The 144,179-nt window shown below is 38.8% G+C and overlaps 1 protein-coding gene and 1 non-coding gene across 3 annotated transcripts; both read right to left on the bottom strand.

Annotated features, from left to right (window-relative positions):
• Nucleotides 1-29,482: 29,482 nt before the first annotated feature.
• On the bottom strand, nt 29,483-105,545 carry HECTD2 (HECT domain E3 ubiquitin protein ligase 2). 2 transcript variants are annotated; one of them, XM_055119389.1, is made up of 21 exons: nt 105,347-105,545; nt 90,454-90,592; nt 69,949-70,087; nt 69,220-69,322; nt 67,914-68,003; nt 65,324-65,388; nt 64,523-64,568; nt 61,711-61,820; nt 59,860-60,008; nt 59,151-59,274; nt 56,561-56,657; nt 51,958-52,065; nt 50,741-50,873; nt 48,310-48,398; nt 44,313-44,471; nt 39,418-39,492; nt 39,138-39,225; nt 38,945-39,051; nt 36,235-36,350; nt 35,348-35,491; nt 29,483-31,859 (listed from the first exon to the last, which is right to left on the bottom strand). In XM_055119389.1, exons 1-21 carry the CDS (start codon nt 105,464-105,466, stop codon nt 31,739-31,741), a joined length of 2,322 nt encoding a protein of 773 aa, XP_054975364.1. In that variant the 5' UTR covers nt 105,467-105,545; the 3' UTR covers nt 29,483-31,738. The 2 variants fall into 2 exon arrangements, with proteins under 2 accessions (XP_054975364.1, XP_054975363.1); XM_055119388.1 differs by having other exon boundaries at nt 56,561-56,660.
• LOC129399546 (U6 spliceosomal RNA) lies at nt 49,024-49,130 on the bottom strand. Its single transcript, XR_008627168.1, has one exon. It is a non-coding gene; the product is annotated as a U6 spliceosomal RNA (small nuclear RNA).
• Nucleotides 105,546-144,179: the final 38,634 nt, after the last annotated feature.

Below are 144,179 nucleotides of genomic sequence, written 5' to 3' on the forward strand. Positions count from 1 at the left end.
CTCTACCTCCTTTGTTCTTTTTCTTCCAGAACTGCTCTCATAATCTCCACCTATGAATGCTCCCCCACCTTTAGAGATCCATTTGGACACTCCCTCGTCAGCAGGCTTTTTTTTTGTGTGTGTGGGGGGTACCTTCATTGAAGGTCACAAAACAACCAAGTTATCACCTTTTAGGGGCACCCATCATCCTTTGCTTATCTATCTCATAATCTTCCTGATTTCTTAGCTGGATGGAACCACTTGTGTCTGAATTCTGGCTTTCTTGTTATTGCCTCTGTAGTCTTAGGAAATGGGCTTAACTTTTCTAGGTCTGTCTGGAGAATAAAGATGCTAGTGTTTCTTGCTGCATGCAGTGAAGTGTGAGTAGAATAAACTATCCTGGGTACATAGAAAGGTAACCATTCTTTGATAAATATTGACCTTGGACCTGCAATGTGCCAGGTCTGTATGTATCACGAGGAACAAATCTTACCTGCATAGAGTTTATATTTTAGGACAGGGTTGGGGGAGAAATACAACAAACAAACAGTAGGAACTCTAGCAGCAGATATTAAGTTGTTGCTAAGGGTTAGTTCTGGCTCTAAGTATTTTAATTAATCATTCCATTTTCCAAAACCCTTCTGATTACAGGACCAGGGAGGTAGAATAGGAGATAGGGCAATAAGGCATTGCCTTGCATGTGGCCATTGGCTGCGACCCTGATTCAAATCCCTGGTTTGTTTTACATGTGGCTGACTTGGATTCAATCCCCAGCATCCCAATGCTCAATCCCTGAGCATTGCTAGTAGTAATTCCTGAGTGCATAGGCAGGAATAACCCCTGTGCATCACTGGGTGTGGCCCCACAAACAAAACAATCCCCAGACCTTTCACAAAAGTTCTCTTGAGCATGGCAGGAGGTCACTCCTCATCACAGAGCCAGAAATAGCCTCTGAGTAGTGCTAAGTGCGGTCCAACAGCACCCAATCCCCATTTCAACTCCTCAGCAAAAACCTTTCTAAATATAATTGTATTATCTATTGCTAGGCAGGAAACAGAAGTCCAGGGTGTTATTAATTTACCCTAAACCACAGAGCCAGACACTGGGTGAACCAGGGCAGGTACCCGGGCAATAAGATTTCAAAGCCTGTACAGAAGTGTCAGGAAGAAAACAAAGCAGGAAGGATAAAAGGCAGTGGGGGCAGAGGAGGGACTCTGAAAGGGACACTATACTGGTCAAGATCAGCATAGACAGAGGGACCCAGAGGCAGGAATAAACGAGATGTATGGGGCAGCGAACTCAGTGTAGTTAGGCTTAGAATGTGGGAAGCAGGAGGTTAGTGAGGTGCAGGAGCTGTTAACATGGACTCTAATTGCTACCTAACTGCTATTAGTATTCAGTCATTATAATTACAGGTTTTGTGCCTCCCAATTGCTGCTCACGTGGGCTCATAGGACTCAGCTCTGTGCAGTACTAAAAACCAGGCATTTAATAGTTGCCTTTATTGAACTAGATTTTCGACCTAATTGGGAAAAACTCAGGCTCTGCCCAAAAAAGGAGGGGTGACTTTATGTTCTGACCTGCCACTTAATATATCTTTCTTAATATTTCCTTGTAACTTATTGTCTCTCTCTCTCTGTCTCTCTCTCTCTCCCTCTCTCTCTCTTTCTTTCTCAAGATTAAGAAAGATGATGAAAACCCACATCGCATGGCTGCCACCATGTAAGGTCATCAACTGAAGTTGTTCCAGAGACTCATAAATAAATCTCGAAAGAGATCAACAAGCTGCAAAAATTTCTCATATACTCATTCCCAGCTGAGACCGGGCCAGCTCCCACCATACCAAAATCCTGGCAGCTGTTCCCATCCCCCAAAGCGGTTACCATGCCTCTGACTGGAGTGCTCAGTTAAATATTCTGAGTTTTCTGGAGTGACATCTCCAAACTCTACAACACTGACATCACTGTTGGATGGGCTATAACATAGAAGACAAACAATCTTGACTAACAAAAACATTTACACAGAGGCTTAACTTGCGACACCAGCTTAGTAAACCCTCAGACCAGGGCTTAATGTTTCGTTGGTGAGTTACAATAATTTTCACCAATTTCCTTCTACAGGATTTTTTTTTTTGCTCATTTTGTTAGTCATTTAGTGGTTACAAGCAATATAAAATAAATTATCATGGGTCTACTATGGGGGCAGGTTTATGGTAGGGTTGGGAAAATGAAGAAAATGGTGGAGGGAAGGTGACAATGGTGAGATTGATGATGGAATATTGAATGCCTGTAACAAATCATCATGAGCAACTTTGTAAACCACAGTGTTTGAATAAAGTAGGAAAAAGAAAAAAAGAAAGATGATACAGAGGGATGGAGAGAGAGCTTTGAATTCAGGAGGAAGGGTTTGATCTCTGGCATTGTATGGTCTCCTGAGTACTGCTGAAAATGGGCACTGAGCTCAGAATCAGAACTATCTTTTGAGCACTGAACACTGCCAGGTATGAGCCCCAAACAAACAAAGCATGAAAGCAAACAAACAAATAGATAGATAGCTCAAAGGGGATGAAGTATACATGCCTGACCTGCATAAAACCCCAAGTTCGATTCCTGGCACCCCACACCACTCCTCCACGGAGCTTGTTATGTATGGCTTTGGTGCTCTAGCTCATCTTGGAAGGTCCCTAATATAAAGGGAAAAAAAGAGAGATAATTCATATAAAACAACTAGCACATAACAGGTATTCAATAATTTTTACTTTGTAATACTCCATTCTCCTAAGACTCCGATTTCTTGTTTTTAGAACAATTACTGTTTTCAAAAATTCCCTAAGATCCTTAAAAAGTTGGCCTATTTTATATGCCATAAAACGTCCATGGACAAATTACACCTGTTCCTGCTGTCCAGGCTCCAGGCCCTTGGAAACTTGAGGCATAGCCCAAGGTCATGATCTCTGGCCAGTTATTGTTCTAGATGTTCTGTATGGGGATCACCTTGACAAAAGTCAAGCTTTCAGTACTGAGCATTGCCTCAAAGCTAACTTGCCAGAGTTTCATTCAAGTATACCAGGGCCCTTCAAATGGGGATCGGAAGGGCATCTGTGGGGTCTTCCACTTGACTGAGAACTAGGCTTACACCACCCCTCCCCTCACCCCCAGGCCTCTGTCTCCATGTGGGCCTCATTTTCCCTGCCTGTCAACTAAATGATTCTCTTTTGAGAGGGGGGAGGTCACACCCTGGCGTGCTTGTTGGCTGCTTCTGGCATGGAGCATGGATGTTACTCCTGGTGGTGCTTGGGGGACTCTGTATTCCCAGGGATCAACCCCAGGGCTCCTGCATGGAAAGTCCATGCTCTGGCCTTTGAGCTCTTGCCTGGTCCTGGGAGATTCCTATCTCAATGCTGAATTCCTAGGTTCTAAATTACCTGTGACACCCTCCAATGTTAGGGTGTCACTTCTCACTCCCCAGGTTGCTGAGGTCCTTTCCTTCTTTCACCTGTGACCTCGGCCTTAAGACTTGACTCCTTGTTCCTCCTTCTCTTGAAATTCCTGTGGCGATGAGTCAGCTGAGGCTCAGGAGCCTCATATTTCTCTTCCCTGTGTGGAATTTCAGAGCAGGTGTGACATGCAGGAAGGCAGTGTCTAAGCAGACAGTGTCCAGCTGGCAAGCTGCTCCTATTTTGCACTCAGTGCTGATCTGCCAGTGGCTTTGAGCGGCCCTGTGCCTGGTGAGCTCAGGCTTTGAGCAGCTCCTGCTTTCTGGTTGGATCTTGAGTCCAGCTATTCTGCCAACAAGAAGTGCTTTTCTTTCTCCTGTATTCTATTTTTTAGGAGGGGAGGGTTTGGGCCATACCTGCTGGTCACCAGGGACTATTCCTGGCTCTGTGTGCAGGGGAGTGGCCTCTAATGGTGCAGCTCCTGGATTCTATATTCCCGCAGAAACCTGTAATGTTTCCTCCACGTGGTTCTGTCCCCCTTCTCTCCCCTCCCACACATCTGTCCTGGGTAAGTATTAAACTCATGTCCAACATCTCATTCATCTTTCAACAGCTATCTTTTATTGGGGATTTTGGGAACTCCAAAGTTCTTTGGGGACCCCAGGTCTCCTCCATTTCTTTTATTTATGTTTTACTCTAAGAGGAATTTGTGCTTACAAAACAACAGAAGAAAGCACAAATTTACTCTGCTGACTCCCTCACCATTTTCCAGCTATCAAGTCCACTGTACCCAATTACTTTGTAACCCCTGGGTATTGAACAGTTTCCCTTCTTTTCTCAGCACTTGCCAACATCTGTGAATGAAGTTGAGAGTCTTGGTATAAGTATATGTGTATATATTTACTCATGTGTATACACAATACTCACCCAGTATTCTGTAGCAAATTCTTTCAAAGAACTAAGTGAATGAATCCCTAACATTCAAGTTTTATTCACTCTTTTTAAATTAAAATTTTTTAATTGAATCACCATGAGATTATACAGTTACAAATTTGCTCAAGATCTAATTTCATGCAATGTTTCAACACCCATCTCTTCACCGGTGCACATTTTTCACCACCAATGTCCTCAGTTTCCCTCCCCTAGGCCCCTGTTTCTGCCCCCCCTCGCCCCATCCTCCCAAAGCCTGCCTCTATGGCAGACTGGCAGACACCTCTCTTTCTCTCTCTCCCCTACCCCTCCCTCCCTTTCTCTGTTACTCTTATTTCCCTTTTAGGTACTGTGGTTTCTAATACTGTTGCTGAAAGGGTATTATGCATATCACTTTACCTCCTTTTAGCACTCAATTTGTGTCCATTCCAGCTATCATTGTTATATTTCACTCAGATTCTGACCTCAATTTTCATTTCTTTACATTTTTTAAAACCCAACAGCCTCGGGGAAATGCCTGAAGGCCACAGAAAGCTGTAATAGAATGTTTTCTCTGTAGTTAGTGACAAGGTTGTGACAAGAGAGACAAATGGCCTACGAGAGAGGAATCTACTCCATCCTGGATGGGAAAAATGCCTTCTGTGGCTTTTCTTGATTCAAGTTAATTCAAACTGAAACCACCTTGGACTGAAAAAGCAAAGGGAAAAAGGAAGAGGAAAACAATGTGTTGGCAGATCTTCGCAAAGGAACAGGTCCCCTTGAAAAGAGGCAAGGAACAGGCTGTTTAGCCTCAGTTTCCTCTTCTGCACCACATGATTCTGACCAGGCCTCCCAGGGATTTAGCACAGCAGAGTGGGAGTGAGGAGGGGATGAGCCAGCGTCCTGCTGTCTGCCATCCTGTGCTGTGGTGAAGTCACCGCAGGGGACAGAGGGCTGGAGTGTGAGGGTGCCTATGGTGAGTGGTGACTTCTCATGAACTGGGGGTCGTGGAAAGACATACTTGGTTAGAACAAAGTCCCCAATTCTGAGCTCAGATACAAAACTTCAAAAACCTTCAATCGTCAGAGGGCAAGACTGCCCAGCTGGGTCTCATGTCGATCCAGAGTGACCAACTCAAGCCCCCTACCTCTCCCACAGTAGAGGGTGGGAGCGGGGACAGCCAGGGCCAGGAAGCCTAGAAGAGTGAACTTTGACTGTAGGACAAGGACTGTGTGTTTCTTCTGACTTGGTCATTATTGTGTATAGACTAAAGAAGCGGCTGATCCCTCCAACAAAGTGCCATTAAAAATTAACGTGCTCCTGTTTGCTCAGCTATAATCTTTGGATCAGTCAATACTCAGAGGTGTGCCAATAGCGGAATTGGATGGTCCCGGATTCTACCAGGAGACCAGCCCAGATCAACAGTGAAATGTGGAGACCAGTTGGGCAAGCCTGGGATTAAATGCGTCCTGCAGACTCTCTAGGAGCCTCAGGGCTGGCATCTACCATGCTGCTGTGGCAGGCTTGAGAAGAGCCAGAGCGCTCGCTCTTCTGCATGTCATTTCATCCAGCTCTATGTCCCAAGGAAGGCCAGAAGCTGGTTCTTGTTAGTGGAAGACTGGGTGAAACTGTTCTCTTCTCTCCCATCATTGTGGGGGTAGGAAATACCTGTTAAAGGCAGATAGGTGTGGGGGTGATGATAGAAAATTTGGTTGTAGTTTGTTTAGTACTTTTAATATATTTGTGGGCATAGTAATCACCAACTTGGGGAGCTCTCAATAAATATTTGAATAAAAGAGTGAGTCAGTGAACTTGGCTACAGAAGACTAGAAGTTGGAGAACAGGAATTTTAATTGCTATTCAGCCAATTCTATATAGTTATTCATATTTGCCCTTCACTATCCCTGCTCTCTGGCTTTCTTTTCTCTCTCATTTTCTCTTTTGCTGTGTATGTACAGAATAAAGGTTCTCAGTCAGGGTGATTTTGCTCCTTGGGAAATAAGAAAACATTTGAAGATACATGTGATTATAATAGAGAGGAAGTACTGCTCATCTTCTGAATGGAGGCCAGAAATGCTGATAATCATTCTACAAGGAAGAGTGATTTGGTCTAACAGGTTAACAGAGTAAGGCTGAGAAAACTGAGTATTGAGGAATATCACCAAACTGTTTACAATCGTTATTGGAGGTTGAAAGAAGAGAATAGAATTTTGGAAAATGCTACTAAACACACATCTATGTATGTGTGTTGAGACTTTGAATAGCAAGACTATATGATATTTGTAGTTAGAATTATACTATATGATATAATATATCACGTAGTATATATGATATATTATATCACATATACTATATGATATGTTATATCATATAGTATAATTCTATATATAGACTATATGATATTTGTTCTAACTACATTTGTAGTTAGAATTAATTTATAGGATCACTGTCACTGTCGTCCCGTTGCTCATAGATTTGCTCAAGTGGGTGCCAGTAATGTCTCATTCGTCCCTGTCGAGTTCAGGGTCAGGAGAATGAGGCCCATTATAGTTACTGTTTTTGGCATATTGAATACGCCATGGGTAGATTGCTAGGCTCTACTGTACAAGATTCGTAGGATTAATAGGATATAGGAATATTTATTGCATCACTGTCATCACTGTCATCCCGTTGTTCATCGATTTGCTCAAGCAGGCATCAGTAACATCTCCATTGTGAGACTTATTGTTACTGTTTTTGGCATATCAAATACGCCACGGGTGAAGTACTCTCAGTAGCTTGCCAGGTTCTCCAAGATGGGTGAAGGAATCGAACCCAGATTGGCGGCATGCAAGGCAAACGCCCTACCTGCTCCAGCACATATACTAAAAATTTATTGCATATTTAGTAGATTTCAGGAATCTACTAGACTCTGGGTAAATAGTGATGAGTCAGCAGTAGACGCTACACTTAAGGGGCCAGTGGCTCAGTGGTGCTCAGCAAGGAGAAAGTGCTTAGAGGTGGCTGAAATCAGATCTCTTTTTATGTTGAGAAGAAATTGCTTGGTGTCACCAGGATACTTACTCGTGGTATGGTTCCAAAGCACAACGACAGCACTTCTTCCCTGAGGAGAAGGTGGTAACACTGCCCTGGCTTAGGAAACTCTAGCTTTGCTCTGACCTCCAGGGCAGCCTCCATGGTCAGGTCCAGTCCTTGCCCTGGCCTCACCAACTCCTCCCCTTGGGTCCTCAGTCCTGAAGTACAGGGACCTGAGATCTAGGGGAGGATTGGTGAGAGAGGGCAAACCCAGCACAGAGGGAATCAAACCTAATATTTGTCCGTTAAGGACCTGGGAACACCAATGCTGACACCCTTGGTTAATGGAAGCTGAAGCAAAGCCCAGAGAGGGCTTGTTTGGGGTCATCTAGTGAGTCTATGTCAGGTCTGGGCTGGAACCCAGGTTTCTGAAGTCTAGTCTTTTGTTGTGGCACCGGGAGATCTGTGCTTCTTACTGGGCATTGTATTTCCTCTCTCCTCCCTTCACCATATGATTGTTGAGCCTTGAGTTTGGTCCATGTTCCCAGGGTAAATAGTTTTACCTTGGGAGTCTAGATAGGGGTTGGGAAAAGGCAAAAGCAGCCTCACAGTCTCTTCAGACACTCATTCTGGGACAGATGCAATGCCTTTGACCACGTGTGAGAGCCAGAGACATTGCAGGCTTAGCCACCCGGGAGCAGTGCCAGCGTGCACTGTGTGTGTGTAACTGTATGCACACACACACACACACAGGTGTTATAGATGTGGATTAAGTCTCTGTGTGTGCAGGTATTAAAAAGAGATTCAGAGCCAGAGAAATAGTACAGAGTCAAATCACATGCCTGCATGTGCCCACCCTGGGTTAGATCCCATGCCCCACAAGTTATATCGCCCTCTGACCCCTAGCCCAAGTATATCTGGGTATGGGACTAGCAGGCTTCTCTACAGCAACCGTGGGTGATTATGGTGGTCTTTGGCACAGCAGGGCCTCAGGAGCACCATATTTTGGGTCCTTTGCATTGAATCGCTGACCCAGTTGGCTAAGTATCATCAGAAGTGGCCCCCAGACCTCCTGAGAATTGCTTGGAAGGTCTTCTGCTTCCCAGAGAGTTAGATCCTCATGAAAGTCGAAGGAATGTCCAAAATACAGTGTTAACAATGAACTTTGCTGAAAAAATTAATTATGATCTTATTTTTAGACCTAGAAATTCTTGGTAAATATATATGTTTGCATTCATTTAGAGAAAGATATAGAAGGATACACTCTAAGTAGCTTTGATAACACCTAGGAGTTGAGATTACTCTAAGCACATCACTGTAATACTTTCCTATTGCAAAAAGCTTATTACCTTTGTAATTGCAAAAGAAGACTTGCACAATATATAATGGTGTAATCATGTGCATATGTGATTTTGCAAATGTGTGTATACATGTACATATGTGAGTGTCTATGTAAGTGTATTTCTATCAGGGAGGATGTTTCAAGGGAAAGCAGTACTTTTGGTGCAAATTCCAGATGCTGGTACCACCCACCAATATTGTGCTTTGGAAAGAAGCCGCAAAGATGTACCTTGTTAGTTTAAAGTTGTGACATGAATAGCCCTTGCACTGCAGGTGGGGGCCTTTCTGAGGTTTTTCTAGTTTGACCAAATGACTGTGGATAAATTACAAAGGGGAGCAGTTGCTGCCTTGTAACCAAGACTTCAGGTTGTTTAGAGCAGTGGTCTTCAACCTTTCTACAACTGTAGACCAGCACTGACCCATGGAATGGTAGTTGACAATTACCACAGCTGACTATTAGTTGAAGACTAAGGTCTAGAGCCTTCTCTAGAAAAATACACACCCCTCTGCAGTGTTTATGGGACACCTCCAAGTGTGGAGGACTGTAGGAAATGTTTTCCTTATGAAGACAACTGCAGAGAAGAGGAATTAGAAATATCAGTCTAGGGCCGGAGCGATAGCACAACGGGTAGGGCATTTGCCTTGCACGCGGCCGACCCGGGTTCAATCCCCGGCATCCCATATGGTCCCCCAAGCACTGCCAGGAGTAATTCCTGAGTGCAAAGCCAGGAGTAACCCCTGAGCATTGCTGGGTGTGACCCAAAAAGAAAAAAAAAACAAAAAAAGAAATATCAGTCTATGTGGGTCCTTGTTCTTTGTGTAGGTAGCATCTGCTATCTACAGGTGGAAGATTTTCTCTCTCATCTGGCAGCATTTCCCAGGCACCACGATTTAGTTGAATTGACTATGGCTCAACTCAGGGGGTTTCCTGGCTAGCCTGTTTCCGAATTCCTATCTAGAGCTCAAGAATCTCGTTCCTCCCAACTGGATTTCAAAATATTTTTGTCAAAATATTGGATAGGTTCTTGTGTGAGGTTTTTTGAGGGGAAGAAGGACTTCTGTGGTATTAGACCCTCTCCTTTAGCGAGCTTTCTGGGCTTGAAGCAACCTGAACCAGGCTAGTAGGAAGAGTTGACTGAGGTGTTTGGCATCTTCCTGATATTGTCTGGGTCTAGTGAGAAGGTGGGGCTCCAAGAACTGGGGATACAGTTGCAAGAAACTGTGACTGCTTCCTACCCCACACCTCCCTCCTCACCCAGAAGGAAAGTTAGAAGAGAAGGAGATGAAGAGGAGACGGGCCTGGGGAGGGGAAGAAAATGCAAAGAGGAGACGATGAAGGGGAAACAGACATTTCCTGAGAAGGATTTTCAAAAGTCCAAAGGGAACATTTCCAAGCCATCTCTTGACCACCGAGGGGCGATGTCAACGTGAGACCAACTGCATGGAGAGCAGCTGGGGTTGCCTCAGACCACATGGAGCGTGGGGATCCTGGCCTCTTGATGCTGTCTCCAGTCTGTGGTTAATCCTGGAGCTCCACTCTCTCTTTGTGTTGTTCCAGTTGGCCATCTTTGTTTCTCTGTTTGGGGAGCAAAGGTCTTCCAGAGATTCTCCTTGTCTCCAGCTGCCCCTTGTGGCATTGCTGGCCTTGGCACAACTGGCCTTGCTGCGCCATTGCTCAAGAGCCAGGAGTCTGCATTGCTGAAGGCTGACAGGGCTCACCTGCTTCCAACTCCTCATGTCCTGCAAGGCAAGCCCCCCGCTGGCATCTCTGGGGAGCACGGGATAGACTGATTTCATCTCTGCCACGGCCTCTGCTACTCTCGGCTACTTGGTTCCATGGAGGGTCCAGAAGAAGCTCCTTGCAAGTGGCTTCACATATATCGGGTCACGGCACTCCTCAGGGCTGATCCTGCTGCCTCTAAATTTAAAGCAAAAGAGTATGTTTCCTCCTCTCTCTCTCTCTCTCTCTCTCTCTCTCTCTCTCTCTCTCTCTCTCTCTCTCTCTCTCTCTCTCTCTGTTCTCTGCTGGTTCTTTCTTCAAGACTGTTAAGAAGGCAACTGGTGCTCCTACCAAAAGTGACTCTAATCAAGATAGTACATCTGAAAAGTACTGGCATTGCATGTGGCTGACCCAAGTTTGATTCTTGGAACCAAATATGATTTCCCATGTACTGTCAAGAGTAATCCCTGAGTACAGAGGTGGGGGAGTGCCTGAGCACCACTGAGTGTAGTCAAAACAAACAAAAAGTGACTCCAATCATGGGGAAAGTAGTGGACAGAAAGGAATTTAGAAACTCTTCAATCAACTGGTTTATGTGTTTTTAAAACGCCAATGTCGTGACAAAGAAAGACTAATAAATTCTTTAAGTGAAATTCAACAAGAACATCTCAATGGAAACTGAATATACCCTGCTCTCTGGACCAGGGTGAGATCTTGAATGGGAAAATTATTGCAAAGAATTGTGCTGTGTATTGTGTAAAATGTGACTATGTGTTGTTTCATGTTAAATTTCCTGACTTTTTAATCTTTTCAATGTAGTTATGTAAAAGAAACTCATTGTTCTGAAGTGACAATAGCCAAATGTTTAGAGATAAAGGGTTATTGTGAGTGCAAATCACTTTCAAATACAGTAATTACATCATCAATGATATTATAATGTAACAGGATAGGATATGTGGGAAAGAATAAAACCAAATCAGGGCTAAATACTCACCTCAGTAGAGGTCATAGTAAGTTAATTCTAGTATTCTTGCAACTTTTTCATATTTTTTTCTTTAGCAACAACAAAAATGTTCAGAGCCAGAGCAATAGTATAGCAGTAGACCTCCTGCCTTACACACAGTCAACCCAGGTTTCATCCTCAGTCTTCCATGTGGTTTCCTGAGCCCACAAAGGCCCAAGCATAGCCATATGTGGGCCCAAAACAGAAACAAAAAGCCCATGTTTCAATGTCATGGGAGAGTCTAAATGATTATCACTGATAGGAGCTCATTTCATTGGGTCTTTGGGCTGCACATCAAACACGGTGATTGGCAGCCTTGTCATGGGCTTTATGAAGTGGAGAGGAAGCCCCCAAAGAATGAAAAGGAGAGAGCCTGGAAAAGTGTGCTGGATACACAAAAATAAAAGCCAATGCATCTATCAAAACTCCTGTCTCTATGTCTGTCTTACAATTTTTCTTTCCCAGATCCTCTTCTGCTGGTCTCCCAGTGTCCATCTCAGTCCTGTCCTCCCAGGCCATCTTCCCCCTTCAACATGGCAACAGACTAGAGGCAGCCTCCTCTCAACAAATAACTCCACACTTGGGACTTTGGGGAATCCCCCTTTTCTCATACACATCTCCATCTCGTTCCTTGCAGTCTTGACTTTCTCTTGGTTCATTATTAAGGAATCTGGGCTCAAGGGAAAATTACCAGGGTTGTCACTGTTCTCTTGCCCTTCAGCTTAGAGATTCATACCAGTAGTGGGTTTAATCAGAGGAAAAGAAGCCAGTTGCAGGAATTTGAAGCTCAGAAGCAATTTCAACAGGTGAGGAACTGGGGGCAAGTGGACCTCTGATGTCTGCACCCCACTGCGTGGGTGGTTTTGTCCTTTATCTCAGGCCAGAGTTTTTGACAAAGAGCTGCCTGCTGTCCCTCGCAGCTGAAGGCAGCCAGGGTAGCCAGCAGGAGCTATGCCTCTATCACTTCATTTCCCAATAGGCAATTTTGACAACTGATTTATTCCCAAGCAGCCTACACAGAATTAGCAGAGAGGTTGCTGGAACTTAGTGCAGTTTGGCCTGGATACCTCCGTATTCGTCCTTCTTGAGAACCAGACAGGGTTTCGGGAGTCTGTCAGCTTGAATATGAAGCCAATGACTAACAAAAGAGAACTGCTTCATGGTACCATATCCGTATTGCACACTTAGTAACTTGCAAAAGATTGAATAAGTAGGACCAGTATAGATGTTCCTGAAGGCAGTGCTAGGTTGTGAACAGCTATGAGGGGTGCTGTTCACAAGGACGGTAGGGGCAGCCCGGGATTTGAATCACTTTGCTGGGATGACATCACCTACCTTCAGATTTGTGTCTTCACCTGCTTCCATGGCATGACTTTGGGCTAGAGTTTTCATGTCTGATTTAGGGAGCTCACCTGTAGGTAAAGCGAGGCTGTTCCTTGCTTCCGAGGGTTGTGAGGATTAAATAAGGGAATGCTTCAGTTTCAGTAGCACTGTAATGCTTTATTCCTAAAAGGTTGGCAGAATATGTTGTCTGGGCCTGGGGCTTATCCAGATGTATGTTTCTTGGAAATTTAAAGTAAAATCCCAGTCTGTCTGTAATCTCGTCCATCTCTCCTTCCTAATGTGCTGGATAATCCTGAGAACTGCCCCCTATTAACCACCCATATCACATAAATATGCACAGTAATTCCTAAATTGCAGTAATGGACAGTATGTTTCTCTGATTGACCCAATTACTTTCATTAAAAAAAAAGTGCTTTTTAGGATAGCTTCCCCTCCTGCTGATGCAGGTTCTGTTAGTGCAGCTTCTGACTGAAGAAACACTTCCCTAGGCCCTGTCCTCCTCTCCCTGGCTGGCAGTGATGATGGAGCAACATCTGGGGTACGCCCTGGACTGTGATGTCAGAGCAGCTGGTCATTTCCCACCTCATAGGCAGCAAGTAGGAGTTGGGGCCCTGCTGCATTTCCCCTTCTCTTTTGGAAAGGAGTGAAGGATGAAGGGCTCCCTCTCAATTCTCCCCTTCCTCCCTGCTCCTGTCTGGAATCTCCTGGAGAGGTGGGCACTGCCAGAAAGCTCAAGTTTTTACAATCAATTGTCAAATCAGAATCCAGATAGAGTTCCCAGATAGTATTGATTTTCTATTTTACCTGACCTGGCATCTGCCTATATACACCCTAGTCCCTTGTCTCCATATTATGGTCCTGTGTCTTGATATCTTGAGGGATATCACTCGGCATCTTCTCTGTCCTCTCCTGCTTTCACAACATCTCAATATCTGCTTCTCAAGGCGACTTGCTTTTCTTCTTCAATTGTCCACCCTGATGTAGATTGTGGCCCATTTCCCTCCATTTCCAGAGAGGGCTGAGAAACGGTGAGATGGTTGGAAGCAGGAGAGGGATGGGTAAAGCTCAGCACACCTCCATGTCCTGGTTCTTGAATGTCCTTCTTCTCTTTCTATACCTGACATTTCTCCCTGGACTTTGTCCCCCGTTGAGTCCCCCCTTGTCATCTTGCTGAGACCTGTCCTACTCTGGCAGGGATCTCCCATTCCTGTGCTTCTTCAGCTCTTCCTTTTTGTTTTTTGCTTTTGAATTGTTTTATTTTTGTTTTACGGGCCACACCCAGTGATGTTCAGAGCTATTTCTGGTCTCTCAGCAGTGTTGGGCATGAGATGGGGGATGGACAGGGCATATGTGCGGAGCCAGGGATCAGCTTAGGGTTGGCTGCATGCAAGGCAAGCACCTTACCTCCTGCACTATCTCCCCAGATCCAGCGCTTCTTTTGAGACAGCCCCGAGATACCGTCTTACATTATTGGATCAGGATCTCATTTGGGCTAACTCCTATGGTCTAAATCCTCTACCTCTGGACGGTGCTCTGTGACTCCTAACCGCAATGAAAAGCCCATTAGAATGTTTTGTTAATCAAGCAGCAGGGTTTTCTGTTTCCCTAGACCCATTCATATATGCGCTGTGATCTCCAGCTCTATTCTCATCTAGGCCAGCACAATTGTCTCTCTGGACTGGCATAATAGTCCTTAATCTGGCCTTGCTCTCACTTTCTTGACTTTCTCCAATGCACAGCAGTTTTCCTGGGATGCTACCGATCATCTAAAGAACATTAGTATCCCACTGCTTCAGGCAACACCCAAGTCCTCAGCATGCTCAGACTCTGCCGGAGTGCAGCCCCGCCTGCCTGGCCCCCTCCCTTGCTGCTCTCCTCCTGCTTCCACAGTCCTCACCAGTTTTCATTTTGTTCCTCATGTACCCACAGTTCTCTCGTGTGGCCAGAACTTAGATATGGTTCACCCACCAACTGCACTCCCCACCTCCACTCCTCCATTGAGTGTTTGCTTGGAGAAACACTGGGTTTCTCCTTGAACCCTGCACCCTGCTGGTCTCATGCCCCCTTTCTTTCTTTCTTTCTTTCTTTCTTTCTTTCTTTCTTTCTTTCTTTCTTTCTTTCTTTCTTTCTTTCTTTCTTTCTTTCTTTCTTTCTTTCTTTCTTCCTTCCTTCCTTCCTTCCTTCCTTCCTTCCTTCCTTCCTTCCTTCCTTCCTTCCTTCCTTCCTTCCTTCCTTCCTTTCTTTCTTTCTTTCTTTCTTTCTTTCTTTCTTTCTTTCTTTCTTTCTTTCTTTCTTTCTTTCTTTCTTTCTTTCTCTCTTTTCTCTCTCACTGTGAGCAACACTTATAAAGCTTTCATGTTTGAGTTCCAGTCATGCAATGGTCAAACACCCATCCCTCCACCAGTGTATATTTTCCACCACCAATGTTCCCAGTATCCTTACCCTCACCACATCTCACCCCTCCTCCTGCCTCTATGGCAGACAGTTTACCTCTTACTCTCTCTCTCTACGTATGATTTGCAGTACAGATAATGAGAGGCCATCATGTTTGGTCCTTTATTTACACATCTCCCATTCCAAGGGATCCCTTCAACCACAATTGACTTAGTGATCCCTTCTCTATCCCAGCTGCCCTCTCCCCCAGCTCATGAGACAGGCTTCCAACCATGGAGCAATCTTCCTGGCCCTGTCTGTACTGTCCTTGGATATTAGTCTCATATTATGATTTTTTATATTTCACAAATGAGTGCAGTCATTCTATGTCTGTCCCTCTCTTTCTGACTCACTTCACTTAGTATGATACTCTCCATGACCATCCATTTATAAGCAAATTTTATGACTTCATCTTTACCAACAGCTGCATAGTATTCCATTGTATAGATATACCAAAGTTTTTTTAGCCACTCATCTGTTCTCAGGCACTCGGGTTGTTTCCAAATTCTGGCTATTGTGAACAGTGCGTCAATGAACATGCAGGTACAGATGTCATTTCCACTGTGCTTTTTTGCACCCTCAGGATATATCCCCAGAAGTGGTATTGATGTCACCTTTCTCTATGTGTTATGTAAAGGCAAAACCCATAATCATCTTGCTCGTTATTCATTCCATCTCCAACTCCTGACACCGTGTTTGGCACAAGTATTCCATGGGCAATTATGAACTAAATTGAACATTGAAGAAGATGCTATGGGTGTCTTAGACACCAGCAATAAATAATGAGAGTCACAGTTATCTAGAAATCACAGTCACGCAGAAGCAGAATCATCATCCTTGAGGAAATCAACAATGATAATCTGTGCTCCTGTGCAGGTGCCAGGGTGCTGCCATTTCAGAAAAGGGAAAAAAAGAGAGAAAAGTACATTCAAAGCAACCCAGCTGGTGCTTACAAAGATACTGCTTTGGGATTTTTTTTTCATTCAGGAGAGAATATTTTTTGGAGCCATGCTCATAGAATTATATAGTTGCATGTGAAAAGCCTCAACTCCTGCTGATGAAGTGATTGCTGCAGAAAACTGGCTGCCTTCCAAGAGGAAGGAAGGGCTCCTGAGATGCCTCTGAAAAAAAAAGATGAAAGAAGTTTCAAAATAGCAGCTTAATGTTGTACCACATATGGGATTTTCAAATTCACAGCTGGATGAAAGACCATTTCTGTCTGCAGACCATTTGACTTACTGCCTTCAGATTGAAGCTCAAGGCTTCCCAAGCTCTATTTATATTCAGGTTATCAAGGGATTTTGCTGCCTTTTGCCTCCCCTAATCCCTCCGTCCTGTTGAGTATTTCTAGTCGTGCAATATTAGTTTTGGATTCGGTGTCCGCACTAAATGTAAGGAAGGTCTTTGGAGATCATTCGACATCTGTGCTTTGCCCCTTGGTTGGTGTGAACATCTGAATCCTAATATAGATTATTGAATAAATGGGTCCTCCCTCAATCAAAAGGTTGAATGTCAAACAAGAAGCATAAAGGAGAGGAAAAAGACTATTGATAACAACGCAAACTCTCAACTTTAACTTGTGCTGGAGTGATAGCACAGCGGGTAGGGCGTTCGCCTTGCACATGGCTGACCTGGGTTCTATTCCTCTGTCCCTCTTGGAGAGCCCGGCAAGCTATCAAGAGTATCCTGCCCACATGGCAGAGCCTAGCAAACTACCCATGGTGTATTCGATATGCCAAAAACAGTAACAATAAGTCTCACAATAGAGACCTTACTGGTGCCTGCTTGAGCAAATCGATGAACAATGGGATGACAGTGACAGTGACAGTTACCCCTGTCCATATCACACACACTGTTTCTTTTTTTAAATTAATTTATTTTTTAATTAGTGAATCACCATGAGAGAACAGATACAGATTTATGCATTTTTGTGCTCATGTTTCCCTCATACAATGTTCGAGAACCCATCCCTACACCAGTGCCCATTTTCCATCACCAATAAGCCCAGTATCCCTCCCACCCCCAAATCTCATCTCCCCTCACTGCACCCTGCCTCTGTGGCAGGGTATTCCCTTTTGTTCTCTCTCTCCAATTGGGTGTTGTGGTTTGCAATAGGGGTGTTGAGTGGCCATTGTGTTCAGTCTCTAGTCTACTTTCAGCACGCATCTCCCTTCCCCCTCATGGCCTCCAACCACATTTTTCTTGGTGTTCCCTTCTCTATCTGAGCTGCCTTTTTCCCTAGAATGTGAGGCCAGCTTCCAAGCCATGAAGTCAACCTCATGGTATTTATTTCTACTATTCTTGGGTGTTAGTCTCCTACTCTGTTATTTTACATTCCACAGATGAGTACAATATTTCTGTCTCTCTCTTTCTGACTCATTTCTCTTAGCATGTTACTTTCCATGTTGATCCACTTATATGCAAAGTTTATGACTTCATTTTTTCTAACAGCTGCATAGTATTCCATTGTATAGATGTACCAAGGTTTCTTCAACCAGCCATCTGTTCTAGGGCATTCGGGTTTTTTCCAGATTCTGGCTATTGTAAACAGTACTGCGATGAACATATAAGTGCAGATGTCATTTTGACTATACTTTTTTGCTTCTCTGGGATATATTCCCAGCAGTGGTATTGCTGGGTCAAATGGGAGCTCAATTTCTAATTTTTTGAGAATCGTCCATATTGTTTTCCAAAAGGACTGAACCAGTCAGCATTCTCACCAACAGTGTAGAAGGGTCCCTTTCTCCCCACATCCTCTCCAACAGCGGTTGCTTTTGTTCTTTTGGATGCACACACTGTCTCTTTTACCACTATTATTGCATTATAAATGACCACCCCCCACCAACTCTGTGACTCAAAACAACCGCTATATTTATCCTGTTCAAAGATTGTGAGTCCGGTACTTTGATAAGGCACAACAGAAATGGCGTGTCTCTGTCTCATGACAACTGCTTCCTGAGCACGAAGACTCAAAGGCAGGGAGGTGACTTGAGAGGTCGGGGCTGCTGTCGACTGGAGGCACCTTCACAGATATTTGCTGCCTGGGCTTCTGCTCTTAAGACACCTCTGTGTGGCTTCCCCATGCAGCTTGGGCTTCCTCACAGCATGGCAGCCTGGGGGCTACTGGCTTTCTTACCTGGAAGTGGATATTCCAGTGGCAAGGCAGAAGCTGTCTCCCTTTATATCAGACAGTCCCAGAAATCACCTAGTGTTGTTCCCTGCCTTACTCTATTGGTTCAAGCAGTCCCAGAGTCACTGAGATTCAAAGGGAAAGGAAGCTGGCTGCTTCTTAATGGGGACATGACAAGATTTCACTGCAGAAGAGAATGTGTACCTGATGATACTCTTCTATCCATCTTTGAAAAATAAAATACAACCTGAATACACCCTTCATCTGCTGTTAGGTTGGGAACCAATCTCTTGGCATTGGGAGTAGGAAGAAAGAACTGGAATCAAGATCAGTGCATACGCATACTTAACCTTTTGTGGGATATATTATTTTATTTTCAAAAAGAAAATAATAAATAGGATATTTATATACGCAATAACGTATGCTCATGCTTAACCTTTTGTGGGATGTTATTTTATTTTCAAAAAGAAAATAATAAATAGAATATTTATATACTTAATAATGACTTAGGAAATTATTTTTTAAAATATGCAAAGAGACAAGGTGAAACCAACACTCCTCACCTGTTTTTATCAAGTCATTAAGAATTATTCCTCAAACTTTGGTACATCTATACAATGGAATACTATGCAGCTTTTAGAAAAAAGGAGATCATGAATTTTGCATATAAGTGGATCGGCATGGAAAGTTTCATGTTGAGTGAAATGAGTCAGAAAGAGAGAGACAGACATAGAAAGATTGCACTCATCTGTGGTATATAGAATAACAGAGTGGGAGACTAATACCCAAGAATTGTAGAAATAAGTACCAGGAGGTTGACTCCATGGTTTGGAGGCTGGCCTCACATTCTGGGGAAAGGGCAACTCTGAGAAGGGATCACCAACTATAATGTAGTCAAAGGCCATGCAGGGGAAGGGTGTTTCGGGTTGAATGAGGGCTAGAGACTGAGCACAGAGGCCTCTCAACACCTTTATTGCAAACCACAACAGCTAATTAGAGACAGAGAACAGAAGGGAATGCCCTGCCACAGTGGCAGGGTGGGGTGGGGAGAGATGGGATTGGGGAGGGTGGGAGGGATGCTGGGTTTACTGGTGGTGGAGAATGGGCACTGGTGAAGGGATGGGTTCCCGAACTTTGTATGAGGGAAGCATGAGCACAAAAGTGTATAAATCTGTAACTGTACCCTCACGGTGATTCACTAATTAAAAATAAATAAATTTATAAAAAAATAAATAAAATCCTTATAATTACAAAAAAAAAGAAAAAAAAGAATTGTTCCTCAGGGAAAAGAACTTAAAAGTTTGGCAAGAAAAGTTGTATAAGTAATTTTCCTCTTAGAAATCAATCAACATTATCATACTTAATATAGTAAATATAGTAAATTGAGAAATCTGTCCCGATATAATGACACTTTTACACTTTAATTTGGGCATCTATTATGTGATCAACAAATACGTTCATTTCAAGGCTTTTCAGTCCTTTCTAGATCTATCTGGCAGTTGTTTAGCTAGCTCCTTCACAATGTCTATGAGTAGAAACAGCCTAATAAAGAGCAGCTATTCTTATTGCTAAGCTTCTCCAGCCTCTTTTTGCAATAGGTCAACTGTCCCCACAACCTCCCCCGGGTCTTCATAATGAACAGAAAGCTGCAGCCGCAGCCCCAGTGCTCGCTGTGTGCCTCCTGACCCAGATTTAAGGAACACAGCCTGTGCCTTCTGTGGAACCACGTGTCTGACTCCAGAAACACACTTAAAATGCCACTCCTGTTAGGAAGAAAACTACTGTGAAGAAAACGCTCCTCGTAACTGAGACCATTTCAGTGGAGATGGCATTTCAGTGAGAGAAAACTGTGAGGCGGAGGGTGCTAAGTCCCATTTGCCTCGCTCCCTTCGCAAAGAGCTCTTTCCTTTCCCTCCTGATCCAGGCCAGGCTCTGCGGCAGCTCCAGGCTCTATTCCATCGCACTCATTTCCATCTAAGAGGGGTTGGATTTTCCCAGTGGAAACAAAACCTCGGCCATCACCCCTAGGGGTTTTGCCTTTTGTACAGGGACAACTGGGAGACCCTCAAATGTGTCAGGAATTTGACTGGATGAGAGTCAAGGCAGGATTTGGGACAGGGGCTCTGAAATTTTAGGGACTGGGTGGTGGGGCAGGAGAAAAATCAAGGATGCCTAGTTAACCTGGTCACTCCCTGGCTGTGTGACCTAGAGTAAGTCACTTGTTCTCTCTGAGACTAGTTTCTTAACTTACAATAGTGTTGAGGAGCTTGAGACATAATACAAAGTAAAGGATCATGCCTTGTGTTTGGCCGACTCTGATTTAGTTCCTGACACCATATGATCCCCAAAGGTATGGTCCTGGAGACCTCTGAGCACTATTAAGATGGCCCAGGTAAACCCCATCATCACAGAGCCCTCACAGTGAATCACTAACTGGTTTGGAGAGGACCTTTGACTTTTTGGGCACTGCTTTGAAGACATTTCTCTCCCCGCCCCCCCCTTCCCTGGTGCAATTAGTCCGGGAGTGGAACGGATAGACAGAGGGTGAATTGCTTTAACTTTTGCAAACAGTTTAACCTTATCTCTGCAAACAGGACAATTGCATTTCTATGTCTCAGCAATTCTAAAACACAGGGACAAAAATGTTTACAGTTGCAGAAATTTGGTAATCGCACTCAACTGAAAATCACCTAAAGTCCATATACAGTAGTCCATACACAGTCCATCAATACAATATCATGCCTTTATCACGCCACTACTCCATAACAAGTACCATAAATCTCAAGTATATGCATGCAAATGGATATATTTCAGAACATGATATTGAAAAGGAAAAGATAAGCAATAATACTCTGATTCTGATGGCTTAAATCTCTAGATTCAACCTAACATGTTGGAAATAAGGATCATAGCTATCTTTGGAATTGATGAATTACAAGGGTAATGGAGGGAACTTTTGAGGATGCTGTAAAAGTTTTGCTTCTCAGTCTGGGTGCTGCTTAGTTAAATTCAATTAAAAATATATCAGATGTTCCAGGCAGTTTCATGATGTCATGAGAAACTCACAGCAGTGGGAACAGGAAGACCAGACTCCTATTCCCAGCCCTGCACTGACTTCCTCATGACCTTGAGGGAGTTGCTTCGATCCCTTGGACTTTTAACGTTCTTTGTTTTGTTTTGTTTTGTTTTTTGCTTTTTAGGTCACATCCTGCGATGTACAGGGGTTACTCCTGGCTCATGCACTCAGGAATTACTCCTGGTGGTGCTCGGGGGACCGTATGGGATGCTGGGAATCGAACCCGGGTTGGCCGCGTGCAAGGCAAATGCCCTACCCACTGTGCTATCTCTCCAGCCCTTTTAATGTTCTTCTATCTGTAAAATGAGAGAAGGATGATACAGAAGGCCTGATGGTTCCCAGGGGTTATCCGTTGACCCAATAACCTCCAAATCAACTCAGTCTGGCACACCAAGTCACAAGAGAATACTCTCTCCAAATGGCAGCAATGAACCAGAGTGGCCACCGAGGTTCCATTTACTCCTAACCTGGGGGCCCTCCTTGCCCCTTCAACCTCATGGTGTTGTTGTGAGAGCTGTGTGTGATCAGGTGTGCCTGAGAGGCCACACAAGCTGGGCAGACATTATTTACCATGTTGTTAGCATAACACCCGCAAGGCCAAAGTCTGGCCCGGTTCCTTTTTAGAGTCAGTGAGTTGAGGAGTGGGTGGACTATTGATGCTACACACCATCGATTACTCCAAGGTAAACTTCCAAACTGTCTATTGAGAAAAGTTTCAAACAAACAAGTTGGGGTTCATAGGATGAACATGGGGCCAACAGTGAGGGTGTTGAAACCAGTTGGGCAAACAGACATTTCCACTAGGCCTTTGCAACCTCGAGGCAGAGCTGACTCTTTTTTAAAAAATTATTTTATTTATTAAAAAATTTTTTTATTAGAGAATCACTGTGATGTACAGTTACAAACTTATGAACTTTTGTGTTTGCATTTCACTCATACAGTGATCGTTTACCCATCCCTCCACCAGTGCCCATTCTCCTCCACCAATGATCTCAGTATCCCTCTCTTGATGAAAGGACTAAGTAGATACTCCTGGTTGTTGCTGCTTTCTCAGTGGCCCGAGACCCTCCCCTGCCATAATAGGCCACTGGGTCTGTGGGTGGGATATGTACCAGCCACTGTGGCTGTTTGAGTCCACAGGTTGTGATAGTAGCCAAGAATCACTAAGTACTTAATCAGTGCCTGGCCCAATGCTGGTTGTCTTACCAGTGTTTCTTATTTAGTCTCCCAATACCCCTTTGGGTTCTAACATTCTTTCCCACTTAGATGAAGAAATAGAAGTTCAAGAAGGCCTTATGCTTTATCAAGACTTGAACCCAGGTTTTCTAACTCTTAACCCTTGTCCTCAACTCTGTTGTAGCCCTTAGTCTCCGAGTGTTTGTTCCCTGATCTATGGAATTAAAAACAAGGCCAATTGAATACTAGAAGGGAAAAGCATGGTGTGCCCAGAGGCGGCTTACACAGCAACACAGCAGCTTTAGTAAATTCCCAATAGTCCAGGGAGGCTTCGTTCTCGGGATTACTAGTTTGGGCTCCGCTACAGCATGTGCTGCCCTGTGCTCAACGGAACATGTGCATGGAGAGCCTCGTCTCTCTCTCCCAGGGTACTCTGAAAGGGTAAGACTGGCTCACCTCACCCTTCTGCCAAGGGAACAGGGAATGAACTCCAGAGCCGGGGCCTAGCAAAACGTGAAGAGTCCTTGGGCATATTTTGAGTAGGAAGGAAAGAAGAAGCCTAAGATTTTATCGCCAGAGGTTGTTGTTTTTTGTTTTGTTGTTTATTGTTTTTGGTTTTGTTCATTTTATGGGGGCCACACCTGGCAGTATTCAGGACTTACTCCTGGCTCTCCACTAGGAATCATTCTTGTCAGTGTTGAAGGGACCATATGTGGTTCTAGGGATCAAACCTATGGAAAAGGTTTCTTGGCAGCATGCATGGGAAGCTTCTCACCTAATGTACTCTAGCCCAAGACAGGAGTAAATTAGAATAAAGCTTTCATTAGTGAGGGGTGAGGAATACAAATTCTAATTATTCGGGTTTATTAAATACTTAGACAAGGACTTAGAAAGACGGAAGGAAGTCAGTGAAGGAAAACAAGATAAAAGAGCGTGAGATAGCTAACATAAACCAATCCATAGAACTCGGAGTCAACCATGACTGCCTGTATCATGGTACCAAAATTATGATTCAAAAATTCCCATTGCCTAGTGATTGAGGGTTATCCATCTTATCAACAGTGAATTTTATGATGGCAGGGGCTTCAGAAATCTTTTACCTCATCTCCTGAGAATATTATTTTCCCTGTGCTTGATTTAATGTCACATGTTTTTGTTCCTCTTAGTCCTTATGTGTACAAAATTCACATCTAAATATGTTCAAAAGACCTTCCCCCATGAACTTCTCAAAATGAATCCTCATTGTGAAGAGAAAACCTACGCTTCTCAAGTGCTTTCTAAATCACCACTCACAGTGTCGCCGTGTGTGCTGCCGTTTCTGAGGCACTAGAAGGACCATGGCATCACCTCCTTCATCTCTGTCACACAGGGCTTTGTCAGTGTGGTGGAGTGGCTAGATTAGTGGAATCAGGCGTGGCGGTCAGAGGAGGGTGAGGAGTATACCGGCCTCCTTGTCTCCATCATGTGTATCAGCCCTGGATAATGCAAGGGGTGTCCACATCAGCTTGTGAACTGCCCCAGCCAGTAATGGTGCAATGACAGGCCTGTCTCACTGCATGTTGACTTGGCTATCAGAGCACCAAGAAGTCTTGAGGAGAGCAAGAGTGACTGGGTGAAGACAGAGCAGCCAGGGATGTCAGTGCCACCCTCGGAGGCCCTATGCACTGTGTGAGGTGATGGATCAGGTGCTTTCTCTTCCCCTGGGGCTGCACCAAGAGACCTGACTAGAAGTGTGAACTTATCTACATGGGGTTGGGAAGACTGAGGTTCTACAGAGATGGGATGATTGGGGTTTGGGGGCAGGACTGTAAAACAGACAGATCGCCAGAGCCCTGAGCCTCACCCCTTGGTTGAAGGAAGCTCCTCTTGCCTGTCTTCTAGCCTCAGGGTCCTTCCTCCAGCCTCTGAGGTTGAGTCTCTTTCTCTCTCCCACCCCTCCCTGCTGGGGAGCTGACCTGCTCACTCAGGGTCATGAAACAGGTCCAAGTCAGTGCAGTTCTTCTCTGCATGATCTTTGTGCAAGTCAAGACTCCAGGAAGGGTGAAGAGGTGGGTGCACGGGCTGGTTTTGGTCCTCATTCGAGTGTTTCTATTCCTGCAGACCTCTCAGCCTCAGTCTACCAGGATGGTCACATGAGTGGCTCTCTACTTCGCCTCTGTTCCTGCCCTTGTCCAGCCTACTTTAGCTCCGTCTGTAGCCTGCTCCCCTAGCTGGGACCACCTTCTAAGATTGGGAAGAAAAGGGAGGCACTGTGATGAGTCCTTCCATTTGGGGGTGGAGGGGTAAGGGAAGACCCATAATTGGGATCCTGGGGACCACCTGCCTTTTCAAGCTTCCTGGCATAGGGGAGAGTGACACGGAAAACCTGATGTGTCAGAGTGGTTCCTCCCAAGAAGACTCTCAGGGCTTGGGGGCCGGGTTTGCTGTTTGTGGTCTTACATGAGACGCCCATGCTGGTGTGACTGTCCCCTCCTACCTGAGGTCTGGGTCAGCTCAGGCTTCTGGTCCTCTGAGGTCCATCCCTCCTGGATGCAGGCAGTGAGAGTGACCAGGCAGGGAGGTGAGGTGGGAGCAGAGCGTTAACCAATAGCCTTTCTTTCATGGTTATTGGTTAAAGGACTTCTTCAGCAGTGCTGGGTATCTGAACCAGGAGTGCAGAAGGGACCACATCTCTTTCAGGGAAGAGAGTGCTCCCTGATGCTGGATAGCCGCTCTGGCATCCTCCCTGCATGCCCAGGGCTGCAACAGGGCAGGGAATGGGGTGGACACTGCGTGGTCATGAGACCACAGAGATGCTCTGCTTCTTCCACCTTCCAGCAACAGGGCAGTGACAGGTCCAGCTGCTGCCAGAGGTCCCAAGTTCCTTTGAGAAAAGTCCGGGGGCTTCTGGGGTGGAGTTTTGCTCACAGAAGGTTGCAGGATAACATTGGTTTGTCCTTTCTGTCTTGCCACAGGGAGCTTAGGTTTATTGGGTTACTCCCATCACAGCACTCCCATTCATCTGTGTTTATTTGGAAACTCTTTCTTTGTGCTCTGCTTTCCCAACCGGTCAATCACCTTTATCTCCTAATCAGACTCTGTTAACTTGTAAATATTGATTTTCTCTTTTCCTTAAGTTAATTAACTTAATTAATTGATTAAATTAATTAAATAATGCAATTAAGTTAATTGCATAGTTAATTCAGAGTAATGTCCTTTTTGACACAGGAACACAATTAATACTATGCTTTTGTAACTTGGGAGTTAATTGACTCCTATTGATATGCACTCCTGGGCATCTGTTCTTTTGACTTAAGCCTCAGTTGCCTTTACTTCCTACCACCCCAAAAGCAGGGTCCCGACAAGGGACTGGATGGACCCAGGGCAAGCTGAGAGCTACCCTGGCATCGAAATGGGCCAGGCCAAAGTGCCATAATATTTAACTATAACAAATTCTATCATCATCCAAAAAGTAACAACTAGATTAGGACCCTGCTAGGGTTAGGAAAGATTAATCTGGCCTGAGCACTATAGTCTGAGATCTATAGCGAGATGTCCCCCAGAGAGCCACCCTACAAGCTTAAAGTTCTCTTATTGTGTCCACACAAAATAACTAATATTAAGTAGAATTAAGATGTTAACTAAGATGTTAATTAAGTTATTGGACTAAGGAAAGGAGAAAAACCCCTAAGTGGCATTTTTCCCTTGAGCTTGATCAGCAATCAGGAAGGGCTTTGATATGTTGATTGTTGCTACCCCCAATGCTGAGAGTTGGGGAGAGACGAGAGAGAGACCAAGGCAGCGAGTGGGAGTGCGGAGACTAGCAAGGGGGAGAGGAGACGAGAATGAGGGGCTTAGTGAGACTGGAACAGGTGCATGGGGAGAATGGAATAAATGACAACTGATCACCAACCAGCCTGGCCCTCGTTTCCTCCTTCATCTGCCCATGGCATCAGCCGTCCTGGGTGGGAAAGCAGCGCGAGATCACTGAATGCAGATGGCAAGAGAGAGCTGGAGTTTCCTAGTCACATGGAGATTACACAGGAGGTAAAAGCCTTTTCTTCCTGACTCTTGGGGAGGTAGCCCCAGAGCTTTCAGCTGTGTCCCCAAGTCCCCTAGTGGCCATGCACATCAACATTAGCCCAGAGTTGGGTGCAAAACTCTCTCTGCAGCTTTTCCAGCCCTTTACAGCTGGACTGCCTGCCTGCATGGAATCTTACCCCTAGGGGATCCTCGGGAATCTGTGCTGTTAAATCCTGGAACCCCCACACTCTGCAGCACCTTAGGCTTTTCTGCTTGTGCATCTTCCAGGTCTCATGGCACTTGTAGGGTGATGGAAAACACCCTCAGGGATTTTTGGGAGTTGCTCCCACACTGCACCCATGAGTTACATCACATCCAGCAGAGAGCAAGCTGGTTGTCAATGTGTCTAAGTTTAAGAAGCCCAAGAAATTTGCAAGGCTGTGGGCAAGTGCAGAGGGGCCACGTCTGCAGCAGTAGCCCAGCACCCCAAACCTTTCATCAATAGCTGGGCATTCCTGCTGGGGTGACAGCTTCCAGCTTTCCGCCAACCCTGGCCACCCCTCAGAGTCATCAGTGACCCAGCCCAAAGGGCAGGGGCATGAGTGGACTCACAATGCTCATCTGAGGCCCGTGGAGCTTGAACCTGGCCTGGAGTCCCAGGAAGAATGGTATGCAATGGCTGTCAGACTCTGCCTTAACCCTGGAATGGCTTGTTATTACCCAGAGACCTAGCTCTGGACTGGGGTACAGCAAAAAAGGGGCTTTCTGCGCTTTTTCACTCACAGGATTAGACTTTGCCCAGAAATGGGATTTGGGCTATTTTTGCCAATGTCTGTGAAAGATTTTTTCAAAATAAATAGACCCCTAATTACTAATTATCTGACCTATATTCTCTGGCCCCCTCAGAGGCAAGCGGGTTGAATTTCCCTCCCCACCCCAAGCAGAGCCCCGGCGGTCAAAAATGTTCAGAACCGGGGCTGGAGTGATAGCACAACGGGTAGAGCGTTTGCCTTGCAGGCGGCTGACCCAGGTTCAGTTCCCAGCATCCCATATGGTCCCCTGAGCACCACCAGGAGTAATTCCTGAGTGCAGAGCCAGGAGTAATCCCTGTGCATTGCCAGGTGTGACCCAAAAAGCAAGAAAAAAAAGAAAAAAGTTCAGAACCCAGCCACAACCATGCTCAAGGCCACTCTTGGACAAGCTTCACGCATGAAGGAACTGACAGAGGAACCCAGGTATGCGGGACGTATGGCTGAGATCTTCAAGCCTGCTTGGATCGGGACTGGGCCTCCTCCACCCAGATCCCCCGTTTTTCAATAGCTTGGCAGTCACACACACAAACTGACCCCTGGTGCCATGTAATCTCATCAACGGCCAAGATCCAGAGATTATAAAACAAAGTTCTCGGAAGAGAGCGATGAAGAATCTCACATAGCAGAGCCTGGCAAGCCACCCATGGCATATTCGATATGCCCAAAACAGTAACAATAATGGGCCTCATTCCCCTGACCCTGAATACAACAGGAACAAATGGAGATGCTACTGGCACTCACTCAAGCAAATCGATGAGCAATGAGACGACAGTGATACAGTGATATTCTCTGATGCAGCAGTGGCAGGAGCAGAGCTAAAAGATTTCTAAGTTCATGGAAAACAAAGGAGTTTAGGGATATCAGTTGAATAGAATCCTCAAAGTTTTGTTGATGCTATTCTCCAAACAGAAACTGCATTATTTTGTTGTTATTCCTTTTTCTGAGGGGCAAGGTGCACCTATGGTGGTGTTCAAGCAGTGCTGTGCCATGGGAAAAGGGGAGACAGGAAAGTCAGACAAGAGATTGGAAGAGGCTATTCTGTTTGCTCTGATTGAAGGAGGTGGTCACAAGCCAAGGAACACAGGCATTCTCAGAAACCAGGAACAGAAGGAAGTAGTCCTTCTTGGAACCTCTAGAGGGACTGACTGTAGCTCATATAATACTTACTTTAGTCTGAAAATCCTTTTCAGAAACTTAAGTTCCCTGAATTGTAAGATAATCAATTTGTGCTATTTTAAGTCTCTAAGTTTGTGGTAATTTTTTACAGCATCAAAAAGAGGTACCCAATGAATGACAGTCAAAACCCTTTCAAATTCTCAGAAGCAGTGGCTGTGACCTTGGCACTATGGTTCCTCTTGCCGCATTCCATGTTGCTTCCTAAATGCCATGGTATATGCCGTACACATTTTAATTCATGTAATCATCTCTTTCACCCTACCTATGAGATAGGTTGTTTCCATTTTACAAGTTATTTTCATTTTATAACTGAGCACTGTATTTACTGTATAATTTGTTATTATACAATAAAACAGCATACAATAAACTCAGACCCAAACAGTTCTTAATCTCATTCAACTACTATAAAGGCTGTGTGTCCATCTAGGTGTATTGATCTTGTTAATACACCCTCCACTCTCCCCCACCATAAAAACTTTGACTTTTTTTCTATATAGCTACTTATCATATTCTCCGGTTACACATATCTCTATTTTCTAACCTCTTCTCGTTGTTCATGTATAGGAAATGTAGGAAGGGGTTAAGAGACCAAATTAATGGTTTGGGTGAGGAATACTCAGTACCTAAAGTTGTCTATAGTCAATGGAATGCCATAGTACAGTTCTGGGTAACCTCAATGGTATTACAATTGCATAATATTTGGCAAAGTATCTGTAATACACATTGTTTCCTAATGAAAATAATGCTAAGGAAATTGGTTTTACTTGGTGTCAATAAGAAGTTTTTTAAAAAAGTCATATCTATTAGAAATATTCCTAAGCAGTGAGACAATAAAATAAAAGGATAGTTTGCATTCATAAAAATTTGGACGCTTAAGATTTCAATTAATTGTCTAAAATGTTCAGAAAATGAACTGAAGTCTGATTGATTGTATAATTTTAATATTTGCAAAATTTTATCCAGGGATTAACAAACAACTTAATACAATACAGATTTGTACAAAAAAAAGAGGGACTATTAAAAAATTTGGGTCATACAGACAAAAATATGAGCAAAGATTAAAAAAGGATGGGACATTTTGTAAATACTTATAAATACTGTGTAATGCTTTAATTTACTGTGGCAGATAAAAAAATCAAGAATTAAGAGATATATAAAAAAAGCAACTACATGACAATTCTAGCTATTAACAAACTAACAGTAGTGGTTTTTAAAAAATGAGGTATTATTACACTGTAAACCAAAACAAAATACAAATAAAGGCAATGTGTAATTTAGTGATAAATGGTTATAAATTTTAACTAAACAACAGACAACAACACTGTCCAGTTACTTATGGACTTTGTCATTTAAAAATTTGGCTTGCTTGTATACTTATTTATAAATGAAATAGCTATCAATATACAAGCATATCATGAAACATGCAGACCAAGCCAATACAATGTTTTCGTCTCTACCGAATAAAATCTTTGTTTACATTTTATTTAAAACATTTAAATCTGGTTTCTTACACATGATTCTTTTGTGCTTATTAGTTAATAGTACCTACAATAAACATCTTACTTTCTAGTTCAAGCAATGCAAGAGAGAAGCAGTTTTATTTGCACATGGATTAAGTATAGAGCAAGTCAAACCAAGCTAACATGTCTTTAACCTGTCTTCCTAGAGAGGTTCAAGAACAAAAATCTTTTTAAATAGTGTATTCAAATGGAAAAGCAGAGCCACTTGTGTCTCAAAGAGAACAAACAATAAACTAGTAACTTCTTTTCCTTCCTCAGAGATTCCTGGATTGGCTTCAAAACTGCTGAAGAACAAGCTGACTTGTCCCTCCACCCTCAAAGAATTCTGCTGGTTGGGCGCAGGAAGCATGGCAATAAGAGAAGAGCATAATTAGAAAGATCTTGGGAAATGATTATTTATGTGTGAACCATATGCTGGTACTAAGTGCTGGCATCATTGTTATTGCAAATATATCTTCAGAATTCTCTGAAGGAAAGCTATCAACGTAAAATATTAGAGCTTTGATTTGGAAATATTGTAACATGCTAATAAAACTGCTTCATTTGCTATAAATTAAAAGAAAACCATTCACTATCTGACTTAAAATGCTATTTCTTTTCACATGCTACTTTATTAGAAACTCCAAAAAGGGTACTTGTAAATTTATGTAATCTGAATCCAGTGAAAATGAACATTTTGGTCAAAATGTTGAACTTCATTTTCACATGTCAAATCATCTTAACACAAATGTTACTATAGTATTAACTTTTGTCAAACATCTCAACTTTTTTTGAAAAGTAGAGCTTTAGGATCAAAAATTATTAGAAATAATTCTCATATGTCAAAGTCTATATAAAAGCTTTCTTTTTGTGCTTGTAATTATTAATGTTTAGTTAGATCCAATTTTATTTTTAATATACAGACCCTTAAGAATAAATCATCATTATACAAATATTACGGTTACTGGTTTACTGCCAGTGTGCATGCAGACTAACAATTATACTTAAAAGAACATAACCTTGAATCCAATTAGTTTGAAAATAGTTACACTCTTGTACAGTCATCTTTATTGATTTGTAAAAGCTGTATACACATCTAAAACCCTGAATTTGCTTTGTAAAAATAAATCTTTAGCAATAAATGACACTATCAAAATCCCATTATTGGCAGGCTATTATATAGTTATTTACATGCTTTTCAGCAACAGTTGAAAAGAATCTTATAGAACCAAAGCCAATAATATCAAAAAAACCCTGTAAATTGCATTTGCAATTATTACTGTTGTTTACCTCTGTATGAAAATAGGGCTACATGCCTCACATTAATGATAATGTAATTATCTGCATGGCCACGAGGGTCTCTGTGTCACTAATGCATTCTTTACTATACTCTACTTTCCCAGTGAAACACAGTGACAAACAACTTCTAGAGACTGGTAAAGTGCTATTAAAAACATGACTGGACCCAGGCCTCTCTGCCATCTGGTCATTTCTCACTCAAGCAATTTCTGTGTTAAATAAAATCATGCCTTCTCCATCGAACATGTATCATATTTCATTTAAAAAAATCAGTATTTGAAAGTTGGGGAGTTTTGTGAAGGTGTTTTGAGACAGAAACATGAAAAGGTTAAAGGCACAATAAGAGGGAAATAATGCTACATATAAAATATACTTCAAGTCTTCTAGGTTACTCAAGTCCAAAACCTTCTGAATTTGAAATTCCAATAATCAACTTCTGTTTCAGGTCCTTTTTGCTCTTGTAGGGAGGAAGGCAAAGTTGATTGAAGCAGGTGTGGGCTATAGGCAACCTAGGGAAAATTTTTCTTTAAAGGAATTATGTCTCAAAATACACAGAATGACTCACTGCAAAGCAATTTTCAAAATACCAGGGCATACACATTTAAATCTATTTTAGACTCATAAGTAAAAACTCATGAAATTCTTTATTGAACAAATATTTAAATAATACCTGCTATTATCATTCTCCATCTTGGGATAGGTTCTTAGGTAAGTTAGTCAATGTCCCATGTAAAACATTCATACTGTAAACATTATTTTTGCTGTCAGATCTAAATCTAACTCTAAATATTGTCTCCCCCAACTTGTTCAAGTTGCTTCATGTCTCTGAACCTCAATTTTATCACTCTCGTCGCTGGGTGTAAACTAAACAACTGGATGTTTAAAGAACTGTCTACACACACACAAACACCCTGCAGAACAACAGATCATACACAGCTTTACTACTTTCTCTGTTTTGACTGTCAAAAATAAAGGCCCATTTCTGTGATAATTTGTACCTCATTTCAATACTGCTGCCTAACCAGGCATGCAAATGCATCCTCTGAACCCTTTGATCTGCTTCCTCTCTACCTAATTTTCTTCAAGATTTCTACAAATACCTTAGACCTTCTACGGACTCCATAGTCAGAAAAGCTGTCAGAGAGGCCAGGTGAAGAAAAACAGGAGAATACCAAAGAAAAGAACATTAAAAAAGAAGTTTATATGATTAAATATTAAACATTTGAGAAGCTCCTATATATTATAAATTTAATTTCTGTTCTGTTTTAGGACCACACCTGGCTCTGTGGTCCAGGATCAGAGCTGTGCTCTGAGACTACATGTAATGTCAGGGATCAGTGTATGGCAAACACTGAGCTGTGTGCTTTTATGCTTTCATATAAGCCTCCAAGTAACATAAAAAGTAATTTTTATTACCCACATCTTACACACACACACACACACACACACACACACACACACACACAGATCTTAGTAATCTGCACAATACTATGAAGCTTGCAGAATTATAAATTTGAGACTTAAATACAGGTAAACTTGACTTTAAAACAAGTTCTATTTAATAAACATCTAGAGAATCTAAGATGAAGCTATATATTTTTCATGCTCGGCTATATATAATATAGATGAACTTCACTGGAAGTCTAAAAGCTATTGAAAATTGATGCCTAAGTCATGTGAGCTCACAAACTAATCCCTGAAATAACAGTAATAGAAAAAAGCAAATGGAATGCTATCTTTGTATTATAATATTAAAATATATTATATATATCACCCTTGGTAGATTTTTTTTTTTTTTTTTTTTTTGCTTTTTGGGTCACACCTGGCGATGCACAGGGGTTACTCCTGGCTCTGCACTCAGGAATTACCCCTGGCCGTGCTCAGGGGACCATATGGGATGCTGGGATTTGAACCCGGGTCGGCCGCGTGCAAGGCAAACGCCCTACCCGCTGTGCTATCTCTCCAGCCCCCGACCCTTGGTAGATTAACAAAATTTTAAATATAACAGATTCTGAAAAAAATTTTTTGTCAAGAAAAAAACTATAATGTTTTAAAATTTTTCTTGAATTATTTTTCACATCATTTTCATTTTTTCCTTAATTATAAATCTTATTATGAAATTTATATATAAATATTTGTTTCATATCTAAAATATAATTTTTAGTTGACTTAAATATTCATTCAGTAAACAGTGGGCATCACATACATACGTATGTATATGACTATATGCAGAATACAGAGTTGAGTATGATAGGAGCTCTGCTTTGGGGGCTAAGATTACAGTGTAAAATGAGGGCTGGAGAGATTGGACATCAGTTAAGGAACTTGCCTTGCATTCTGCCAACTCTGGTTTGAATCTCTGGTGATCTCTCCTTAGAACTGCAAGGAGTCATATAACTGGCATATAACTTCATAGAAGTGGCATATAACTTCTAAAAATACCTGAGAGCTTACCGAAGAAAGAATTACTTCTGCTTTTTCAGAGGAAGTTAAATGTTAAACTGGGTCTTTAAGGAGGGATAGAGTTTTCACAAATAATGAATAGCAGAAATATCACATACAAAGAAAAGCACTTAAAGTTATGGAGGAATAAAAGTTGAAAACATGTCCAAAGAATAGAAAAACAATCTGTGAAACCATACGAAGAAATGAAAATTAATAGAAAATTTTGGGAAAATGGTTCCAGTGCTTTGACAGACTTTAGATTTTGAATTTAAACAGAAATACTAGAAAGGCAAAACCTTAACCATGCAGACCAGGAAGGAGGCTATTTAGGCAAGCCAGAAATGAGGTCCCAGAGCAATCAAACCAAGGTGGTGGCAATGACAAAGCAAAGGGGTAGGTTTTAGTTAGAAAATTAAAGAAAAATACTTTTTAAAAGAAATTATTTTTAAAAAATGATTTTATGTTTAAAAATGATTTTATGCAAAATGAATGGTCTAGGGGTGAGGAGAGTGTTCAAAGGGCTGGAGCATGAGTCTGTATGTGGAAGGCCTGGTGCAGTCCACATCACATGGTCCCCCAGCGCCACCTCCAGCCATGGGTCAGGAAAGCTTCTGGGTAAACAGGGCTCAGGATTCTTCAAAGCAGTGCCTACTCAAACTGGCTTTAGAAATGGCAAGGTGTTGGGGGTGGAGGAAAGAGATCAGAATTAACCTATCAGCAGTGCTAGAAAGTAATTTAAGCTACCACTGTCGTTGTCACATGTGAGATAAAAGGGAGACTAGTATTACAGGTACTTCATGATCTAGAAGGACTTGTAGTACTACTTGTACTTTTTAGTACTGACAGCCCCACCAAAAAAATAGCCCATCATCATATTTTTAACAAAAAGCTTTTAAACAAAAATGTCAGATTATATATTATTGAAAATGAGCTAGATCCTAAAAGAGATTACAAAGCAGTTGACTTACCACAGTGAAAAGTTGACGGAAAAGAATTACCATTTAGTACTGGTATGTTTCAAGAAAAATATTTCTAGGGTGAGGCCACAGGTAGAGGTGCTTGGGGGTCACTCTTGGTGATGCCTGGGGGACCATGTAAGGTGCTGGGATTGAGTGGGGGTAGGATTGCATGCAAGGCCAGCACCTTACCCTGTACTAGCGCTCTGGGCCCCATTTCAAAAACTAATAGGGAATCTGCAGTCTAAGTTTCATTTGAAGGCTATGTTTAATCTCTCTCTCTCTCTCTCTCAAGCACACGTCTATATTTCATCTCTTTCTCTCTCTCTCCACATTTGGTGATTCTCAGTGGTTATTTCTGACTCTACACGCAGGGGTCACTCTTGGCAAGTTCAGGGAACCATAGGGAATGCCCAGGATCAAATCTGGGTCGACTATGTGTAAGGAAAGAACCCCACCTGCTGTGCTATCGATACCTCCATCCCCACTCAGTATATCTGTCTACAAAAATTACTCTGAACTGAAGAACCCTCTAGTTTCAAATTATACTAGCAAAACTTAAAGATTAAAAACAAAATTACAATCTGGAAGTTTACCAGTTAGTAGAAGTTTCATTCTTTGAGATTTTAAAGTTCAAATCAGCCATTCCTCCTACAGGTACTCTGTCACTTCCTGTAGTAAAATGTAGCAACTTCTTTTGAAGATCAAGAGGAAATCCAAATACAACATCCCAAAAATATCTAGGGAATACCAAAACAAATATTTATAATGTAACTTGACAAAAATTCTATAGGTAAAAATAAAATACAAAGTCAGCTCTAGAAAAAAAGTTGTCTTAATATATAAGAATGTACAATCTTTGTGAAATATAAAATTAAAGATATGCTTCAACATATGAACTGAAATTCTGACTAACATTATTATAAAAATAACACTTTTATAAAATTATAAAGCACTCTAACATTGCACAGTACAAAAGCCATTTTCTCCTATGTAATTTACCAGTCTTATTTTTCAACAAGTTTTTATTAAAATTCTATTTTAAGTACTGAATTCCTGATATTCTGGAACCAAAGTTAGTTTTTTAAAAGTAAAACTGCTATAATTTTACGGAAATATATTTGTATCACTTTCTCCCAAGGGGAGTTGCCAGGAGATTTTATGTTTTATTGAGATAAAATAAGGCAGTTTGGAATTCTAAGTGTTTCAACTAATTTACTAGATTTAAGACTGTTAAGTTATATAGGTGTTTATTTTGGTTTTTGAGCTGACCTGGCAGTGCTCAGTGCTTTCCTGGCTATGTGCTCAGAAATCACTCCGAGAGATGCTTGGGGGACTGTATAGGCTGCTAGGGATTGAACGGGGGTCTATCATGCGTAATGCAAGCACGTTAGCCCTGGTACTATCTCTCTGGCCTATAGAGAAAAATGAAGCATGTTCTCTGTCACCCCCTCTTCAGTGCCTTCTCAGAGAAAGCACTCACCTTATAGTCAGGTCGGTTTTCGCGTAGCCGTCATACTGAGTACTTCTCTGCAGTGCATGCATGTCTAGTTCTGGACTTCCACACACCAGAATTTCAACTTCCTCTGGACGAAGCAGCTAACAATAATTATGGATCAAAAGTTGTCACTTTTTGAAAGGCAGATTTTGAAAAATAAAATTGGAACTATCCTCATGGAATCCAATTATAAAAATTATAATTTCTCTTATCAAATCATTTTTTTAAAAATAAAGACAAGTCTCCATTAAAAAAACTTTCCTACTGAGGTAAGATTAGTTTTGCTTCTAGAAGTTTATAAATCTTATGAAACTATTAGGTTCCCCTTTGTGTTGTAAATAAGCTTTCTTCCAGGAAAATAGGCAGATGACCAAGCACACATCTATATTTCAGCTCTTTTACAAAACACAGCTTGTGATTCTCTTACTTTTAGTTGCTTTAGCAGAATTTCTTCAATTGGGAAACATATTCCTGCGGGCCACAGGTGAAAACTGCTAAACATAGGGGTCACAGCATGAGACCAAGCAGGACTAATCAATAGGATGGGGGTAAGGGGGGACAACAAGGAAACAAGGATGGAAGGGAGCCATGGTCGGGAAAACTCTGGCAAACCTTGCTCAGCATCTACTCATCTGCCACTCCCTCTTTCAGATGTCCCCTAATACCTCCTGTATACGCTGTTGAATTTGGGGACTTTCTTCCAATCATGTGTTTGTTACCATATGGGCTGTACTCCTTGTAAAGAGATTAAAAATTTAAAAACAGAGAATGGCTATGCCATTCCATTTTTATTTTCTCTCTTCCAAACCCCTATGTCACAGATAAAACTCAATCAGAGCTCAATGAAGTGATTTCTTTTCAAAGGTAATTTCAACAGCATATTTCATATTGATGATAAAGCTCTTTCCTATGAAGTAGGCGGGTAGATGGAAGAGGGCTGGAAATGCTTCTTGGGAAGTAATAAAAACCAAGATGGATTTAAAGTGGTTACTCTGTCACTAGCCCTAATGTAGCCAAACCCACAAAGAAGGACTGAGGTCTGATAAGACTATAACTGGCACCATCACCATCCCAGAGAAGGTTGGACGCCTTCAACCTCCACACCAGAGAAGCTCCAGCACGGACACAGGGTTGTGATAAGGACATGGAGGTAGACATCAAGTTTCAAGCTTCTCCTATTAACAACATGCTAGGAATGAAGTCTTAATTTCCACAGAAAGCCCCATATGGGGGCAGTTTGGTAGAAACTGACTGATGAAACTAATTCTGCAAAGGCAAATGGGCACTTGTGCAGTTTTGGGAGTAGACTGCATCTCCATCTGAGACATGTACTCTCAGTTTTCTCCTCTCTGGAGAAATCTGCCTCTCTCTTGAATACATTTCTCTGTCTCTCTCTCTGTCTCTCCATCTCTGTCTCTCTCTCAACTGTTTTACTTCATTATTTGTCTTCTGCTGAAATTCTTTTCTGCTGAGGGAAGGTGACCTCCAGGAAAGCCTGGGGGAAGATTTAGGACTATTTTTTTCTTTCCAGCAAAGAGCAGTTCCTTGCTCCAGCCTGGGTTCCACGGCTCCCAGAGATATCTGGGGCAAAAATCATTTCTCACGTCTGGCAGAGCAAGTTCAAACAGGTTCAATTTGACAGCTACTCTGTGAGGCTAGTGAGACGCACAGTGAAGGCACTCATTGCAGTCTTGCATTAGTCCTAAATTCCCGCAGGCACTTCCCCTGGTGACTGGGTTTTGGAGTAACAAGGTGGACTTCCCTCTCGAGACGGCCACCTCTCTTCTCCCTGCTTTACCACATAAGTTACTGGCAATAACTATGAAAAGTAATTTAAATAAAAGACCATCTCCAAACAAAATTGAGGGGCGAGACAAGAGGTATACATAGAACATGTCCTCAGCAGTTTAGGTGAATTACTTTCAGGAAACAATGTTTAATGATATATTCAACCTGATGTTCCAGATAGGAGCTGACCCATGTTCGCATGGTGAGGACAATTCAAATCAAGAGAGTCCTTCATTACCACGGGTGACACATTACTCTGGGAAAAAGTCAACTCAGACCTGCTGAGTACCCTTGAAGCAGCAGGAAGCAATTACTGACTTCTGCACTGGAGTTTCTGTGTTAATGCTGCTTTAATCCTTTCAGTACTAAGACCCTGAGCCCCAAGGAATCTCTTCCTCCACTTTGCTTATGGAAATTTTTTAAAGGCTTAAAAAAATACCATGAAGTATAAGGAGAGAGAAATAAAGCTGACTGGTCTTTTTCGGCTTTAAAGAATCAAAGCTAAAACGGAAGAATTATTTGACTACTATCTTTCAAATGCCAAAAATGTTTCCTATTTTAAAAGTATATCTACTACAACCTATAAGGAATAATCTATCACAAGTATATTATTACCAAGCCTAATTGAAAGTATGAACTGGAGCAATAGCACAGCGGGTAGGGTATTTGCCTTGCACGCGGTCAACCCAGGTGTGATTCCTCCATCCCTCTCAGAGAGCCTGGCAAGCTACCGAGAGTATTCCGCCCCCATGGAAGAGCCTGGCAAGTGGTGTATTCTATATGCCAAAAACAGTAACAAGTATTACAATGGAGATGTTACTGGTGCCTGCTCAAGCAAATCGATGAAAAATGGGACGACAGTGCTACAGTGCTACAATTGAAAGTATAATTTAAAGTTTAAACTCACCATGAGGGCATTTGAAGCACACACACTATGAAATCCATAATAAAATGCAGCAAACTGCTTATAGATGGATTTGTTGAGAAGAAAGTCAATATAAAGCTGCACATATTCTGGAAAGCAATTTTATACCTTTTAAATAGTGAAAGTAAATATTTAAAACTAATGCATTTTAATTAAGAAATGGTTCTCAACCTACCTTTCCTATTTTGATTGGTAACTGGAATTTTATCACCGCCTGGCTTTAAATTATAGGACTTTATAATTCCAAATTCTTCTTGGAAAACCTTATGGGGAAGTAAAACATAGCATATTTATTTTAATACAGTAATAGGCTTTATTGAATAGGTTTATAAAATTAAAAAAAGAGTTGACTTTTCTTTCCAAATGCACCAACTTCATAAAAGTGATTTACATCAAATGGGATTTTTCATGTAGAAATACATCGTTAGAGAAAAGCCATTTGCCCTTAAGAGTACCTGAAATGTTGAGTAGAAATCTTCTTCAACATTGCCTTCATATGATAGGAGTTCATTTAATCCATGGGCCAACTCCTGTAAAGAAAAATCTGTTACCTACATTTTAAAATCAAATAGTGTTACCTATAAGAGTTTAGTAGATCTACTATAGATGCTACATAATGTGATGTAATGTGTTACATAATGTGACAGAAGTGCCTTCAATTTTGAAATAAAATATACTTAAGGTATATTTTTCAGGGTACAAAATACTTAATGATTTAAAAAGGCTTGAAAAAACTGACTGAAAAAATTATATAGAAAGAAAATATCCAATGCAAACCATAAAGGCATAACTTTGAGGACTATTCTTACACAACAAGGTAAGAACATAATTCCTATAATAATTCACTCCTCTCTATATAACTATTATGGCTTTGCCTTATTTTTCACTTTTAATTTATGTCATTTTAATTTTAACATTATCTTTTAGACATAAATATATATAGTTCATTTATGTATTAGGTGGATTCTAATTGTGGTTATTGTGCCCTCTGCTTCCTTCAAAAGTCTGAGAACACTGGAAGAAATATTTTCTTCATCACCAAATTAGAAAAATTAACTCCAATAAAAACATCTGTAGACTGTGAAAAAAACTGAAGTTCTAATTTATTTTAAATGACTAAGAAGATAGCTGTTACATGCTTTACACATGGTATAATTTTCATTCCATTAAAACTGGAAGAATTTAATTAATTCTTAAATTAATTCTTAAAATAATTTAATTAATTTAATAGGGACTTCCCCAATGGTGCTTATGGTCAAGTGGCCACTTCTGGTGTTACTTGTCCAGTGGTACAGATCTGATGGTAAAATTAGATATTTTATACACATATAGGCTAACAGAGTTGATATGATTATATCATCATGATGTGATTTTTATTTTTGAAGTTATTCCCCCCCCCTGGGGAGGGCATATTGTCTGTGCTCAGGGCTTACTCCTGGCTCTTGTTTAGAGATCACTCCTGGCAATATTTGGGAGACTAGATGAGGTGCGGGAATTGAACCAGGCTTGCCTTAACCCTTGTATTATTTCTTCAGCCCTGAGATGTATAATTTTTATTATGAACCTCTGGGACTAGATGGGCAAGTCTTTACCATTTTCTTTTAAAGACTGTTGGATGACAAAATACAAAGTAAATAGGTCATGAAGCTAAGTACTCCCGGTCTACTTTATTCAACGTGAGGTCTTTTATTCTCAGACTTTGTATTTTCAATCCCTTTTTGTTGAGAATCATTTTGCTTAACCCTACTGTTGATCTTTGTCTCTTAACTATAATATGCTTTCTCTAAAACATGAATTACCCATGTAATTAGACTTTTTTTTGTGACTTGGAAAATCTGTAATTTGATAGAGCATTTGAAGATCAGAGAATTTTGTTTTTACATACTCTGAATACTGATATTATTTATAGAGCTTGTGTATGAGCAACTTCAGAATGAAAAGAGATAGAGTTTCCGATTCAAGTTTATGCCTACTTCCCCATGCTTCTCCACTAAACTTTCACATGTAATTTTCATCAGACTGTGCTGGGACGATTTCTTCTTATTGCTGGACAACTTTGATGTTTAGGTGATGGATCCTCCTTGTCTCTAGAGAAACAGTGGAGCATTCCTACACATGGTAATGAAAATTTATTTATTAACACTCCAGAATTAAAAGCTCCAGAATTTCTCTTTTTTGCATTTTTTTGTTTTACATTCATAGATAATATGTTTAACTTAATTAACATACCTACTTGGGCTTGGGGGATGGTTTGGTGGCTAACAATGGCCTCCTCCGCAAGTGTGAGGTTATGAGTTTGAGCCCTAATGCTGCCCTACATGCCACATTCAGTTCTACTAGCTCTTCTGTAGGGACCCTGGGACTACAGTAGTGTTTGATCTCTGGTACATAGCTGAGTGTATATGAGAACCACAACTAGAAAAAGTGCATGACCCCTGAACAGCACCTCAACTGAAAAAAAAATGTGTAAGCACTATGGCCAGAGCATGACCTCAACAAGCACTATAACCAGAATGTGTGTGACCCTCGGACAGCACAAGTGCAAGCACTGCAACTGAAGTGTGTGCTCCCTAGCAAGCATAACCAAGTGTGTGGCAGGGGAAGGGAGAGGAGGAGAGGGGAGGGAGGGCAGATACCTATCTACTGTAAATTGCTCTTCTTGTTTACTCTGCTTAATTAAAAAAATTTTTTTTTTTTTTGGTTTGGGGGCCATACCTGGCAATGCTCAAGAATACTCATGGCTCCACATTCAAGAATCACTCTTGGTAATGCTCAGGGTGTCAGGGACCGAACACCAGGTCTGCTACGTGTAAGGCTTACCTGCTGTCTACCTATCTGGCTCCTGCTTGAAAATTTTCTAAACTTGGATTTTTATACTGTGTCCAAATATAAATGATAATAAAGAACTGAATTAAAAAAGCACTTGAAACCATTTTATGGATATAATTTTACTATCACTAAGTAAAATTAGGTTGCAGTTTTATAGATGTATTGATAATTCTTCCATTAAAAGTATTTTATAAATTATCCATATTCCACTATTCTAAGAGTTGTTTTCATTCTTTGTTATTAATGCTTAGTTTTTCTTATAGTGTATCTTATATACAGTATATGCAAAAATCTTGATGCATTATTTAAAAAGGCCAAACAGGTATATGTAATTAACTCACTGTCATCTTTAGTCATCACTGTAATATCAAATAACATTTGTATAGTCATTCATAAATTATTTATTGCAAACTAAAAATAGTTGAATAAAAATCAAATTTGAATAGCTTTCATTATAAAATTAAGCAGATAATGACAAAAACCAATGAAATTAGGAATTTAATGAGTAAAAATTCTGCAGAAACTGAATACATGCAACAAAAACAATCACAGAACTCTAAAATAAGAAGGTAACTCAGAGATTATTCCCATAGGTTGCAAAGGAGAAAATTAAGTCAATCACTTAGGATCATGCTTATGTGCTACAGATTTAAGACTAGAGAAGAAAGATCTTTCTGTTTCTAAATCAGAGTAAACTCTCTCATCACACAGTTTTTCTGACTACTAAGTCTTATACAAATGTGAATTTAGGCCTTAGGCACTTAATCTGAAAGAAATCACATAAACTCCCAAAAATATGTTTAATGTCACCCTTCCCCAACTAGGTAGCATGAAGAATGATTTTCTAATTGGAACCACATTTGGGAAAGGTTTCACAGAAGGTGCCAGTCCTATACCAAACTCAACTGACCAAGGTATATTTAGACTAGTTTTTAGTATGGGACAGAGAATGTTCACATGTGGTATATGCTGAGTATTCCTGGGGAATTTTGCTGATCCACAGTTATCAAATTGCAGATTACATAGGGGTTGTCAGGAAGGAAATACTATCCATTTCTTGAGCCAATTTTAACCCTGGACCAAATTTAATTATTCAAATCTACATTTATGAACTGAGGGATGCTATATGAGACACGTTAAATTAATTTATTGTGTTTTAGAGATTAATAGTAAACTGTTCTAAAGGTACTACACAGTAACAGTTTATTAAGGATTGACAGAAACAATCAAGTTCTAGGTGTTCTATTATCTCATACACAGTGGATTTCAATTAGCTCTCCAGTATCTAATATTTACTGATGCAAGCAGTCAGACAGAGAAGGCCCCCCTGGCAATGAAATTCCTTGGGAAATAATAACTATCTAACCCTAAGGCTGTCAGGACACACCTTAGGGATATGACAAGACCTGACAAGAGCTTTACCTGGAGCTAACCCAGACCAGAGAAGGCTGGACTCACCATTTAAGAGAAGCTCTAGCAGGAACAAAGGTCAAGAAAAGGAATTTCAAAGAAGACCGTCAACCACTTCCATCTCTACCACTTGGCAACCAGCCTAGCAATGGACTCTTACCTAGCTAGAAAGCCCCAAGTGGGGCAGCTTGGGAAAACCTTATAAAAGCCAACTTGAGCAAAGGAAGCACATACGTATGCTGCCCAAACCCATGTTCTGTACATGTGGTGCCCAAGCACATTTGTGGTGCCCAAGCACATATGCTGCCTGCATTTCCCCTCTTGAGATGTGTACTGGAGCTCTCTTTGCCTTTGGAGAAGTCCACATTCTCTCTTGAGTGTGTTATTCTCTCTCCTTTTTTCTACCTTCTTCCCTTCCTCCAAGACTCCAAGTAAAATGTTCTTACTTCACTGCTCACCTTCTCTTGAAATTCTTTTCTGCTAGAAAGGCAAGAACCAGGAAGGCCTGGGTGAGGCTGAGGACTTTTCCTGCAAAGAGCAATTCCTTGCTCCAGCCTGAGTCTATATCTCCCCCATGCCAAAAAGGACAAATGGACATCAGGTATGGCTACCTTGTGGGGCTGGCGGGACTCCTGGTCCGTGCCATGGTGGGGCTCATCACAGGTTTTATCAGTCCTAGCTTTCCCAGCAGGTCCTAGGGTTGCAGAGGCGGATCGAGAGAAAATGGCCACCTCTCTTTTCTCTGCTTCATATCAGTCACCCTTGGGGAAGCCCCCTGACTTCATTTACTATTCCACTATCCCATTCACATAAGGAAACCAGAGCTCAGAGGTTAAATATCCTACTCAAGTTCACTGAGCTAGTAAGTGGCAAAACCTGGATTCAAACCTCTACCTCTCTGACTTCAAAGCTCCTACCAGGCTAATAGAAACTGGAGTGCTGCAAAGTGGGTGATGTGTGTCTATAAGAAAGGTGAAGACAAGCTAGAAAGGAGATGGTTGCAAAGGTAGGGGAAACCATGCTCAAAATTAAAATAGCTTTAGGAGAGTCTACAGGAAGCAGAACGATGATTTATCATTGAAGGGTAAGATGCTGATAACTTTATACTTACGGGCATAATTTGACATAAGTCATCCGTGGTGACACTGCAGATGCCTACTGGTGTATTCTGATCACTAGGAACGATGGGTGGACTCAACAATTTCTTGTAGCAGCAGGGCGGGAAACGAATATCCAAGGTAATGCTGTTATAAACAGCTAGTCCCATAAGCTATGCATACTGAATGTTAAGCATTAACATAAATTCCATGACAACAAACGAGTTTTGAATTATGCATAAGTCTATTTTTTGCATACTTTTTCAGACCTTACACTGACTTTCTAATTAATTCCACATACTCCCTTTTATTTATTTTCCCTTTATTTTAGATAAAATAATTCCTTGATTACCAAAAGGCATGTAAAAAGGCATGCAGTTGGTAGTATTTAATGATGTCCCAGAAAAATTTATCTAACATCACAATAAATAGCAATTCCATACTTTTTTAATAAATTATTTAACAAGTAAAAGCAACACATTTTCTAAATTTAAGCAAAGATGTTGATGATTTTATAAGTAGTGGCAGCAATTTATTCCGTAGCACTCCCTACAGAACATCCTACTTATTTTGGGGAATCTATTTTCACTATCTTAAAATTAACAGGCTATTTTAAAGAGAGTTGAGCTACATAAGCATACTAATAGACATACGGACATGCAATTGATAAGCTAATAGGACAATTGATTTCTACTATAATACTTGAAAGGCCTTTGTTGCTTGTCATTTACTCAATATGTTAAAGCTAAAAAGCTACGGGTGTTATATATTTAAACTTCACCCACTCATATTTTATTTATTGGTTATATGGTAGAATGTAACATCCATTTACTGAAAGATATAAAAAGTATATAAAATATTTTTAACTGCTAAAGATTATTCTACGATTTATTAAGGAAAGCTTTCATCTTATAGACTCAAAGGGAAATCTAAACATATGAGTTGATAAATTATTGAAAAAAAATGGCAAAGTGAAGGTTAGGAGTAATTTAAGAAATAAATGTTATCGTTAACCATATGAACAGAGACTCAGGAGTGTGTTCAAGGGGGCAGATATGGAAAATAAGCCTTAATGTGCTTCTATAATTGTGATAGTAGCATGTGCCACAATAACTGCAGTATTATTTGTTACCATCTCTGATCATCTACTCAAATGACACACTCAAAGCAATTTTCATTAAGGAAAAATTAGTCTGAAAGAAAGGTTTTTCACAGATAAGGATGCAGGCTTAAAGGACTTGCTTGAGGACAATTTCACAGGCAAAAGCATGTTTTATTTCCCACTAAATCAACCTGTTTTTGATGAAGTGGGATGAGGACCAAAGAAGTCTGCTAGAGCTTCTGAGGTGTCTGCCATGTGGTATAGAGAGAGCAGTTTATAAACCTTGTACCATACTCTCCTGCTTGCAATTTTAATCCAACAGTCTTTTCGGTATAGGCAATTCTATTTTTTAAAATTGCTATACCATGGCTTTCAAGAATTCTTGAAACATTTTAAAATTACTAGTACAGGTTTTATTATAACATCTCTTGCAAACTCCTAAACTTACAATAAAGAAAAAAACTATCAGAAACACACAATATTGTCAGAAGTACTAGAACAATTAATCTGTAGTCCTAAGATTCAAAACCTGGAAGTAGGTAAGAACCAACTATATTTTCTCAATTTTCATTACTAATAGTTTTCAATATTTAGTTATCACCTTTGATAAATTAATTGCTTATATAACCACAAGCCATTATCATATCTATCCTTTTATTAATGTGCCTTTTTATGGTCTTAGTTTTCTTTTTTTTTCCAGCAAAGTAAATAGATTTTATTTGGGGGGTTTTTGAAGGTGTGGAGGGGGAGAGAGAGAGAGAGTGAGAGAGAGAGAGAGAGAGAGAGAGAGAGAAAGAGAGAAAGAGAGAGAGAGTAATGTGCTCAAGAGAGAACACAGGCTTCTCCAAGGGTGAAGAAAGAGCCCCTAAACACATCCCAGCATTGGACACGAAAGCATGAAAGTATACATCTCAAGAGGGGAGATTCGGGTGACACATGTGCTCGGCCATATGGGCGCAAGCAGCACATGGGCTCAGGTAGCATATGTGCGCCAGTTTTCTATTGTTAATTTTTTTGCAAAGGTAACTACATAAAATAATGGTAGTAGTGGCTATAATAATTTAATATAATTTAATTTTAAATTTAATTATTTAACTTGAAATATGAGACATGTAAATATGTCTAATATATTTTTCTGGGAAATGAGTGAACAGAAATTAATGTTTACTTTAAAAAACCCAATTTTATGTAAAACTCCATTCTAAGAATGTGATAGCCAGGTAAAAGCTAAAATTTTATTTCAAATACTAGAAATGTTATCTACCAAACTGGTCACAATAAGAATGTAAACAATTAATAAACATACATATATGTACATATATAAATGTAGGTCTTCAATGACTCAGTACTTCAATGGAGATGCAACATTTAACAAGTAATTACTGAAGATAAAAGAATACAAAGAGTAGTCTGTAATTGTTAGGCATTCTCTATAAAGGAACTCGGGTCTTTAGACAGGGCAATAGATGAATAAATTTAAAATCATGTTTACCATCTCAATGCACAGTTTCTCCCTATACTCTTTCTTCCATCTACCCTCTCAATTTTCATGTATATCACTCATGATTTATTTCTGAAAAAATGTACCAAAGATTCAGAGCCTTTCCTAAGATGGCTTTTTCTTTATGAATTTTCTGGAACTTCCTGTGTGCCCTCTTTTCAAATGCACTACATATTGTTCTGTAGCAAGCACATGCAACTTTTTTTTTCCTAGCAAACCCTCCAGTTTATGTCATACACTCTCTCCAAGCCTGGAGTTAGTGAAATCCATTTGTACCATTAAAAAATCTTTCCCTATTCTGGAAGAAATGCACAGATTTTTTTTCTTCTGAGAACTTTCAGTACTCAAGGCAAAATGGTCACCTAACTTAGGGAAGAGACTACCCTTGAATAGATTGGTAACTATTACTTGAGAGTAAACTTCGGAAAGACGGTCTTCCTTCTTCTTTTAACCTATGTATAACCAGGGATTCCTCATTTATTTATTTTTCTTTATTTTATTCCACAGATGATTATACTTCATAGAACTAAAAAAGCTATTACATAGGCATCTTGTATAGTTAATCTCTTATTCAATGCAGAATTGCCTTCTTCAATATAACTGGTAGGGATCAGAGGATGGCAAAGGAATTTATGTAATTTTTAAAAACTCTATAAAATAGGGGCTGGAGAGATAGCACAGCGGGTAGGGCGTTTGCCTTGCACGCGGCCGACCCAGGTTCGAATCCCAGCATCCCATATGGTCCCCTGAGCACAGCCAGGGGTAATTCCTGAGTGCAGAGCCAGGAGTAACCCCTGTGCATCGCCAGGTGTGACCCAAAAAGCCAAAAAAAAAAAAAAAAAAAAAACTCTATAAAATAAAATACCATATTAAATATTTCAATTCCACTCTATTCCTAAGTTATATGGATATATTAGGATTTGAAAGAGCATATGAAAAAGATTTAATCTCTGAAATTGTAATTAATTACTAAATGAAATAAACACAAATTACCAACATAAAAAAAACATTATGAATAGAGAAGACACTTTGATATTTTAAAAACTCAAACAATTTTCTAACAATTCAGATAAAACATAAACTAGGAAATAATCATGTCCATTTTGAGGTAGGGATTTTAGTCCTTATCTCAAAAAATCTTGTTATTCCTTTCAACTAATAAAATGTGCTGACATTACATAGTTGGGATGTTATAAATAATAAAGACGACTGAAAAATCTATTAATAAATTTGATAAGAATGAACATTAGTTTGAATGAAATGTCTAATGAGTTTTCAAAACATTTAATGAATGGTATGTTAAACAACTTTCAAGATCCAGTTTATTAAAAAAAAAAAAAAAGAAGAAAAAAAGAAAAAAAACACCTGTAGTCTACTAGCACCTCCTAGTGGAAAGTTTAAAGGATACAATTCCCACCAATCGGAATTCAGAATAGTTATCACATTTAAAGCTGCTAAACCAATGGCAGTGTGAATCCTTGTGATATGTAAACATGCCTGGGGGGGGGGAAGATAAAGAAAAAAAAATTGAAGCAAAACATTTCAGCAACAGCTCTATCACAAATTATCATGTTGAAAACATAGAAAACAGTTTTTTGAGGAACAGCCATATTGTTTTCCAAAAAGGCTGAACCAGTTGGCATTTCCACTAACAATGAATGAGGGTCTCTTTTTCCCCACATTCATACCAGCACTGGTTGTTCTTGTTCTTTGGGAACATTGTATGACCAAAATCTAGTCAGGAACAACCTTGTAACTGTGTATCTCGGGTGATTCAATTTTTTAAAAAAGAAAACAAATATACAGAGCATTCAAACATATTAAAAACATTTTTAATTGATTCACTGTGAGATCCGCAGTTATAAAGTTGTTCATGATTGAATTAGAATCATATAATGTTCCAACAGCCATCCCTTCACCAATGTACATTCCTATCACCAATGTCCCGGATTTCCCTCCCAAGTCCCCCTCTCCAGCATGCTTTTTTTTTTTTTTAATTTTTTAAATTTTATTGAATCACCGTGAGATAGTTACAAGCTTTCATGTTTGGGTTACAATCTCAACAATGATCAAACACCCATCCCTTCACCAGTGCACATTCCCCACCACAATATCCCCACCCCAAAATATGGAACCGTTCACGAATTTGCGTGTCATCCTTGCACAGGGTCCATGCTAATCTTCTCTATATCGTTCCGATTTTAGTATATGTGCTGCTGAAGCGAGCACGCTTCTAAGGCATGCTTCTAAGCATGCTTCTAAGGCAGACCTCCCCCCCCCCTCTCTCTCTCTTTCTCTCTCTCTCTCTCCTTTATTCCTTTTGGGCACTGTGGGTTGAAATACTGTTACTGAATGGGTATCATGCATATTGCTTTACTTCCTTTCAGCACCCAGTTATTGCCCAGAGTGATCATTTCCCACTGCCATTGTCATAGTGGTCCCTTTTCTGTCCTAACTGCATTCCACACAGCCCCCATTGTGACAAGTTTCCTACCATGGAGCAGTCTTCCTGGCCCTTATTTCTATTGTCTTTGGGCATTATTCTCATACTATATATATATATATATTTTAAATATCTCACAAATGAGTGCGATCATTCTATGTCTATCTCTTTCCCTCCAACTCATTTCACTCAGCATGATACTCTTTTCCATGTCCATCCATGCATAAGCAAATTTCATGACTTCATTTTTCCTAACAGCTGTATAGTATTCCATCATGCAGATGTACTACAATTTCTTTACTATTCATCATACTCAGGCACTTGTGTTATTTCCAGATTCTGGCTATTGTGAAGAGTACTGCAATGAACATAGATAGCTTTTCTGCTTTGTATTTTTGGGCTCCTAGGATATATTCTCAGGAGGAGTATTGCTGGGTCATATGTTTATTAGTCCCCTGAATCTAGGGTGGAAACAAGATAAACATAATGGAATGTATTAATTTATAAAGAACTTTTGTGTTTCCTTTTTTATTAGTGTCCTGGACCAAAAGTAGAAACAGGGTAAAAGTAATAAAATATATTGATTTATAAAAAAGAATTTATCAGTTTTGATTAAAGCTAATTTTGAAAGAGTACACAGAGATTTCAATTTTTCCATGTCATCTTTATTTCTCTTTACTAGAAAGATCACACACATAACATTTTGAAAAATGAGAAAAACACTTAAAACTCTGTTTGGGTTGACCAGATTTGGGGCCACACCTAATGATGCTCAGGGCTCACTTCTCAATCTGTACTCAGAGATCACTCCTGAGGGTTGGGGGTGGGAGGATTGGGGGACCATACGGGGTTATGGGATTGAACCAAGGTCAGAAGTGTGCAATGCAAGAGCTTATCTGCTGCACTATCTCCCTGACACTAAAACTTTTCCTCAAAGAGAAAGAAACATTAATAGATACCAAGGATTATCTGTGTTTTCTATAAATAAAACCAAATCTAAATTTAAAATTTTTTGTCTTAACAAAATCAATTATTTATGTCTCATGATTGAAAGAGGCTCAAATATTAGTGTAGAGAAAACTACAGTTTTAATTTTGAATGTTCTTTATTCTAGTAACATTAAATTTTCACATTAGTTTGGAATTATTCAGAAAGATGTGACTATTTCCTTGAAAATGTGTACTTTCAGTATTTATACATTTTTTTGTATAGATTTTGTGCTTTCAGTAGAATCTTGATCATCAATTTGGTGAAACTAGTAAATAAGCAACCAAATTTTTTCAACTCCAATGGTTGACAAAATATCTGTAAAAATTGTAGGGTAGTTTAAAGGTAAGACTGACATTTGGCTCTAATAATTATGAAGAAATGCCGTTTGTAAAGACAAAATACTCACCATAATCTGGGTGAAAAATCTGGCGAATCAGAAGAAGGAACCATTCCTTAGTCAAACCACCCATATCCAAACCAGCTTCTCCTACAAATGTAACTTTCAACTTCTTTTTCAAGTCTGCTGTTTTACGGGTTAACTAATTGAAAAAATATATATAGTAGAGGGAAACACAGCACAATAAAAAGCAAATTAACTTTTTTCCTGAGAAGTAAACTAGGTATATTAGTTATAATATCACAAAACTCCATCCGTACTTCATCCATCCATCCTTCATCCATCTATCCAATACATCAGTTAATTATGTATACACTGTATAGTGTAATAAACTAGGAATAATTTATTATTTATATTGCTATATCACCAACAATAGTTGTTATCCTGTACAACAGTGAGATATTATTTTTATTATATAGATCAAGAAATTGGACAGATTTCTAGTCCAAGGTTACTGTTTCCCCATGTCATATTGCCCCCAAGATTTTAATTTTGAAGATTATGATATAAAATAACTTCTATAACATTCCTCCAACATTAAATTTCAATAAGTCACAGAGCTAAAACAGTTATTATGTCTGAATTGCCACATGCATATTTGATTAAATCATTGTACATATACATACAATCAGTCTGTGAGCCTGAGTAGACCAATATACCTCAGAGGTCATATATCTAATTATACATGAGTAATCTGAAGCCTGAAGATGACAAAATGGCTTACTCATTTTAAGTTTTCTATATAAAATACCTTTCCGAAGAATCATTAACAAACGTTATTAAATATATAAAAATGAACATAAACTTAACTGTGAATACATAACTGATTATAACTATAGTTTCAAAATATAAGAAAGCATACCACACTTATAGGCATACAACATATAGAGAAATATAAGATTTTAGTATAATATAAGATTTTAATATAAGATTGCCAAGATTTGGGGCTGGAGCGATAGCCCAGCGCGTAGGGCGTTTGCCTTGCATGCAGCCAGGGCATTTGCCTTGTACGCAGTCGATCCGGGTTCGATTCCCAGCATCCAATATGGTCCCCTGAGCACCGCCAGGGGTAATTCCTGAGTGCAGAGCCAGGAGTAACCCCTGTGCATCGCCAGGTGTGACCCAAAAAGCCAAAAAAAAAAAAAAAGATTGCCAAGATTTTTAAACCATACTATATAATTTATTTAAATCTTTATAAATACCATTTTGGAATAAATGATCTATACCTCATCAAGTGAATCGCTAACCAGGTGTGTCCGTCTTACTTTCATATTCAGAAATAACATATTCATATCAGGTCTCTGTCTCCGAGATACTTTATCCACAAGACTTTGCTAGTTAAAAAAAGAAAAGTTTCACTTTTGCATAAATTATAATTTCATTTGAAATATTTAAAATCTTGGTAAAAATTAGTCTCCAACAGTTTTATAAAATCAGTTATATATATTTAAATTTATGAGAATGTTTTACTATTTCATTTCAGAATAATAGAGCTAAACAGAGTCTAAAAAGCTAAACAGAACCCAAAATAATTAATCTCTTATCTAGAGCAAAATTTTTTAACTAGTTACCATATAATTCATCTCTTAAATGGGAAGATTTTTATGATCAATATATACAAACATGAAATGATAACATACGAACTACATATTTATGATGATAAACTTGACTTTAGTGTCTTTTGATACTGAATTTCCTGACAGCACATTTTTGACACTGAATTTCCTCTAAATTACAATTAGTCAAAAGTACTTTGTTACATATATCTGTCAGAAACCTAAATAAAATTCATCCCCTCTGTCCTAATAATTCCACTTCTGGGAATTCTAAACAAAGAAAATATTTCATACAGTAGATGGTTCATTTCAGCATTATGCATAAAACAAAACTTAAGAATCCTTCTAAATATATTTTTAAAAATCATAAAAACCACATAACACAAAAATTAAGATACAACTTAAGGAAAACTTGAAAAACAAAATTGTATTTTTTAGTCTCTAAAACTGAAAGCAATAAATTTGTTATAAATTTCTCAGCTTCTGGTATTTTGGAATAATGGCTCAGCTGGACCACACATATGCATAAAAGCACTCACAATAGCTAGAAACTATAAATAGCACAAAGTCTATTAATAGATAAATAAGAAACAAAATGTAGTATCTATATATAACATAATCAGACACAGAATGATAGGTGCTACAACATAGATGAACTTTGAAAATAGTAAATGAAACAAGTCAGACACGAAAGATGACATATTGTATGATTCTATTTTTATTAAATATCTAAGAGAGCTAAATCCGGAGACAAAAAGGATTAGTAATTATCAGGAGCAAGCTGGGGAGAATAGGAAGAATTACTTAACAGGTATAGGATGTCCTTTGGAGTGATAAAAGTCTTATAATATGGAATTTAATAAAGAGGATAATGATGTAACATTGTGAATATTCTAAATGCCATTATATCTTCCTTTTAAAAAAGCTAATTTAGTGAAAAAAATTAAAAATAGAATTAAAAAACCAAAAAAAGAAAAATAAATAAAATGGTTAATTTTGGCCAACAGAAACAGTACTAACATCAATTTTGCTAAATAGATAATTTTGGCCCAGAGTGAGGTAAGTCACTTGCCTTTTATATAGCTGACCAGGGTTCAATCCCTGACACTGCACAAGGTCCCCTGAACATTAACAGGAACCATCCCTGAGCACAGAGCCAGGAATAAGCACTGAGCACAGTCAGATGTGGCCCCCAAATCAAAATAAATACACAATTAAGATAATAAATGACTGTGCAAAATAAATACACAAATTAAGATATATATGACTATATGCATAATACCATCTCAAAATAAGATACATTATTAAAATTGTCAAAAGCATCAAAATTCTATATCAACAGTTTTAAATGTTGCCTTTTAAATATAACAAAAAATGTGAAAAGAAAATTCATAAAAATATCAGTTAAGTTATATTTGGGTGAAGAATATACAAATGATTAAAAAATTTATTCTGATTGTTTAAAAATATAAGCTAAGAGTATAAAAACACAAAAATCTTAAAGGGAATACATATTTAATTCTTATATGTGTTATCTAAATATTCAGACTACCTTATCTTTTTTGGAAGCAAAATACCAAATTATTGTACATATTAAAGATGAAATCACATACATAGCAAGTTTTTCTTTAATATAAAAAAGTTACGATCCCAAATTGATATAGGGGAACTTTTATGATTACAGATTGCTAGGTTACACTAATCAAATATTATAATTCAAAGTCCTCCTTCCTTTCTCCAATATTTAATTCTAAAGCTTCAATAGTTTTTTCTTCCATGGATCCTCCATTTGGTACTCAGACAGATGTATATTCTTACAATAGTATCTTGTGTTGTGTACCTGTTTTTCTTCCCTTTCCTTGCCTTCTGTTCCCATTCCAGCTCCTGATAAGGTGTCACACGGGAATGTCCAACAAACTTATACTAAGATGTTAATGAGAGACAAAGCTTGTGGCTATTCTTCCCATCAGGAACTTATATTTAATAGAAAATCCCTCAAATAAATGACCCAACGATAGTAAAATTTTAGATGGGCTGGAGTGACAGTACAGCAGGTAGGGTGCTTGTCTTGCAAAATGGATCCGGATTCAATCCCCAGCATTCAAAATGGTACCCTGAGCACTGCCAGGAGTCATTCCTTAGTGCAGAGCCAGGAATAAGTCCTGAACATCGCCGGTTGTGGCACCAAACCTTTCCCCTCCAAAAAAAATTTTTTTCTTTATATAAGGAAATTGTTTTTAGGTTATAGAAGTTCTTGCTTACTTTAACTATCTATAAAACTGTCCATGTGTCAAAACAGTCATCACTTCCAAAGAAGTATGGCAGTCATCATGTTAAAACGTCAGCAAATACCTTAAGAACTACAGATAAATGGATTATGAAGATGTGGTATATACACACATTGGAATACTATGCAGCTGCAAGAAATGATGAAATCATGCAATTTGCTTCAACCTGGTTGGAATTAGAAGAGCTCATACTGAGTGAAGTAAGTCAGAAGAAGAAAGACAAAAACAGGATGATCTCACTTATCTATGGTATATAGAAAACTGGGTGAAGAAATGTAGTAAAAGGGTAATGCCTAGATCACCTATGAACCCAGTGTTCAAAGAGGAAAAGGATATAGAAAGAAATAAATGAAGGCGGGGGAGTAGAGGGAGAAGAGAATTGGAAGTAATGAGTGAACAGGCATCAGGGCTTCAGTTGTATATGGGTGAGTGGTTTAGCAATATATCCAAAACACAGACTCAAAAAAAATAAAAAGCTAAACTGAACTAAAAACATGAGATCTAAGCTGTAAACACTGAAACCTTGTAATATAACTGTCAAGTTGATAGGCTGTGATGGGGTGGTGGCTGGGGTGGGGAAGGGATGTGGGAACCCTGGTGGAAGGAAGTTGACACTGCTGATGGGATTGGTGTTGAAATATTATATGCTTAAAACCATCAGTAACATTGTAAATAAAATTCTTTATTAAAATAAAAAAGGGTGACACAGAAAACTGCTCAGAGAAACAGATAAATTTTTAATTCCTGGTTTTCCTTACATAGTTATAAGCCAAAGTGAAAAAAGTACTAAAACTGCACAGGAAATATTATAAATGCAATAGGAAATATCAAAATGACTAGCTATGTAGGCTAAACTTTTGCTAATTTCTATCCAAGCTTAAGTAATAATTCTGGTGTCAAATATATGCTTAAATTTATTTCTTCTGAGGTGACTAGAGAATTCTCTTGCCACACATAGGCAATAAAGTTCTTTTAATAATCCCATACTCAGTACAAATTGTCTCGGGGATGTAACCTGTCACTCAAATATTTTTTTTTTTGTCACCTTGTGACAGAGAAAACTACCTTCTAGGAATTGAACCACTTAATAAGAAATCCCTATATTAAAAAATGTTTTAAGTATTATAATTTGTTTCATATTCTTGGACAAGGCATGAAAATTGTTCCTTATTACTTTGTATGTCTCTTTTTCAGGATTAAAAGAAGACTACAGCCAATCTTTCTCTGATTTTTAAAGTTGTGAGTAGTCATTTTAAAAAGGAAATAGTCAAAACAGATAAACATTTAAAGATATAGTCAAGCGCTCTACTTTATATATTAAAAAAAAAGTTCACTCAATCTAATATTCTAATTTTGTTGGGCTATGCTCAATGAAGCACAAATGGTAGAAAGCTTGTGCTTTCAGGACAAGTCCCCAGATAAACTTCATCCTCTCCACAATTTGCTTAACATGAGCCTGGTTGTTCTCCCGGGCTCTAAGGGCCTACAGACATTTTGGCTTTCTCTTGTACTTTCTTTGAGTGTATTTCTCAGCTCTACAAGATAGAATTTTTGTTACATCTTCAAAATTTTGGTAGTTTATATTTGATTTTCAAACACAAAAATCTAAAAAACATTTCAGTGATTTGACTGATTCGCTCTTAAAGCCACTCCTCGCTTTCATTATAATTTCCATCAAATAGTGCTAGGTACTGGAATATGGTAACTACAAAATGATGTCTAATAAGTTCTCAGTCCCGTGGAAATGTGAGTAGCATTTAACTTTCATTTATGAAAAATGCTACATTTAAAATGAGAAGCTGATGAGTGAAATATTTTTTCTTGCATCATAAACAGTATAAATACCTGTTGGGGGGAACATAATAGAAATTTTCTCTTTTAACATTTCATGATTATTTTAGAACAATTTTTAAGATGTGATTTATTTATAAAAGTATTAGATATACCAATTAAAGTCAGCATAAATGTTTTTATTGTTTGCTTACCCTTGCGATGCTTATCATCTGTTGTTCTGAGTCTCTCTGAATAATAACTTTTTTGGCAGTTATAGAAATAACGAATGGATACTGACAGAAGGAAAACCTGCTTAACAAGTAAAAACAAAAAAAGCAAAAAGGTATACATTTTTAGTAGAATTACTCTGCATGAATCTAAGGACTCCTTTTAAACATTACAAAACTTTAATATGTGTTTTACCATTTCTAAAATGATTTTGTGTTTCATTTTTTTAGGCCCCATAAACCTCTTGTATATATTATTACTAGAACACAGTCTTTATTCTTAGAGGAAGCTATCTTCAATGTTCAAAGCATATGTCAGTCATTTCTACTGTTTAACAAATAATTTCAATTTATGTAGTCATCTGTATGGCTAACAGCAGAATGAGAGATTAGAAGTAATGATGAAGGAAAGTTAGGACAGAAAATGTGTGTATAGAAATTAATGTAGAACCATAATTACATGGATATTACTGATAATACGAGCTCCAGAAATGAGGAAATCTAGCAATAACTATAGTAACAAAAAGAAAAGTAATACATTCAGTATTAATAAAAATCAGAAAACAGAGCATATGGTTTTTAGTACTGATTTAATGGTGTAGTGTATGAAATGATATGTATTTCTAAAGAGAACGAGAACAAACGTTATGAAAATAACTTTCTCTGAGTCAGATTTCATATAATATTATGCAAAAAAATGTAGTGAGAAACTACACGGAGAGAATGCAAAAGAGAGAACTAGTATGGTAGCAATGACACATGAGAATTGAGATTTCCTTCAGAAGTGAGTATGAGTCCCCAGAGTGGGAATTCATCCAAATATAGTCAAGTAGTGCATCTGTGGCCCTGGTGCAATGAAGGTGTTATAAAGAAAAAGAAGATAGTGCCAGGGTAAACTGAAAAGGAAATGACATTTCCCTGAGAAAAAAAGTGTTAATAAATAGAATTATTTAGTTCTAATGTGGAATAACTTCAAGTCACTGAGCACTAACTAGAAATTATAATAAAAAGAAGTTCAATAAATTTAGTGGGTTTGTGTACTGAACTTGTTAGGATATATGTCAGTCTTATTATGAATTTAAAACACTACATCTCGGGGGCTGGAGAGATAGCACAGCGGGTAGGGCGTTTGCTGTGCACGCGGCCGACCCGGGTTCAAATCCCAGCATCCCATATGGTCCCCTGAGCACCGCCAGGGGTAATTCCTGAGTGCAGAGCCAGGAGTAACCCCTGTGCATCGCCGGGTGTGACCCAAAAAGCAAAAAAAAAAAAAAAAAAAAAGAATCTTTAAAAAAAAAAAATAAATAAAACACTACATCTCAACTCTCCCTAGTCCTGGCACATAGGAAGATGATACTATGCGTATGGCACACTGAGATAAAGGGATGCGGCTGCTCAGGCTAGACAGGTAGGATCTGGCTCCTACACTAGATTCAGGGTGGAAGGAATCACAAGGAACGAAACTTCTCCAACTCCTTGTTACACCACTGCTATGACTCAGTGTTAAAAGGAACTCTGTCGTAAAAGATAATATTGACATATGCATAATTACTCTGAGAGTTGTTTGTGGTTTTGTCTACCACATTATATTAAAGTGGGAGGAAAAAGTGTTTTTGTAAAATAAACTTTGGCGGAAAATATTCATCACCCTAACTATGGTATCTGTAATCCAAATTCTTCCTCAGTTCCGAGTGTTCACATGTGAACTGAGATGTCCAGAAGGCCATCTGACATCTCAATTCTGATGGAAAGAGTTCATTAAGACTGAACCAATTTGTGAACTAAAATGGAGTCTAGTATCCTTTAGAATAAATGCATTTTCCAGGATACTTCATGGCTTGAGAAAAAAATATGTTCAGGATAGTTTTATTGGTTTAACCCAAATTTTAAGTGTGGATTATGGTGTAGAGTATTAACAAATTTGGTTAAGTATAAAACCCTTTCTCTGTAACATCCACTCCTTTAAAACTGTAAACTATAAACAGTCTCTTTTTTCTCTAGAATAAGGAAAATACGTACTGGATATATGTGTGTGTGTGTGTGTGTGTGTGTGTGTGCATACATGAGTGATCTTTATGTTATACAAGGAATCAGAAAAGTGTGGCTTATAGAACATATAAATTTGCACCTAAATAATTTTAGGGATGCAGATACATTCATATGTTACACAAGGCTATTTTGTGGTTAAATGGCATATTAGAATTTATATAGTCCAAGAGCCAAAAATATTTACCATCTAATTAATCAAAACACTTTGTTGGCTTCTGTCTTATATGACAGTATACAGAATAAAAAGATAAAAGAAACTGAATATGGAGGTAGGACTTTTCTCTTTTTTAAAAAATGCTATTATGTACATTAAAATTAAATCAATATGCATATAAACTTAATATGCAAGAAAATAAAGTCTTCATAAATAGAATGACTTAAGGATAGTAATCTTGATTATATGGATAAATTTAGATGTAAAAGTAGGACTATATTTAAATTTATGTCTACAAACTTCAAATCTAGTCAGAAATTATTTTGAATGGTATTTCGCTTAGGTGAGTATCAAATGAGCTTCTTATTATACCTGTGAGAATTTCCAAAGCTCTGCCAGGTCTGATATTCTTCCATGAGATCAATGTGATCCAATGTAGAATTATAGAAATCAGTATAAGGAATAAGAGGAGGGTGAACCAAATTGTTTGCAGTATCTGTAAAGATAAATTCTACCATGGTAATTTTTCCCAACATGTGCATAATTCATACTGATATGAAGAGAATATTTTAATGTCCACATAGTCTTTACCAAAAATTACTATTTAAGCTATTGTAACTCCAAATATAAAAGGTAACTTTAAAATTAAAGTCAAAATGTAGCCAACAATTTCTTGCTTTAACAAAAAAGAAATCCTGTAGTTGGGATTAGAACAGTATAACAAAAGGAAGACACAAAAGGCATCTACGTGAGAATTTTCCCATCAGTATAAGCACTTCTAGGAGTCCTCGGGAATTAATGGGAGGACCTGTTCTCTTAAAAATCAGTTTTATCAAGTAGTACGCAGTCAATAACAACAACACAGAACAATGTCCAATAAAATCCAAAAAGCATTTCATATTTATAAGTTAACTTTGAAATACATTCTCAGAAATAAATTAGTTACAACTCTTCACTTTAAAGGAATGGTTTATAATGTACAAATGCCTCTACAGCACTCTGAAATTCTTATTCAGACATTATTAAATATCTCTATTTTTTAACAAAAGAAAAGCAAGTATGAAAGAATAATAAAACCTACTCAGTAAAGCCAACACTTTAGCTGCTGATGGAATCCACCAGGAACACTTTGCTAAAGGTGGGAACTCTTCAGGCTTTGCAGGAAACAGGCGTAAAGAAATAAATTGCAGCAATCTCTCTACCAATTGCTTGAACCTCTTCTGCGACAATCTAGTAAAGATTTTGAATAATTCCAATCAAATTTCACATTTTTTATCTTGGCAATATATCTGTTATCAAAGTTTATTGAAAATGTGTAGTATTTGAGAATATTTTCCAAAGTTCCATTTATTAAATTGCCAAACAGTTGAAAGTGAAATACTGCTTCTAAGTTAGAAAATAAACACCAAAATTTATGTAAATTAGTATGCAACATTTTAAGGCCTTTAATATTTAATCTTCATTACTTATGAATTACTTAAATTACTTACTCATTACTTAAATTAGCAAATTTGCCTACTTGCCAAATCACGATTGGCAGTACTTCTGTGGCCATTTAGACGTGCAAAGAGCAGCAAAATATTTGAGTTGCCTGATACATATTCCTGGCTGAAGGTAGAACAAAGTGTTACTCTGCCTTTTAGTGATCTTTATTACACTTGGTAGTAATACATTTTCACATTTTTGTACTTTATGTTAATGACTTTGCTGTTTTAAAATGACTCCTAAATATAATGCTAGAGTTCTGTTAGAGTTTCTAAATAAGAGAAGAATGTGATGTACATTATGGAGAATATACTGCATTTGATAAAATTTGTTTGGGTTTGAGTTACAATGTTAGCCATGAGTTCAATGCTAATCAATAATTACACTGGGAAATATACAGTGGTGAAGAGACAGGAGCTGGAACACTGTGACTGAAACCCAATTATGAACAACTCTATAACTGTGTTATTTCATGGTAAGTCAATTAAAAAAATAAAAAATTAAATGTCTTTAATACAAATACAAATAAAGTAAGATTATATATGGGGCCAGAGCAATAGTATAGCAGGTAGGGCATTTGCCTTACACGCGGCTGACCAGGGTTCAATTCCTGGCATCCCATATGGTTCCCCAAGCACCGCCAGGAGTAATTCCTGAGCATCACTGGAACAACAACAATAAGTAAAAGATTATATATATAGATTATATATATTCCATAGCCAGTTGATGGAAATATTGTGGCCAGAGGCTTGCAGAAAACCTATATTTATTCTGGAAGCAATGGACTCTTCAGTGCTTTCAGCAACTTCATAGAACATAACCTTATAAATAATGAGAATCAAGTGCATTAAAATTAATTTTGAAAGTTATTTGCCTCTTTAATTTTTATTAGTCATGAAGAAAATTGCTAATATAATAGTTCTGTGAATAAACAGGTTTGTGTGTTCAAAAACTGCTACTGATGCCTATCTATACTTTGCAGAGACATTTTTTAAAAAAGGAAAAGGAATCATATAAATAATGGTGAGATTTATTGATACACACAGTAAGTAAAAGAACAAAAATTAATAACACCTGAGTAGGTCCAGTCAGAACATATGGAAACCAGGTAGGAATGTGTGGTGAAAAAACAAACACAAGAGCAGGACAGAGGTCCTGCCTTGCATGTATGAAGGAAGGGTCCTGGGTTCGATACCCAGCACTGCAAGGAAAAAGGAAAAAAAAAACAACAAAAGCAGTGGACCAGTGGGCAGATGGAAAATGATTATTCATATTGAAAGCAGATTTTTTACTTACCCTATATATAGTACTAAACTGACTTTTGAAACAGTAAATTATAAGTATCATTTCTAAAACCTAAATTGAATAAATTTTATTATAACATTACTGCTATCAAACAAACTTAAACCAGTAAAATTATAAAAGTACTACATATAGAATGATTTACTTTTTAAACCAGTGAACTAGGAAATGGTGGTCAGCCTCCACTAATGTAGTGATCTGCCGTAGCAAGTGAGCATAGATGACATACGTGGATGTGTTATTGAACTGAGGATTCTGAAAAAGATATTAAAGATATGTGTTAAAAAGTTTTACTTCACATCTAAAAGGAAAGACAGAATTTAACAAGTGAAAAATTCAGGAAAAATACTAGATGAAACCTTTAAAACAATAATTTATTTGTTAAATAACAGAGAGATGTCTCATGGTACAGTAGAAAGGATATGTGCTTAAAGGTTAGGACACAACTGGGTCTGAGTGCTTGTTCTACTAGTTTACTAGCTTTTATGCCTTCAGAAATGTTCCTTAAACATTGATTCTTAATTTCCTCACCTGTATATGAGAATGACAATATGTAACTGAGAAGGTTGTTTTGAAATAATAAAAAAAGAAAATATATACAAAACTCCTAGCACAGTTCATGGTTAGAAATAATGGCAATAATTATCATACAATTCAACAAAATATCTGTGTTAGGTCTTCCTTGATTAAATGTTAGAAAAATTAATAGTAGTGAAACTTTCAACATTAGATGTATTATTTGTATATTTCACAAAGAACAGAAGAGACCACATAATAGTTTAAGAACTTTTAAATGTTTAAAGATTTAGCAAATGATCATAAGCAAAAGGGAAAAATTATTTCCAAAATCTTAAAACTGCAGCATGGTACATATTTCAAAACTTCATTGAAAACTGAATAATTAAAAATAAGATGAAATTATGACAAATAAGAGAGCATCAAGTAGTTTTTAAAACTGACTTGTTGGCAAGATAATTCAAAATTATGAAGTGACTTCAGTTAGTAATTTTATCTGGTGATGGTTTATGAGAACAAAGAATAATCATGAGCAGGAATATCTTACTGCTAACATGTTGGATCACAGTTTAAAGCATTTTAGGTTAAACTTTGGATTGCCCTTGCTCCTACTCCCACAGGGAGCTTAGGTTTATTGAGTTATTCCCACCACAGTGCTCCTGAAGCACCCAATTCCATCAGGCACCTCCAATCCTCTGTGCTATATTTAACCTCTCCCTTGTGCTCCTCTTCCCCTATCTGTTACTTGTATCTCCAAACCAGACCCTGTAATTTTTAAAGTCAAATTCTTCTGAGGGCTCTGGATTTTGTATATGTAAGTGAAATATTGCTTTTTTCTTTCCTTTATGTCCTTTGCATAGTTTATTTTGGTGCAATATCCTATTTGTGTAGATACAGGAACAGTTAATGCTATGTTTTTATAACATGGGAGTTAATTGACAATGAATAACATTTACTCCTGGGAATCCATCATATTTAATTGACTTAAGCCTCAGTTGCCCTTAGTTCCTAACACCCCAAAGGGGGTGTACTGGAGAGGCACTTGGATGGACCCAGAGCAAGCCATACGTTACCCTGGCATCAGAAAGGGGTGGGCTAAACACCATAGCACTGTAGTACTGTGGTCCCGTTGTTCATCAATTTGCTTGAGCAGGCAACAGGCGGCTAAGCACCATAAGGAATATAAAAAGAGCACAGTCATGGAGCAAACTCTGTCATGACCCAAAAAGAAGTAACTGAATAAGGACTCTGCTGGGGTTAGGAAAGACTAACCTGGTCTGAGGACTGTAATCTGGGATCTATAACAAGATTTCCCAAGGAAGAACCATCCTTTAAGCTTAATACATTTCTTACTGTGTCCATACAAAATGACTAGAAATATTATTAAGAAGTAAATTTAAGATGACTGCTTAAATGGAATACTAGATGTGGAAAGGAGAAAGCAATACACTTGTAGATGAAATTCTGCCCTTGGGTGGATCTCCTAGCAGGAATCTAGAGTGCTGAGTGCTTAGATGAGATTTTGTCTTTGAGTAAATCTAGAAGAACTTCCCCTGAAGGAAGGGCTTTATATCTGTTCATTGTATATGATTACGTTCAACCACACCTATGTGTAATTGCTATCCTTAACCCATCATGGTTTCTCTCTAACTGTGAGACTTGAACAAATGGACCACTGATTACCAACCAGCCTGTGGGATCCATTCCTTCCTTCATCCATCGCCAGTGACCAGCCAGAGAACAGTGATTTGGCCAGAACACACCACGGGATCCCTTGGGTCACATGGGGTGGGCCGGTGACCCCAAGAATAGCAACATAGAAAAGCTTCAAGTTGCCATTTTTTAGCTTTTATTACCTCAATGTATTTCTGTTCTTTGGTTTTGCCTTACCTCACTTCTCTCATTTCCCCTCTTTACCTTTTCAACTATGTCTTATCTCCTTTCTTCCTTTTTCTGCTTTGACTTTTCCCTCTCTTTTCTGCTTCTTTCATTTCCACCCTGCATTTCCCTTTTATTGGATATAAAAGTATGGCAAATATACTACATTTTAATTACATAAACAACCAATTTTAATTTTAGATTTCTAAATTAAGCACATTTAAAAATATATAAATTAGAAACCTATTAAAATTGGGAAATGACATTTTGGAACACATTAAAATTAATTAAAAGGAAGAAGGTTGATGGAGGAGGGAGTGCTTCTGTTCTGGAATTCACACAGGAAGACAAGAATAAAACCTACATTAAAACTTGATCCTGCAGAAAATATGGCTTACAGTTTTTATTGTTCTGTTATGCTCCAGTTACAAGTAACTATAGCCCAAGAAGTCTCAATAATACTGAGAAAAGTACTACTAAGTATTCTTAGTATTTGATATCATTTTGATATCATTTGCTGAGATATAAATTAGACAACTTCAACTAAATTCTTGCTATCTTACCTGTAAAAGTATAAAATACGCTCTAAGATCATCTTTTGTTCGTGAACTGAAAAATAAACAAATATAACTGATCATAGATGAATGATTAATTTGATTGTATCCAATAAAAATTATTAATAATATTTTTGAGAATGGGTTAATAAGTCAAACTTGAGGCTTAAGTTACCACATATTATTATAAAGTAACACTTTTGTAATATGCTGGAAACTTTGGTTCTTCTCTATGCTACTCTAGGCTGATTCTGAAAACACCTAAAACTGAGCTAATTGAGCTACATGACATTTTAGGATATTTATAAACATAAGTATGTGATGTAAATAACAATTCCATTTGTTTTTTCAGTGATGCCAGATAATTTTTATTGGATTAACCTTGCTTAGAAATACTTGAGTGGAGAGAAAGGAGATGAATGTTCAAGAGAGAACATGGGATTCTCCAGAATGGAAAAAGCAAACAAAGATATGTACATCCGAGCAAGCAAAATACATGTTCAAGAATGTATTTTGGGATTGAAGAGAAAACTAGCCAAAATAATTTTTTCGTAAGGCATAAATATCTGTACATAAATTTTATATACAACTTTAAAGTATTTATAAATTGTCAGGAGTTTAAGCTCCTGGGATATCAAAAATCTTAAGTTGAAAAGTTCATATGGTTGGTTGCTAGTTTATTTTTGATCTCTATACTTATTATTCAACTAAAATATTTTTTAAAGTAAAATACATGCATATATATTAAAGGTATATGAAATACATAAATTAACCATCTATAACAACTAGGTAAATATTAGTAACAATTACCCTTTCCATTCTCGTAACAAGCTGTTAATGATTCCCTTTAATACTGTCTTCTGAACGTCTTGAGGCTAAAGTAAAAAGAATTATTTAATGATTAGGATTAGCTTCTTAAGTAAATTTTTTGTTTTACCCTTTTTTGTGCCACACCTGGCAGTGCTCAGGGCTTACTCCTAACTCCGTTCAGAAATCACTCCTGGAGGGGATTAGCGGACTATATGTGGTGCCAGAGATTGAATCCAGGTAGGCTGCATGCAAGGCAAATATACTACTTGCTGCACTATTACTCTGATACACTTAGGTGAAGTTTTATATTAATTGTATCTACACATCTGTTTCAACAGCTAAGATCAGATTGGTGACCCATGACTTACACTTGGCTGGCATTAATTTTATGCCTGAGACTCTCGGGAGCATCATGGATATATGCCCCCTGTGAATGTGCAGTGTACAATCCGAGCTGCTGGAGAAAATCATGAAGAGGAATCCAAGAATAATATGCTGAACAACGTGAAATGACTACATATAACTTTTGTACAATTAAACTCATTATTAAAGTGGAACCAAATTATGTTTAATCAAGATATGGTAAGATCTTTCAGTATAAGATTATGAAATGGTAAATAATATCCCTTTATAGTTTAATAATTAAAATGCTAAAGCGGGTCTGGAGATAGCAGAGCGATTAAGGTACTTTGCTTTGCATGTGGCTGACCCAGATTCAATCCCCAGCACCACATTTGGTTTTCTGAGCACTGTCAGCAGTGACAGTGACCCCCGAATATAGAGCCAGGAATAAACCCTGAGTACTGCCAGGTAAGGCCGCCAAATGAAAACAAACCCAATTAAATGCTAAAAAAACCTTATTCACTATCAAGCATGTCAAAGAAGAGTATTTGAATAAGAAAAATTTAGTTGGTGTATTATTTATTCACTATAATTATTATTTACAATAAATATTATTTAAAATAGATAATTTTTAAATTCCATTAATTAAAAGCTTCAAATGAATCACTAAAATTTTTTGTGTCACATTATATGGGTGAATCAAATGCCCAGAAAACCAGCATAGGAACATGGATTTGTTTTAAAATCTACAATCATTCCTTCTAACATGTGTCCATAAACATTCATTCGACTCATGTAGTCTAGAACTTGGTTTCTATGTCTATATGTATGGAGGAAAAAAAAAAATCATTCCTTTCTTTTCCTCTGCTAACTGTGACCCTTCACACCCAGAAGGTAAATCCCAACACTGGCCCAGTTAAGCACTTAATGTTTGTCCCTAAACAGTGAAAGATAAAAATCAGGCAATGTCCTAGTTAGATATGCTTTACATTTATGACATAATGCCAATGACAGTCTTTCAGTATTCCCCTAGTTCATTTATTTTTCTTCATTCCAGAGCAACTATGTCCAGCCACATCTCATTCCTTAAATTTCCCAGACCTCCTTCCTATAACCACTCTCAGTCATATATTTCAGAGTGAAAGAAGATGCACTCAAAGGAGGATAAATTCCCTGCCGCATCATCAATTCAACTAATGCACATGCATGTGCACTTGACCAAAAAACCCTGCCCCTTATAATCACTCACCTCATCAGATATTTGGGCTGTTGGTGTCCCTCCACTGAGTGTCATATGTCCTATAACATGGTACTCTCCTGCAGAGTCCAATTCCAGATTCATCCCAGTGTACTACATCACTCCTTAAGGTTTCCCTTACCCTTATAATAATTTTATAAAATGGTTCTCCCCAGCTTACTAATTTGAATGTGTGGTTCTGTTTCCTGTCAAGATTCTCAAATACTGACCATGTTAAAAACCCTTCACTTGAAAGCATGTCTATAGAACATTGAAAATAATGGCCATTTCTCAGTCTAAATCTTATTAAATTTCTCAGCAGCACTTGAACAGGGCTAATTCTTTCCCACTTTTTTTTTAATACCCACCTAGTAAAATGACAAAACTATTCACACAATTTACTTTTTCCCCTAAGTCTCTGATCCAGTATGTAAGATCCAATATGTAACCTTTACTCAGAAAAACAAAAAAAATTACTCAAAGAAATTAAAGATTAATAGAAGAGACATATCCTTATGGATCAAAAGAATATCACATATTATATAAAAATGATAGCAGTATGTTGTACTCAGTATGTGGTACCTAGGATAGGTATGTCAACATGTCCTGGAACTTCTTTAAAATGTAAATTCTTGGGATTTATTCCAAATTTAATAAATCTGGAACTCCATATTTATGAAACACTATTTGTAAATCTGTTACATGCTTGAAAACTACTCATTCATTCAGTGCAATGCCAATAACACCAAGTGACTTACCACCATTTGCTGGGTACATGACGTATGATATTCTTATTTTAGCGAGCTTATCAAAGACTGAAGATAAAGATAACATTTGTCACTTAATTAAAACAATAAAAATAATCTACCTTTTAAAATTCCAACTAAGTTTATGCCAGAATTTCTTATAAAATTATGTTACAGTAATATTTTAATAATATTTTTGTGATTTTTTTTAAATACAGGAGAGAAATAAACAATAATTAGAAATAATTGTGTAAAGAATACTTACAGTATTGAGTAAGGCATCATATACAGCATTCACAAATTTAGCATTAACCCCAGAGTCTTCAATGGTATTAAATGAGGTGGCGGTGTCTTTCTGCAAATTCAAATAAATAAATGTCTACAACATTTTAAGGCCTATAGTTGTACCTTAAAACTGGCGTAAGGACCTCTCAAAACACCAAAACATGTAGAAGCTCAAGTCTCATATACAATGATACAGCATTTACATATAATCTATATACGTTCTCCAATATACTTAAAATTATCCTTAGTTATAAAACCTAATACAACATAAATGCAATGCAAGTAATTATCATTTGAAAACAAAAACAAGAAAAACATTTGTATATGTTAAGTACCCACACTTATCACACATAACTGAGTAGTAATATTGTATTCCATCTGCAGTTGACAGGATCCATGGATGTAAATCCCTTGAATATGATGATTGTTTTTGTTTGTTTTTTGTTTTTTTTTTTTGCTTTTTGGGTCATACCTGGCAATGCACAGGGGTCATTCCTGGCTCATGCACTCAGGAATTACCCCTGGCGGTGCTCAGGGGACCATATTGGGATGCTGGGATTCGAACCAGGGTCGGCTGCGTGCAAGGCAAACGCCCTACCCGCTGTGCTATCACTCCAGCCCCCTATGATTGTTTTCTTAATAAGACTTGAACTATAACTTTTCCTTCATAATTTTTAAAAGTTTTAGTATGATTAGAAAAAGCTTTTAGAAAAAATGTGCTCAAAATTAATATATAATAATAATTTTAACAACCTTTGTAAAACTGAAAGAGGCTGGGGTATAGTACAGTGAATAAGGTATCTGTTTTGAATGCAGCAGACCTAAGACTGATGCACTGTACCACATACAGTTCCCTGGGATGGCTAGGAGTGACACCTGTGCAGAGTCAGGAGTAAGCCCTAACCACCCATACGTGTGAACTAAAAACAAAAACAAAACCTCCTTACAAAAACACCAAAATAAATAAAACTGGAAGAATAGTCAAACATTATTAATATTGCTGTATAAATATATTACAAATTGTATAACTATATTATATATCAGTATATATTCATGTTGTTTATATCAATATTGAGCATTAAAAGAGGTAACGCTGGTGATGCTTGGAAGCTACACTAGCTTGGTACTCAGGGACCAAGTGGTACCTGGGATTGAACATGGACATCCTGTCTGCAAATCATGCACCCAGCTGATTGAATAATATCTCTTTCTGGCACCCAGAGAATTAATTTTATCTGTTTCCCTTTGAAATTTAATTCTAAAAGATATGTTTTATACATAATTACCTTAAACGCAGCATTTAGTTCTGGGAAAGAATCAAAAGTTTTTAGGTAAAAATCATGAACTGCTTTCCAATCTCCTGATGACTTCACTTTTTCTACATCTTCCCTAGAATAAAAACATAAAAAAATATTATCAAATAATACAGTTTAAGTTCTTTACAAATAAACATCACCAAACATACAATTTAAAATGCTAGAGTCAAATATAGAAATGTGTTCCAGTTTTGCATATGTAGTTTATGTATTTTAATATTTTAAATATTAACCCAGCTTCAAAGATCCTAATAACATACTTTCCAAAAGCTTTATTCTTGACCAGCTTCTTACAATTAATAATCTTCCTTCCATTTCCCTGATGGTCAAAATTCTGAAAAGGTCTTATTCCCACTTTGTCTCTACCTCTCTTCTCATCTAGTTCTTCAACTGACCATTTGGATATTTATCAGTAGTGACATAGCTTGCAGTTAATTTGATATACAGTAGATGAAGTCCATATTTTTTAAAACAATCGATTATCACTAATCAATTTTGACTCAGATTTTCTTAATTTTCAATATTATTTGTTACTTATCAATTGTTCTTGCCTTCAAAATTTTTATCTTTAAGTCTTCACTCTTGGCACTACTTTATAATGACCTACAAGTTCAATCACTTTCTCACGCAAAGATACTAAATTGTGTGAGTTCTGACATACACTTGACTATGTTTCCACTAATATAGAGCTAAGCTTACTGAAAATCTTTCATGGTTTTGGGCTGGACAGGAGGGACAGGGTCTGGAAGAACCGGAGTCTTTGATTCAGATGACGATGCATCTATAGAGGTGCGCTGTTTTTGTCTAACATCAAGGCAAACTGCTGGTAGGTCTCTCACTGTGAAGTATAAAAACAAATTCAACGTAATTAAATTATAAAATTGTCCAAATTATAAGATATAAGGCTAATTCAGCAAAATGTAATTAAATGAATTATTTTGTATTGTGTTCACATAACAGAAATGATATTAAATGTCTCTATTGCAACTCTATTTTTTCAACTTCAGTCACAACAGAAAGTAATTACATTAAAAGTTCTCTACAAATGCAATAGATAATCTCTTTTCTCTCTTTTCTTTTCAAAAGTTGTCTTTCAGGGGGCGTTTTAGTTAATTTCAATGCTTTTATGTTTACTAGCTCTCTGAATATGTACAATTTATATCTGCCGCTGTTCTTTATCAGAATTTTAGCATTTTCTTATCAGTTTACATGAAAATTTAAGAGTATTTCTCTTCATTTTTGTAGAGTCCATTGTATTTTTGTTGTGTCTGTATTAAAATAATACTTCTGATCATCAGTAACATCTTAAAGGAAGTGTAAGGTGGGAGAAATAATATAGCTGCTACAGCACTTTACTTGCATATAGTTGACCTGGGTTTAATCCCTGGAACCATATATAGTGTCCTGAGCTCCACCACGAGTGATTCCTGAATGCAGAGCTAAGAGAATGCCTCAAACACTGCAGAGTATGGCCCTAAAACCAAAAATAAAATAATAAAAATAGGATCTATAAGTTGAAGAAAAATTTGAAACATACAACAAAGAATGTACCAGGAATATGTGTTTTTTTTTTTCATTTTGTTTTGCTTTTGTTTTTTCGCTTTTTGGGTTCACCCCTGACCATGCACAGGGGTTTTTCCTGGCTCTGCACTCAGGAATTACTCCTGGCGGTGCTCGGGAGACCATATAGGATGCTGGGAATAGAACCTAGGTTGGCCAAGTACAAGACAAATGCCCTATCCGCTGTGCGATAGCTTCAGCCCCAGGGATATGTGTTTATTTCCCCAAAATAATGGACAAATAATTCAAAAGAATAATGAGCAAAGAAGAACCACACAGGGATTGTAGAGAGGAAAAACACATGATAAATATATAGCGTGAGGGGCTGCAGAGATAGTATGTGTAGGGCGCTTGCTTTGCACACACAGGTAAATTAGTTGAATTGATGGTGTGGCAGGGAATTTATCCTCCTTTGAGTGCATCTTCTTTCACTCTGAAATATATGACTGAGAGTGGTTATAGGAAGGAGGTCTGGGAAATTTAAGGAATGAGATGTGGCTGGACATAGTTGCTCTGGAATGAAGAAAAATAAATGAACTAGGGGAATACTGAAAGACTGTCATTGGCATTATGTCATAAATGTAAAGCATATCTAACTAGGACATTGCCTGATTTTTATCTTTCACTGTTTAGGGACAAACATTAAGTGCTTAATTGGGCCAGTGTTGGGATTTACCTTCTGGGTGTGAAGGGTCACAGTTAGCAGAGGAAAAGAAAGGAATGATTTTTTTTTTCCTCCATACATATAGACATAGAAACCAAGTTCTAGACTACATGAGTCGAATGAATGTTTATGGACACATGTTAGAAGGAATGATTGTAGATTTTAAAACAAATCCATGTTCCTATGCTGGTTTTCTGGGCATTTGATTCATCCATATAATGTGACACAAAAAATTTTAGTGATTCATTTGAAGCTTTTAATTAATGGAATTTAAAAATTATTTATTTTAAATAATATAAATAATAAGTATTTATTGTGAATAAATAATACACCAACTAAATTTTTCTTATTCAAATACTCTTCTTTGACATGCTTGAAAGTAAATAAGTTTTTTAGAATTTGATTTGGCTTGTTTTTATTTGGGTTTGTTTTATATCTGCATATACATAAAGCATTATTTTCTTTGGGGGTGGGGGAGAGGTTCCCAAGACTGTTCAGGGGACTTGGGCTCACGATACTTGGTCATTCCAGTCAGGTGGCTCAATGCTGGGGACTGAGGATGTGGAGCGTCGTAGGTCCTGTGGTATTGGGGACCTCCAGGGCCATACCCAGCATTGTTCAGAAATTTGCAGGACAACAGCCAGTGGCAGTGAAGTGCTGGAGCATGTTTTGCCAGGGTTTGAAATTAGGTCCTAGCACATGCAAAACATGTAGCTCTTGACAAATGAGCTATCTCCTCAGTCTCTGCTATAGCTTGTCTTTTCATTCTCTAAACAGTCATTCCTGTAACAAAGGTTTTAAATTTTGACAAAGTCAAGCCTATAATTAGAAGTAGGTGTTCAGTTTCCTGGTAATTGGAGATTCTCATGTGATTTTGTTGTTGACTTCTAATTTGATAGTACTCAGAGAGCATATTCTATAGTACTTCAATTCTTCAGAAAAAAAATTCTGGTACCTCCCCAGTGGTTCTTGGGACCTCCTGGCCACACTTGACAATACTAGGCCCAATGGTGTGGGTCAGACAGCTCTAGATTTTGGATCCAACAATGCTGTGATGCTACAACCCAACAGTGATAGGGCACAATGGAGTCAGATCCAGTGCTATTGTTGGGGCATATGGAGCCAGGGATTGAACTCAAGGCCTTGCACATGGCAGGTATATGTCTGGCTTTTGTGAATTATTTCTATAGAACTATTTAAAGTTTTTGAGGTTTATTTTGGGCTGGAGTGATAGCACAGTGGTAGAGCATTTGCCTTGCACGTGGCAGACCAGGGTTCGATTCCTCCGCCCCCTCATAGAGCCCGGCAAGCTACCAAGAGTATCTTGCCCGCACAGCAGAGCCTGGCAAGTTACCTGTGGCGTATTCAATATGCCAAAAACAGTAACAACAAGTCTCACAATGGAGATGTTACTGGTGCCCGCTTGAGCAAATCAATAAGCAATGGGATGACAGTGATGACAATGACAGTGTGAGGTTTGTTTTATGGCCCAGGCCATGGTCATTGTTGGTCTATATTCTCTGGGTACTTGAGAAGAAATATATTGTTTTGTTTTGGGGTGGGATATTCTATAAATGTTGGTTATATATTGCTGGTTCATGATGTTGATATGTTCTTCTATATTCTAGCCCTTGATAATTTCCTATCTAATGCAATCAAATCCACAATTGAAGTTTGAAATTTCAACACCCAATTTTGAATTTTTCTGTTATTCTTTTTAGGTTCTATTGGCTTTTATTCCACTTATCTCACAATTCTGGTGTTTCTTATATACACACTACACTTGCTGTCTTATTAGTAATTATCCTTTTAAATCATGATAAAACATTCCTACCAGCTCTAGTAATTTTCTTTTTCTAAGTATCATATCTGAAATAAAGCTATCTTTGTACATCTTTTTCCTTGTTTACTTTCAATCTGGACTGGAGTGATAGCACAGCGGGTAGGGCCTTTGTCTTGCACTCGGCTGACCTGGGTTCAATTCCTCCATGCCTCTTGGAGAACCTGGAAAGCTACCAAAAGTATCCCGCCTGCAGGGCAGAGCCTGGCAAGCTACCGGTGGCGTATTCGATATGCAAAAAATGGTAACAACAAGTCTCACAATGGAGATGTTACTGGTGCCTGCTTGAGCAAATCAATGAACAATGGGACTACAGTGCACAGTGCTACTTTCAATCTATCTATATTGTTTTAATTTAATTTAATTTATTTATTTATTTATTTAATTTTATTTTATCACCATGTGGAAAGTTACAAAGTTCTAAGGTTTATGTCTCAGTTATACCATATTCAAACACCATCCCTTCACCAGTGCCCATATTCCACCACCAAAATCCCTGGTATACCCCCCGCCCCCCACCCCAACTGTATAACTGATGAATTTCACTTCATTTTCTCTTCACCTTGATTACGTTCCATATTTCAACACAAAACTCACTATTGTTGTGGGAGTTATACCCCCAAACAAGATAACCCTATTAAGGAAGTATTTGATAATTAGTTTTCCAATAAAAGATTGTATGTTTTCAGGTTTTAGAAAAGGTCTCGCGGCCGCTTAAGCGGCCGCGCGGCTCAGATATGTCCCAGTCCCGAATCCCAGAGCCGTGTTAGTTGCTGCTCAGTGTCGCTGGGGCTCCATCTGGAGAAGGTGTTGTGGCTGCACCTCCTCCTTCCGGCTCCCGGTGTTGTTGGCCCCAATTCGGGTCCGGAGCATTTTCCGGGCCACGTTGCTCACCAGACTGCCTGGCCGCTTCTCTGTTGATTGTGGCAAGATGGTGCCGAGGGTGGGTTGAGGGCATGACTTCCGGCGGCTGGGACCACTTGGAGTTTTGGGCTGGCGCTGCCCCACTCCAGTACCCCCCCGCGGCTTGGATGTGTCCCAGTCCCGAATCCCAGAGCCGTGTGAGTTGCTGCTCAGTGTCGCCGGGGCTCCATCTGGAGAAGGTGTTGTGGCTGCACCTCCTCCTTCCGGCTCCCCGGTGTTGTTGGCCCCAATTTGGGTCCGGAGCATTTTCCGGGCCGTGTTGCTCACCAGACTACCTGGCCGCTTCTCTGTTGATAGTGGCAAGATGGCGCCAAGCTATATTGTTTTAATTTTAGAACTGAGTTTCTTATAGATCGTATATTGTAAGATCATGCTTTTAAATCTATTCTTATAATCTCTGTATATTAATGTACTTAGAACATTTATATTTTATGTAATTATATATTTAAATGTAAATATGACACTTAAATTTTGTTAAGCTATTATTTTTCCTGTGAATTAATTGAGCATTATATTTCTATAATTCCATTTTTATTTTCTGCTGTTTCTGAATGGTTGTTCTGAATATTACATTACATATACTTTACCACAGATTCTCCATCTTATCACTTTACCAGAAAAGTGGAAATCGTAAAAATTTCCTTCTTTATGTATATCTTTACCCTCCGGTTTATAATTATATTAAATATTTTATTTACATACTTTAAGTATCTCACCAACTGTTATATTTTTGTTCCTACTATGAACCATAATTTAGAAATTTTAAAAGGAAACTACTCCATTTACTTATTTTTAATTAAATTCTTTTTATATGTTAGGATTTCTTATTTTGCTGTTTCCATTTTGTTTAAATAACCTCTTCATATATTTGTTCAGAGAAAGTCTACATTCAACATTTCTCTTTATCAGAGAATCTCGATTGCCCCTGCTTCCTCAACCCTCCATTTCTGAAAAATATTCTTGGTGGGTGAAGGGTTCTAGGTTGGCAGTTCATCGGTCTCTTCTTTTTGCATTCATGGTGACTAAAGTGAAATCTGTTATTTGAATTTCCTTGCCTATTCCCTCCATTTTAAGGTATCATGTTTCCCTGGGTACTTTTAGTCACTTTTTTTATGTGTCTTTTGAGAGTTTAATTATTATACATCTTAATGTGGGGTTTTCTGGACTGCTGCTGCTCAGCTTCTTGAATCTATAGATTTGAGTTTCCTGTAAAATGTAGAAAGCTTCCAGTAAATTATTTTAGGAAACATTCAGCCTTGTTCAGGGAATACTCTTGACAGTGCTCAAGGAACCTATGTGATGCCAGGTCAGTCACATGTAAGGCAAGCACCTTATCCGCTATTCTATGTCTTCATCTATCAGTCATTTCTTTTAGATTTTTTTCAGTCTATCCTATTTTTCTTCCCCTTCCAAGACTCCAATAACAAGAATGTGGGAACTTATGGCCTTACACAAAACTTTATAGCTTTACAGAATACTAAGACTATTAAAGTCTTTACTACTAAAACTATTTTACTGTCCATTTAGTCTCAATTGTTCCAATTGGATGACTTAAGCATTATTATTTTACAGTCACTTTCTTCCAATTGTGCCAATTGAATAATTTTCATTATTTTATTATTACAGCTCCCCTCCAATATAATTCCCATCCCCTTCAATCCACTGTTAAGTCTACCTATGATGATTTATATTCTGGAGATTGTATTTTATCAAGTGTTAATATTTCAAAATCAGTGGAACCAAATAAGTATATCTTAAACTCTAAAATAATGAAATATAAAGCTCTATCAAGTATCATAAAAATTAACATAAATATAAGGTCTTCTTTCCTTACCCACTTTCCTAGTCAAATTCTTTGACCTATTACCAATTTCAATAAACAAAGATATATTTCATTACTGTTAGGGCATATGTTAAGGTAAACTTTCATATTATAAGGTAATACAGAGGCATCAATTTTTTATTTTTAATAGAATTTTACTATCAGAATCTCCTTAATAAAGCATTGACTTAAGCCTTCCTCAAATTTTGATTTGGTAGGTCTGAGTGGTGCTCAATAATCTGCAAATCTTGTGTGTTCCCAGCTGATGCTGATTCTGCTAGTCTAGAGATCACACTATGAAGATATAGTGTGATATATGAAGCCCTAATCAACAGTTTTAGAAGAAAGAATAAAAGATGCTACAGAATAAGCACAGAGTATTTTTTTCTTTTTTTGCTTTTCGGGTCACACCCAGCGATGCTCAGGGCTTACTCCCGGCTCTGCATTCAGGAATTACTCCTGGCAGTGCTCGGGGGACCATATGGGATGCTGGGAATTGAACCTGGGTCAGCCACGTGTAAGGCAAACATCCTACCTGCTGTGCTATGGCTCCAGCCCCAAGCACAGAGTATTAATGTTTCTTTTTTTTTTTTTTTTTTTGAGCCACACACAGAGGTTTTCAAAGTTTACTCCTGGCTCTGTTCTCAGGGACCACTTCTGTCAGGGTTTGGGGGACCATATGTGATGCCAGGGATCGAACCCCAGTTGGCTACATGTAAGGCAAATGCCTACGTGCTGTACTATAGCTCCAGCCCCTTAAAGTTCTTCAATTCAATTATATAACTGATTTTTATTCCCCCTTTAACTAATCAATCACTAGTTTACAATACAGAATTTCAGTGGTATAGTTCAATATCTGTATGTGTATAGAGAATTCACTGCGTCCTTGATTTTAGATCCTCTATTAAAACATTGACTTAAGTGACTATGCTTAAAAGTGGTTTAACACAAATTTCAGCACTGGTGTGAGTATGTTAAATATAGAAATACTTAACTTCCATTTAGTTATATTTTCACCTCAAATTGGATGTTTCAACTTATTAGTAAGTGAAATTAAGTATTAATACGAAAATTTCTTAAGAATTTAATTTTGAAATATTTATTATTAGGAGTCTCACAACGGAGACGTTACTGGTGCCCGCTCAAGCAAATCGATGAGCAACGGGATGACAGTGATACAGTGATACAGTGATATTATTGGGAATAGAAAAGGACATCTCAGCAAAAAAAGAAATAGTAAACAGGGTTCTTTCCAATACTGCTAGAGTTTCTCCTCCTTTCCAGCAGGCTTACTGTTGCCTATCCCTTCCCCCAACACCTTTTCCAACCTGGCTATAAACACCCACTATTAAGTACAAACAGACTTATTCAAATATAAATTAACTTAGTCACCCACTGAGCACATATACACATTTTTGTACCCACTCATTCTATTAGTGCCATGCTGAGGTAAAAGCAAAATTTTAGTAAGAGAACTAGATTTTGGCAAAGCCTGAGAGTGGGGAGATCTTCTAGAAGCAAAATAGTAAAGTCAAGGTCAAAAGGACCACAGAGTGAGATTAGAACCAGAGGTCTTGATAGGATTTATTTTCGGTCAGAATATAATGGGCTGAAGAGTAATTCACAACCTTAACGTACTATGTTAATGGAACTTGAGTCAGAAAGACAGAATCCTTTGCTAAGATTAGTGAATGAGAGCCAAACTACAGGATGTGACATTCAGCTATTAAGAAAGGAAGAATAACAGCTCACAGCTGCTCTCATGTTCCTGACTATCAAGGCATTGTTTCCAGAGATAGGCTTTCAGCCTGTTCTCACAGATGGTTATTAAATCTAATTCAAGAGAGAAAATCAATAACTGTGGTGATGAGAGATTAATTAAATCTCGAACTGATATTATAAATAGAACAGGAAAATCTTTATTCTTTCATATGTAGCTTTTTTTTTGCAATATAAAATATTGTCGGTGCACTAAAAAAAAATCCAAAAATACATTTATTAGTAAAAACCTGTTATTTAGGTTTCATTCAGCCAATACTTAGGAATACTCTGTGCTAAACTGATAAGTAATCATTTCCCTTTTCTTTTAATATATATTGCCAATTTAGTTGGTTGCTTAGAAACATTAAGTAAAACATTTAAAGCTGGTGCAAGAAAGGTTATGGTAGGAGCTTGTAGTATATAAAAACAATGTGAAGATCACATAATCATGTATAAGAGTATTAAGTACTTTCTCAAGAAATCATCACTGGCTGACTCTGATTGGAAATTGGTAATATGTAATTTTCTTACGTTTATAATATTAAATTGCTCACATGAATAACAGACTGAAAAGTCCTGCCAGCCAGTACCGATGGCAACAGTAACATCAGCTAAACAAGTGTCATTAGGGAGGTTGGGTATTCAGAAGGAAGAACTGGGGCGTTCTTATCCCCTTGTTGCTAGAAAGGAAAACCTGATATGAAAGGTTTGCTATAGGTGACACACATCCCAAACATTCTTTTAATTAAATCAGAAACACTTAACAGAAAAATCATTAGTCTTGTTAGTCAGGAACTAGGTCATGCTCTTGGCTTGATTACTTTCTTAAACTCACACAATTCAATGAGGACTCTCAACGACTAATAACATCCTAAATGAAAGAGATGGCCCAAAGTCCACTGGTTCCAAGGTTTCAAAGAAGAACTTCAACTACCAGGTGTAGCCCAAATACCACCCTAAACAAAATAAAACAAAACAGAAAAGAACTTTGAACTTCAAAGATCACTTCAGGGGAATGGTGCTATACAGCAGTTAAGTTGTTTCTCTAATGATGCTCTAAGATTTTCAAAATGTGCTTTGTTACAAAAATACAAAACTACAAAACAAGAATGAAAACTTGAAAAATACTATTCTAGATCATTTCTAATTTCCATTACTGCAACAAACAGCACAAGCAGCACAGAAATAATTTTGATTACAGCAAAGTATGTAATAGAAAAACTAATGACTACCACAACATTAATAGGCATATAACATCTGACACAGCTTTCTGCTCTATAACAGGGTATAATAAAAAGTTCAGAAATAAGAGCCAAAGATCAGGTTTCTTTTTCTGGAACTATACTTGTAGACTTTTGTTGTGATTTTAAGATATGCCCATAAGTCCTTTGCTAAATCTTCCATCAAAAGATAGAGTTTAACCCCTCTCCTTTTGAATACAGGCCAGTCTTAGTGACTCCTGCTCTAGGGGGCGGGGGATGGGGTGGGAAATAGTGCAGACTAGCTATATTCTGTGACTAGGTTATACAAGGAAGTAAAGTTCCTCTTTGACTTTCTTTTGGGATGCTCATCCTTGGAATCCAGCCACCATGCTATAGGAAGGCAAAGAGACTTCACGTGAAAGGCACCAGGCAGAGATGTTCCGGCTGAAACCCTTCTATAGTCTTAGCCCATGGCTAGCATGCATCTCCAGCATATGAGTGAGGGAGAACTCAGATTCGGTCCTCCAGCCTTTGAACCACCTCAGTTGAGTTGCAGAAGAACAAATATGAGCCTCCCTACCACTTCCCACCCAAACTACACATAGATGTGTAGAATACATGTTTCTGTTTTAAATCATCATCCTGTAGTGTTTGTTATTGCACACAGCAGATTTTGGAACATGAAGATTTCTAAAATCTCATATTCCTCGTGTAGTCAAGAAAACAATGGTGGCTTTTCAGGTTAGAATGGCAGATCAAGATTTAATTCCCCTCTTGGTCCTACTAACAAGATGATAAAGTTTCTTTTGCTATTTTAAGGACATAAAAGCTGCAGGGACAAAGAGAAGAAGAGAAAAGTCCACAGCCTCAAAAATAAGTAGTAAGAAAGCAGAGGGACATATGAAAACCATTTTAGCAGAGCTTAGAAAGCTGACAACCAAGATCTAACAGGGAAAGATGAAAAGCAACCCGACTGGTCTATATTGAAGAGCCCTTGAAAGGCACAGAAGCTAGAATTGGGAATTTAGAGAGGGGGTTAAGGCTAAAATAAGAAAAATAATTGTGAAAACTATGTAAAGAAAAAGATTTCTATATCTCTTCATGCTACTGAGTAACTATCCTCCCACACCTACTACAAAAGAGGGCTGGAAATTTAGAATATTATTGAGGATAAATATAATCCAGCAGGGCTTCAGAATGAGGGGAATGTAGTGCAAATGCAATTATTAGAACCATATGAAAAAAAAAGGAGTAACAAATAATTGCTGAATATCAAAAGTACAGTAGGTAGGGCATTTACCTTGCACGCGGCTAACCTGGGTTCGATTCCTCTGTCCCTCTCGGAGAGCCCGGCAAACTACCGAGAGTATCCTGCCTGTGTGGCAGAGCCTGGCAAGCTACCCGTGGCATATTCAATATGCCAACAACAATAACAACAAGTCTCACAATGGAGACGTTACTGGTGCCCGCTCAAGCAAATCAATGAACAACGGGATGACAGTGCTGTAGTGCTACCAAATGTAAGGCAGAGACTCCTAGATCTACTCACTGAACAACAGAACACTGGTATAGACTGACCCTCTCTCTTGACCCCTATACTTCAGAAAGGAGGGAACCTGACCAATCCAAGAAATTACTAAAGATACTAGTTAATTCATAGGCTAATTAAATAAATAAATAATAAGTAATGTCACTGGTTAATTAGTAGGATAATTGAATAAGTAAATAATTGGCCTACTAATGTCATAATGTCATCATACAATGGGATTTGTGTTCAAGAAATCATAACCAGGTGGGTGTGGCCCAAAAATCAAAAAAGAAAAGAATAGCAATTTCCTTCTCTGAGATAAATGTTTAAGGAGCTTTCAGACTGGTAGGGAGATAGATAAGCGAACAAATAGATGCAAAAGGTACTCTAAGTTCTTGATAGCTTTATCTTTGATAGGTAGAATTAAGAAAAGCCCCTCTAAGAACTCACTCTGACCTTTTGAAAGATCTTGTAGATTTAGTACAAAAATCAGTTCACTAACCAATGATACCTGAAAATGGAGTTATTTAAGGTCTTACATATACTTCTTGTAGGATTGGGAATCTTAAACTAATTATTGCGATTCATTTTCTCTCCCTAGAGATTGGATCCTGTGCTGTGTTTGGGCACTAAAAACAAGGGGGGGTGAATTTATGGATTATTTACTATCAGAGAAACCAAAAACTGTGATAATTCACCTGCAAAACGTTTACAGAATCCAGTCACACACAAGTGCAATCATTCTTTGAGTGTAAGGCCACTCTGTTCTTACCTGGCTATTACTGAGTAGTGAGTATAATGGGAGGCATTTCTCCAGATTATGAAAAACTTCAAAGTTAACTATCATATCTAGGTCTTTCAATTTGTTTCTGTTGTTTTGGGCCACACCGGTGCTGCTCTGGCTCTGAACTTAGGAATCACTCCTGGCAGGTTCAGGGTACCATATGGGATGCCAGGGATCAAACCTGGGTAGGCTACACTCAAGGCAAGCATCTTACCCACTATACTATCACTCTGAACACTTGAGGTTCATCTAGGATTTGCTCATAAAATGACTGAATTAGGAGTGGAATAACCAAACTGAGGTAAATGTAAGTGTTCAGAGCTACACGTTTCTAAACAACTTGGAGTGCAAAGATATTTTAAAAGGCTTGTGGAGAAATTACTTTGCTTTCATTTAAGATATTCCATGCTGCTTAAAGATGTTTTAAGTATGTCTGAGAGGGGTAGTTCCACTTAGAAACGAAGACACAAGAGTAAGAGAAAATATAGTACTAACCCCACCACCCATTTACTTACCATTTATATTGTTTCCCTGGAAGATGTATCATCCCTGGCATCTGTTATAGTAGGTAAAACTCCTACACCTCTCTGATCTTTAAAAGGACAGCCAACTCAACAGGCATACCTAGTCATGTGACCTACAGGGAGGAAAGGCGTCCCTCAGTTGTTAAACCCACGCTGGGCTTTTGCAGTTTCTCTAATACCATTTGAAGATCAGATGGGAGACAAGCTGTTAGAGAATACCCAGCATAGAAAGGTCCTGCTATCAGAGAAGAGGGAGGAAAATTGTAATAACTGCCAAAAATGATGCATCTTTGAGGAAACAGTATTATTGCCAAGCAAGAGAGGCTTCCCAAAAGATCAAAGGATATAACTATGCTTACACTGGGAAGACTTAATCTAATTTCATATTCAATAAAAAGAATTCTTTCTGTAGCAGCCCTGACACATGCATTCCATGTCACATGTGAATTTTGGCAGCATCCAGACAAGGAGAATTAAGCCCCAGGAATTCCTGTACAGTTAAGGAAATCTGCTAAGAAATTTATCCTTCTTGAATGGAGCTTGGATTTATCTTCTTGAATGGAGTTTACCTAAACTCAGAGTTCAAATTGGTGGAGTACAGATTCCACAACACTGGCACAGGAAAGAGAAATGCAAACAAGGTGATGGGAAATCAAATAGGTGGACTAGATTCAAGTAAGTGAACCACAACTACAAACATCAATGAGAAGGCAGGCAGATGGTGAATACAAGTTCAGATGGTGAATACAAACTCAGTTCAGAGATCAAGATATTAGTTAAAGGCAGAATGGAATAGCAAGAATCAAGAGTGTGGGTCACATACTTACACTAATGTTGACTTCTGTAGTTTTGATATACACAAGCTATAAGTATATTTTAAAAACAAGGTGGGGTAGGGAAAGGGAGGGAACCTTGGGCCTTGGTAGAGAGAATGACTCTGACAGTGGGTTTAAAATGGAAAACTGCATGAAACACTTATTAACAGTTTTGCAAATCACAGGGCCTAACAAAAGTAATATGAATATACAAAATGTCACTATCACTGTCACTGTCATCCTTCGATTGTTGTTCTTCAATTTACTCGAGTGGGTACCAGTAATGTCTCCATTGTGAGACTTGTTAATGTTTTTGGCATATAGAATATGCCATGGGTAAGGCGTTGCCATGAAGGCGAGATACTCTCAGTAGCTTGCTGGGCTCTCTGAGAGGGGTGGAGGAATAGAACCTGGGTCAACTGCGTGTAAGGCAAATGCCCTACCCACTGTGCTATTGCTCAAGCCATACAAAACGAGGACTTAAAAAAAATTTCTTTTGTATTGTCCCAATTCCCCTGGGAAAAAAAGTCAGAATGTGGACTCAAAGTCTAAGAAATTGTTTCCGGAACTAACAAAAGCTAAAGTTTTAAACAAATAGTCCAAACAAAGAGGGCTCTGGATACATGACGTTATCTTCCTGATTGTTTATGATTTTCCATAGCAAACATTTCAATTTTTGTAAGACTCCTAAAACTTTGTTGGGGCTTAAATGAGTCTGACAAAAATATATGCTTAAATTCTGAACCATGCAGACATGTGACTTGACTTGGAAGTAGGATAGTTGTAGATGTAACCAAATTGAGATGAGTCATACTGGAAGAGGGCAGGCTTTAATCCAATGACTGGACACAGTGACACAGATACACAGGGGAGAAGTTCATATGAAGAAAGAGGTAGAGAATGGAGACGTATCTACAAGCCGAGGGACAACAAGGACTGGTGCAAGTACCAGAACGTGCAAAGAGGCATGGAAGAGATGCTCTCTTTGAAGTACCAAAGAAACCAGAACTGCCACTTTGATTTCATGGAAGAAAGAATTTGTGATGTTTTAAGTCACTGATTGTATGGTATAATTTGTATTGTATAGTTTACTAGGAAAGTTTGTTAGCTGTTAGTTTATTAGCTTACTAGGAAAGCCCAAGTAAACTAGTAAGCTAAATTCAAAGTTAGAAGTGAGTTTCTTTACTATCTTCCTCCTCTTACTAGTTTTCTATCTTCACCATGTCTCTGGCTCCATAGCCTTTTGCCTTATGGCCCTAAGGCACATGAAAAAATGTTCCACATCCCTAGTGATCAGGGAGATGCAAATCAAAACAATAATGAGATATCATCTCACATCATAGAGAGTGGCACACTTTCAAAAGAACAAAAGCAACCGGTGCTGGTGTGGATGTGGGGGAAAAGGGACGCTCCTTCACTGTTGGTGGGAATGCCGACTGGTCCAGCCTTTCTGGAAAAAAATATGGACAGTCCTCCAAAAACTTGAAATTGAGCTTCCATATTACCCCACAATACCACTTCTGAGAATATATCCCGAGGATTCAAAAGAGCACAGTAGAAATGACATCTGTACCTATATATTCATTGCAGCACTGTTCACAATAGCCAAAATCTGGAAACAACCCGAATGCCCTAAAACAGATGACTGGTTAAAGAAACTTTGGTACATCTACACAATGGAATACTATGCAGCTGTTAGGAGAGATGAAGTCATGAAATTTTCTTATAAATGAATAAACATGGAGAGTATCATGCTAAGTGAAATGAGTCAGAAAGAGAGGGACAGACATAGAGGGACTGCACTCATTTGTGGAGTGTAGGGTAGCATCACATGAGGCTGACACCCAAGGACAGTAGATACAAGAGCCAGGAGGATTGCCCCATAGCTGGAAGCCTGCTTCATAAGCAGAGGGGAGAAGGCAGATGGAATAGAGAAGGTATCACTAAGAAAATGATGGCTGGAGGAATCAGTTGGGATGGGAGATGTGTGTCGAAAGTAGATAATGGACCAAACATGATGACCTCTCAGTGTCTGTGTTGCAAGCCATAATGCCCAAAAGTAGAGAGAGAGTATGGAGAATACTGTTTGCCATAGAGGCAGGGGGAGGGTGGGAAAGGGGGGGTACACCCAGGATTTTGGTGGTGAGGAATGTGCACTGATGGAGGGATGGGTGTTTGATCATTGTGAGATTGTAACCCAAACATGAAAGCTTGTAACTATCTCACAGTGATTCAATAAAATTTAAAAAATTAAAAAAAAAATAAAGTCAACATCTAAACCCCTATGCATGTACTCTTTCTTGATCTCATCTTTACACCACTTCTCCACTCTTTCTGCTATGTCCCTACTGCAATTTTCAGTCTTTTCCTGAACAACTCTGCAAAATGCCATTATTCTTTTCAGTTCAAGGTGTTATAAATAAAGTCTACGTTGCCCTTAGATCCTTACTATTAATCTACCCCTAATTTCTTAGAAATTAAATTCCCCCATTACACCACCCCACTAACACTTTTTCCCTAAAGGAAAAGTTTCCCTTCCCTTAAAGGAAAAGTCTCAATGAACACATCAATATATCTTTAGCTTTAATTCGTGCTTATATATCTTCTGCTGACCAAATTCTCCTCCTTAAATACTTTTATTTTTTCTTTTTTAAAAAAATTCCTAAGTCATAATGCAACTTGGTACTCTTATCTTCTTTATAGCTCACTGTCATTTCTTTCACTAATTCTTCTTTAATAAAAGTATTATCCAATGCTACATTTGCCCACTCTTCCTCTTTTCTGTCTGCAACTTACTATCTATGCAAATTCACACAGGACAAATCAGTTAAAATCCTCTAGGCTTAAATTTATAGTGAGAAAATCATTCTTGTACCTCACTTGGGTTGATATAAGGACAAAGTGAGCTGGTCTATGAAAAGTGCTTAGAAATGTATCTGACATACAATATACACTATATGAAGTTGTTATTGTGACTGCTGTTATTATTATTCCAGTATATCCACTGCCCCCCATCCCCCAATTTTTTTTCTTGGTCTATGCAAAAAATAAAACAAATTCCATCTAAATACCTGCTAATGAAGACAACACTATCCCAGGATCTTTAAGGGATTATAAAGTTATTTATTCTCTTATGGAACATATAGCCTCGGAGAGGACAGAATAAAAATGGTACTTTACAAGAGTGGGAGATTAATAATAAGTAACAAAACAAACCCAAATGGGATATCAAAGAAGGGAAGAATTATACATTTGATTGGGGGGAATTAGCAAAGGAGAAAGAAGTTGGTTCTGAAGAACAGAAAAGATATGATAGGGAAGGTGAAAGAGTACAGGGGTTAAGGCACTTGCCTTGCATGAGACTGAATCTAATTTGATCCCTGGAACCACATATGGTCTCTCAAACCTCAACAAGACTAAAGCCTGAGCACAGGAGTAAACTCTAAGCACTGCTAGTGGGAAGAAAGGAAGGAAGTGAGGAAGGAAGGAAGCAAGATCAGTTAGGGAGCAAAGTAAAGAATGTATCCCGGTTAGTGGGAATTCACTGATGAAACTATGAATCCAGAGCAGCTGACATGTGAAGGAGAAAAGTGGGAGATAACTAGAAGAGCTTTCATATTATGACTATCCATGAGTGCGAAGCTAATTTGTTTTAAACTTAATTTTGGAAGCATTAGGGAGCAGTAACAATGATGTGTTTAGAGTTGTATGATTAATGTGATGTGATTTATCAGCAAAGATAAACCAGTAAATTAGGAGTTTCCTCTATCTGTCAGAACAAGAGTTTTGTTGTCAGAAGATGTGAGCTAAATTTAGATTGCTACTTATCAATGTGACCTTGGCAAGAGATAGTTATTAATTCGTTGGGCTTAGCAAGGTAGAGTGTGACTCTCTTTGTTCCTCAGCATCATATGTCCCCTTCTCCCCTCAGGTCCTAGAGCACTACAGTGTATAGCCATGAAGCCCTAAAGCACCACTGGGTATTATAGAAGAACCCAAGTACTTCTGGGGAGGTCTTGGTAATCCCTATCAGGGCTGGAACAACTCCATAACCCTGGGGACTAGCATTCAACCATCTGGCTCAGTTGGCTGAGGGTCACTGGGAGTAGCTCCAGGGTTCCCCCTAAGAACTGCCTAGGAGACCTCCCCTACCAAAAATTTTATTTAAATATATGTCTAAGCTAGAAATAAGCTCCCTCAGTGTTGCCCCCATCAAATTGTTCGCTTCTTTCTGTAATGTACTTCTTCATTTTGTTTGTTGGTTAGGGATTGTGACATCCAGGCACCTCAGTGGAAGACTACAGTGATGGAATGTATGCATGTGTGAATAATGAATTTATCAAAAGCAAAGGTTCATTATTGACATAATATAAACATGAATAACATGCAAGATAATAGAATAGATTTAGCACTAGATTGCAGTGTCAATAGAAAACCTATGCAAGAATAACCTATGCCACTTGCTGTTATAATGGTCACAAGTAATTTTTTCAGAAATGTTTTAAACATTCTTAAATGATTTTGTTGGGGTTTGAGAGACATTAAAATGTTCATAAGTTTGCTTTGTTTGGTTATAGGGTGAGAAACAATATTATGAAAGTGATATTTTTACTATGCTGAAACAATAGAACATTATATAAACCAGACATTAATAATATATAACCAATCCCATGTTACTGAGGAAACCTACAAAGATTGGTGGGCACCCTTCCATAACTTTTTCTATGCTCAAAGAAGTAGAAAATTTTCCAGATACTTAATAAATACTGGAGTCATATTCTGTTATTGTGTAACTTCATGTTTTTATTTTACAGTATTATTGTAGACATTTCTTCTACAACTTTATATGCATATATTTCTCTTATCTAGTAGTTACATGAATTAGCATAACTTAACCAATACATTTAAATTGCTTTAAATACCTCTATCACAGACAATGTGTATTCTTTTCCTATATGTAACATTATTTCTACAGACTAAGATTTAGAAATGTAATTACAAGGTAAACAAATATACACATTAAAAACTCATGTCAATAACTTGGCCCTAGGAGGTATAAATTCCAAGCTCTTTTCATAATAGTACCAATTTTCACACTCCCTTACCAATAACATATATAATAGGAATCCTTTTCTTCTCTGCAACTGGGTAGGGAAATATTAACTCTGGTTAAATTAGTATCAGAGAGTAAAAAGTAAACAAAGCATCCTTTCATGTGTGTATTTATTATTCATATATCCTTTTTGTCTATTCATGTCCTTTGCATTTATTTTCTACTAGAATGTACATTTTAGTGATTTTTATAATTCAGGAATATGATTTTCACCAACTGCAACATTTGTGATTTAACTTTATGCCCAGTTCCCATAGACTATTACATTTATGTCTTCAAACATCAATTTCTGATTTATAGCTGTTGGCCTTGCTTTATAATAAATTTATTGGCGTGTCAATAATCTGTGTTTTGAGTACTTTAGTATTTACTTCTTTTAAAAATTCTAAATTTTCCTCTTCCCATTTTTTGATAGGGTTTAAAAAGTTTTTTGCTACTGTTGTTTTTTTGAGTATTTTATATATCCTAGATATCAGATATCAAACCTTTATTTGATGTGTTGATTACAAATATTTTTCCCACTCAGTTAGCTCTCTTATTAGTTTTAGCCTGTGTTTCTTTGCCACGCAGAAGCTCTTTAACTGTATTTTTGATTGTGTTGCCTTTGCCAATGGTATCAGATCACTGAAAACACCTTTGAGGTCCTGTTGGGGCGGAGGGTTGAGGGTTGAGTTAGGGTGGAAAGGGAATGAGAACACTGGTGGAGGGAAGTTGAGCTGGTAGTGGGATTGGTGTTGGAATACTATACGCCTAAAATGCAACTGTCAACTTTGCAAATCATAGTTCCTTAATTTTAAAAATATAGGTTGAGACCCTCTGCTCCTAAAGACTGATTCCAGAGACCTAACACATTTGGGCATCCAGCGCAGCTTCTTACAGCAATGCACTGGGACTGTGAGCTGGGCTACAACTCCACACTGTTCGGGGATGGACCTTTCCTCCCCACCCTGCCTTCCTGCACAGAAAATGGTGGCGGCAGCAACATCCACATGGCAGGAGCCATCTTCTAAGACTTCTAACCCAGAGGTATATGGTTTTTACACTTAGGGCTCCTAGGGAATCATGGGAAGTGGGTGTAACCGGCACGCCCTCGGCCCAGATAAATTTGGAGCTGCTGAGAGTGAAACAGACCCTCTGTGCCTAAAGACATAGATTCCAGAGACCTAACACACTTGGGCATCCAGCGCAGCTTCTTACAGCAATGCACTGGGACTGTAAGATGGGCTATGCAATTTCTGGCAGAATTTTCCCTGGACTTGCGGACGCTGCTTCGTCCGCGCGACTTAACATCTCTCAATTGTCAGCAATGTGAAACGGTTCCTTTTTAACAGGTCTGACTTGGGGGGAAACTCCAAATAATAACAGTGAGTTTTTGTTGAAATATTGAAGGTAATCAAAGTAGCAGCCATTTCTCTGGACTGTGAACTAAGCAACAGCCCCACGCCTGCCGAGAAGAGGAAATATCCCTCTTTCCTGGTTGTTTCCCATTTTCAGGGAGAAACACAGCGTGGCGTCTACCATTCTATGAGGTGTGGGAAGGGGGGTGAGGGGGAAAAAAAAAAGGAAAAGGAAAAAGGGAAAAAAAAAGAGTTACGTACTTGGAGCAGTGGGGCTACATATCTCTTCATTCTCAGCAATGGAAAACTAATTATCAAATGCTTCCTTGGTAGTAGGGCTGTCTTTCTTGGGGGGAAACTCCAACAACAATAGTGAGTTTTGTGTTGAAATATGGAACATAATCAAGGTAAAGAGAAAATGAAGTGAAATTCATCAGTTATATAGTTGGGGTGGGGGGAGGGGGCGTGGAGTATATTGGGGTTTTTGGTGGTGGAATATGGGCACTGGTGAAGGGATGGGTGTTTGAATATTGTATAACTGAGACATAAGCCTGAGAACTTTGTAACTTTCCACATGGTGACTCAATAAAAATTAAAAAAATAAAATAATAAAATAAATAAAAAAATTAAAATATAGGTTGAATTGGTTAAAAAAAAGAATCTAAATTCTTTACTGATCTATCTCTATTTGTTATCTTGGTGAGAGTGATAGGACAGTAATGCTTTATAATATCTGATGTATGGAAAAATGTGCTTCCTCATTTTCCCTTGTATTCTCTCAGATATTTAGTCTTACAGATCAAAGAGTACAGTTTTTTCAAGTTTCCCTAAAAAGCCTTCTGAAAAATTTATTAAATGTGAGAGTAAATTGGTGTATCTGACTCACTATCACATTTATGTCATGTTTCTTTCCTTTAAAAAACCCTTGAGGCTTTTAGGAAGATTTTAGCTTTCAGTGTATTGGTTTTCCTCATTTCATTTTAGGTTTATTTCTAAGAATGTCATATATTTAAACTCTATTCTTCTGACTACTGCTCAAATAAAGAAAATCTGCTGATATCTTGAGAGTGGGTTGGAACTGGCTTCAGAACCAAACTTTCTGATTACTTGTGAGTTTTACAGTTCACTCTGTTTTTCTGAATAACAATCACATAAAAATAATTATTTTATTCTTTCTAAAAATATTATGACATTTCTTTTCTTATTGTATTAACCTACGAAAGCAAATCTGAATAATTAAAACCTATATTTTAAAGCTAGTTTAATGATATACTTTCAAGTCAAGATATATAGACATGTACTTTTAGTAATTATAATTTAAAACATTTACCTTCTTTACCATTCTTGATGTTAGGGAAAACAGGATGGGTAGGTGAACTTTTGTTTTCAGAAACTTCTTTTTTCTGGTTTACAGTTGAAATAACACTGCTAAAAGTGGAAATCTGGCCTTTGGCTCCTCTGTCCAACCCCTAAAAGCAGAAATGTTAACATTATAGCATAATTCCCATTATCTACATCTAGATTACTAGAAATCATAAACATGTAAAACATTTTAATTTGATAACAGATAAAAAAACAAGCATATAAAACTTACTTTTTCTAGGAACAACTCATTTAGCATAAAATGCAAATAGTCATATTGTCTAACTACTAACAAAGAGATAATGGTCATATTGTCTAACCACTTTCAAGCTGATAAAGTTTGGAAAAGGGAATACTAGTATACATTTTATAGGGTTACTGTAAGATAATGTATACAAAATAATTAGCAAATTTCCTTGAACACAGTGCCCTTTCTATTAATATTAATTACTATTTTTAGTTTAATTACTATTTTACTTTTTTTAATGTAGGAGTACTGCTATTTATTCAGCCATTGGTTAAGCTGATTGAATTGGACATGAACTCCACTGTGTGTGTGTATATATATATATACATATATATATTTCTCACACTATATATATATATGTGTGTATATATGTATATATATATTGCTTTTTCAATCAAACCAGGAGATATTCAAGGGTTACTCCTGGCTCTGCACTCAGGTTACTCCTGGTGGTGCTCAGGGTACCATATGGGATGACAGGGCGAACTCAGGTCAGCTGTGTGCAAGGTAAACGCCCTCCCTGCTGTGCTATCTCTTCGGCCCTGCTATTTTACTTGTTTTATATAACACTATTTGATGGGCTTAACAAACTTTAAATTTTACTTTATTGAATCACTATGATATAATTACAAGCTTTCATATTTGAGTTACAATCTCACAAAGATCAAACACCCATCTCTCCACCAGTGCACATTCCCCACCACCAATATTCCTGGTATACCGCCCCCCCTTTCCCCACCCTCCCCCTGCCTCCACAGCAGACAATATTCCCCAAACTCTCTCTCTACTTTTGGACATTATGGCTTGCAACACAGCCACTGAGAGGTCATCATGTTTGGTCCATTATCTACTTTCGGCACACATCTCCCATCCCAACTGATTCCTCCAGCCATCATTTTCTTAGTGATCACTTCTCTATTCCATCTGCCTTCTCCCCTTAGCTCATGAAGCAGTCTTCCAGCTATGGGGCAATCCTCCTGGCCCTTGTATCTATTGTCCTTGGGTGTCACTCTCATGTGATGTTCTTCTATACTCCACAAATAAGTGCAGTCCTTCTATGTCTGTCTCTCTCTTTATGACTCATTTCACTTAGCATGATACTCTCCATGTCTATCCATTCATAAGCAAACTTCATGACTTCATCTCTCCTAACATTTGCATAGTATTCCATTGTGTAGATGTACCAAAGTTTCTTTAACCAGTCATCTGTTCTAGGGCACTTCGGTTGTTTCCAGATTTTGGCTGTTGTGAACAGTGCTGCAATGAACATAAAGGTACAGATGTCATTTCTCCTGTGATTTTTTGCATCCTCGGATATATTCCCAGAAGTGGTATTGCGGGGTCATATGAAAGCTCAATTTCTAGTTTTTGAAGGACTGTCGATACTGTTTTCCAGAAAGGCTGGACCAGTCAGTGAAAGAGTGGACCAACAGTGAAAGAGTGTCCCTTTTTCCTCACATCCACACCAGCACTGGTTGCTTAGTTCTTTTGAAAGTGTGCCAGTCTCTATGGTGTGAGATGATATCTCATTGTTTTGATATGCATCTTCCTGATGACTATCAATGTGGAGCATTTTTTCATGGGCCTTTTGGCCATTTAACAAGCTTTTTTTTTTTTTTTGGCTTCTTGGGTCACACCTGGCGATGTGCAGGGGTTACTCCTGGCTTTGCACTCAGGAATTACTCCTGGCGGTGCTCAGGGGGGACCATATGTGATGCTGGGAATTGAACCCGGGTCGGCCGCATGCAAGGCAAATGCCCTACCCACTGTGCTACCATTTCAGCCTCTATCAAGCATTTTAATAGTTACAATGCATCTAACACTTTACCCACTGATTCACTGAAGGTTTTCTCAGCTTCTGATGTAACTTTAAAAGTTCAGATAAAGAGTAAACCCTTTAAAGTTCATATTTTTCTAAGCATTATGATTGTACTTTGAGTTTACTAGGATTGAAAAATATCTAGTAATAGTGCTATGTACTTACTATGTACTTAGCCCTAAGCACACTTAATAAAGATATTTATGCACACTTAATAAAGAATCTCCCTATAGCATAGAGCCCATCCAGACATACACTTTTTATATCCATAAAATAAGAACTATGAGGTCAAATGCATGAACTTTATTTTATAATTTACAAATTTTATATAACCTATGTTCAACAGAAAGTTCAAACATAATTTCTAAACATCTAGAAAAGCAACTGATATTCAAAAGGCAAAACTGAGAATTGCTGGATATAGCCCCAAAACATACAACAATGTGATCAACAATGTTAAATTAATGTTAGAGTAGTTAGGTTCCAAAAGTGCCTGCTGAAATGAGCATCTAAGAAATTTTGGGACAATGGAGACAGAAGATTCAGAGGAATGATGGCAGCAAAAACTGTATGAAATGAATCTGCAAAATGAATTGGTAGTTAGGAAATGAAAGCAACAAGCAGGGATTTCTCTATCTAGAAGTTTTATAGACGGAGAGTAAGGGCAGTGGATAGAAGGGTACAAAAGTATGAGAAAAGATACATTAAATATCTCACAATTTAAATCCAGTGTTCTCTATTTAAACTGCCTTATTTCACAGTCCACATAGCATTACTGCTATTCTTTTGCTCATTCTTTTGCTCATGGACTGGAGTAAGACTGGGTACTCAACAAATGGCAGCTATTACCTAAAGGGTGATGATGCTTCTTACTACGTCAACCAGAGGGTTTTTCGTATTTTAGATGGAGGAATATAGAAAACTATGATCTACCAAGAAGGATAGACAGAAGCAGTGTCTGTTCCTATTACTTTCTGGCTCTGAACTATGTGTCTCTTCCAATAAATCTCCTTTTCCAAAAGGATATAAGTATTCTGACTTTCTCTTCCTTGTAATAAAAAAAGCCTAAGCAACATGGGAAAATAATTCCTGATGTAATACCGTAGCTGCTTTTAAGAGATTGTGCTCTTGATACAAGATGCTTGAGCTGCCAGGGAATTAATCATAGACAGTTTCATAGGCTGACAGTGGACAATAGATTAATGAAAGCAAATCCTTAAAAGCAATTGTCCCCTACCAGCTTTCACAAGATAAGTCTTATATATAAAACTTTCATGAAGAAAAATAGGGCAGCATTTATGCAAAGATAAAAGGATAACTAAAAATTAGAGACCCAAACCAAGAAGTTCTCTGGTGTTGATACAATACTAAAGGTTACAGAAAATTACTCTACAAGTCACTTATTACATCTGGTTTCCTGAGAAGTTTTGAAAATGTTATCTCTGAATCCTACAGCACACTCAAGATGAAGTCCTGGAATGTGGCCAGCCTGCAAACAGTGGGCTGGATGTGTTGAAGAATAGATAGTAGCAGGATACTCAACCAGCTGTTAAAGACCGATGATAAGTACAAATAGAGAACTCAGAAGGTAAAAAAATATATTTTTTCAGGGTTTGGAATGTGGCTCAGTAGTAGAACACAAGCTTTTCATGCATGAAGCCCTGGTTAAATCCTTTGACACTGAAAAACAATTTTAAAAACTCCTGAGTGGGCAGGGAATACAGCTTAGTACAGCATTTGTACAGCATTTTCCCTGCATGGCAAGACCCAGGTTTGACTCCTGGTACCACATGATGCTCATAGAGCATCAACAGGTATGGTCCAATAAACAAATAAAAAAAATTTTGTTGATTTGGAAAAACCTCTGAGTACTTTCAAGCAGGCATATTAAATAGAAGACTAATCAAACTAATCAAAGAGCATATATCAGAAGGGCTTAATATGAAACTCAAGGGTAGGTTTTTCGATGTGTGACCACACAAATTATATGTAAGATTATAATGTAATTTCAATTTTTAATAGAAAAATACCTAGTAATACCTGTTCTACTCCAGGTCTTACATAAAATAAAAAAATTATTTAACTTCATTTTAAATTTTAATGTATAACTTCCTAGTTTTAACCTTTACCAAGGAACAGGCTACATGATACATCTGAGCTAAATTTCTTACTTTTTTATCATGTTTTTACCAAATCCTAAGAAAATGTATCTATGATTTTTCATGATAGTTTTTACTTAAAGTTCCCAACAGCTATTACATTCACAATTATCATAAAATTTATTTTGATTAGTCTCTGTCCTCAAATAGGTGTCTTAGAAAACATTTTGTTATACATTCTAAAATAATAATTGATAGAATAATTATTGGCTTTGTCCCCTCATAAAACACCTTTTATTCATTTATATTTTGTATTTATGTTTCCTTTATTAAATGTTATGACTATTCTTCAAAGAACAGATAAGTAGAGTATAGTGAAGAAATCTTAATTTTTTAATTGCGTTAAGAAGTTATATCCAGGTAGTATCTTCAGTGATGAGTCTTATCTTGATTCCAAGTCTCCACAGTTAATCCCCATCTTTTTTTTTTTTGTAATATGGCACCAACAAAGTGAATACTTTGTGTAAAGCTACCTATGTATCTCCAGTCTTCACTGTAGCCTTATGACTCCTGTATCCCTCATATAGTGAGCACCTCCTGTGTAATTTTGAAAGGTATCCCCTCTGTCTTCCGTTGCTTAGAATCCTGAAGGTCCAGTTCACTCTGACCATGTCCACAGCTATGTTTGATATCTCACCTCTCAGGGCACTCAATATTTAGCCCTCCAACTGGAGCCAACAGAATGAAACACATTTTAAAGCCATAGTATCTCACTATATTTGTCTCTTAATTAAAATACTTTAATCACACAAACTTCTATGTCTATGAAATTCATTATTCATATGTATTAAACTACTAGGGCTTTGCAAATAAACTGAAAATGCTTGCATTTTAAACTGTATCAAGTGAAAGCAAATGTCAGATAGATCATACTGACAGTAGATTGATTTAGTGGAGACAGTATACTACAAATGCATATGCACATAGGCTTTACAGAGAGCCTTGCATACAAAGTTGTCATGGTGGGCTCAGCCACCAGAAAACATCTAGAAAAATATGGTCACTGTCATGTATGAGAAAAAATATTTATACATAAACTTAAGAAAGTATAAATTATTGGGCACTCTATAATCAACATGTATCTATTTAGAAAATTCAGCTGATGTAAAATTGATGTTATCAATAATGCAAATCAATAATGCAAATCAAAAAAGCATTAATGGCTACAGTAAAAGGGAAAAACAACATATTATATAGTAATTCTCTTATTTTCGGCTCTTAGGACACCTTTATATTTAAAAACTGGCACTGTGTGTATGCACTAAATCCTTCCATAAAAATGAACTTTATTTGCAATTCAATAAAACATTTGATGGAAAAACTTTCCCATGCCAAAACAATTTATGAGAATAATGTTATTGTTTACAATTCACAAAACTTTTAAAAGATATCTAATTTCATATGACAATCGGATTCTGCATTCAATTTGTTTCAATTTCACATGTGATGTAGCCTCAGGAAAACAACACCATACACTTGAGAGAAAGCTTGAATATGTGAAGTAACATACTATAGCATCATTATAAAATTTGTAATCTCAGAACCTCAAAAGGGATATAGATGACTACACTCTGAAGATTGATATGGTAGGGATAAATAGCAATTAGAACTAAGAATGAATAAAATGAAATGAATAAAAAATTAAATCTTGGTAAAAGAAGTCACATAAATCTGCACTAATACAGCTATTAACCACCTGTGAACATTGCAGAGATGAAACATACGAGATCCAAATTGAGAAATACAGTAAGTATAAATAAAACACTTCTAAACTAGTAACATAAAAAAGAGGTAAAGTATCTTACTAAGTGTCTATATTGACTATATGTTGAAAATACACTAAAATTAACTATATCTCTATTTTTATTATTTAGAGAGGGGGAAGGACTCCTAAGCAACTCTCAGAAGATCCAGAGGCCCTTTACAGTAGTTCCAAGATGACAGGACCAGTGGTTTAATGTGAGGCCTGAAGATGTGATGCTGCTTGAGCCCTGTGGTACCAGGGATTACCTTGGTCACCCCAGCAATGCTGGGAGCCTCCAGGGCTACACCCAATAATGTTTGGATACCGTATGATGCTGGGGCTAGAACTGAGTTGGCTGCATGCCATAATGCACCCTAACTTCTGCACTATCGCTCAAGCCCATATTTTTATTCTTTGTATACTTAACTCACTTATAAAATTAAGATTTCTTCACTGTACTCGACTTATCAGTTTGTCCTTTGAATAGTCATAAGATTTAATAAAGGAAACATAAATATAAAATAGCTGTTAGAAAATTTTTAATCACCTATGAATTCATATTATATTTCAACTGTACAGACCTGATAGAAAAGATGAAAATTTTAATTACCTATGTGATTCATAATGTATTTCAATGGGATGAGAACACACTTTTCTAAAGTAAATCCAATCCAACATAGAATCCTTAAGAAAACAACAGAATTATTACTCTGACTCATAAATGCTTTCCATCATATTGAAGAAGAAATTTGTTGGAAAGGCAACAAACAAAGCTTATGAGATATCTCAAAGAATAAAAATGAATTTCTTTTGATAAGTGTAAAGGAACAATGCAAGTCTGTATAAACTGTTGCCCATACCCCACTTATTTTCAAAACCCAAAGATGAATTTTTGTTTGGTTTTGGGCCACATCCAGGGGTTCTCAAGACTTACTTCAGGTTCTGTGCTCAAGGATCTCTCTTGGTGGGCCTGGGGGACCAAATGGGGTGTTAGGAATAGAACTTGGGTTGGTCATATGTAAGGTGATACCTGCTGCACTATTGCTCTGGCCCCTGAGTGATGAATATTTTGACAACAGAATAAATATCCCTGACATCAATCATATCAAGCATTTATTCTTCAGCTTCAAGGAGCCCAGGGGCTACCTGTGATGCATGAAAAACTAATTTTACAAAAGAGGGTATAGCGATTTTCTGAGATACCAAGTAAAGGTCACTGTGCCAAAAGACTGCTGAAGAATTGTACATTTACATGCTGAGTTAAAATAAAAAACACCTAAGATACTCTTATTTTCCAGTTTTTAAAATAAACTGACCTGAACTACCAGTTAGGGCCACATCAGATGAGAAATCTCACTTATACTTAGCTTCTAGGGAGTCTATTTTAAGCACTGTTACTGTGTAAAAATATTTTTCCTTTTTCACATCTTTTTTTAAAAAAAGAGTTCCCTATTAGGATAGTGGATAAGAAAATCAGAAGAGCTAAAAAATTCTCTACATTCTTCCTTTAAGTTGTGAAAAGTTAGTTACCTCAAGGTGAGAACTTTCCTCTTAATAACACCAACTCTTGTGGAATTAATTCTTTTAAGTAATATAAACCACACCTCTCAAAGCAAACTAGGGAATATGGATGTGGTTTCTGAAACCAAGGTTTAACACTAAGACAGTCACAATGCCACTGATCTTATAAACAAAAATTAAAAATTAGCACTACTTACTATATTTTTAAGTTAGTTCTGAAGGTCAGAAAACAATGCAGCCTCACAGAAAAGCAAGGTGGCAGAGGCAATTTTATTCATTTATTTTATAACATTAGAGAAGCATTAGGTAAATTAATCTTCATAAATTTCTACATATCTATTCATCAGTCCATCTAGCTAAATGTGTGATTTGACACAGCCACAATCTTTGGCCATTTTGTTTAAAATAAATAAAGAAATAAATCTGGAGCTGTGGAGAGAGTTCAATGGCTAGGAGCCCTGAGTTTGATCGCCAGCACCATGTGCAATTAAAAATATAAATATGATATTCATTGTATCACTGTCACCCCGTTGCTCATCAATTTGCTCAAGTGGGCCCGCTTGAGCAAATCGATGAGCAATGGGATAACAGTGACAGTGAAATATGATATGATATATTATAATGTATATATAAATATTATATGTATTTCATAATACATTATTAATATCAAGCACCAAGGTGAGAACAGCTCCTGAACACTGTCAGGGGTGTACCCAAAACCAACCAATCAAACAAACAACCCAAAACAAAATAACTGATTCAAAACCAAGTTAGTTTGAAATACAGCACTCTTTAGTGACTGGATTCAAATTTCAAATTGACTATTCAACTTAGCTGAATTAGTCAAAGTTCAATAGTTTCTATTTTTAACAAGCAAGTTCATATATTACACTCATTTCCCACAAAATATTTTTGACTGCTTCCTGAATTGCAACAAATCACAAAAATCAAGTTAGGAATAGCTATTTATTCATATAAATCTTAGCAGTCTAATATAATACAAGAGGGGATCCTTCACTCTTAGAGTAAATTACACCAAGAAAAAATACGGAAATCAAAGCTTCACAGAGTTTTCTCAGATCCACCCACCTTCTCACTCATCTTCTGCTGATCTTTCTCTATTCTCTCATCCTTAACTCTAACTAAAAATAATCAAGTTAATTCCTAAACATTATGCTAAAATAAGCTGCTATTCTGGCAACGTCAGCTGTATCCCCTTTACAAAGCTATTTCCTCTTCACAAAGAAACTCATCTGAACCCAGCAAAACACCAGCCCTGAAAAATCTCACAAGGAAGTGATATCCTAATTCAGAGAGGATGAGTTGAGAGTGGGGAAGAGAGATGGTTGATAAAGGCAATGCACAATAGGTTCTGAAGCATCATAACAGGAGGCTGTAAAGCAACGCAGCAAAGCCATAGAACATGAACTGAGGGGAGGGCTGGCTTATAGTATTCACCTATAGATGTTGGTTTGCAATAATACTATCTAAAAATAAGTGCTGACTGCTTCAAGGTTCTTTTCTAAATGCTTTACGTGTATTAATTTAGTGTTTTAAGCTACTCTACAAGGTAGGTTCTAAGACTATTTTTCCTGTTTTATGAAAGGAAGTTATAAACAGCAAAGCAATTTCACTCTTGACACTCTTTTGGAGTTTCACAACTTACAATGACCACTTTCATAATGACAGTTTTCCTGCAAGCGTGTTCTAACACCTTGAATTAATCACAAATGGGAGTGAAATCAGAAACTACATAAAGGTTCTGCACCTTAAAAACTGGACAGTCTAGATCCCACTCAAAATTAGATACCTTAGGTAAATATTAAGAGTAATAGCCTTCCAATTCCATGTGCTAAGATTCTTACACTATTTTCAATAAGATTGCTTTATTTTACATAGAACTTAATGATTTATTCTTATCACAATCAAAACAATCTGATACCCACAAACACACCTTTCTCTCCCATAACAGTATTCTCTCCAGTGACAAGTAGTTCTATCTCTTCAACAATATTGCTTCTGGACCACTTTTCTCAAATGGAAACACTGCAGGTTATTTGAAGCACATGGCCTCTGACCTCAGATACAGGCTATCTAAAATAAGGGAAAAGCACAAGCCTCGAGTCAGAAAAATCTCCACATTAAACCAAACTTCCTAGAGATTTCACCAACTGGCAAAGTATATATAACACCTGACTCTCTTCCATGAAATGGGACCAGTACCTTTGCCATCCCAGTGGTGGTGATACAAATGTTTGGGGATATAATTAACTGAATAAATGAAATATGGAAAATGCTTAATATAGATTTGGTACTAGAATTTATTTATGCTAGTAATAAGTAGTCCACATACATGTATACAGCATATTTTTAAATATCTGTGGTTTATTAAATTGCTCAAATGCCTGTGCCACTATCTCTGCCAGTCCTTTCTATCTCACCTTTTCTTTTGAAAATAAAGGATAAGGACTGGGGATGTGACTCAGCAGTAGTGTTTGCACCTTGCATGTGTGAAGCTCTGGGTTCAATTCTTGGCACTGAATAAATAAATAATAATAAAATTTAAAAACATAAAGGAAAAATGCAATAGAGATGAACAGAATTTATGTATGTTCACACACACATAATGTTTTCTAGATGCTGTTCCTTGAACTGCCTTCTGACATAAATACTTTCTCTCAGATAAATTGTCTGGAAATTTGAAGATCCATTTTCTTCATTAATCTTCCTTGTGTTTATTAGGAGCCACAAGTAAATTCTTGCATCCCTGACACATCATGCCCTGGCCACTCCACCCTGGCTGGTATCTGCCCATCATCATAGGTACAGACCACAAACCTCCTCCCTTCACCTTCTTTCTCTAACTCTAATCCACCTACTTCTAGTTAAAAAATTCAAGTGACTTCCCACTAATCACAGAAAAAAAAATGTCCACACTTTTCTACCTACTGCTCTAGCTCCAGGCCCCATGCAATCATACTTACCTCCCACCAGCTCACAGCAAGCTTCCATGGGGCTTGCTTTATTATTCCCCAATTCTTCCCTTTCAGCCTTGTTCATGTTGTTTTCCCCACTAAATTACTTTTTCCCCCCGCTTACTTTTCCCTGCCCAAATCCTATATTCCTTCTATGGCTAGTCAGCCTTAATACTTATCTATATTCCAGATCTTTCTGCACACATGAATTTCCTCCCTCTGGTTTTCTATAGAGCAAATGTTTCTGTGGCTTGTTGTGGCATTTGCATATTGTTTTGCTTTGTTGTTCTCAAGTGTCTTGCCAGCATTGCCTAACCCAAGACAGGAACTTTTATTTTCAACCATATCTTTGCAGCATCTGGCCAAAGATATGGTCAAAGATATTGAAGCTATTAACAATAACTAACAATAGCTTCAATAACTGATAGTACATTTTGACCCAGCAGCTCCATCAAGCCCACTTTTACATACCTGATACAATGTATATAAAATCATTCCTTTTACTCACTTCCTATCAAATCCTTTCCAGGCATATTACGCTTTCCCTCAAGCTCTTCTTCCTTTAATCTTCCACCAACTTGACAAGCTTCTTCACCTGCATGATTTACAAACTTACCTTCCAAATCCAAAACTGATATCTATTTCCTTTTGCCTCCTTGACCAAGGAAGTCTAGCTCTTTTTGAACCCACTTCTTTCTATACTACCCATCCTTGTCCCTCTTCCTTTCACCTGATTCAAGTGCTAAAGTATTCATTTAAACTCATACTTGTCAGTTACTCCTGCTCCTTCTTCAACCATATTTTCCTTCACTATTCACCACACTATCCCTAACATCTGAATTACATCAGCAATTGTTCACTCTATATTATCATCCTCAGCAAATTCTATAGTATTAGCACCTCCACCCCCTACACTATTTCAAATCCTTTCTTTTCCTCTACCCTGTGACATGTGTTATAATCTCTCCATAGCAGCAAGGCAAAATCTGAAACACTGGTTGTCCTCTGAGAACTCTATCTTGAGTCACTTGAGTATCTGACTTAGAAGCTCTTAAACTGCCATTACTCTCCATTCTCCTACCACCTCTGATTTCTGTCTGCCTTCTCTCACACATCTAATCCTTTGCAAATGCTTTCCGGTCCATTTCAAATGCTGTTCCATAAACAAAATAGACTTAGGATAATGGAGTTAAATATAGATTCTGTGAGCTTCTAATTCAGTTTAAAGACCTCAATTTACAGTTTTCGCTACACTCAGGAAATTTTTAAAAATACAAAAGGATGCCTGATCCTGCATTTAGGCCAGAACACAACATATTTCAAAGTTTCCAGGTAGTTCTGCATCTAAGAATAGAAAAACAATGTCTGAAAATCAGGTCTTTAACATGCTCCTAAGGTATCTGCCATTGGTTAGGTTCCAGACAATTACATCAGGCTTCCTTCACACATAGATTTTAGGATAATTTTCCAGATGCTCTCTCCAAGATCCTCAATCTCACCCATGTACCTTTCTTTAAATTTCCAGGACATATCTCATCTCCTCAAGCTTAATAACGGTCTTCATCATCTGGCCAGCTTCTTGTTTTAATGAAACATCATTCTAGATATGTTCCATACTACAAAATGTGTGGCTGCTACAGTAATTTTTAGTAAAAAGCTAGCACTATGAGGCTACATTAATTGAGTTGTAATCTCTACACAGAACAATGTACATGGGATAAAAAGAATTGCTAAAATTATTCAAAGGGGTAAACAAAAGTTATTGACCACAATCACATTTTTAAACGTAGCTAAATACTCAATATAATGCACAAGGAGGTTGAGAAACAACCAAACAGGCAATATGCTGTCTTCCCAAGTCCACTCCACCTTCCCAGTCATTCCCCACCTACCAGGAGCTCAGTAGTCCCAACACCCAGGCTTTCTTGCCTCTGGAGAATCAAGAACACACCCGCTTGTCCTATGCTTTCATTGCTCAGAATTTCAGCTCTGAAAATCTCCCTTTGACACACACATATTTGTTAATAAATCTCTCTCTCTCTCTCTCTCTCTCTCTCTCTCTCTCTCTCTCTCTGTTCTTCAAACTCTTGCTGCAAACCTGAGAGGGAGGAAATCTTTTTTTTTTCTGTCTTAAGTGAAACACACACACACACACACACACACACACCACGCGCGCGCCAGACTCCTGTCAATTTAAAGAAGAGCCACAAATTGTGAACACCATTTCAAAATGTTATAAAAATAATGCTGCCAGCCCTGAAAGACCCTGCAAAGCACCCAAAATTGCCTCCAGATCTCAAGTGTTTCTATGCATCCTCTTTTAATTTCACCTGTTGTTTCAAGGTTTAATGCAAGATTTTTGTAAAAAAAAAAAACAACTTCCTGAATTCTATTTTAAGTTTGACCAGTAGTATAAATTCATAATCCTTTATTCACAATTCCAAAATCCTGTAGGTTCTTCAAATGAAAAAGTTTTTGGGACTCACTTGATCACAAAATATGTATCTGACCTTAAACTCTGAGCAACCGACCTGATTGGAACAAATATGAAGCTTCCTTATATGCATTGCATTTACCTCATTCCATCTCACTGTAATTTCAAATATGCTTGATTGTGAGGAATGGGTCAGAACCACACTGTGGCTACTGTGTATAATATATCTATAAACTAAAGCTCCTTATATGCATTGCATTTACCTCATTCCATCTCACTGTAATTTCAAATATGCTTAATTGTGAGGAATGGGTCAGAACCGCACTGTGGCTACTGTGTATAATATCTATAAACTCTCTAAAATCTGGAGGAAAGACTTCTGACTCCCAATACCAGCCCCAAGGGTTTTACATATTACAGACACATGTCTATACTAGGTCCATTTCTACAAGATTTCCCCACACACACCCCTTAAATTTTTCAGTTAGACAGAGACAAATATGTTCTGGGGATGGTACTCACTTAAAGACCTAAACCCACTCATGCAGCTGTTCCTGTAAGTATATGTATATGCTGTTTGAAACAACTGACTTACAAATGAACTGCTGAAACACGACCAATTTGTGGGTTGGCACTACATATAGACCTCCAACAACCTCTGAAAGTCTCCGCTGGGTCTGCAAGCAACTGGGCAGCAAATTCCTTCAACGCACGTCCCAGTCAAATGAAAAGGAGGGATAAGGAGGCAGCAAGAGGATGTAGATAACAACCGATTGTCATCTTGGTGACTGCTCTCATTTTTTCCCCCCACATTTCACGCACTCCACACTGCGGCACCCACAACAGAAAAAGCAATTTTTCAGTTATCGGTTCTTAAGACATTTTCCCCGAAACCTACCTAATCAAACATTATTCCTAATACTCATATTTGAAAGCAGAGTGGGCTATTTTAGTAGGTTCTTAGTCATTTAAGAGGGAGGTTTTACGAAACGAATTCAAGTGGGAATAGAATACAATGGATCGTGTTCTCTAAACTTTTACTATTCTGTCACGCACTGCGGCAGGTCAAGTCATGGTCTGTAAAACGGACGAAAGCAAAACTTTCCGGCAGGAGTGAAGATGTCAAATCAAAATCGCAGAATGGGGTTCGGTTACAAAGTGCCACTGTCATCATAACCAGCAGTAAAAACGGGGAAAGGAGGTGGTGGTGGGGGGAAATGTGCGGGAGGGGGGTGCTGTCCCATGACATCATCTGGCAGCATGCAGTTTGAAGCCTTGACAGCGCCCTCCGAATCATCCCTTAGAAAACCCAGCTGCGAAAGCATCTCCGTGAAGCTTCCAGAACTCGAGTTGAAATAAAAGGTTAAAAAAGCCTCCCCACCTGACGTCACATGTCTGTACCATAGGAAAAGAGAAAACCCTCGCCCAGGCGTCTCCCTCCCACCACCCCAACCGCGCCGCAAAGGTCACCATTAAGCGACAACTCGCGGCCGCGAGTCGGTTTGGTCCGCAGGGGGAAGGGAAAGACACGCGAAGGAAAAGGATGGTGGTGGGGGGGGGGGTGCAATCCCCGCGCCCCCAAAGCTGCAGGCATGCACCTCAGGGGGAAACCCACTCCCGCCTCCCCACACCTTATCTCTCCCTCCAACGGGGGGGCCTTTTTTCTTTAGAAAAAGTGGGGGTCCCCCGCCCACCAGGAAATGATGGAGCGTGGCCATCGGAAGCGGCCACCTCGATATTTCCCGAGGATGAAAGGCACAAAAAAGAAAGAGAGAAAGAAAGAAAATCCCCAAAGTGTTCCCACGAGGCACAAACTCCGCGATCTCCGCCCGACGCGGGGCGACTCGTTGGCTCCCGGGGAGGAGCGGCGCGATCTCCGCCCGTCCCTCGCCCGCCCGGGTCCCCCCCCGGCCGACGGCAGCCGTCGGGGCGCCCCCGTCCAGCCCGACCCGCGGCACCTACCGCAGTGGCGCCGGCGGCCGCGAGGGGCGGCTGCTTGTCGCGCTCGGCTTCCTTGGCTTTCCTCTCCTCGGGCGCGGCCGGCGGCGCGGCGGCCGCGGACCCCCGACCCGCCTCACTCATGTCGGGACCGGGGCGGCTGCAGCGAGAGGCGGCGGCGGCGGCGGCCGGGCTGCTGCGGGCTCTGCCGCGAGAGGGCTCTGGGCCGCCGCTCCCCGCGCCGCGCCGCCGCTCTGCCCCCGCCGCGCCAGGCCCCGCCCCGCCGCCGCCCCCGCGCGGCCGCAGCCCCGAGCCCGGCCTCCGCCCGCCGCGCGCCCCGCCGCCGGGAACCCGGCCCGGCCGGCGCTGGCGCGGGGTCGCCGCCTCCCCCTCGCCCGGGCCCGGGGCCCCGAACGCGGCTACCGCGGCGGCCGCCGGGCCGCCATATTGTTGGCCGCCGGTCGCCCGAGGTGGCGAGGAAGGCGACGGCCGGCCGGACGCTGAGGAGCGTCGGGGGTCGGCGGGCAGCCGGGCAGCCGGGCGAGGCTGGCGAGGGGCCTCGGGTGCTTAGACTGTGCCCACGGAAGACGTGTTGGGTCGGGCTCCCGCCAGGGTCGCCTGCGTTCGCGGGGGTCGGGGCGGGCGGCCCTTTCCTCCCCTGGCCCCGGGGTCTGGTCTTGTCCCCGCCATCCCCTGCCCGCGCGTCCCGAGGAGACGGCCTTTCTCTCCCTGACCCTTTTCCTTCACGCCGTGGTCAGCCCCTCCCCCTCCCCCCAGCGAAGAGCCTGGTGGGAGTGTGTGCGGGGGGCTGTGGGGTGAGGTTCCAACCTTGCCCCCACTCAGGGCAGGGTGAGGACTTGGCGGCCAGGCCACACTTTTCCATTCCCGTTTCCCCTCTGGACGGCCAAATCCGCCTCCCCCGCTCGTCCCCACGCGCCTGCAGCCGGCTCCCTCCCAGCATCCTCTAGCTGCCTCCTTATCCCTTTTTTTGTTCCTTTCCGTTTATAAGTTACAGATGGACAGACCCAAACTCTGCTGCATAATCCTTAATGTCAACTCATTATAAAATATGGGTACGCACTGAGGAGGAAAGCTCTTAATCATGATATTAAAACAACACCCCACCCCCAGCCCCAAGTCACAGAGACAATTTCCTTTTCCTTTCCTTACCGCCCCCTCCTTTTCCCTTGCTCAGTCTACTGGAGCGACTGAGACACCTGCTGATCTAAGAGAGGGAAGGAGGAACAATGAGCCGCGTCGCCTATTAAATAGGAAAAAGAGGAATTTCTCACATTCAGATCGTCTGGTTTTTAGCTTGTGAATTAGTTATTTGATGCCCAGATACAGATAGAAGAACCAAAAATACCTCTACCCCAAGCCTAAAGGTGGCCTTTGTGTTATCTAGAGTTTTACGTAACTGTTATTAGCATGCTATTAGTACTAGTTACAGGGAATTATTGAGGTGAGGTTACAATGTATATAATTAATATTCAAAGATTGTCAGCTAAATAATAAACTCCGACTTTTATTATAGACTTTCTATATTTTAATATGGCTGCTGTCATCAGCTGCTTAAATGTTAATTAAGTGAAGAGTCCAGAGTAAGTGCTGTATATTCAGCAGAAAGTATTTCAGTGCTTTGGGGGGAAGTGATGTATATAGACATTGGTTTGACGCATTCTCCTCTTTTTTCTATTTTCCCTGAATTCTCAGGATTTTCTTTTAAGCCTTTTCTGCTCACCCTAGAGAGGTGCATACAATTATTTTCTGCTTTTACCACACCAGCATGCTGATCTTTTGATATAGTAAGTCAAACGTTATTTTATGAACGGAAGTCTTTAACTTCAAAATTGTCTGCGCTACCAAACTAGGTTGATAGAAAAAATACTAGGGAGGATAGAACAAATACTGGGGGGAGTATACTCTTCCCTATTGTTTTCAGCTAGACTTAGTAAAATTGCTATAAAAATGCTTGGATGAGAAACTGCTTGAATTGAATGCCTTCTGCTTGCTTTTTCATGTGTGAGACTAAATAAAAGTGTGTCTGTATGTCTAGTCACATTCAGTAGGGGAAAAATGCTTAGATATTGGCAAAACAAAGCAAGTCGGAAATTTTAATTCCAGCTACTGCTCTCGAGTAGATCGTCCATTTTTTTAAAAAAATGAACCCACTGATTAACTCTACTGTGAATTTTATACTAACATGATAAGTAATTCATGGATTTAAGTTTTCCCATTAAATACATTGTTGCCAACGCAATGCCGGTTCCTCCTACATGCACCTGTCCTTCAGAATGGGAATTGGAAGGGGATAGAAACTGCTGGAAAGCTGCAGAGTGATGGCTCCAGAGGGATTTATGGGTTTCAGAAACACACTCAGAACTACCACAACATGCTTCTTTAGGAAAAGTGGAAGAGAGCGCGTGCCAGCTCATCCCTATTTAGGTGTGGAGAAGATGCTTTTCACTTCTATTGGGTATTAGAAATGCAACAGTGACCCGGGCAGCCAAATATACTTATTTTCCTAGGAAAAACCATGATTCAGGAGAAACATTTCACCCTCATGTTCCAATAAAAAAGTTGAGCTCAACAGTTCTACTGATGGGGAGTTGATGTTGGAGACTGGGGAGATTAGACAGTTGGTCATCTCCCTGGAAGGACCAAACTAAGTAATGGAAGATCTAACTTAGAACTAAGTCTGTCGGCATCACACACTGTGATAACCTAGTGAACAATAGCTAAGGAAGTGATATGTAACTCACAACTCACAACTCTACAAGATATGATGGATTTTCTTTTTAAAAGAGAATATCTGTCATTTCAACTGCTATGAATTAAACGGGGGAATACACTTATTTTTGGCATATTGTTACTGTTAAATACATTGAATTCTTAAGCGCAATTGCTAGAGGTTTTTGGTATTACTATTTTTAAAATAGTTTTTTTATTCCATAAGTAATACATTGTCATGACAAAGAAAAGTAGAAAAAACAGATTAACAAAATAACGAAAATTAACTCTGGATCCTACCCAGCTTTAGGTAATTGAAAAGACTATATCTTGGCAAATAGCCTTTTTGCTATCTTTTTATTTTATCTGTATATCTTGTTTCTTGCTTTTTATAAAAGCAGCATACTGAAAATACTTGGAATCTGTGCAACTCATTCTTTAGAATACTCTTAGTGATGTGGTAAATCTTTCTTTAGAAAACTTTTTTATTCAACCAAGATTGGTGAATAGAGTGCATGAACATGAAACTATTTTCAGTCAGAAAAGTCTTAAATTCATTCTTTCTATTTGAGTTTCATGACCATTAATTTAGTCAAGGACCTTTGTACAATAGTATCCAGAATAGTTCAGAACTTGCTAAATAGCCTTGCCTTCAGTGGTTTGCCTGTTCTAATTGTTAGCAGAATGACTTCTCAAAATACATAACTTCTGCCAATTTTGTTTTATTTTGGAGCCACACCAGACTGTGCTCAGGGCTTAGTCCTGGCTATTTTACTGTTAAGGATCACATCTGGTGGGACTTGGGGGACCCTATGCAGTGTTGGAAATCAAATGTGGATTAGCTACATGCAAAGCATGCCTTACCCACTAAACTAGCTCTTAGGCACAACTTGCCAGTTTTTTATTGAAAGATACATCAATTATCTTTTAAACTCAATCGTTGGTATAACATTCATCTAAGTTTTTTACAAAGGCATTTCTTTTTCTGTTTCTTTTTTAAATTTTTTATTAGTGAATCACTGTGAGGTACAGTTACAGATTTACAAACTTTCATGCTTGCATTTCAGTCATACAATGGTCGAGTACCCATCTCTCTACCAGTGCCCATTTTCCACTACCAATGGTCCCAGCATCCCTCCTCCCCACCCTGCCTCCGTGGCAGGCCATTCCCTTTTGCTCTCTCTCTCCTTTTGAGTGTTGTGGTTTGCAATAGAGGTTTTAAGTGGCCATCATGTTCGGTCTCTAGTCTACTTTCAGCCTGCATCACCCACTCTGAGCGGGCCCTCCTAGCACCCTTTACTTGGTGGTCCTTCTCTATCTGAGCTGCCACAAAGGCATTTCTAAATTAGAATAATTTCTGTTGCCAAAGCATACTGTTCATACATGAATTCATATACCGATTGCATTACATTCTGGTTACCTAACACCGCAGAATAGGTATGCTATGACATATAGGACAAAGGCAATGTTTCAGTATTCCTTGAATCTCTGACTATCACCCACCTAAAATGTGCTACTGAGGCACCTCACAGAGTAAATTAAATAAAATCATCTTCTTGCTGATGTTTTTAAATAGATCTGGGGGAAATTTCCTTAGAGGTGTTAGAAAAACGTCCTGAATGATGATGATGCCTTCTTTGAGGTGATTGGGTCTTGGCATTGCTTCTTAGAAGTCTTTATCTTCCAGAGCAGGGCTATACAATAGGATTCTGCAGTGGTGGAAGGTTCTATAAAAACCATAGTTAATATTCAACATGTGGTTATTGTGACTGAGAAATAATTTTTAATTTTAGTTAATATACATTTGATTATAGTGTTATACTTTAGCCCACTGATATACCTAAAGCAGCACACATGTGTTTGGTTTTAACATACTTGCCTGTATTCTCTTATGTACATTCTCTGTCCCTCTCAGAGAGCTCGGCAAGCTACCAAGAGTGTCCTGCCCGCACGGCAGAAACTGGCAAGCTCCCTGTGGCATATTCAATATGCCAGATACAATAACAATAATGGGTCTCATTCCGCCTGACCCTGAAAGAGCCTTCAATATGGCACCATTTGGGAGGACGAATAAGGAGAGGCTGTTAAAATCTCAGGGTTGGGATGAATGGAGACATTACTGGCACCCGCTTGAGCAAATAGATAAACAACAGGATGACAGTGATACAGTGATACATTTGATTAACTGTATGTTATAAGTAGCCACCATATTGGATATCATATATGTTCAATCATATATTGAACATCTTGACTTTGAAAGTCACATCTTGACTTTTGAAAGACGATGCCAAAATAGAAGCATGCTTATTAATGAGCTTTACAGTATTTTAATCTAATTCTTCAGAATATATACAAACAGACCATTATGGAGGGCTGATCTAAAAGAACTCGGATAGTAAACCTAAAGGCTAAATAACATTTTTAAAATACTGTTTTTTAATAGAATCTTGATTTAATTTTGGATAGCAGGATGCCCAGTAAGAAATGGTTTATAATGGGATTATTTGCAGCTAGAGTTGGTCATGAGACATAACTCTGACCAACGAGGTAAAAGTGAGAAATTTTAGGGTAAGTTTTTACTACTCTTTACCTGAGATAAGTACATCATGTGTGGATATGATCTTGTAAACATGGAGGTGCAAGTATGAAGATGAATGTCAAAATGCAAAGGCTAGTGTCATGGAATGACAAGAAATATGGAACATTACTTAGATTGTGGAACAGATGTATCATGTTTGAGTGCTTGTTGTGAGACAAACAATAAAACTGGTAGTTATGGAAATGGGTTTTCAGTTCTGAATCTCCCTTTTTCATGTAGATTGGGTTGTGTATTATTTTTAGGAGTCTATTTTGTATGATGCTATAGAGGTGGAACTTTCCCCATTTATAGATGTGAAAATTTAGGAATCATATCTAGTTAGTTGTAGGGATTCATTTCCTTACTTCCAACAAAGAATATTTGAAACGTTTGTGGGGGTAATGGGTGTGTAGTTTATTTCCTTTGAGACCCTATAATTGTAGACCGTTTAAGATGCTATGCATTTGTACTGATGGCTTACTGAGCGTTTTCCTGCTCTCTGACATCCTAATGGAACATTTTTCTCCAGAGATTCTGTAGCAATAACCTTTTAATAAAGTGGCAACCTAACTTTAGCATCTTTAACAAATAGTTTCTGTTCCCCCTATAGAGATTTAGGAGGAGATATAGAGAATACCAAGCTTTTCATACAAACTCCTGGCCCATTCAGTTTAACAAATACTGAATGGGTCAATAGTCAATCCTTCCTTTTACTTTGGAAGACTCTGCAAATGTTATTATGTTACAGTCTTATTTTGGTCAGGAGGACAGCAGAAAGGACATTCTGGAATGATTAAAAAATTCCATATTGTTTAATCACATCAGCATTGAAAATTACTTAGAAGGTAAGGGAGATATGAAATTTGCCAGTACCACTATTTAGATAGATAAATGAACACTGATGGGAAGGAAACCTCCTCCAGAATAAAAGGAGATACATTAAACATTCCTGAAATGATTATCAGATTTTTCTTCATAGGAGGCAGAAATGGTGAGTCATTATATAAGCCAGCAATTCCCTAGGACACATGGACTGCCGACAGGAGGGCACCCTCTAGAATGTAAAGGAGTTGTTGGCTATAGGATCCATGATAATGCATCCTGTATTGTAAGACTCATATCTTATCCCTGACCCTTCTTTTCATTGTGAAGGATCTTGGTTTGATGATAGTATATAGATATGATATAGATATAAATATTTATAACATAGACTATAAATATGTATAAACACATCAAAACAACTTGAAAAATGCTATTAATATAAAAGTATTGATATGCTGGTAATAATGTTCCTGGTGAAAATCAAGTTCCCTCACTACCTTGATACTCAAATGCTTTTAGAATTATACTAACTATAAACCTCACTTGGGAATAAACTTTTAAGGACAAATATCGATTCATAGTGATGGTCCTATTTTTTGTTAGATTCTGTTGTTCATGGTTGCCACTGAGGTACTTTTCTATAAGCTCAGAAAATCTAGACTGAATGTCAATGCCCTAAGCATTTTCCAGCTGCAAATATCATGGCATCTTAATTTCAGAATGTCTTCCTGACTACTTTTTTATGTCGATAGAATCAATAATCCAATCACCAATTACCTAGCCTTATTGATAACTTATATAGCAGGTGACATATTAGGTTGGGTGCCTAGGATATACAAAACTATACCCCAAAACATTCACAATGTTGCACAATGGATCTTAGGCATTGTCTGCAGCAAACTCTCTTGCTCTCTTGGTAACTTATTAAAATGTAGACTCTCATTTACAAGTGAGACATAAATATAGACTTTAACCAGAGATCAGGGCTGTCAAGTTGCAAATTATCAGGTGCAGTTGAGAGAGGGATGAGCCTTCATGTATTCTATGAGGATGGTACCCTCCAGAATGTGAGTGTACCATCTATGGAATTGTAGTCTGGGAAATCCCAAAGGCATGGTGGTGTCTTCCCAACATCTAATTCTTTCTCTTTTGGTTTATCCCCACCCCCATCCCAGGTACTTTAAGAGATAGTGTCTCCATGTACTGAGATAAGGGTGGATGCAAAGCTCAAAGGTAATCAATCAACTCTATTTCTTAATCACAATAACTCAGGAATGAGCACATGACCCAATTCAGGCTTTCAAGAGGTAAAGAAATATTTCCTGGGAACTTTCAGTGGAGGATGCTTCCCTATAGGGAGACCTTTCAGAAATAACCTCCACTCTCTTCCAAGATGTGCCAAGAAAGCAAATTCCCAGAGATATAGGGAATTATCTTTAGAGTGAACCTGAGGACAAAGACACAGATCAATGGGCTGAGCAAATGCTTTGCACGCAGGAGACCTGGGTTCAAGTCCCACAACTGCATGGTCTCCTGAGCACCACCAAGAGTAATGTTGAAAGCTGAAAATAGCCTATGGCACTGGTGGGTATTGCATAAAGACAAATGAACAAAATTCTCCCTAACAGAGAAACTGATGCCATAGTGGTTAGGTTAGAGAGGAAGACACACAAAAGAAAATAAACTATTTAATGGTATTAATGAACCACTAAATTCTTTTGAGTCATTTATTCTTTTGAGGGAAAATATTGTGATGTGTATGTGTATGTTTCTTGTAATGAAATAAGTCCTACCTGTTCTGATAACTTTGAGGTGGATTCAGGAATCCTTGTTTTGAATAATCTATTGCAGGTAATTCTGAAGTAAATTATAATGGACCAAGTCTCAAATATTTATATGATATCATTTCAGAGAGTAGGGGTGTTTGGCTCTGAAACTTACTCTTGAAAATTCCTTTTAAAATACTATATTAAATTTTTTAATGTTTAAATCATATTTAATAAACTGAATTTTGAAGTTTTGAGTCATTTGAGTCAAAATATCTACCCAAATATAAATGGTCTTGAAACATAAAATCATAATTTTTATGTTTTGCTCTCATAAAAAATAAATGACTTGCCACCACAATGACCACAATTTTATGCCTCTTCTGTGGTGAAGTGGAAAAAATAGATTTTAAATAATCATTACCTAGTGAAAATTGAACTGTCAACTCCTATAGTCAACATCCATACCAGAAAATTTAAACAAAACTATTCCTATATATTTAACTCTATAGAAACAAAATTGCTACATAAAATTGGTATGCACCATTATCATCATTTTACTCTTTTAGATAGCAGCTTATTTCAATATTCTGATGCTGAAAAAGCAAAATGCTAAAATGTAATGAATGACAGATGAAAGTAAAACAGTACTGTTTGTTAATCCATATCTTAGAATGTTTGGGTTAGTTTATCCTAGACTAACTCTGACAAGATTTCATTAATTCAGCAAGGAGTAACAACTCAAATATTAACAACAGTTTTCCTTGAAGTTACTTTTCATATCAGAGATTAACTCTTTACTGTCCTAAAAGATAAAAACATGGAGAAAAGAAACCAAAACAATCTTCTTTAAATGTTGCTATAAAACTCTGACATGTGCTATTGAAAGATTTCTGCTTCATTAAAGAAAACAACTCTACATTGCAAAAACCTTATCTGTGGTGTGGGTTTGAAATCTTCTTGGCTGACAACAAAAGCTCTTTAAATGATTGTAGCAGAAATTCCATTGATCTGTATAGTGGGAAGAATTCCTACAATGGTCTCCAAGGATGACTTTTCCTCACCAGGATCCTATGAATATGATGAGATCTGACCTCCCTTGTTGTGTTAGTTGGCAGAGTTGACCTAAAACAGTCAATTATTCATAAGGGCTTTGTAAAGTCTTACAGGCCCTGAAAGGTGGAGTGTTTTTCTGACTGACAGTGGAAGTTGGTGAGATTGAAAGTGTGAGAAGGTCTTCATGTGCCATGGCTAATGTTGATGATGCTGCAGGAGAAGAAATGTGACTTTCAGGAGGTGAGAGTGAGGTACCAGGGATATCCACCCAGCAGACAAGGGTCTCTGCCAACAACTTAAGTAAACCTAGAAGCAGATTCTTCTGAGAACTCTGCACAAAAACCCAAGTGGCCGACACTATGTCTTAGGCTGGCAAAAGCCTAAGCAGGAAATCCAGCCAAGCTACCTAGAATTCTAACTTATCATAAATGGGCACTAGATTAATCAGTTAAGTTTGTGGCAATGCTTTATATTGTAATTAAAGACTAATGATTAAAGCAAACAAACAAACAAACAAAAAACCCAAACCAGAAAATCAACCAGCACACTCAAGGTAGAGGGGACCACCAAAAAAGTTATTTCAAACTGTGGGATGACCCGTTATATGAGTTCTCATAACTGAATGTGGATGTCATGAAATTTTGTTTGAAAATGAATGTATAGTGAAGCTTCAGTAAATGTTTGATTTGTGTACATGACTTATATACCTGGTGTTGTATAAAAATTTGCTAGACAAAAGAGGTCATGAACGAAAAAAGTTTAAGAAGTTCTACCAAAAAGGAGATCTCCATACACAGGAAACAGTATCTATCTATAGCTGTTTTGATCTTTAAAAAATTTTAAAGAAAGTCATGCATTTAATTTTCCAGTGCTGCTATATAAGTCTACTTGATTGTTACAATCATCAAATTTCTATTTTTAATCATTTTAATATTAACACTTCTCCTCTTTTGTTCACTATTTTCTCTAACACCAAGAACAGAACCTGATTTCTTAACCATGTCATAAACATATATAAGTAAATGATTTGGGTTAGAGTAATTCAAATCAGTATTATGAAAATATTTACTCAATTGCTTCCAACTATGTGTGATTTAAGTTTATTAGAAAATGGTAGTGTGTTTGCCTTGCACGTGGCTGACCCAGGTTCAATTCCTCCGCCCCTCTCAGAGAGCCTGGCAACTACGGAGAGTATCCCACCACACAGCAGAGCCTGACAAGCTACCTGTGGCGTATTCGATATGCCAAAAACAGTAACAACAAGTCTCACAATGGAGATGTTACTGGTGCCCACTCGAGAAAATCGATGAGCAATGGGATGACAGTGACAGTGACAAAAAGATATTATACACTTATCTGTATGCAAAAATGCAGTGAGTTTGGCCAAATCACTTATTTAAGTAAGTATGTAACTGTTAGCTAAATTGTAGTACTCATTCTGAGTGTTTACCATGGGAAGGTATCTCTCCAAAGTTTAGAAATTATAAATGCAACTGTAAATCAGCCATGTTAGGAGAAACTGACTGAAAAAAAAAGCAGGATTCACAGTCACAGTGATTGGAACACATTCAATTCTTGTCTGTTTAATGAAACAAAATTTATAGAACACCTACCACCTGCTGTGTGAGGTAAGGTACCTGAACAGATACTCTTTGGATTATGAGAAGGAGTAACAGCCATCTTCGTAGAATTTCCAGTCTAGGAGGGAAGCAAAGGCATGTACCCACATAAACACAATAAGTGTAGAAGGTGAGGATGGTCAGAAGGAGCAAAGAACCATGAAAGCAAAGTTCTTGGGGAGATTTTTTACGTCAGGAAGGGCAGGGTAAATCCCATCTAGGAAGCTTCCCTTGGCCCCTTCTCAATAATTACCAAGTGGAGATCCTCAAAGTTTATTTAAGTGTACAGAGGAGATCATCACATTACAAGCTTGTTCCTTATATTCTTGACCCATCAGAGATATCAAATATAAACAGAAGCAAAACCAGCTATAGAATTGCTATGCTTCAGAAATAGACATGCAAAAATCATTTAGACTGAAAATCTCACTTGAGTTATAAAAGTCTTTTAGTGATTCATCCCATAAATGCTTATTCCTTTATCCCTCAGCTTTATCTTACATACTTAACTTCACCCTGGGATTGCTGTGGATGATCAAGCATTTTATTTTATTTTAATTATTAATCAGGGTTTATTTGTTTTGTTTGTATCACCATAAGATAAAGTTACAAAGCTTTCATGATTGAATTTCAGTCATACAATGATCAAACACCCATCCTTTCACCAGTGTACATTTTCCACCACCAATGTCACCAGTCTCCCTCCCACCAGCCACACCCAACCCACTGCCCTCCGTCTCCATGGCAGAAAATTTTCTTCTTACTCTTTTTCTACTTTTGGGCATTACGGTTTGCAATACAGATATGAGAGGCCATAATGTTTGTTCCTTTGTCTACTTTCAGCACACATCTCCCATCCTGAGGGATCCCTTCAACCATCATTGACTTAGTGAGCCCTTCTCTATCCCAGTTGCCTTCTTCCCGAGCTCATGAGGCAGTTTTCCAACCATGGAGCAATATTCCTGGCCCTTGCTTCTACTGTCCTTGAGTATTAGTCTGAGACTAAGTTACTATGTTTTTAATATTGTAAAACATATGATATTATACATGGTTTTATATTCCACAAATGAGTGCAGTCATTCTATGTCTTTCACTCTCTTTCTGATTCACTTTATTTAGCATGATATTCTCCATGTCCATCCACTTAAAAGCAAATTTCATGACTTCATCTTTCTTAACAGCTGTATAATATTCCATTGTATAGCTGTACTGAAGTTTCTTTAACCAGTTGTCTCTTCTCGGGCACTTGGGTTGTTTCCAGATTCTGGCTATTATAAACAGTGTTTCAATGAACATATAGGTGCACATGTCATTTCTACTGTGCTTTTTTGCACCCCTTGGATATATTCCCAGAAGTGGTATTCCTGGGAGGTCAATTTCTAGTTTTTTGAGGATTGCCCATATGTTTTCCAGAAAGGCTGGACCAGTCAGCATTCTCACCAACAATGAGAGTCTCTTTCTCCCCAAATCTGCACCAGCACCGGTTGTTCTTGTTCTTTTTGATGCGTGCCAGTCTCTGTGGTGTAAGATGATATCTCATTGCTGTTTTGATTTGCATCTCCCTGATGATTAGTGATGTAGAGCATTTTCTTCATGTGCCTTTTGGTCATTTGTATTTCTGTTTTGAAGAAGTTTCTATTCATTACTTCTCCCCATTATATGATGGGGTTGGAGGTTTTTTCTTGTAAAGTTCTACCAGTGTCTTGTATATTCTGGATATTGGCCCCTTATTTGATGGGTATTGGGTAAATACTTTTTTCCATTCAGTGCGCTCTCTCTGTATTTTGGTCACCCTTTCTTTTCAGACACAGAAGCTTATTAGTTTAATGTAGTCTCATTTGTTTATGTTTGTTTCCACTTACTTGGTCTGTGGTGCTTCATCCTTAAAGATGCGTTTAGCTTCTAATGTCATAGAGCGTTCTTCCTACATTTTCCTCCATGTACGTTATGGATTCAGGTCTGATATTGAGGTCTTTAATCCAATTTTTATTTTGCTTTTTGGGTCACACCTGGCAATGCACAGGGGTTACTCCTGGATCATACACTCAGGAATTGCTCCTGGCAGTCCTGGGGGGACCAAATGGGATGCTGGAAATCGAACCCAGGTTGGCCGCATGCAAGACAAATGTCCTACCTGCTTTACTATCACTCCAGCCCCTCTTTAATCCACTTTGATCTGACTTTGTGCCTGGCTTTAAACAGAGGTCTGAGTTTATTTGTTTATTTATTTATTGCAAATAGCTGTTCAGTTTTCCCAGAACCACTTGAAAAGAATTTCCTTGCTCCAATTCACATTTCTTGCTCCTTTATCAAAGATTAAGTGACAATATATTTGAGAGTCTGTGACAGAATATTCAACTCTGTTCCATTAGTCTGCAGGTCTGTTTCTATTCCAATACCATGCTGTTCTAATTACTATTGTTTTGTAGTACAGTTTGAAGTTGGGGAAGACGATGCCACCCATCTTCTTTTCTGCAAGGATTGCTTTAGCTATTCCTGGGGAGTTATTGTTCTATGTGAATTTCAGGATTATTTTTTCTATTTCTTTGAAGACTGTAATGGGTATCCTTATAGGGACCGCATTGAATCTGTATAATGCTTTGGAAAGTATTGCCATTTTTACAATGCTAATCTTCCCGATCCATGATCAGAGGATGTGTCTCCATTTTCTAGTGTCCTCTTTTATTTCTTGAAGAAGTGTCTTGTAATTTTCTTTGTATTGATTCTTCACATCTTTAGTTAAGCTGATTGCAAGGTACTTGATTTTCTGAAACACTATTGTGAACAGGATTTAAAATAGAATCTCTCTTTCTTCTCTTTCATTATTTGTATATAGGAAAGTCATGGACTTTTGGGTGTTGATTTTATAGCCTGTAACTTTACTATACAAGCCTATTGTTTCCTCTAAGCTTTTTTTTTTGTAGATTCTTTAGAATTTTCTAAGTATAGAACATGTAATCCACAAATAGTGATAGCTTGATCTCTTTCTTTCCCATCTGGATGCCCTTGTTATCTTTTTCTTGCCTAACTGCTATGGCAAGAACTTCCAGAGATCAAGCATTTTAAAATGTGAGAAGGTAGTGTACTAATACTCAGGAAATAGCTGCTTCATAGCTGAGAAGAATACGGGGCATTTACCATCAATTCCATTTGTGGTTGGAAGTTCCTTCTACTCAGACCAGGGAACTAACTAATCACTAGACTCCATGGCACTCTTGAATTCAATTTTTGTTCGAAATATTTCTTGTCAAATTTATAAAATGTCACCTTAAATTATAAAATAGATTTATTTAAAAAAGTAACAAGGGGCTGGAGCAATAGCACAGCAGGTAGCGCGTTTGCCTTGCACGCGGCCGACCCGGGTTCGAATCCCAGCATCCCATATGGTTCTCTAGCACCGCCAGGGATAATTCCTGAGTGAAAAGCCAAGAGTAACCCCTGTGCATCGCCAGTTGTGACCCAAAAAGCAAAAATAAAATAAAATAAAATAAAAAGTAGCAAAACACAAACAGCATATGAGAAATAATTTTTTAAAATAAGATTTACTTTTTTAAAGTTTGCAATTCTGAAACTGTAATCAGTGGTGTACAGTGATCTTGGTTACATTGCCCTCTAGTGGTATTATGAGGGTATAATGCATTTCTATTCAAGTTATCTTAATATTATTGAGCATCTGTTGTCTGTATTGTGTTGAGTATCTATTATGGAATTAGCCCTGAGGTAGGCTCAGAAAATTCTGATATTGTTAAGAGCATTTCCCACTCTTGATGATTTCTCATCCTTGCAGAAGAGGCATTCAACCATAGAATGGTGTGAAAAGGACTATCATAGGAGTTTGTAAAAAAGATCTTTAAATTTGCAAAGAGAGGGCAATTCTACCCACATTTTACTAGAAAGGCTTTTCAAACACATTACAGTTGATCAGTGCCTTGAAAAATGCACAGGATTTTTCCATGTGTGAGTGTGGTCTGGGAGATAATTCAGTTGCTAGGGGACTGGCTGAGCAAGAATGGACTGTGAGTTCACTCCTCTGTGCCACCATATGCACTGAGTGTGATCCTAACACTTCTGTTGTCTGCAATTCCTGGCACCACACATGGTTTATAACTGCACAGTAGCCATGTAAGTGTGAGCACAACTGAAGAAGGAAGTGACCTCCATTGAGCGACATAACTAGATGTGTGAACTTCACAATCAGGAGTGTGGACACCCCTGGGCACCCCAATATCAAACCTATGTTGTTGTTGTTGCTGCTGTTGTTGTGCTGGGGATAAACAACGCACCTCACACATGAGACAGATGTTCAACAACCTCTCTAGCTCTTGCAACAACAGAAGAGGGTTGTGAAGGGGAGAGCAATAAGTACAAAAATAAATAAAGGCATAATTGTTTAAATGAAGCTAGGATGTTTCATGTGAAAGTCACAGCATGCTTCAGCCTACTGATATAATACTTGCCCGTTAATACTCATGAAATAATTCAAAACTATATTATTTTGAAAATCTTTATAAATATCCATAAACAGTCCTCTTATACAGGTTTTATATGAGGAAGTTTTGGACAACCTACTCAAATAGCAGTGCACATCACAGTCAATTCACGATCACGATCATGATATCCGTTAATCACCGATTTCTCGGGCAGGCTCAGTAACATCTCATTTCGTTCTTTCCCTGAGATCTTAGCAGTCTATCTCGACTCGGCCCTCCTAACAGTGTTGCACTGGGGACTCTTCAGGGTCAGGGGAATGAGATCCAGCTTGGTACTGGATTTTGCATATGAATACACCATGGGAAGCTTGTAAGGCTGTCCCATGTGGGCAGGAAACTCTCAGAGGATTGCCAGTTTCTCCCAGAGGGACCAGTAGGCTAAAGATATCGCACAGCTGCAAAGCGGCAGCGCGCTTCTGAGAGCTTGCTTTTAAGTCTCTATGGATGTTGGCCATTGATGGGATTACACACACCTGGGTTCCTCTGCCGGTACCTTCATGCATGAGGCCTGTCCGAACGTGTGGAGAGGGGCCTCCGGCATGGCTGCAGCTAGGTTCCGGTGGTCTTCGGCCGCCAGGAGCTCTGCTCAGGGTGGGGAGGGAAGCTGGAGCCCATCCCCTCTGAGGAGTTCTGGGGAAGACAGCCAGGCATACGGGCAAGAGACTCTCTGCATCACTCTCTTCTGAGAGCTTGCTTTTAAGTCTCTCTGGATGTTGGCCGTTGATGGGATTACACAGTCAATTATTTTAATTTATTATGATTATGGTTCCATGAAGGGATCAGTTGCACGTAATGCATGTGCCCTTATCCCTGTACTTTCACTGTGGCTCCTGTAATTGTGTTCTTTTTTGGGGAAGCACACCTGGCTAAGCTCGGAGATTAATCCTGGCTCTGTGCTCATGGGTCACTTCTGGCAGACTTGGGAGAACATCTGGGCTGCCAGGGATTGAGCCTAACTCAGCCCCATGTAAGGCAAACATCTTACCTGCTCCAGACCTGTGGTTGTGTTCTTAATGATAATCTAGATAGGTGTTCTCACGAGAGGACCTATGGTGAATATTCCCCCAAGGAACAGTCCAATGTGGGCTGTCAGCCTCTCCTTCCTGGATATATAATACTGGTATTCTTTTTTTTTTTTTTGGTCACACCTGGCGATGCACAGGGGTTACTCCTGGCTCTGCACTCAGGAATCACCCCTGGCGGTGCTCAAGGGACCATATGGGATGCTGGGAATCAAACCCGGGCTGGCCATGTGCAAGGTAAACACCCTACCCGCTGTGCTATCGCTCTAGCCCGAGACTGATATTCTTATACTACGCTTTCTAGATTCCCATTATTCCTTAATGTGTGTGTGTGTGTGTGTATGTGTGTGTGTGTGGTGTATAGGGTATTGGGGGAACAGGAAGCAAAGCGGGGTGAATCAGAGCTTTAAAATATGCTTACTAAACTATAAAACTCCAGTGTATTGTGAGTTTTCTGACTTACTGACAGTTTTTTCTTTTGCTGTAAGAAAATAGAACCCCTTTCTGGTTTGTAGGCACACTCACAACACTTGCGTAGAATCCTGACCATCCCCAACTCAGGCACAAGCGGGCTGCACTACTTAAGTGATTTCACTGTTTATTCTCCACCTAACCTCTCTTTCCTGTTGTGTGGAATGGGGCAAAGTGGAGTTGTGAGTGAGGTAATGGTCTAGGACTCAATTCTTTCTGCAAAATATCCATCCTCTAGGAGAATACACTTGGTTTTAGAAGCAGAGATTGTCTTGGTTTCTCTAAGATGCAGTTTCCTCATCAGTAAAATGGAGACATTTATATTCACCTTCAGTATGAAAGGTATCTGACACTACATTTATATTCACCTTCAGTATGAAAGGTATCTGACACTGAGAAAGTGGTCAGTAAAGTCTTGTTTTCTTTCTTTTTTTTATTTTTTATTGAATCACCATGTGGAAAGTCACAAAGTTCTCAGGTTTATGTCTCAGTTATACAATACTCAAACACCCATCCCTTCACCTGTGCCCATATTCCACCACCAAAGACCCCAGCATACCTCCCACCCCCTGCCCCCACCCCCCATCCCTGCCTGCTTAGTTGATAAATTTCACTTCATTTTCACTTTACATTGATTAGATTCCATATTTCAACACAACATTCACTATTGTTGGAGTTTTCCCTCAAGAAAGACAGCCCTACTGCAATGCAGCTTTTGATAATTAGTTTTCCATTGTTGAGACTGGAGAGATATGAAGTCCCGTTGCTTCAAGTACATAGAATTCCCCCCACCTTCCTGTGCCACCAAGTTCATGCCTGCTTAATGAATAGTCCTCATATTATGGCTGACACCATGCCGCCCGACGAAAAAAAAGGATATTTCCAGTCCTCGGCCGGCGTGGGGCTATGGCTTAGTTCAGTCTAGAGACATGGTTGCAAGTAGTTTCTGGAACCGGAAGTAGTCTAGTTAGTCTCCGGATTCTGGTTGATCAGCAGCATCTCGGTCACTCAAAAGTGTGGCCACCCGGGTCGAGTCTCGGCAGAGCATGCGCTGGTATCGGCCCGAGACTTCCCAAGTGTCCCACTGTTCCAAGTATATAGTTTTTTATTTCCCACTCCCATTCCCACGCCTCTAAGTTCATGCCTGCTTAATAGACTTCATAATATGGTGGACACCACACTCCCAGAAAAGGGAAAAGAACCGAGAAAGAAGGATATTTCCTCACCTTGGCCGGCGTAGGGTTTTGGCTTAGTTCACAGTCTAAAGAAATAGCTGCTACTTTGATTACCTTCAATATTTCAACAAAAAACTCGGTACTATTGTTTGGAGTTTCCCCCCACAGTAAGACCTGCTAAAAAGGAACCTTTTCACGTTGCTGACAATCAAGAGATATTTCTATATGAAGTCCAGGGAAAATTCTTTTGGTAATTGCATCACTGCTATCTTTTACTTCCCTTTTGTGGTGCTCATATGATGGAGAAGCCTGGAGAGAAAAACCGTGCCCCGGTGGCAGCGCAGTAGCTCTGATCACACAGTTTGGAGCCATTTTGGGGGCGCTGCTTGTGTCCAAAGGAGTTCAGTTGCCTCCGGGGTTGAGCTCGTGCGGCGGCAGAAAGGAACGTATCCACATGGCACTGTGCTTAAATATCGGCACAGGGCGGATCCGGAAATCCCGCCCCCTCGGCTTTCCCGGGCTTCCCGCGGGTACCATACTCTAAAAACCGGCAGTTGCCTCGCTGCGTTCAGTAAGAAAGAGTTGAGAGAGAAAAGACCATGGCCCGCTGGAGGCACATGGGCCCATAGCTCCGATCACACAGTTTGGAGGCATTTTGGGGGCGCTGCTCGTGTCCAAAGGAGTTCAGTTTCCTCCGGGGTCGAGCTCGTGCGGCGGCAGAAAGGTAAAGTCTTCTTTTCTTTTCAACTCCCTTCATTCACTGTAGCTGCACAAACTGTATCAAGCTTCCACTTGAATGTGAGTACACACACACACACACACACACACACAATAATAGCAACCTTTCCTGTGTACTTTATTTTACCAAAATCAACCTGACATTTAGAAAGGCTATCATAATATGAAACTGCATCTCATGCCTATCTCACTGGCTCCTTATCCAAACATGGGAAGAGAGGGGCAAACATCCCTTCTCATTGTTCGTTTGGCTTCTATTCTGTGCCAACTGAAACGCTGGGACTAAAGCACTGTATTGCTGCCCTCCAACAGCCCCGCAGTCAGAAGGTGGAAGCCAAATGGGTGTTAAGTGAAATGGTATGATATATCTAAATGGGGCACTGTGGGGCCATGAAGAGAGCTGGCTCTTGAGGTGAAATGGGCTGATAAATTGCACCAGAAAGGCTAAGAGCTTCCTTTGTGGGGAATGAGAGAAAATGCACATGGGGGCTAAGAGCAGTGAGTCTGAAAGTGAGAAGAAAAGAGAAAGAAGGAAGGAGGGTCTCTTCCGGAAAGAGGAAACATATTATGAAATCTAGAAGACAACATCTATGTTTTGTCATTAAATAAATTCTCTAGGCCATCATATGTTGGTCACTTATTTATGTGTGTGGTGGGCACAGTGTTGTGAACTAAACAGATTTTGTGGATTAGGCCACCAAAGCCTCATCATGAAACAGTTCCCCCTTCCATTTGAAATGACTTAGCTCTGTTCCAGTGAAAGTCAAGGCAAATCAGAGTTAAGACAACTGTATCTCAAGTCATTAAAGCAGTGATAAATGTCCATGGAATCATGGTACCAATCTTCATATACACAGATATTACTGGGGTATGTATTTCCTTAAAAAAAGGAAGGATATCTAGAAATATTCTAGGCTATAAACGCTCTGAAAGTGGGGTGAAGTTCTTAGCTAAGAATAAGATTGATTCATTACTCAGTATTTGTTCTTTTCATCCATGCCTGCACCCAGCTATTCAGCAGATGTGAACATATGGAAATCCCTCCTCCTTTGTAGGGAGTTCTCTGAAACCAGAATGCCAATGATGAGACAAAGATGCACACCCAGAGCCTAATAAGCCAGCTGCCCAGCCCACTGCTGCTAGAGTTAGGTTTAGTTATATTTAAAGATTCACAACAACCCTCCATCCCCCCCCACCCCAACTAGTCCTCACTGACTTAGGGAGGTGATGATTTCATTTCTCCAGTCTTGATTCTTGGCATGAGCCACCAAACGTGCATTTTTTAAGGGGGGCAAATGTTTGGTGTGTAGAACGTTTGGTGTCTAGAACTTTTTCTCCAAGGATAATTTTAGCATTAAAAATGCATTAAATTGTATCAGAGAAATAGTACAGCAGGTTAGGCACTTTCTTTGTAGCAGCTGAATTGGGTCCCATCCCCAGTACCACATGCTGTCCCCTGAGCAGTGCCAGAAGTGAACCCTGAGTGCAAAGCCAGGAGTAATCCCTGAGCACAGCCAGGTGTGGATTAAACCTTCCTCCCTCCCCCAAATGCATTAAATTGCTTCAAATTCTGGTAAATTTTGAAAAAGGAGTGGGTGACTTAGGAGGGAATCTACTCTTAAGAAATTACAGTGGTTTCTGTATAATCCAAGTGACTTAGGAAATTATCTCTACATATTCACATAGAGTCACACATATCTAGATGCTCTTTTACAGTTCTCATAAATAGAATTGATTTAATACATTGAGATGATGCTACTTGGGCATTTCTTTGAGATGCTAAGAGCAAACATTAGAACAAACATTTCTAGTCCACAGAAAAGAGGGTGCCGATTTTAGGCTTAAAAGTTTTTATTAAAAATTAATAAATAAAAATAAAAGTTTTATAGAAAAATTACTTTAGAAAGAACAACCCTCTTCCCCAAAGCAGCCCCCATCTCACCTCTTTTATACTTTCTTTCCTAGAACACCAAAATAAATAAAGCAATTAGGTAGATATTCAGAGTAAATATATCAATAATTCTCCATAGTTTCAGAATATACATTTGCAAGGGTAAAATGAAACACCCTCAGAGAATAGGTAACTACACATTTGCACATATAATTACTCATACTTGTTTGCATTTATCATTCTTTTAAATTTCTACTCCCACCTCCCAAATTCCAAGAAAGAAATACAAGAGGTATTTTTCAATGTACAATATCCTCCCAGGTGGGCCCCTTTTGTCCTTGGTAGAAGGGAAATAGTAGATGTGAAGTGACTGCTCTATTGCTGTGTATTTCACAGAGACCAATGTGAACAATGGAAGTGCTCATTTGAATAGTTCTGTGCATTTACGCAAGAAAAGTTAATTTACTGATAGATTCCTATTTAACCAGGAAAAGTTTTTCTTTCTAAGAACAGGAGAGTGGATTATCTTTTAAAATTTGTGAATGCATTTTTCTTTTCTTTGGGTGTCATTCCTGAAATATATGTAATAGCAAATAAAATTATTCAAAATTTCACAGCATAATTGTTGTTGGCACATACATATACCACAGACATTCTAAGGTGTGTGTGTGAAACATGTGCCAAATTGTCTGGCATGTATTACCTGGAGGTCCACAATGAGGTGGTCAACAGGTCAGTCAGGGTGGCTAAGGCCCTCCACGTCTGGACCCTTAGCTGGGAACTGAGTGTCACTGTATGGTCTAACTCTACAGCTCCTATAGCTTTGTATAGTAGGATTAAAAAGAAACGAAAGTATACTAGAACTAGAAAAAGAAACCTTTTCCTCTTTTTTTTTTTTTTTTTGCCTTTTGGGTCACACCCAGCGATGCACAGGGGTTATTCCTAGCTCTGCACTCAGGAATTAGTCCTGGCAGTGCTCAGGGGACCATATGGGACGCTGGGAATTGAACCCAGGTTGGCCGCGTGCAAGGCAAAAGCCCTACCCACTGTGCTATTTCTCCAGTCCCAAAACCTTTTCCTCTTTATGTCCTTTCAGTGCCTTGAGCTAGTGAAGCTGCTTCTCCCTGCTGAAAAGGACAGTGCTTCCAGGTTCAGCTGTGTCTGCACAGAGCAAGATGTAAAGGTGAAGCTGGCATTCAGAGCTGAAGGCAAAGAATTGATGGATCTGCTCTCCATACAGATGGAGAGAAAGAGACCTTCCTGGACACCTGTTTTAAGACGTTTAACTTAAAAGCAGCCTCTCTTTCCTTGGACTTTCCAGGGAGAGTCTAAGTGATTCCTAATGAACTCTTAGCTCTGTACCTCCAGTTGACTCAATCTCTTGCCAAACTTTCAACAAGACATCCCCTGCATACACTACACAGAACAAAAAAAATGACTCTCTCTACTGGGTGTGATGTGGGGAGCCCTTGGTGTGGAGGTCGATGTGGAGGTCTCGTCCTGTTCAGCAGGGAGAACCATTCGTAGGGCCGAGAAGGGGACGCAGCCGAATGAACAGACACAGAGCCCCGAGGAGGGAGAAAAGGCGTTTATTCTATGGCAGTTACAGTATTTATACCTCCCTGCTGGGAGGAGGTGGTATAGTATGCATGCCGGGACCCCCAATAGAAATGCAGGGTGTGGCATGGGCGTTGGCTAGTGATAAACAAATGGTGATAGGATATGATCAGTAAGGTAAAATGGCTCCCTACACTTGGTACACATGTTCAGGCAGGAGCCCCACTTTTACAGTGTTAAGCATCACTGTAGAGATCTGCAGAGCCACTTGGCAATTCCTTGTCTCCTGATCACCCCTTTATCAAATTCCCCACTACTCTTCTCTACCTTCCCTCTGGGGACAGTCTCCCAAACTCATCTCAGAAGCCCCATTCTTTACAGGTGACTTGACCTCTTGTTTACCCAAAATTTCAGGCCACCCAATTTGAGCTTCCTAGACTCTTCTGCTTCCATTTTACAGTGTATAGATAGCAATGTGACACAAGTTGAGAGAGGACTAGCCTAAGATTGTCTCAGGCTGCAGCTAGGTAGGGCAGGTATGGCATTTGCCTTGCATGTGGCTGACCTGGGTTTGATCCCCGCCATCCCATATGATCTTCCAGAGCTTTGCCAAGAGCAATCTCTGAGCACAGAGTAAGCCTTTAGCATAGCATAGTGTGCTCCCACCCTCTCCAAAAAAAAAAAATCATCTTATGTGTACATGCCATTTTAACAATTCATAGGGCATACTCCCATAGCAACAGTCATTTATTGAGCATATATCAGATGCAGAACTGTTTGTAGAGCACTTGGCAATATTTGCTTTGCCCTACATAGGGTGAATATCAGAAAGGAATTTTCTTATGGTTCTGAATTTCAGATAAGCCCACCAAATCTGAGAATTGTGAATGAATGATAAGTAACTCTACATTTCTAACGGTAGCTGTTAGACACATCTCTGCAAGACTCACTGGGAGGGTGACAGACTGTATATGTTATCCTTTACTGCTGTTCACCATTGAGAATCTTTGGAAAGTGATTGAAAATGTCAGCGAGCTACAAGAGTTGTTGACTTTGCGATCTTGAGGTAAGTGCTCTGTTCACCTTCACCTAAACTAGGTGAAGTGGGATACAAGTATGATAAGGACTCTGCAATAATAGGAGACTGACATCTCTTGCATTAGCTGGCTGTAGGGCAAGCTTCAAAAACTGTAAAACCATAAAACATTGTATATTCTGAGCTGGAACTGTCCACCACGGACAGGAGGAGCTGGAAGACTGTGTGAAGTAAAGCTTGAAAGCCTGAAATTGCTATGGCAGATTCTCTGGGCCAATTAGACATTGGTGCAATAACTAGGTTCTTAATGGTACTCTGCTGAGAGGCAATTTTTCAAGAGGAAACCTACATAAAGTAACCAAAGTGTGGGCTGTTAATAGGAGACAGACTGACAGAATGCACTTTCATAAGAAATCATATGCCACCAAGATCCTGGAGATGTTGCCAAAGAATCCCCCTCTGTACCCCACAGAGGGTCAGGCTTTAGTCCTCTGCCAGGGAAGAGACTAACAATAGCTCCAGAGCACCAGCTAAGTAAAAACACACTGCACTTTCTTTGATATCTTGCTTTTGTCCTGCTATGACTCTGGGAGATCTGAGACTTCCAGGAGTTCCAGAAGCAAGTAAAAGAGGAGGAATGATAGCAAGTGCCAGCAGGTGCCTGGGCTGAGTCAAATCTGAGAGGTAGGGGATAATGTCATATACTTATATTGGGTGCGATTGGTTATTTTTAGTAAGTTTTACTTCCAACATAAGAACTTACTTACGTTGGAAGTAAGATTTATTCTTAGAACCCAAAGTTTCCAGGAATTTGGAGGTTGATGGAGGAAGGCAGAAATTGGAGGAAGGAGAGAACTGATAATATGCAGTGGAAGGAGGCAGCTAGTTGAAAAAGAAATGTCTTATTTTTCCATGTCTTATTTATCCATCATAAAGTTCAGGTTCTTTCACAAATTGATTGAAGGCATAAAGCCCTGTGTAGTAGGATTACGATCTGAAGGTGAGAAAAATGAAGTTTCTTGTCCAATTTCACCTGGCCAGAAAAGGAAGTTCTCAGGGAAGGATGTGGATCCTTGGAATGCCATTTAGTGCCACCAAACTGTCACTTATTTCCCCCTTGAAACAGAGCAAGGTCTGAAGTTGACATTTTTTTGGAAAGGTGAATTTTCTAAGAGAGCCCAGATGAGTACCCTGCAGGTAATTGTGAAATCTTGGGACACTGCATGCAGGCAGGGCTTGGACACAGAGCAGTCTGCTGGGGTGCCAAGTCAAAGGTGGAGCTAGGATGCTGACCCCAGCGAAGGAGGACCCGGATCTGATTTTCCTAATTGAATTTGGAGCCATCCCACACGGTAAGGAAAGTCATGAAGATGGCTTTGGGGGGAGGGGGGCGCAAATGATGATGATGCAGAAATCAGACCCTCTCAGAAGCCAGGATGCGTGAAAATAAGAACAGTTGGAAAGATGGTGATGGCAATAGAAATTGGCAGGACGTGATGACAAATTTGATAGAGGGAATAAAGAAGAGGTTTAAATAACAGGTTACTAAAGAAAAACTGCTGGGTGCCTTTGCTAATCTACTGTGGTAAATAGCTGTCAGTCATGGTCACTGTTAAGAGCCAGGGTCGGCCTGGGGAAGATTGGTCTAATCTACTTCAGCTTCTCTTCTGTTGTTTTCCTAGCCCTGTGACGCAGTGCGAATGCTAATGTGTGTGGTTCAGGCTATTCACAGGGGTGTCGCCCAGGAAAACCAGCTGGCTGCCAAGACACAGGCGGGGTGACATTCGCTGCGGAGAAATGAGCACAATGAAGGGTCTGGCTTCATGAATCCCTGTTGGCAGTTGTGGTCTCCTCCTCCCCTTCCCCCCTCCCCTCTTTGCTCCCCTCCCTCGGACATGGCACACATACAACGCCCCCGCCCCCCTGCTTCCCCCCACCCCGTGATCGCCCCCAGTGTCAGGTGCACTAAGGAGGAGAGTCGAAAGGACTCTTTCGTTGTGCTAGAACTTCCTCCAGAGGCAGGGACTGGAAAACTCTCTGAAACTTTTCGGGGGAGGGCTTGGGGAGGAGAGGGCGCGGGAGCACAGCAAAGCGATCAAATGCGGTGATGGACTTGGCAGACCCAGGGAGGGGGAGAAAAATGAAAAGGAGCGTGTTGCAAGACAAGGTGGGGTGGGGAATGAGCAGGTCGAGGAAGGCTCCCAGGGTCTTTGGAGAAGGGTGACAGTTTGGGGTGGGGGTGGGGGGGCAGGAGTGGGGAACAAAGGCTGGGCGGGGGCGGAGTTCTGAGGAGAGGAAGGGCTGCTGGGATTCGAGCAGATGGTGGCAGCAGGAGGAAGTTACTGTTCCCAACGTTCTTCTGGACGAGTCTGTGCGCCACTGACGGGCTTGCGGAGCGCTCTGCCGTCAGAGAAACGGAGCTGGGAAGCTGGGTCCGCCCAGTGGGAGCAGTTCTGCGCATTTAGAAGTGACCGTGACTGAGGAAAGTCACTGAAATGAGAATGTTAGGTGGGATAGCCAGTGCTTTGGTGAGGAGAACGACGCGAGGTGGGGGACAGGGGGCGTGGCGCAGACAGAGCTCAGCTTGCAAACCCGCAGGTCTTCAGGGGACCTTAGAGGCCGGCGACGTGGATTTCAGACGATAGGAAAGGTTGTAGAGGGGCCCACAACTCTGCACCGGAGCTGTCCAACCGCACCACTGCGACAGGGATGCAGTAGAAGCAGAGGGACTTGGCCTGGGCTGGCCTAATGATACGATCACAGCACTCTGGGCGCTTCTGTTGCTCGTTCTCACACTCTACATCACTGTTCCAATACTGGTTGGAAAATTGCCTGCCTCCAGACTTTCTGGAGAACTTAAAAACTCAGTTTCCCAAGTATCATCCCAAACTTTCCAGAATCAAAACCTCAAGGAAGGGGCCCAAGAATCTGCGTCAAAAATAAATTCTCTCCAGGATGTACGCAACCTCCACGGTTTGAGGCTGACCATTGTCTTTTTTCTCAGCCTTTCCTCGAGAGAAGTTCCTAGAGGCCTATGGATCGCTCAGAGGCAAAGCCCTTGTCTAGCAGGGATGAGGTCACAAGTCGGAATCCCAGCACTGCCTCACATCACTGATGTTACACGAAAAAGTGTGCAAATCTCCACCCTTTTGGCGCTAGCAACGGTGGTGGGCGGGGAGTGGCCAGTGGAAGATGGACAGAGGCTAGACCTCATTCTCTGGCACCTCTTCTGAAGTAGGCTGCTGAAGCTGCTTTCTCAACAAAGAACTAGAGGGTTATCTGGAGTCAGTGCAAGAGGTCTGGGAGTGCTTAAGGCTTATTGGGCTCTCCAGATTTGAACTGAGTGCTCATGGTACTTAGTGGAAGGCTTGGCTTAGACAACCTGAAAAAAGTCAGGAATAGTTTCAGAGAGGAGCTGCCTCTGCTCGGTGGAGTAGGACCACTGCTACCAGCTAGGACTCTGCAGGTTAAATGGTAGCTCATGGCAAGAGTTTGCTAGACAGTGGAGAGAAGGATGCTGAAACAGAAGGGCATGTCTAGAAAATAACAGAGTAAGGGAACTTATGTTGAGAGATCTAGGTGAAACACAGACAGAGACCACATTTTGATGGACCTTTCATGATGCCACATGAACTTTATCTTGTAGTCAAGGGTCTGTACTGTGGGCTCTGGCTACCCCATGGTGGGGATATGAAGTGAGATTGGAAAAGCTAGATCTAATTCTGTTTGTCTTAAATTTTAACTTACTGTGTGCTCTTTTATTGAATTTTACTCCTTCCATAATAAAAACAAATGTAATGTTTACTAAACTATGTATATAAATAGACCCTTGATTCCTTATTGGGTTCATTCGCTCAATCTGTCATATATAGAGTGTAAGATATCATGAGGGAAGAATGGTAATGGGAATTCTGTAATTCAGAGACTATTATAGGTATGTTTCATCATTGTTCCTATTCATCAGTTCCCTTTGTTCCCCTACATGTTTAAATTTCTACTACGTGGATAATGTCCTTCCAGATCATATTATGTTTTAACAAAGCAGACTTTAGAAAATAGACACATAACTGAAGATAGTCTTTTGAAAAGAAGCTAAAGATTATTAAGAAGCTTTTTGTAAGAAGGGCTAAGAAAGACAGATCATAGTCATTGCATTTTAATCATATGAAACTTATAATATGATAGTCAACTTACAAGATAATCAACCTACCTAGCCACAGTGACAAATGCAAGTCAAACTACCCAAATGCCATTGCTCACCTATCAGGTTAGCAAAACTTCAAGTTTGACTAAATACTTGATTAGCTGTCTAGATTCTGGATAGGAAGAACTCAAATATTGCAGAGAAATACAGTATATGATCTCCAGGAGAACATTTGGCACTATTTAGCAAAATCACATAAGCTTGAAAGATATGGTTAAACCCAATAGCAAAGAAACTGCCAAATACTCTTGGGGTCAAGTCAAAGCATTGAAACAGTCTCTTCGAATAGGTTCTCACTGGATAAAGTTGGGACAAAATGATTACTAAGAAGGCAATGAATTGAAACACATCAAATATGTTTTAAACCATGAGTTTGGGGGTCTGAGCAACAGTAAAGCAGATAGGGCATTTGCCATGCACAGCCAACCTGGGTTTGGTCCCTGAGATCCTATATGGTCCCCAGTGTACTGACAGGAGTAATTCCTGAGTGCAGAGCCAGGAGTAGCCCCTGAGAATCACTGGTGTGACTCCCATCCCCACCAAAAAAAAAACACAACTATGAATTTGTAATACTTTACCAAGTCACTGGTTACCTTTGGAGGATGATAGGAAAGCGATTACTATTTTGAATACTGATTAACAAATGGAAAGAATTAAACATTTAATCCTCCTTTTTCTATATAATTTCTACTCCTTGGCAGAATAAAAAGTTGAAGTTTATAAACAAGAATTCTATAGAAGGATTCAATCTCTTGGGGGTGAAGGAGAGGGTACACACCTAGCAGTGCTTATGGCTGACTCCTAGCTCTGGCTCTGTACTCAGGGATCACTTCTGGCTATTCTCAGAGTAGCATATGCAGTACTGGGAAACCACTGGGGTCAGCCATGCACAAAGCACTTACCTTACCTTAATCTCTGCACTATCCAGTACTATTTTTTTGGCCAAAACTAAATATAGAAGGATTAAACTTAATAAATAAAGACATGATAATTATAATATAACCATGAAGAAAATGTGCTTTATATAAAAATAATGATTCATTTAGACTAACATTCGTAATGGATTAGTAGATTTATGTGGTGACAAATCTAGGGCTGCTCACATCACACAATGTGCACAACTCATGAAGAAATTTTGCCAAATAAATTGCACCCAAATTGAATAGAATAGATCTGGGGACCTCCAGGTCCACATTTGATAGTGATCAGGGGCCACTAGGGCTGCATTTAGTAAGGTGATGCTGGGGACTAAACCAGAATCAGATACATGCAAGCATGAAGCTTAACCCCTGTGCTATTTCTCTGGTTCACTGTTTCTTTACATATAAGATAGAGAAGGGGAAGGAAAGACAGAGAGGTGTATGTATGTGGGAGGGTCATTGAGGGAGACACACAGACAGAGATGACTGCTAGGGAATCTATAAATTAAGAGATAAGACATATAACCAACGACAATGCATCACCCAAACAAACAAACAAACAAACAAACAAACAAAAACAGTGATTCAAACAAAACAACAGCAGTGCTCAGGACTTACTCCTGGATCTTTGCTCAGGGATTACTCATGGTGTACGTGGGGGGAGCCATGGATCAAATCTGAGTTGGCCACATACAAGGCAAGCACCCTACTTTTTCTGTTATCACTCTAGCCCGTCAACAGACTTCTAATTGGGAACAATGCAAGTTTAAGAAGGGAAACAAAAAAGAGAGAGAGAGTGGAACAATATCTTTAAAGCACTGAAAGGAGAAAAGGCCAGTTTAGAATAACCGAGCAAAAATCTCTTTCAAAAATGAAGGAACATGACTTTTTTTTAAAGGCATTTGATAGATTAAAAAAATTACCACCAACATTATGTATCAAAAGAAGTATTCAAAACAGAAAAAAATTAGACCACATACATTTATGTGTCTATACAAATGAGTAAAGAGCCCCTGAAATGGTAACTATGTGGACTATATAAAAGAAACTTTTCTTTTTTTTAAATAACAAAAATATTGTTTTATTTGTTATTATTTTGATTTTATGTTTGTGCCACACCTAGTGACCTAGGGGCTACTCCTGGCTCAGTGTTTGGGAGTCATGACCAGCAGGGCTCAGAACATGTTGTGGTACCAGGCATCAAATCGAAGCATGCACTTCAGCACTCTCTGAACCACTCCTTGGTCCCACAGAATATTATTTTAGTTTAAATAAGATGTTTCTTTTTTCTAAGGTCATTTACTAAAATAGCTTTGTTTGATTTTACCTTTATATTACCCATTAAATATTTCTATTTTATGTTAGTTTGTTATATGGCACTATATTAGTGGATTCTCCATTTATGTCTATCAATAAAATAGGATATTGTATCATTAATATATATTGTATATAGAAACTTCATGCTCATTTTTTTCAGACAAGATGATTAATTAAAATATTGGCGATCACTTCTGTGACTTATAAAGCCCAGCTGCATTTCAAAATGGTATATTTATTTCTTTTTTTGTGTGACTCAGAAAAATTGCTAAGCTTAGCAGTATGGACAATTCCTTGAAGCAATGAAAAACCTATTGAATTAAACTGTTCAATATGAGTTCTCAAAATTTGAAGGAAAATTACATAAAACCTTAACTTATCAATACAGCATGTGACTTTGATAACTAAATTAAAACAGAAAATACATCTTATCCTGAATATTATCTTGACCTGTTTACAAAGATAAGAAACCTTTGAACTACCAAGCAGCTTGTATAGAGAAAAATGAACTAACACTAGCGTTCCAGTTTTGAATTTGGAAACTCAGACTTCCTGAGATGAAGTTACTTGTCTAAAATCACATAACTTACTTATTGAGTGGCCTTTGGCAGGCATTCATCTTATATACTGGATATGTGAGGAATCAACACATGTCTTTCATGTAGCCTACATCACGCTTGTGACATCCTCAGGGTGCCTTGTCTGCTGTGCAGAATTTTTGTCACTAGATGGCAACCCATGCAAAAGGCACCCTTGGAGCCTGTGACCTCCAGTTCTGATGATCTATTTAAGATAAACTAGTCAATGCTATTAACTCCTTGTTATCACCAAGTAAAGATATTTTCTAGAAAGTTACCTGACAGCATTAAGTAAATATGGTATTCAGGGACTGGCAATAGACAATACTGAAAAGATGCTTTAGAAGGGCTACTTATTTGTCTACTGTATTAACATTTTCCTGCTTGTGTTAAAAAGCTTAAAATTAAAATGTGCTCAATTGAAGTTCTGTAAAAGCCTCCAGTTTCTCCACTTAGGGACATTACAACCATTTACTTTGAACAAACTGCTTGCAGTGAGCAGCAGCAATGGGTTCAATTCTACTTCCTATCCCTCATTCTTATCATCTTCTTTGCTGCTGTTTTCCTCCAAGCCTTGCCAGTATTCTCTTGGACTCTTACAATGTCTACCTAAATTGACTTCCTGCTTCATTCTCAATTTATTTCAAAGCCACTTTCCAAACTTGGGTAGACTTTTGAAAATATGAATCTTTTTATACTATTCCCCTGCTCAAATTTCTTAATAGAAATTTCTTAAATATTTACTGACATTTTGTAAAGCCTAGAAAGCAATTCAGGGACATAAATAGCCCCATTCATTTGTCAAAATTATTTTAAGTTTGTTTTCCTTTCCTAACTGTTCAATTTTGAGTACTGTGTAAATAGAGCCAAATAGTATAAAAACTTTTTAGACTGACACTAGTATTTTAGCAGAATTCCAAGGAGAATTCTAACTCAGAAAGTAAATCATATTAAAAAATAGAAGACAGGGGCTGGAAAGATAGCACAGCGGGTAGGGCATTTGCCTTGCACGCGGCTGACCTGGGTTCGATTCCCAGCATCCCATACAGTCTCCTGAGCACCTCCAGGAGTAATTCCTGAGTGCATGAGCCAGGAGTAACCCCTGTGAATTGCCGGGTGTGATCCCAAAATAAAAAAAAAAGCAGAAGACAAAGGAAATAGTAAGGAAGCATTTTTAAAACAGTGAAAGTGAGACCATGTATGCCAGTTGTGAAAATAGATATAAAGGAGTTAGAAACTATCTTGTCAAATGACATAGTTACTCACATTAATTAGAATCTATATGTAAGCATTTATTAGAAACAGTCCTAAAGCAATCAATTAAGTGGGGGATAAAACATATTGGGGGATTTAGGTCTAGCTCCACAGTTCTCCATTGTAATGAATGAAGAGCCCCATATGTGATGTGCTAACTAACAGTCTTCAAAATTTAACCTCACTGGGTCTGAAGAGAATATAAATTCAGTAGAACTGACACTCAAGTCTACCTGCCCTCCTGCATCCCAACAAAAAGGGCTATAGGTTGGAGGGAAAAGTTTAAGAGGTTTATATTTAAGAGTACCCACTATTTGTAAGAAATAGGGAGTACTTGATTTGGTTCCCTTTCCAAAGATAAAGTAAAAAAGTCCGAGATGGGATTATATTTTTGTGGTCTTGTTTTTGTTGCTTTTGTTGAAGTTGTTTTATTTTGTGTATGAAGGGAAACATGTCTTCTCTCCAGATTGAAAATTCAGAAAGTTATTGCTGATTTATTACTTGTCCCAGATTAAGAAAGAGCAGAACAGAGAGGGGAGAAGAGACTGCTTCTGGGATGTCTTGCTCCCTGAGTTTCTGTGAATTCAAATCATAAATCCCTTTAGTCTGAGGTTTGGTTTGAAACTTCAGATAAGGTTGGGAGCTGCAGCTTGTTAGAGACTGCTGTGACCTGGGTTAAAGAGAAGCAAGCATCCGAAAGTATCATAAAATGCTGGTACCAAAAGTATCATACAGTGCCGGATCAAACAGAGAAGTTTATTTGCAACTGACAAAAGCTCGCCTGTATCTTTGGAGGTTCTTGGGATTGAAACACTTACCTGTGGGCACACACCTCAGATACGGGGGGCACCCATCAAATCCACAAATAATGATCTGGCTCAGTCAGGATGGCAAACAGTAGAGTCAGCTTCCTTTTTGTCAGTGACCAGTGGTTGTTACACAAAAAGGAGTAATATTTACCAACATGTCAGAAGTAAATATTATTTAAACTCTAATCAGTGTTTATCAACTGTCCTCCCCCTCTCCCCTACCGTGGCCCATTTCTGACCTTCTTTCTTTCTTGTAGTTCTCTGTCTCTCTGTCTCTGTCTCTGTCTCTGTCTCTCTGTCTCTTTTTGTTAGTGAATCACTGTGAGGTACAGTTACAAACTTATGAACTTTTGTGTTTGCATTTCAGTCATACAGTGATCGTTTACCCATCCCTCCAAGAGTACCAAATCTCCTTCATTAATGTTCCCAGTATCCCTCCCACCACCCCAACCCATCCCCCACTACCCCACCCTGCCTCTGTGGCAGGGTATTCCCTTTTGTTCTCTCTCCTTTTGGATGTTGTAGTTTGCAATAAAAGTATTGAGTGGCCTTCATTTTCAGTCTATAGTCTACTTTCGGCACGCATCTTTCAACCCTGGTGGATCCTCCCAACATCCTCTACTTGGTGTTCCCTTCTCTATATCAGCTGCCTTTTCCCCCAGCATGTGAGGCAAGTTTCCAAGCTGTGGGCAGACCTCCTGGTCCTTATCTTTACTACTCTTGGGTATTAGTCTCTCACACTGTTACTTTATATTCCACTGATGAGTGTGATCTTTTTATGTCTGTCTCTCGATTTCTGACTCATTTCACTTAACATGATACTTTCTATGTTGATCCACTTACATGCAAACTTCATGACTTCATCATTTCTAACAGCTGCATAATAATGAGTCGGCCAGGAAGGAAATCAAGAAAGAAATCAAAAAGTACCCGGAAACAAATGAGAATGAAGACACGAGCTACCAGAATCTGTGGGATGCAGTTAAAGTCGTGTTAAGAGGAAAATTTGTAGCCCTGCAAGCATTTCTCAGGAAGGAAGAAAGAGCCCACATACATAACTTGACTTCACACTCAAGATTTTAGAAAAGGACCAAAAAAAGGGGGGAGGCCCAAACCAGGTAGAAGGAAAGAGATAACAAAACTTAGAGCAGAAATCAACGACATGGAAATCCAAAAGACAATCTGAAAGATCAATGAAACCAAGAATTGGTTCTTCGAGAAAATAAACAAGATTGATGAACCACTAACAAGACTCACAAAGAAAGAGAGAGAGATAATCCTAATAAACCAAATCAGAAATGAAAAGGGGGATATCACAACAGAAACCAAAGAAATTCAAAAGATCATCAGAAACTACTATGAAAATCTGTATGCCACGAAACAAGAGAACCTAGAAGAAATGGATAAATTCTTGGATTCCTATAATCTCCCAAGGCTGAATCAAGAAGACCTGGAATACCTGAATAGTACTATTTTTATGAAGGAACTTGAAACTGTAATCAAAAGTCTTCCCCCAAACAAAAGCCCAGGTCCAGATGGATTCACTAGCAAATTCTTCCAAACATTTAAAGAGGACCTATTGCCAATTCTTCTCAAGCTTTTCCAGGAAATTAAAGAAACAGAAACCCTCCCAAACAGTTTCTATGAGCCTCATATCTCCATAATACCAAAAGCCAACAAAGATACCACAAAAAAAAGAAAACTACAGACCAATATCCCTGATGAACACAGATGCAAAGATTCTCAACAAAAAATTAGCAAACAGAATTCAATAACTCATCAAAAAGATCATACACCACGACCAAGTAGGATTCATTCCAGTGATGCAAGGATGGTTTAACATTCGGAAATCAATCAACATAATCCATCATGTCAACACAAGAAAAGATAAGAACTATATGATCATATGAATAGATTCAGAGAAAGCATTTGACAAGATCCAGCACCCATTTATGATGAAAATTCTCGCCAAAATAGGTATAGAAGGGACTTTTCTCAATATAGTCAAAGCCATCTACTACAAGCCTACGGCAAGCATCATTCTCAATGGGGAAAAACTAAGAGCTTTCCCTTTAAGATCAGGGATGAGACAATGATGCCCACTCTCTCCCCTTCTGTTCAATATATTACTGGAAGTACTTGCAATAGTGGTTAGGCAAGAAAAAGATATTAAGGGCATTCACGTAGAAAAGGAAGAAATCAAACTCTCATTATTTGCAGATGATATGATACTATACTTAGAGAACCCTAAAACCTCTACCAAGAAACTCCTAAAAACAAAAGATTTGTGTAGTAAAGTTGCAGGCTATAAAATCAATACCCAAAAGTCCATGACTTTCCTATACACAGATAATAAGAGAGAAGAAAGTGACATAAAAAAAACAGTCCCGTTCACAATTGTGCCTCAGAAAATCAAGTACCTTGGAATCAGCTTAACTAAGGAGAAAAAAGGACTTGTGCAAAGAAAACTACAAACCGCTACTTCAAGAAATAAAAGAGGACATGAGGAAATGGAAAGATATCCTCTGCTCATGGATTGGGAGAATTGACATTTTCAAAATGGCAATACTCCCCAAAGCATTGTACACATTCAATGCGATCCCTATAAGGATATCCATGACATTCTTCAAAGAAATGGAGCAAACACTCCTGCAATTCATATGGAACAATAAGCCCCCACAAATAACTAAAACAACTCGGGTAAAAGAATATGGGAGGAATCACCCTCCCCAACCTCAATCTCTACTACAAAGTGGTGATAATTAAAACATCATGGTACTGGAACAAAGGCAGAGCCACAAACCAATGGAACAGGGTTGAATATCCTGACACACACCCTCAAATATATGATCATCTAATCCTAGATAAGGGAACAAGAAATGTGAAGTGGACCAAGGAAAGCCTCTTCAACAAATGGTGCTGGCAAAACTGGACAGCTACATGCAAAAAAAAAAAATGGGCTCAGATTTCTACCTAACACCATGTGCAAAAATCAGGTCAAAGTGGATTAAAGATCTCAACGTCAAACCAGAATCCATAAGGTACATGGAAAACAAGGTTGGCAAAACCCTCCATGACATTAAAGCTAAAGGTATTTTCAAAGATTACACACTACTGGCCAAGCAAGTGAAAACAGAGATAAACAAATGGGACTATCTTTAACTAAGAAGCTTCTGCACCTTAAAAGAAATAGTGACCAAAATTCAAAGACAGACTACAGAATGGGAAAGGATATTCACCCAATACCCATCTGATAAGGGATTGATATCAAGGATATACAAGGCACTGGTTTAACTCTACAAGAAGAAAACATCCAACCCTAACAGAAAATGGGAGGTGGAAATGAACAGAAATTTTCTCAAAGAAGAAATCTGAATGGCTAAAAGACACAGGAGAAAATGCTCTACATCACTAATCATCAGGGAGATGCGGATTAAAATAACAATGAGATACCATTTTACACCACAGAAACTGGCCCACATGCAAAAGAACAAAAGCAACCGGTGTTGGCGTGGATATGGGGAGAAAGGGACTTTCCTTCACTGCTGGTGTGAACTCTGACTGGTTCAGTCCTTTTGGAAAACAATATGGACAATTCTCAGAAAATTAGGAATTGAGCTCCCATTTGACCCAGCAATACCACTCCTGGGAATATATCCCGAAGATACAAAAAGATATAGTAGAAATGACATCTGCATTTGTATGTTCATTGCAGCACTGTTTACAATAGCCAAAATCTGGAAAAAAACCGGAGTGCCCCAAATTTGATGACTGGTTAAAGAAACTTTGGTACATCTTGTGGTTCTCTTGTCCTACTGCTGGCTAGTCTCAGGCCTTGATCTCTCATTTACATGATTTTTTACCAGTAGCCCTCTTAGTCTAACCCTGGGGCTTTGAGGCCCATATAGCCCCTAGTTGAGAATTTTAAATTTTAAACCCTGCACCGTCACATAAGGAAAAGATGGTATCCCTTTACTAGCTGAGGAAAGGCCATAGGGATGAGGTAGATAGCAAAGATGAAGAATGCTGTGTCACTGATTCCCCCACCCCACCCACTCTTATAAGCTAGTTTATTCAAGCATAATTCTTGGAACACAGGAACAAAGGGCTCTTTTGAATGGAGAGTCTCAATAACCTAATAAAGAGGGAAACTGATGAGATCAAATTGCAACATTGTGAAGCGCCTATTAAGTTCAGCTGATAACAATTACATATATAAGTAAGCTGTTCCATGTTTTTACCCCACAATGAGTGAATATGCCTCACTCAAAATGTTTTTTTTTTTAAAGAGTCACTATAATATCAGTGCAAAATTCAGGAGAAAATGCATTCAGTATTTTTAAAAAATGAATTTGTTAATTTTGATTCAATGTGTTTTCCCCAGCAAACTAATCATGTAGTTTTCTGGACCAAAAAACAATGGTGGTTCACAACAAAAATATTGAAATTAAGTCATAATTAATAAGAGTTTTTAATATATGATCAGACAACTAAAATTAGTGAGATTGACTTATATCCCCACATAATGCAACAAGAAAACTGTTTCAAGATTAGAACTCAGATCTTTTCACAACTAGATTTGTGTTTGCGTCTTAACAAGTGGACTTCTGTTCCTGGCGTACACACTTGTACACATAACAACAAAATTAAATATGTCCTCATGCCTGAGACTAGATGTTCAGTCTATGTACCTCAATGTACCTCCAGGAGGAAGTACAACACTTATGAGAGGGTCAGGGAGATGGTTTAAAGGGTTGGAGTGCTGGTTTTGCCTTTGGAAGCTCCAGATTCCATCACTGGCACCACCTGGTTCCTTCACTGCCCCTGGGAATGGTCATCTACGATTTCTGGGTGTCAAACAGAAAAATTGTGAGAAAAAATATTTGGACTACTTTTAGGATTACTATTGTTTCAACAGGAAAAATAACTTTGAGAAGCTAAAATAATGCAACTACGCTGGTAATTACAGCAAAAATATTTAGTTATCACAAATTAATTTTTATTTCACAAAACAAAAGAAAATGACCAAGCAAGCAAACGACAAGACTCTTAACTGCATGTGAAAGTGACTGACATATGGCAACTGCATTCTCTTTTCCTTTCTTTTTAGTTAATAGTTAAGGTAAAAAACTAAAATTTTAAAAAGGGAGAACTCGTTCGTTTACTCTAATAGCTAGACCCTTGGAATGACACCGTAGTCTAGCAGTCTGCTACAGACCAGATGCTGGTAGACACAGTGTCTCTTCAGCTGTATTCAGAAAATGCCAAAAGAACAAACAGCTCTGAGCATAAAAAAAAAAGTTCATGTCTGAACAAAGTTTGTCTTTGTTCCTGTTTCTACATATGCAAAATTAGCTATTAGGAAATCATGAAAAAAATAAAAAAGCAAAAATACACCACATAGGTTTCAGTCAAACAGAAGGAACAAAGGGGTGGGGTGGACATGAAGGAAGAAACGAAGAAAAGGAAAAAATAAGCAAAAACAAAACAACAACAACAAACCTTCAACCCCTAAACCATAATGCACTGGAAAATATTAAAACTATGGGAAAAAATGACATAAAAGTAAAATGAAATAGATATGTAATCCTATTTATATTTTATTGATAATGTGCAATCAGATGAATTCCTAGTCCATTTCCTTAAAATTTTACTTCTTGGGAAAAAAATAAAGAAGAAATTCTGTTCCTATGCTCTAGCATAAAGTCTAGGTTTCTCATTTTATTATGATGGGAAGAGTATTAAGAATTAAAATTGTTTTGAGTGGGTAGGTTTTAGAGTTAGAATTAATAAAATGGTGTTTTTATTTGGTTCTTGTATATGTTCATGATTTAGGCATGAAAGTAAAGTTACTAAAGTTAGACCTGTACGTAGGGGATCCTAGTAACATATAGTTTGAAAATGTCTATTCTGTAGACCTGTTTGAATTCAGTTCTTTCATGGAATATTTTTTCTAATATGTCTACTTTTTCTGTTACAATACTGTTCATGTTTGCATATGTTAATGTCAACTTTCTGCCCTTCAGTCACATGGTTGAGTAATGGAGCACTGATTGCCACAGAGTAATAATAATAAAAATTTGAAGTTTCTCAGTCTATTTTAAGTACAAGTGGACTACCAAATTAAGTATACACAGTGACTAAAGAAAAAATTCAATATATATATAATATTTGTCTAACTATAGGTTTATCTGTTGTTACCAATCACTTGAACAGATTTTTAGTATACCTAGCAATTTATATGACTAAACAAGAATTCCATTTAATTTTCCCATACTTATGATTCTGGATGCAGGAGTTGCATACTGCTTTATCAGTAGTCATTTGATGAGATGCTTTTCCCTGAAATATGGTATGGTGATTCTAATTCCATCAAGATATAGTTAACGTCAACAACTTGTTTCTAAAAATATCCTAAATTGTAGTTGTACACATATGTTTTTGTTATCTTACAGGGAGCAAAAGGGGGAGGGTCACTCAGGCATATTGGAATAAAGAGAACAGTGACTTCTTAGAAATGAAAAGTTGAAATAAAATCCTTTGAGTCAAACACAACGATGCCACAATTGTGTGAATGCACACACACTCAAGTCTATATATAGAAATATGATTCACAGCTATGAAGAATAGACATTTTCTATTCACACCTTATAAAATGCCCTATTTCCTGGCTCTTCATGGATCAATATGAGAGGATAAGTGATTTTGCTCCTTCTGATCTTGTGACTCTGCATATATAATTCCTCCACAGTTTTTAGTAAGTAGCAAAATCCTGAGCTTTTTTCCAAAGTACAACTCCTATGTAATGATGTATATGTTAATTC

Source organism: Sorex araneus, chromosome 11 (assembly GCF_027595985.1).
Source record: "Sorex araneus isolate mSorAra2 chromosome 11, mSorAra2.pri, whole genome shotgun sequence".
Taxonomy (NCBI): domain Eukaryota; kingdom Metazoa; phylum Chordata; class Mammalia; order Eulipotyphla; family Soricidae; genus Sorex; species Sorex araneus.

Coding starts and splice junctions, on each gene's coding strand:
- HECTD2 (XM_055119388.1), bottom strand. CDS start 105,466: ATGAGTGAGGCGGGTCGGGGGTCCGCGGCCGCCGCGCCGCCGGCCGCG. Junction 69,323..69,948: donor AAAACCATGAAAGATTTTCA/GTAAGCTTAGCT, acceptor TTTTTATTCTAG/GGAAGATGTAGAAAAAGTGA. Junction 52,066..56,560: donor AGATGATAAGCATCGCAAGG/GTAAGCAAACAA, acceptor TTTTTTAACTAG/CAAAGTCTTGTGGATAAAGT.